Below are 121,896 nucleotides of genomic sequence, written 5' to 3'. Positions count from 1 at the left end.
ATATAAGTAAAACCAAATTAAGAGTCATTCTACAAAGTACCTGACCAGTATTAAGGGCACAAAAAACAGAGGAATTGTCACAGATTGGAGGAGACGAAGGAGACATAACTGTTATATGGAATCCTGGATTAGATCCTGGAACAGAAAAAGGATGTTGGTAGAAAGACTGGTGAGGTCCAAATAGGATCTGTATTGGGGTTTAGTAAGGGTATTGGCAGCAATGCCAACTTCTCCATTTTGATCATTGTACTATAGTTACATAGGATCTCTCCTCTATCTTTGCAACGTCTCTGTAAGTATTAAATTATTTCAAAATAAAAGACTAAAAGGAGACAGAGGGAAAAGACTGAAAATACCAAATGAAGGTAAGGAGATGAAATCAGAAAACTGCCAGTAGGAGTATAAATTCTCACAACCACTTTGAGGAACTGTTTGCTATTCATTAATTAGAGTGAGAACCTACATATCCTATGATTTAGCAGTTACACTCCTACGCATATACCATAAAAATTCGTATATATACGTATCAAAAAACAAGTACAAGAATGTTCATAACGGCATTATTCATAATTGCCAAAGAATGTAAATAATCCAAATGTCCATCAACAGAATGGAAAAAAATAATGTGGTATCTTTGTATATTGGAAATAAAATAGCTACACACAGCAATGTAGTTTTGAGCAAAAGAAATCAAACACAAAAGATTACATGCTGAACCAGATCTTTTCAGTGCCTAAGATTTTTAGTTAGGCATGTTTAAAGCGGCATTGATTTTCCACAGTCATCAGAAATATTATTAATGAATAATATTAGAGTTGTTTTGTCTGACTTCCTAGTGGAATATGGCAGGTACAAGAGGGATCAGTGAGGGAGAGGAGTGAGGCCTATTATAATCATTGGTCAGTCAAGCATATAGCTCAGTAACAATGTTTAACTATTTTTATTAGAAGGGCTTTGAATATAATAAGTAGAATTGGCGTCAATTAAAAAAAAAATGGACATAATACACTACCAAACGTAAAATACATAGCTAGTGGGAAGCAGCCGCATAGCACAGGGAGATCAGCTCAGTGCTTTGTGACCACCTAGAGGGGTGGGATAGGGAGGGTGGGAGGGAGGGAGACGCAAGAGGGAGGAGATATGGGAACATATGTATATGTATAACTGATTCACTTTGTTATAAAGCAGAAACTAACATACCATTGTAAAGCAATTATACTCCAATGAAGATGTAAAAAAAAAAAAAAGATCTTCGTTTAAGACCTTAAAAAAAAAAAGATTACATGCTGTTTGATTCCATTTATACAAAGTTTAAAAACTGGCAAAACTTATCTGTGGGGTTAGAAATTAGAATGATGGCTCCCTTTGGGGAGAAGGGAGAGGTAGTCATTTGTAAGGGTCACAACGGGACCTTTTGGGGTGCTGGTAGTATTCAATTTCTTGCTATTGGTGGTGATTACACAAGTTTTAATCATATTTATTATAACTCATTGAATTTTACCCTTGTGACTTATGCACTTTTCTGTACATATGTCATACTCTAAGAAAAAGTTTGAAAATTAAAAAGTGTATATATATATATATATATATATATTGGCCACGCTGCACAGCTTGCGGGATATCAGTTCCCTGACCAGGGAGTGAACCCGGGCCATGGCAGTGAAAGCCCGGAATCCTAACCACTAGGCCACCAGGGAACTCCCCAAAATAAGTATATTTTAAAAAATCACATAACTGAGATCCATTTTAGGTGCTTTGATTTGTATTGGATCGATGTGCAAGGCTGGAAACAGGAAAGTCATTATGGAGATTGTTGTGTTAGAGCCTTAGAGTACTGTGTGTAGAGATGGATAAGATGAAACATATTAATGAAATACCAAGGAGATAAAGTTGGCAAGACTTAGCATTTGACTGAAGGTAGTTAAAGATTGGAACTTTATGCAATAGGCCAGAAATTATGAAAGTGATATTTTTGAAAACTTAATCTGTGTACCACTCATAGCATATGCTATCATTTTTTTTTTTTTTTGCTATCTTCTATTATAATCAATCTATTTATAGCCAGGTCTTTGCTAGTAAATCACAAGCCTCTTGATGGAAGGGACTGGATTTTATACTTCCTTTTATCTCCAGGGTTTAACTCTCTGCTCCACTACAGTAGGTTTATTATCATTTAAATTATCATAATTAGAAGACCAAAAAACAATATATGATGTGTAACTGGATTGGAATGGACAAGAAAACATCTTAGGAAATACATGAAGGAAATTATATTAAAACATCTATTGTTAATTTTTAAAACTCTTATCAAATCGTATATAGAAGGCTACTTTAGTAACCTAATGAAGAATTATCTATCTCAAAGCAATAGCCAGCCTCATACTCAGTGGTAAAGCATGAAAGACACTCATAGTAAAGAAGGTAGTAAGAGACGGGGACAACTACTGATCATCATGAATATTTATCATTGTTTTGTCAGTGTAATAAAATTTTAAAAGTAGGTATAAATATTAGAAAGGAGACCACAGTGTCATTATTTGTAGGTTGGTATGATCGTCCATCTCTGGAAAACTCAAGAGAATTAAGCAAAAAGATATCAGAATAAAACATTTCTGGACTTCCCTGGTGGTGCAGTGGTTAAGAATCCACCTGCCAATGCAGGGGACATGGGTTCGAGCCCTGGTCCGGGAAGATCCCTCATGCCGCAGAGCAGCTAAGCCCGTGCACCACAACTACTGAGCCTGAGCCCTAGAGCTGGCGAGAGCCACAACTACTGAAGCCTGCGCACCTAGAGCCTGTTCTCTGTGGAGCCCACTCTCCACAACTAGAGAAAGCCCGCGTGCAGCAACAAAGACCCAACACAGCCAAAAATAAATAGATACATTTATTTTTAAAAAAATTTCTGTAGGTTAACCTTCTTTCCTCCTATTTACACTTTAAGTCATTTTTTAAGTCTAGTATCAGTCCCACTTTCTCCATGAAGCCAGTGCCAAGGAAAGAAAGGGGATGGTAGGGGGAACTAAAAAGAACCAACCTCATTAATGTTGCCACCACTGAGTTTATCCACTTACTATCATTGATTTATTCAACAAATATTTATCACATCTTCCTCCCTTCCATTTCCTCCCATGTGAGGTAATCACTGTCAAGAGCTTGATGTTTATACTTCTCCACCTACTATCATCGATTTATTCAACAAATATTTATCACCTCTTCCTCCCTTCCATTTCCTTCCATGTGAGGTAATCACTGTCAAGAGCTTGATGTTTATTCTTCTCCACCTTTCTCTATGCTCATTCAAGCATATTCCCATAGTCAGGTTGTGTGACACAGTTACAATGGCCTGTCAGGGCTGCTAGCTGCATCTATTATCTGTTCTCTCCTTCTTTCATAATAATAGAATTTTTATCTGTGCACATGGCTACCAGTGAAAGACTATATTTGTCAGCCTTCCTTTCAGCTGGATGTGACCATGCAACCAAGTTCTGCCACTGGAATTGAAATATGTGTTAATATGTACAATTTATTAATCTGAACATCTGGTGATGTCTTAAAAGGAAAGAACATGCCTTCCCCTTTACTTTTTCTCTTTCCTAATGACTGGAATGTGAACACAATGGGAAGAGTTGGAGCAGCCATGCTGGACCTTGAGATGGAAGCTTTATGTTGAAAACGACAGAAAAATAAGATCAAAAGAACACAAATCCCCTGGTCCCCAACACCATTGAGACACCTATTTACGTAAACTTTTATATGAGGGAGAAACATTTATCTTGTTTAAACCACTGTATGTGGACTGTTACATGCTAACTGATACAAATAATACAAAATAATACAAATAATATAAATCTTGAATAAGACAAGTTCCTTTTTTTCAATTTAATTTTTATTTTATATTGGAGTATAGTTGATTTACCATGTTGTGTTAGTTTCAGGTGTACACCAAAGTGATTCAGTTATACATATACATATATCCATTTTTTTCAGATTCTTTTCCCATATAAGTTATTACAGAATATTGAGTAGAGTTCACTGTGCTATACAGTAGGTCCTTGCTGATTATCTATTTTGTGTATAGTAGTGTGTATATGTTAATCCCAAACTCCTAATGTATCCCTCCCCCTAACGTTTCCCCTTTGGTAACCATTGTTTGTTTTCGAAGCCTGTGAGGCTGTTTCTGTTTTGTAAATAAATTCATTTGTATCATCTTTTTAGATTCCACATATAAGCAATATCATATGATATTTGTCTTTCTCTGTCTGACTTACTTCACTTAGTATGATAGTCTCTAGGTCCATCCATACTGCTGCAAATGGCACTTTTTCATTGTTTTTTATGGCTGAGAAATATTCCATTGTATAAATGTACCACACCTTCTTTATCCATTCCTCTGTCGATGGACATCTAAGTTGCTTCCATGTCTTGGCTATTGTAAATAGTGCTGCAATGAACACTGGGGTGCATATATCTTTTTGAATTATGGCTTTCTCCAGATATATGCCCAGGAGTGGGATTGCTGGACCATATGGTAGTTCTGTTTTTAGTTTTTTAAGGAACCTCCATACTGTTCTCCATAGTGGCTGTATGTTCCTTTCTTTAAGGAGCTCACAGTCCAGCACGGAAGACAAATCATTATAACAGTATTTGATATGTGCCGTGATAGAGAAGGCACCAGGTACGTGAGGCCATTGAGGGGTAGCAAGCCTAGTCTGTGGAGGACATATGTTTTATGTGGGATCTGAAGGAGGGGTAGAGTGTTATCCATTCACTCCTGCTTGAAAAAACACGTCGTAGGCTTCAGTGACAACACCCTCCTGAGTTTCCTCCTACATCTATGGCTGATCCTTCTTGGTTCCTCTTCCTATGCCAGCTGGTAAATGTTGGCCTTTCTCAGCGTTCTCTCAGTATATTCTGTCTTGTGGTGACCCCTTCATTCCCATGATTGTAAATAGCACCTCAGTGTTGATGACTGCCAAGTCCAGCCCTCTCTTCTGAGTTTTGGACTCATAGACTTAATTGACTACTTCACAGCTCCACCGGCAAGTCTCACAGGCACCTCCAACTTATTATGCCAGAATGTGAACTCTTCCTTTCTCCCCTCCAACCTGCTCCTCCCACGGTCTTCTCCCTCTCACTGAAGTTTGTCACAATCCACCCAGTTGCTCAAGCCAGAAACTTGTGAGTCATTCTTACACTTGCTTTCCCTTGCCTCCCACACACAATACATCACCGAGTGTGCTGATGCACTTCCAAAAACGCTGTCTCAAATCCATCCACTTCTTCTATCCCCACTGCTCACCACTCTAGTCCCAGCCACTGCTAGTCTCTCTCCTCAACACTGGTTACTTTCCAACTGAGCCTCACTTCCACTTCTGCCCTCTCCATACCATTCTCCACACAGCAGCCACAGTGACCTTTTAAAGGCACAGGTCAGATCTCCTAAACATTCTTCAATGGATCTCACTGAATGTAAGTTAAAATTCAAAGTGCTTCACAGGGTACCCAGGCTGCTGCCTGACCTGGCTTTTGCCTATTTCTCCCACCTCATCTCTTGACATTTCCCCTTAGGCCACTACTCACTCTGCTCCAGCCACCAGAGCTTAGCTCTTTGCTGCCTCAAGGCAGCTCCTTCTGTGGGGAAAGGTCTTTCCAGAACTCTTTTCCTGGTCATCTCCTACTTATGCCTCAGGTCCAGTTTACTGTGACTTCCTCAAAGGGGCCTTCCCTGTCTTCCAATGTAAAGTACATTCTTCATTTTTCTCTTGCCTAACACTTTGTCTTCTTTCCTGTGGAAGAGTGCTAGTTGACTCCCGGAATCCATTCTCCCTTTCTTTTGTAGCAATGGAATTTAGCTGGGTCTTTGGCCACTTGGCTAAAGACTACGCTTCCCTCCTTTGCACTCAGATGTGGGCACGGGACTGTTTCAGCCAAGGCGATATGTATGGACACGATGTGTGCAAATGTGAGGGCTTCCATTTAAGGGACAGGGCTTATACTCTCCCTGGCCCATGTGCTGGAAACGGTGAGAACTGAACCAGTCACCCTGGACCAGACATGGAATCCATGTGTTGTGCAGATGGTGAGGTCGCACCATCAGCCTTGGACTGCCTACCTGTGGACTGTTATATGAGAAAAAAAATTCTAATTCTATTTGACTGAAGGTACTTTTGAATCTCTTTGTTACGGTAAAGGGGGCCTTGGTTTTTTGTTTTTTGTTTTGTTTTGGCGGTACCACACAGCTTGCGGGATCTCTAGTTCCCCGACCAGGGTTCCTGGGCCCTGGCAGTGAAAGTGCCAAGTCCTAACCAATGGATCACCAGGGAATTCCTTTGGATGGGTTTTAAGTAGAGAATTAAGGTCTGCTGGTAGCACATCCAGGAGGCACAACACAATGTGAAAGGTGCCCCAGGATGTTGTGCAGCCCTGTGGGACTGCAAAGAAATCACACTGTCAGATGTTCTTAAGGGTTACTTTGGTTGCAATAGGGAAAATTGATTGGATGAGAAAACGCATTGAGGCAGAGAGGCCAGAGAAGTGATTGTCATAAGGCAGAGGAGAGAGAACCTCTTGGATTAGCAGCACAGAATACAGAGAAGAGGTCAAATTCCAGGAATATTGGGAAAGGAGGACTCCGCAGGGCTTGGTGATTACTGGGTGTGGTAGGCAAAATCGTTGCCCTCTAGAGATGTCCATGTCCTAATCCCAGGAACCTGTGACTATATTACCTTACATGGCAAAATGACTTTGCAGATATGATTAAGTTAGGGCTCTTGAGAGGAGGAGATTATCCTGGACCATCAAGGTGAGCCCAGTGTAATCACAAGGGATCTTAGAAGAGGGAGGCAGAAGGGTCAGAGTCAGAAAAGGCAATGTGGTTGCTGAAGCAGAGGTTAGAGTGAGGTACTATGAAGATGGAGAAAGGGGCCATGAGCCAAGCAGCCTCTAGAAGCTGGAAAAGTCCAAAACGTGGATTCTCCTCTAAAGCCTACAGATGGAATGCAGCCCTGCAGACACATTGATTGTAGCCTGGTAAAACTCATTTCGGACTTCCGACTTACAGACACGTAAGATAGTAAATTTGTCATGTTTTAATTCACTACATTTGTGGTAACATTATAGCAGCATAGAAAACTAATAAGCTGGGTGTGGGCGTAAGGGTGGAGGGAGCGGTGAGTATAGGACCTTGTACAACTAGGAGGATGACGTTTGGGAACCCAGAAGTAAAAGCCGGGGTTGGGCGGGGCGGAAGATGGGTGCCTGTGAAACAACCTACTGGAATTAGCCATACAGATCTGGCACTCAGGGGAGAAGCTGTCCCAGAGAGAGGGGTTTGGGGACATCCTCAAATATTCCATGATTAAAGCCAAGGGAGGGGGTAAGAGCAATCACAGAAAAAGGGAAGAAAGCCCTAGAACAAAACCAAAATGGAGTATCCAAAGGGGAGTGGCTTGAGAGGAAGAGCAAAACCCAAGTCTGTGGGTCACAGAAGTCTGAGGAAGGGAGAGTTTCAAGGTGGGGGACACTCAGTAGTGTCTAGTGTTGCTGAGAAAAGTAGATGATACCATTTGCCTAAAATAAAATCCCCAATCTGCCATATGTGAATATACATGTTTGTAAGAGTTTGCATGAGCTAGGAAGAGGGATTGGTTAAGAGCCAGGGCCCTGAAGCTAGACTACCTAGGTTCAAACGCAGATTCTATCACTTACAAGTGGTGTGAGCTTGGTAAATTTACTTCACGTTTATATGCACCAATTTCCTCATTTGTAAAATGGGGTGATAGTACCTACATGTACGTGACTGTTGTGAGGCTTAAATTAATAAATACATAAAAAGGGCTTTGAACAGTACCTGGCACAGGTAAGTCCTGTATAAGTGTTAGCTGTTTGTCCTCATTATTACCTACTGTAATATGTTTTCTTTGTTATTTAAGAATAATCAATTCTGCCAAAGGAAATAAGAGAAACAAACATTATAAGAGAAGAAATGAAATTAAATGAAAGCAAGTAGTTTGTGAGACAAAGTAAGTAGTGCATATATGAGCTGAACATAGAGAGGAAGGGTTGGAAGGTCCAAATAGGCAGCAAATATTCTTGATACAGTAAATATTCAGGAGGCATATTAGCATTCAATATTTAGGCAGGCTTCAAATGACCACCCACTGGTGACAGCTACACAGTCTCCATTTGTTCTCTGCCTGAGAAATGCAGATAAAATCCACAGCTGCTCATCGGGCTAATTGGTGAGCTGGAACTGGCCAGCCATCCTTGCTCCTGTGTCTCTCAACAGAGAAAGTGTGTGCTGGCTCTGGCCCCAGGTACCCTCTGACTGCCAGTATCAACCTCAACTCTGGTCCTTGTAATCACACCATCAGCACCAGAAGGCTGACTCAGGAGAGGGAGGCACAGATTCTACACATGTTTCATAAAATATACCACCTGCTTGTACCCTAGCCTAAGTGTGTTAATCTACTCTATCTCCTGACTTCTTACTCTGCATTTTAAATTGATTCAATTAGCCACGTGATTTCAATACCCTATTTTTGTCTTTGAGCCTTTCTGTACAATGACCTCTGGGATAGCTTGCCTCCTGGTATACTTGGAAGCTAACTTCCCACACCACACCCACTAGTTACCTCACAGCGGGTAGGGAGATGTGGGAGGAGTGGCAGTCACTTTTTCTTCATGCATATTTGCATCTTCTCCTTAGTTATACTGAAAAGGGAAGGGGCTACCAGGAAAAAATAATCCTCCCTAATAAGGCCAATTAAAACAACATTTTCTGCTGTGATGACCCTGGAGGCTACCCTGTCCTATTTGAAACCAGCTTTAACCTCTAGGATGATTTGGCTTCACTTTTCAACATGGAGCCATTTCTGAGCAGCTGTAGGTTAAGAACAAACCCCCCGCCCCCTCCTGCCCTCCTTCTGTATACAGAAGAGAACCTGAATCATATTAGACCTGGAGTCTGTTCACTTTTCTTTTTCCTTCTTTTTCAAAAGGTTGCTTCTTTAATATCTGGACAGATAAGAATGTCTCCAGGCCACACCAGACCAAAATCTGTCAATCTCAGAGTCCAACAACCACTTTAATCTCTTTCATATGAAACTTGAGCACTCACTGCTTTTCATTGGTTTGCTTTTATCAGTATTGCAAGTGGATTTATCATGAGGCTAATGGAGCATAAACTTCAGGGTCCCTTTGTAGGTTCCAGGAGGGGCCACAGTGACTTTGTAATTTTGTTTTATTCTTCCTAAAGAGGGACCTCAAATCCTAAAGCTTCAGGGCCTATAAAATTCTCATCGGTATGATTTCGTGGTTAAGAGCTTCAACGCTGGAGATAAAAGACTTCTCACCCTTTTACTATTTAGTCATTTTAGGTTAGTCACATTAAATTTCAGCCTTGGTTTCCTCAGTTGTAAAATGGGGATAATAGTACTTATACTTTTAGGATTACGGTAAAGCTTAAATAGTACTTAAACAGTGTTTCATGTATGAGAAATGTTCATCCATGCTAGCTGCCATTATTATTGTTGTTATTCCCAGAACAAGATGATAAGCTCCCTGAGGACAGGATCTGGCACCCCAAAGGCCCATCACAGGCACCCAAAAAATACTTGCTGAAGGAATGATACCTTTTACAGCCAACCCCACTCTCCCCACCCTCTCTGCGTGTCTAACCAGAAATACAACTACAATTGCGTAACGGATGCGACACACATGGTTACCTCTTCAGCAAGCTGCCAGATACTCCGTAGCACTTTCTCAGTTTGAAAGCGTGCTTTAGTCTCAGCCCTTCCCCGGTGAGTCCTGAAACCCTGGTTGTTTGCCTCCTGTCTCTTGCCAAGCTCCTCTCTCCCGGGTCAATTGAGGACAGTCGGCCACAGCCACCGCAGGCCGAGAGGCGCTGAGGCAACGCATTAATAGTGTTAGCATTCTGCTTGGCACTGAATAAATGCCCTATAAACGATACCTATTATTGTTGCTGCTACTGTTATTATTATTATTATTATTACAATTCCCAACCAGCCGGCCATCTACTCTCCGCCCCCTCCCCCGGGAGCTAGGCCTGCATCTTTTGCCTGGGGTCGGGGTGGGGGGCTCTTAGCCGGGAGCCGGGGTGCGGGGACCTGGGGATAGACCCTCGCGTCTGCTCTCCCCCTTCGCGGCGCGCCTCCCCGGCAGGGCTGGGGCGGCGGGTCCCCCGGGGCCTCCAGGGCTGGCGGGAGGCCGGGAGGAGCAGCCGCCGACGCATCCGCCGCCGCCGCAGGAGGCGGAGCGCCGCACCTGGCGGCGGGTCCTCGGCGCTCAGCCCTAAAACGGGTCCAGCCGGTAGCGAGCGGCGGAGGCCGGGCCGGAGGAGGAGGAGGAGGAGGAGGAGGAGGAGAGAAGGTCGCGCCGACCGGTGCGCTCGGCTCGCCGCTCCTGGTTCCCCCACCGGCCCGCATCCCTCCGCCGCGCCCCGCCCCGCCCCGCCGCAGCCTCCGAGGAACCAGTGACCCGTCCGAGATGGTGAGCGCCGTCGCGACAGCCGCCGCCCCGGCGCCCGGAGCCGCCGCCCCGTGCCCGGGGGAGATGGCTCCCCGCGCCCCGCGCAGCTGAGCTCCCGCCGCCGCCGCCGCCCGCCGCAGGTGAGTGGGAGCCCGGCGCGCGGGGGAAAGGGGCGCGCTCGGCGGGGCGGCGGGGTAGCCCCACCCTGGGCTCCCCTGCAGGGGCCGGGCTCGGCCGGAGGGCGAGGAGCCCCCTGCGGCGCGCACACCTGCAGTCGCGGAAAGGCTTCCGAGGAGGGGCCCGGCGCCAGGGCTTGGGGGGGGTGTCTCCGCTCCCAGTCCCGCTCGCCCGCTACTGCCTCCCTCCCCTTGGATCCCGAGTCGGTTGTCATCTTTTGGGGCGCTGAGGGTAGCTACAGCCTGCACCCCCGGTGCGCCCGGCGCGGGCAGCACTTCCGCAAACGTAACTGCAGTCGGGAAAACAAAGGCGCTGCCCAAGGAAGCCGTCGCCGGGCGCCGGCAGCAGCCAGGGTGCCGGGTGAGGGCTGCGCCCCAGCGTCCAGGCCCTTGTCGGCCAGGCCGCACTCGCGCCCTTGCCATAACCGTCTTCGGGAGGAAGAGGGAGGCGAGAACACCAGGCAGTCCGAGTGCAGGGACGTAGCCCCTTGGGTGGCAAGAGGAGGAAATTGACAGCGTCCGCTTACCCAGGTGAATAAATACGCAAAAAAATACCTCTTTCCTTGCCTGCTATCATCCTGGGAGAAATTCCCCGCCTCCGTGCTGCTTTACTTCAGCCTGGCCTAACATGTCCCTAGAGCCATTTTGAGATAACAGTCGGGGTTTCTAGTCCTTTTGGGTCCTTTGTGTCCCCTACACGGCTCCCTGTAAATTTAAGTAGGATGGTGAAAAATTCCAAATGCGACTTTCCCCTTCATTTATCCCATCTGCACGTGGACAGGCAGGTGGATTCATTACCCTTAAGGCCAGCACACGGTGCGTTTCGCCTCTCCCACATACATTCGCAACCACAGACATTTCCTTTCATCCGAAACTCTTTAATAATTAAACATTTTACAGAGCTACTGGGACAGATAAAATCTTGCCTATTACTAGTAGAAAAGAACCTTGAAGAGTTGAGGTTTTAATCCCAACTGGTGTCTAAATATTTTTATGCTGTTGGGCATGTCACATCTTCCTGAGCCTCAGTTTTCTCACCTGTAAAAGGAGATGGTTGGATAGTACAGTAGTCAAGCTTCCCCCTAATTGTTCTAGGAGTTTAGGATTTTCTGGAAATCTAACCTCTTCAAAGTAAATGAATGTAAAGGGTGGGTGGATGTACAGTTGACCAACGACATGTGATAAAAGCAGATGTGTTTTTGGTAGGCCTCTGGTGTCTGCAGAGCATCTCTTCCCCAAGACGTGGCCGCTAGTCTGCTAAAGGTGTATGCATCATTGATGGCCTTGTTAAGTAAAAGGAGAGGATAGGAAGTCGCCTCACTGGGAAGTTCGGCTTTTGACACTTTAAGCTGATGGTCATCAGCAGACATATTTTCAGTTATTTTGTGGTAGTCAGATGGCTTGTGTTTACCACAAGTTGTAAGTAAAACTTAAGATTGCTTTTAGAAGGAAGCTGGGACATTGCTGCTGAGCCCAGGGCAAGACACCCTGGGGGAGTAGGAGGAGAAAGGATCATATTTCAATAATGCATTAAAGCTACTAAGCATGTTTACAGTAATTTATTTCTAAGGTACTTTCTGTATCTGTATGAATAAGGTAAATGTAAAAACATGAAGGCAAACCAAACACAAAGATAAACGAAACAGCAGGGTTTGCAGGTATTTGGTGATATGAGGTATTGGATCACCAAGTCTAGCATACATAGTTTCTGGATTATTAACAGTAATAAGGCACTTTTTGAGCACTTAGTATGTTCAAGACACCATCTTAAACATTTAATTTCTATATCTCTGTAAGATAAGTCTTGTCGCATTTTATGCATGATGAAAAGGAAGCTCGAATGGTTAAGGAACTTACACAAACCACATAATCAGTAAGAGGTGGAGTTAGGTTTGACCCCGTGTCTCTGGCTCCAAAGCCCAGGAAATTTCCACACGGTGTCCCTCCCTATTCAGGACCCATTAAGTCTCACCACCTACACAGGTGCCTTCCTTTGCTTCTTGCCTTTGAAAATTAATTTCATTTCAACATACATACATTACATATGTTAACATTTATCTAAGATAATCTATATAGTGCATATATATTTATGCATGTATGTTTACCCATTTGTTCTCACTATTTTTAGATTGAAGGCAAGTGTAAAAATGAATATAACCAGATATATTTAGTATTAGGCTGACAGGTTTTTTGTTTGACTTCTTTTGATATTCAGTAAATCTTGATTTAGCAGTCTCATTGTAGGGAAAGGGAGAAATGCAATAGATGTAAATGTATTTGTTAGCTGCTTTGGCACATTGTCTTGGGAAAAAATCATGATACGGTAAGTGAAAAAAGGAAGAGATTTATATACAAACCATCATACAAGCACACATATACCTTGTTGTCTCCAAACTGTTGACAGTGGCTTCCTGAAGGAAGTGGGTTCAGATGGTAAAGAGAAGAGGGTACTTTTACTTTTTACCTTATAAAGTTATGTTTGGGCTTAAAAAGCTTTTTTTTTTTTTTTTTTGCAACAAGCATTTGTTCTTTTATTATAGAAGCTAAAAAGAGAAACAAAAGGAATAGAATTGATTCACTTAATAAAAATCAAAAATAAGAAAATAATTGAATGTGCCTAAACTCTATAATGTTAGAGAAGTGAAATATGAGACTCAGGAGACCAAAGAGGAAGGTGGTATTCTGGGAATTGCATGTGTAGGAGCAAAGGCTGATGAGTCTTGGATGACTAAGTTTTACCTTTTCTAACAGTATCTATAGGGTGTTCTGTAGCACCCCCAATTTCCCTCCCCAATAAGGATGCTTTGGTGCACATACCCCAAGTTACCTGCTGGATAGGGTGATAAGAATTTCTTCCTGCTCTTGCTAGTGGTGGCTGTCTTTGGAAGCATAATTGTTCTTTATTTAGAAGGTAGGAGTAGGAGAAATAAATTTACCTGCTGTGTCATTTCCTGAAATTACGGCATTCTGGATAACTTCAGGTGTAATTATTTTTAGTAACATAATTTCAGGAGCAGGAAGTTGTCAAGTTAATCAGGTCTGATGCATATATAAACATATATATGTATAGATACATATACATATGCATATATGTACATAATCTTGTCTGATGTGTATATATACATACCGATGTATATATACAAATCCCACAATTCTGTTTTATGTAATACTAATAAAAATCATTGCTTAGAATCCTTAAAAATTAATACATTTCCCTGCTCAGACTTAGAAATCCAGAATCAAATACATTCAGACTTTTCAGAATCAAGAAAACACATTCTTCCTTGTGTTTTGTACCCAAAGGAAAAGTGAATAAGGTTGGTTCATTATAAACGTAATAGGCAATAACGAGAAAAACATAATTGTAAAATTATTTTGCAGAAGAGATATTCTGACAATTTTAGGTGTCATCCAACGTTTCATTTAAGGTTCTAATTATGTTTTGGGCTGAGGGAAATCTCAGTCTTTTGATTTAGGAAAATTTGTTGCTTAGTAGGTTCTCTTTAAACCCAGAAATCAAGTGCAAAATCCTACCCTAGTACAAAGCCAGTTTTGGTAAAACCTTTTCCTCAAAGCAAAATGAATGTGTCATTTCCCAGGGCACAGCATTTTGGATTCCTGGGAAATGCAGACGTGCACATCTGCTGTGAATTCTGTGTGGGGCAAAGAAAACACCCTTAATGTCTCCATCAGGAACATTCCATTTGGATATGATTCCTCCACATTTAATTACCCAACATTAGCTGTCTTTGGCCATTTATTCTACTTTACTGGCATTTTGATGGGTGAGAATGCCTGTGTCAGCCTGATTTGTTGTCCTAAATCCTGAATGACATGTTATCCAGTACTTAGCCCTATTGTTGGGTTTCAGTAACTTTGCTTTGTAGCTGGTTTTCCTTCTCTGTATTTATAAGACACTTATTTACTACTTTAAAAAATGGCATTGTTTAAATTAAGTTACTTGGCTGGGTAGCTTTTGGAAACTATCAGAGCCATTTGCTAAGATATTGATTTATTTGGCGCTGAGCCCAATAGAAAACTAAACCAAACCAAAACAAATAAAAAATGTGGAACACCTAAACTTTGAACCTATATATTAATATGTGTCTGCTATAGCTATTGCAACTCTGGTTGCTAGTTTGTGGCTCTAAATAGCACGCAAACACACACACACACACACACACACACACACACACACACACACACACACACACACACACACACACACACACACACACACACACACACACACACACACACACACACACACACACACACACACACACCCCTACCCCAGCACCGACAAAAAATACCCCAAATGTTGTGTATTAAAAGTAGCTTTCATCTGCTTTTGTCCACTGTAATGTGAATATCGCTGAGCCATAGATGTGCTGATGATTGTGTTGAAGAGATGTTAAGGTTTGGAAATGTGAATGACTGGCCTGTATTACCTTGTGACCTGGTGGTCCTGCTGTATTTAGGAATGGGGGAGAATGGGGCAAAGATGGGAAGAAATCTAGGCTCTTACAAAAACCGTATTCCAGAGATATAAAAGAGGATTGAGTAAAGGATGGCTGAGACATCTTTTTTGACATTTGTTCTGGCCTGTGTTTGAGTACGGGAGACAAATTCAGGGAATGATGTGCAAGTAGAAAACAGGGAAGTCCAGCTTTGAATGACTCTGAGGAAATGTTTTGATGTGAGACCAAGAGTGGAACTTGGGGGAGAGGGAGACGGGACGTTATGAGTTAGCAGTGGCCGAGGGAGCTCTGATGTGGATTTGTTGGGGATAAAAGGGGAACTGGAAAGAGGAACTGGTGATGTCTCAACAAACCTGATTTGTGGGTTAGTTTTGCCCGGTGAAAGTGCGCGAGAAGCCTAGGCTAGTAGTAACTCCCCGCGTGGTTCTGTAGAGAGACCTGGGTGCCCCCCACTCCACTTTCCCCGCGTGGCCACTGTGGGGTGAAGAGCGGAAATGGAGCAGCAGAGTCCAGGACTCCCAGGGGAGCTCTGAGCCCCAGAACAGAGGAGGAGTGAGTCCCTGTGAGCCATGTGGCGAATTCTTCTCTTATAACTGCTCTGGGCTTTTTTAGGCCCAAGGTTAAGTTAGAACACACTTGGCCCAACGTAAATAAGGCCTTTCTCAACAGAGCCAAGCCCCAAAGCCCCACACTGAACACTTAAAGCAGAACCATACAGAGCGACGTGGACACTATCTATGACTTTTAAAGAAGTGCACTGATATGATCCACCATAGCCATGCTTCTGTAGCGATTGTGGGGTGCCTTCTTTCTTCTATTTCAAAATGCTTTCTGTAGAATTGTGTTTAACTAATGAACAGGTGGACGCCACACTCACCTTTATGAGGGAGTTTGAATAAAAGAGTATCAAAGGGGTAAAAATGATACACTTTAAAATTTTATTTCCCATTAATGAGGTTCCCTGTGTTTTGAAGGTGTAATATCTCTAAGAGTATCTCAAAGCTCTTGTAACTGGCCCTTTCGCTTGTTCCTACCAGTAAGCAGGATCAGCACAAGGATAGACGGACTTCAACTGAGCAACTCCAGGTGACCTTTCAGGAACTACTGGGTCAAGGGTGTCCCAGTTATCACTCAGATACCTTGTATTTCAAATAATGCCTTTAAGATATGTATTTTATTTATTTATTTTATTATTTTTTCAAAAACATTTATTTTTTGGCTGCGTTGGGTCTTCGTTGCTGCGCATGGGCTTTCTCTAGTTGCGGCGAGCAGGGCCTACTTTTTTTTTTTTTTTTTTTCTTTTTTTGCTGTACGCGGGCCTCTCACTGTTGTGGCCTCTCCCGTTGCGGAGCACAGGCTCCAGACGCGCAGGCCCAGCGGCCATGGCTCACGGGCCCAGCCGCTCCACGGTATGTGGGATCCTCCCGGACCAGGGCACGAACCCGTGTCCCCTGAATCGGCAGGTGGACTCTCAACCACTGCGCCACCAGGGAAGCCCAGGGCCTACTCTTCATTGTGGTGCGTGGGCTTCTCATTGCAGTGGCTTTTCTTCGTTGTGGCACGTGGGCTCTAGGTGCGCGGGCTCAGTAGTTGTGGCCCACGGGCTTAGTTGCTCCGCAGCATGTGTGATCTTCCCGGACCAGGGCTCGATCCTGTGTTCCCTGCATTGGCAGGCAGATTCTTAACCACTGTGCCACCAAGGAAGTCCCAAATATATATTTTAAAAGTGATATATGCTCATTGGAGAAAAATCCAGTCAAGTCTAAGAAAAAATTAAAGTAACTCCTAATTTTACTTCTGAGAGATAACCCCTAGTAATATTTTGGTATTGTTTTCATATCTTTTTCTAAAGTATATTTTGTATGAAGTACATAGATTTACAAATATAAACTCTTACAATACATACAGGTTTGTGTCTTGCTTTTTTTCACTTAATGCAGTGCACAGATCATGAGCATTTCCCCATATTCCATTAATTCTATTTAAGTTCTGTTAATTAACTTCAGTTTTTCCATCCTGTGGATGTAAGTTTCTGTTTTGCTCTCATGTGGACATACCATAATTTATTTAACTGTTTCTATTACTGGTTGCTCACTTTGTTTCAGTTTTGATCATTATGATAAACATCCATCCGCTTAAACCCTTGCCTTCTAGAAAGACTATACTTCTACTCTCAGTTAATGAGTGACTATTGATCTTCATCTTTACCAGCCTTGAATATTTTCATTTTCAAAAATATTAGTATGGCATGTTTATTGAAGTATCTCGTTTCTTTAATGGGCGAGGTAATACATCTTTTTCTGAAAGAAACTGATAGCACTTGGTACCCCTCAATTTATTAGAGTCCTAACAGCATAAGAAACAAGATAATTTTAGATTACATATGCTGGAATGTGCTTAGGATATAAATGATTATTTTAGACTATAGTGTGCTTAGGGGATATAAAGAAAAGTCATTGACGGTAGCTACATGTCTATAGAAGAATGTATCCTAAACTTTGAGGTCTGTATTTTCATCTAGATTGTAAACTCGTAAAAGCTATGTCTGAGAAAGAAACACCTATACATTTCTGTTTAGAATGCCTTGTCTTATAGATAGACTGTATACTCTTCAAGCCTCTTAAGTTTTTCAGTGTCTAATAGTGCCAGAATAGCCACATAATAATACCAGTCTTTTATTGAATAAGCATTTATCAAGCACCCATTATAAATATAGCATTATTTTACATACATAATACGTGTACTGGTGCTCTAACCCAGTGTTATAGTACCAATACCTGGAGTTGTATTTTTATTTCTCATTATAATTCTTATTTTTCCACAGTCTACTTTTCCTGTGTTCCTAGTATTTTTAGATTTTGGACCCATAGTCCTATACTAGTTGTATTTGCCCAAGTCCTTTTCTGAAAGGAGTTGAAAAAAAAAATTGAATATGTGTCTGTGTGTATAGAAGAAGCATTCACATAACTAGGTTTAAAAATAAACCAAAAAACATTTTAATAGAATTTAAATTTCTTTTTTACTCATATATATTCTGTATAAATTGCTTCTCAAGTATAGCACGCAATAATTTATAGAGGAAAATCTGAAACTTTAAGTAAATAACATAGCTTTCAATATCAATCTTTAAAAAAGTTTGTTTTATACTTCAAAAAGATAAGAAAAGAAAAAGAAAAGCTAAGATTTTTCTGTGTTAGCTTCTTGGCAAAGAAACAAAAATTGTGTTTATAATCATTAAAATAGTAAATAATTTGATAATAGAGACAGTTTTCAAATGACAAGAGTTGACTTGCTGTGGCTTCTGCTTTCACTGTGGCCTGTGCCTGTGCTGACCAGGTTCCAGCCTTCCCTCTTTCTCTCCTCTTCTAACCTGGTACCTGTTCTATTACCTAGAAGGTGTTTGAAGACACCGTTGCAATGCTGGCATAGTTCTCAGGCTCCCACATGAAAATAATTGCACTTGTAGGGTTCCCAATCTAAGAAACTGCATAATGTTGGAAAGCTAATAGGAATTGCATAAACATTTACTAGAGAAATAGATGTATGATGGTAGTATCAATATACATTTGAAAATGAGTGGAACATGTATGTATGACACATTTATTCAGTGCTTTCAAAGACCACTGGCGGTAACTCCACGGCTCCCACAGGCTAGTACTGTTGCCCTGGAGGAAGCCAGTGGCCGGTGAGTCCATGCCCACTTCTGTGGCTCATGGCTGGAGGGGAGTGGGTAGGGAAGCTCTGGGTGGGCTTGTCTTTCGAGACCTGTTGCCGGCATTCCAGATTGAAAAGTAGAAAGAATTTTCCCCAATTTAAAAGTTATGTATGAGCTTTGTAACACTGAGGTTAGCATTCTTGGTTCAGTAATCTGAGTACCACCCCTACTTGTAAGATTATTTCAATGGGGAAATGGTTTCTAAGCTTCAGCAATTGAAGTACAATGAATATTGTACCCGGCTGTTCAGGAGTTTGGTGATTTTAAACAAACAATTTCATTGCCGTGTCTGGCTATTGATTTTGGTTTAGAGAGAGATGACTATGCACTGGTTCTATTTTTACAAAGTTTCTGTGGCCCCCTTAAATCCTTACATGGTTTTCCTTCTTTTTTTTTTTTTTTTTTTTTTTTTTTTTTTGCGGTACGCGGGCCTCTCACTGTTGTGGCCTCTCCCGTTGCGGAGCACAGGCTCCGGACGCGCAGGCTCAGCGGCCAAAGCTCACGGGCCCAGCCGCTCCGCGGCATGTGGGATCCTCCCGGACCAGGGCACGAACCCGTGTCCCCTGCATCGGCAGGCGGACTCTCAACCACTGCGCCACCAGGGAAGCCCTGGTTTTCCTTCTTGACAAATAAGTGCAGAGTGTCAGCAGCAGCATATTCAATTATTCTACTTCCTATTTTCAACACCTATTGGATTTTTTTTTTTAGTTGGATAAACAAGATATAAATATATTAAAAAAAACCTTTTTCTTCCATGCTGTACTATGAACTGTTACTTGTTCCTCACACTGGGCTTGTTTTATTTATTTATTTTTTAACATCTTTATTGGAGTATAATTGCTTTACATTGTTGTGTTACTTTCTGCTTTATAACAAAGTGAATCAGCTATACATATACATATATCCCCTTATCTCCTCCTTCTTGCGTCTCCCTCCCACCCTCCCTATCCCACCCCTCTGCGGCTGCTTCCCACTAGCTATCTATTTGACATTTGGTAGTATTAGGAAGTTTATTTGAGAGGTAGAAGGAAGTGAGGTTCGGGGGCCTGCTTCAAATTTATACTATAAGCTCTTGGCACAATATTTAATCAAAAGCCTAAAACGAATAAATAGAAATCTGCTTCCATGATGGTTGATAAGGTCTAAGGACCTACATTACAAATTTTTTATTGACATTTAAGTGTGTCTTCCACAAAGTGAAAGTGAAAACCCCCTTGGCTTTTATTACTAAAACCACATTTAGGGTTAAAGTCTATGCCACGCCCCTGTGCTCCCACCCCACCCCCCACGAAAATAATTTGTTCTTTTTACCATCTTAGTAGGTGAAGGGAAATATATTAGAGTGGGCTTCGTCTCCTTTCTTTCACATTTATTATGTTACAGATATAATTAAAGTGTTCCTAAGGGGGCTATATTTTTTAAAATTTTAAATATTTATTTACTTGGTGGTGCCAGGTCTTAGTTGCGGCACAGGCACGTGGGATCTAGTTCCCTGACCAGGGATGGAACCCGGGCCCCCTGCATTGGGAGCGCAGAGTCTTAACCACTGGACCACCAGGGAAGTCCCAGGGGGCTATATTTTACTTTTTAATTTTTTTCTTAAAGTTACCATTTATTAAGAGCTTACCATGTACCAGCCCTATTAACCTGTCACACGCATTTTTTTCATCTATTCCTTACAGCAATCCTAAGAGTTTAGTGTGGACGAGATTTACAGATTTATAAATGTAAAACCTAAGAGGTGAAGAGGTTAGAAACCTGGCCAAAGCCATGTGGCTAGTAATTGCTTCAAAACTGACCTTTCAGCCTCTAGTGCTCACTCTCTTAGTTATGACATGACACCCTTTCTAAGCACAATCAATCCTCTTAATCGCCCAGTAAAATAGGCTGGGCTTGTGCCCCTGTTCCCACTTTACAGGTGCGGACACTGACCTGAGTGGTAACATAACTTGCCCAAAGACACCTGATTGTTTTTTTATTTTTATTTTCACACACACACACACACACACACACACTGTATTTTATTTTTACAAGAGATAAATAAACTGACACCAAGCCTTGTAAATGGATGACCACAACAAAAGCAACAATGATTGCGATTACCAAACAGGAAACACACTCACACTGTGTCATAATATTGACATTCAGTCCAGTAATCCTCTGCTGTAGCAGCTCCTTTACTTTGCAGTGAAAATTGATTTGTATATTTTTTGCCTCTGAGTCCTTGTGGGATTTTTTTTATTATTATTCAAACAGAAAGTCACAAAAATTATAATCATCCTCATCAGTTCACTCAGTCCCAGGGGGCTATATTTTAAATGAATAGTTATTTCTTGCCATGGATACTTAATTATCATTCTAGTCCATAATCCAACAATGTGTTCTCTAATAAGCCTGTGCACCCATCCCACCTCCCAGCTAGGCTGTGGTCACGGAAATGGATATGGATGTAAATTCATGAGCCGTGATGGATAAAAGGCTATCTGGGTTCCAGGGTTCAAGGGTGGTGCCAGGGATTACGAGAACACTTGGGACGAATGCTTTTGGAGTGATTGCAAAATAAGGCCCAGCGTTGTAATGAAATATCATACCCTAGAATGAAATCACAGCCACCACAACCACCGAATGTTGCAATGTTGCTTTTGAGTTAGAAAAATGGTTTTTCATACATTATTTAATTTAAGCCCTAGAACCCCTCTGAGAGTTAAGTGACTCTGGTTTGTGTTTTTATTTATTTCTTTTTTCTTTTTTTGGTTTGTGTTTTTAATCTCCATTTTACAATGAGGAAAGGGAGGCTCAAAGTGGCAGTGCTTTGTCAAAGCCAGGAGAGCAACTGAGACTTCTCTCTGCACTTCCTAAAATTAATGTCTGTCACCTTAAGCTTTAGTAAAATCTTATGTGTATTTTGCCATCAGGTATTTGTCAAAAATAGCCAATATTTATTGAGAGCTTACAAGAGTAAAGGGCAGTATGCTAAGTACTGGATTCCTCCCTCAAAGAGTTTATAATCTAGTTGGGCAAACAGGAAATATCTATAAAAAGAGCAATAAAATTACCCTTACATCATGCAACAGCTCAGGTGTGGGAGTAATCTTCAGAAGTAGAGGAAGGAGTTAGGAAAATACTGCAAGTTTATCCTATTTCCAGATGTTATAAAAAATTGCCTTAGATTCAGTTCATAAAGTACTGTCTAAAATGATTCCATCACAGGATATCAGTATTTGCAATTAGTGTTACACTAAAATAGAAGGTCAGATGTTAGGGAATCCTTAGTAGAGGTTGCAGTGGCAGAACCCTGCCAATCTGTTTTCCACACTGAAGCTATAATGATCTTTGTCAAATACAGATGTGGCCCTTCTACTCTCCCGTTCAGTTCTCTTTGGAGGCTCCCCATTATACTCAAAATACATAATACGCACAAGGTCTTACGTATCAGGCACTGTGCTAAGAGCTCAACACACATTATCCTTTTGCATCCTCACGGCTACCCTAACGGAGAAATATTATTATGTTCCTTATTTTGTATATGAGGAAGAGTAAGATTTAGAGAAGTTAAAAGCTTTCCCAAGGCCACAGAACTCGACCGTGGCCGAGCTAGGATCCCAATCTCAGCCAGTCTCTCACTCCCGACTCAGGAACCCCTTGGCATCGTGCAGAAGGCCTTTCTTGATCAGCACCTCCCGTAGTCCTCCTTTGTGGGTTATGCTTACTCATCTGCTAAGGCTCCCCTTAAGGCCCCACCCCAGAGACTCCTGTGTCACCGGTGCTTGCACCTATTTTAACATTTGGCACAGCAGGTTATGGTTGTGGAGAGACCCCTGCCTCTCTCTCTCCACTGGATTTGATAGCAGGGACTGCGTCTTTACACCATTTGAATTATTGATCACCAAGCATGCATCCCATCTAATGGTTGGTGTTAAATTCATGCCTGTGGGATTAAAAAAAAAAAAAGCATGTCTTTATCTTCACTATAAGTCTCTAATGTAGTATTTTGTGTTCTACCCAGTCATCCCTCAGCTTGATACTTGAGGGCATCTGTAATCTATTGCTGTTTGCTAGCCTCGTTTGCCCTTCAGCTCCAGTATTAACCTTGTAAGGATCTCTTGCTGTCTTTCTTTCCCGCATCCTGGAGTAGTTTTTCCATCCTTTGTCTAAGGCAAATCGTACACATCTTTCAAGGTTCAAGTTAAGTCCCTCATTCTCTTTTTTTTGTTTTGTTTTTGTTTTTGCGGTACGCGGGCCTCTCACTGTTGTGGCCTCTCCCGTTGCGGAGCACAGGCTCCAGACGCGCAGGCTCAGCGGCCATGGCTCACGGGCCCAGCCGCTCCACGGCATGAGGGATCTTCCCGGACTGGGGCATGAACCCGTGTGCCCTGCGTCGGCAGGCGGACTCTCAACCACTGCGCCACCAGGGGAGCCCCCCCTCATTCTCTTGACAACTCCCATCTGGAGTTTGGACTCTCTACTCTGAGCTCCAGAAGCACCGCTGTTATCAGTAACATTTTTGGTTAATTATGCAGTGTTCTGTGACTTCTCTTGTATTATTCCTCTGACTTGTCATTTAAATCTTCCTTGTGTTTTGGGCTCACCTTGTCAACTATAAAGTCTTCGAGGCCCAAGACCTCTTTGTCTAGTAGCGGCACAGTGGGTTGACAGGCAGTACCTGCTAAGAGCACAGAGTGTCTGGATTTGAATCCCAGCTCTGCTGCATATTCCCTATGTGACGTTGGGGTAATTACTTACCTTCTTTGTGCCTCAGTTTCCTCATCTGTAAAGTGAGGAAAGTAATCATGTTTACCCCAGAGAACTGTTGTGAGGAATAATGAGTTAGTACATTTTAAGCCCATAGCAAGCGTTGTTTAAGTGTTGAGGTGGTGTAGTTAGTAGTAATAGTGAGAATAATATAGCCCACTGAAAACTCTTATTAAAATACAAAACTGTTGTCCAAGGGGGGCAACCACAGGCTGTGAATTAACCACTGTATGGATCAGTTTGTCACCTAGCAGACAAGTTTTGCTGTGAGCCTGGGAAAGGTCCATCAAGAATGATAAGGAGGGCTTCCCTGGTGGCGCAGTGGTTGGGAGTCCGCCTGCCGATGCGGGGGACACGGGTTCGTGCCCCGGTCCGGGAAGATCCCACATGCCGCGGAGCGGCTGGGCCCGTGAGCCATGGCCGCTGGGCCTGCGCATCCGGAGCCTGTGCTCCGCAATGGGAGAGGCCACAACAGTGAGAGGCCCGCATACCGAAAAAAAAAAAAAGAAAAAAGAAAAAAGTATGACAAGGACAGCAGGTTCTGGGTTCTGGTAAGAGTCTCTCAGTCCAAGTGGAATGCTGTCGCTGGCAGCTGTGGGGAGCCTGTGGGTGTAGCACGGAGTGCCTGCAGGGCTCAAACTGGACTCCGGAGAATCGGGGCTGACAAAACTAGAGCTAGTTTGATTCTTTCACAGTTTGATGTAGCCATAAAGGAGCCACGTCAGAATGCTCCAAAAGGAAGAGGAAGATTCCAAAATAGTCATTCACCTTTGCACACCTTAATGGCCTTGTAGCATGTGTAACTGTTGTAAAACCAACCTGATATTTCTTTTTCATGACATTGGCTAAATGTGTAGCGGATGCTAAAGCAATCCTTATTGAGAAAAGATCTGTTGGAATTGAAATTGAGCGCTGTGCTTCTGAGGAAAGCTCTATTCTGGAAAATGCTGGGGGTTGAACTGAATGTTCACAGTACAGTATGTAAATACCAGGATGCGAAGGCTCATTTAGAGGAGCTTCTGTATGTCTATGTTGGGAATACATCGCAGCAGTGATTAGAGTTCTGCTCTGGGATTCACATTGCTCAGAGGCATAGAGAGTGGTCAGTAAGAGTTGACAGGGTAGAGCTAGTTCTGAGGGTTCAGGAAGTGGAGTTCCCCATTTTGCAGCTTCAGTCCTGGTCTCTGGGCAACATCGTGTTGATAGCTGTGGTGCCAGGAGGAATGTCCCTTCTGTGTAATCCAGGGATTGTTTCCTCTCCATCACTGGCAGTTATGTCACTGATACATTAGAGCACACATTATCATAGCGTTGGCAGATCTGACCTTTGGCAATTATTATTCCAAGTAATATATTCAGGTTTAAGATTTTCTTTCTTCAAAAGTTGAATCCATTTCCATACTCATGTATTTATGGATAACTCAATGTATTTTTGAGCAGCTTTAATTTAAATATTTAATGAAGAAAGCTATCAATTTTAACAAGAATGATTTCATCACCCCTCATCAATAATTCAGAAATACCTGCTATTTTTTTTTAAATTTTTTTTTTTTTTTGCACGGTACGCGGGCCTCTCACTGTTGTGGCCTCTCCCGTTGCGGAGCACAGGTTCCGGACGCGCAGGCCCAGCGGTCATGGCCCACGGGCCCAGCCGCTCCACGGCATGTGGGATCTTCCCGGACCGGGGCACGAACCCGTATCCCCTGCATCGGCAGGGGGACTCTCAACCACTGCGCCACCAGGGAAGCCCTACCTGCTATTTTTTAATGACTCAGTGTAGGTACCAGTAGAATGAATGCCCTTCCAGGTTTTAAAAGGCTGTGTTAGGGCCTCCCTGGTGGCGCAGTGGTTGAGAGTCCGCCTGCCGATGCAGGGGATACGGGTTCGTGCCCCGGTCTGGGAGGATCCCATATGCCGCGGAGCGGCTGGGCCCGTGAGCCATGGCCGCTGAGCCTGTGCGTCCGGAGCCTGTGCTCCGCAACGGGAGAGGCCACAAAAGTGAGAGGCCCGCGTACAGCAAAAAAAAAAAAAATAAATAAAAAAAAAATAAAATAAAAGGCTGTGTTATATATGTTCACAGTAATGATGTTTATTACTATCATTTGAGAGTACCAAGTGAGAAAGCTTTTCTAAAAAACAGACAAAAGCCCTTCTTATCCAAGTAGGATTAACTGCAAACCTGTAATATAGATTTTTCTAGAGCAATTCATAGATTTATTTCTGTTTATAATTTGAAATGTCTTCTCTGTTTTTTAAAGTTTCTTTAAAAAAATCTTTAAGAGGGCTTCCATGGTGGCGCAGTGGTTGAGAGTCCGCCTGCCGATGCAGGGGACACGGGTTCGTGCCCTGGTCCGGGAAGATCCCACATGCCGCGGAGCGTCTGGGCCCGTGAGCCATGGCCGCTGAGCCTGCGCATCTGGAGCCTGTGCTCCGCAACGGGAGAGGCCACAGCAGTGAGCAGCCCACGTAACGCAAAAAAAAAAAAAAAAAAAAAAATCTTTAAGATTCAGAAGTTTAAAACAAAATATTAGCTTAATGGGTTCATGTTGGTGGACTATTAAATAAAAAAAGTCTCCCCTAGATTTGTAAACAGGTTAAGTACTTCATACAGCATGTAAATACTCTAACTTCTCCTTATACTTACTCTATCAATCCTTATGGCAAATTAAATGTAATCTAAGTCATCCAAAGCATGCCCTGCTTTGGGACATATTTTAATTTTATTAAAATGCAGAGGTTTTTGGGGGGTTCATTTGTTTCTTTTTTGTCTCTGATCCTTTGATTACACAGATGACTGTAGTTACACTTTATTTTGTTTCTATGTTCACAATGTGCTTATTTCAGTTCCTTTTTATCAGTATCTAAATATGACCTGAAAATATTGAGTCTAAACACTAATGTCCAGAGGTGAAACTAAAAGTTTTTGTTTGTTTGTATTTTTAGATTTGAAATTCATATAGAAGTTACTGAATGTGACATTCATATAAAAGGTACTGAATGCCATATTACAGGAACATTTTCTTCACTACTTTGCATTTGTTGATATTTTGACAACTACTTAACCTCTGGACTCATGTTAACAAGAGAAACTTTGCGTAACCTCTGATAATTAAAAATCATTTGAATCATTTGGAGAGGAAAGAATGGTTTAGGGGAAGTCACTCATCAAGGTTTAAATCAACCTCCTAATGTAATATATTTTGCAGCTTTGAATCAGCATTTGGAGGTTGATTCAGTTCTTCATCATCACTTGAACAATTTGGGAATTATGCTTTTTAAAGGTAACTTTGTGCCCTTCTCTGACCTACTTGTTATAGAAGCAGCAGTTGATTTATGGAGGATAATTAAATAAAAGCCACCTGACAAGAATTCATGCAGTCAGCATTCCTTCTGTACAATTCTGAAAACTATTTTTAGTCTGATAGGAAGATACTAGCAGCTGCTTTTGATTATCTTGTACCAAGACAAAGCCCATGTGACTGCATATTTCTTTTTTAGCTTTGATTTTTATTTTTGAGGTGAGTTATGCATGTACAAAGCTTTTTTAAAAAAAAATTAGCAAGTTTACAAGACTTGTTTCTTTTTTTTTTATATCAGACTTCTTTGACATCCCTCCTCATTTTCCCTCCCAGAGGCAACTACATTCTCTGTCTTTAAGGTGATTATTTTGATATTCACCAGTGCATTTTGAAATTAAAAGCTTGTATTCTTAATTCATGATTTTTAAATGTAGGCATTATCTGTTGTCTTCCCACTATGGAAGATACAGAGTTACTCCCATGCTGCCCCGGCTCTCTGTGCCCCTTCAGCCTTCTCATTTCCCTATCTTCCCCATATAGTTACGTGGCAATTTTGGTTAGTTCAGTAGCCCTTACTTACATTAGTATGACTATGTGATCGAAGCTGAGACATGTAGTAAACTATGACTATTTTTCTTTTCTTGTGCAACTTTTTGTTTTCTTGTAGTGTTTTGTTTACCTTTCTCTAAACTTACCAGTAATTCATCCCTAAGCTCTTCACCAGTGGTCTAAGTTTCCTCTTAGGACATTCAGATGTATTGGCATTCTGCCGGTGTCACTTTGCTGACAAAGCCTCTCCTGGAGCCTGCACACCTGACCCAGCTGCAGTGGCCGCCTTTTGTGTCATCCTGGGATCTCCAGTCACCAGCATGCCGTATTCCCTTTGCCTCTCTCCTATGTTAGTTCTCTTATTTTCTAAATTCCATGTCTTACTCTCTCTTGTTTTATTCCCTTGTTTTGGCAGTGCACAACCTGAGAAAGGGCATATGAGAGGTACATTTTTTTTGAGAAATTGTATATGTGAAATGTCTTTCTTTTACCTATAAACTTGAATGATAATTGGGTTGAGTACAGCTTCCAGTGTTGCTGTTGAGATATCTGAAGCCATTGTGGTCCCTGATCCTTAGTATGTGACACATTTTATTCTCTGAAAGTTTGTAGGGCTGTCTGTTTGTTCTAATGTTCTCTGAAAGCTTGATGATGTACTTTGGCTTGGATGTATTTTGTCCACTGTGTTAAGTACTCTGTGGTCATTTCAGACAACTCATATATCTTTCAGTTCTGAGAAATTTTCTTGAATCAAAAAGATTCCCATCTCTCAATTTTCTCTATTTTTCTCTTGGAGTTCCTGTTTTTTAGGTACTTGACTTTCTGGGTGATCCTATATTTGTCTTGTCTTTTCTCTCCTAGTTTCATCTCTTTTCTTTTTCGCTTCATATTTTAAGTTCTTTTTTTGTTGTTGAAAAATGATATAATTCACTGACTTTTTATAACGTGAATACTTCCATTTAATAAAGATCCAGATAAAAACAAAAACCCCCAAACCCCCAAATTATCAGGACCCCAGAACTCCTTGCTACTCCCTCACCCAAGGGTAATTACTATCTTGAATTTTTTTAATTAATCTTTTTTATTCTGAGATAATTATAGATTCACATACAGTTGTAAGAAATAATACAGAGATAGCCCATTTATCCAGTACCCACTTTCCCCCAGTGGTAACATCTTGCAAAACTTTAGTATAATAGCACAACTAGGATACTGACATTGATACAGTCAAGATACAGAACATTTTTATCACCACCAGATCCCTCACGTTGCCCTTTTGTAGCCGCCTCCACTTTCCTCCCACCCTCTACTCCCTACTGAACCCTTGACAATCACTTATATGTTCTCCATTTAAATAATTTTGTCAGTCTGAGAATGATATATGAATGGAATCATACAGTGGATAATCTTTTGAGATTGGCTTTTTTCACTCTTTATAATTCTCTGGAGATTCAATCAGGTTATTGTATGTGTCAGTCATTTATTCCTTTTGATTGCTGAACAATTTCCCATGGTACGGAGGTACCAGTTTGTTTAACCATTCATCCATGAAGGACATCTGAGTTACTTGCAATTTTTGGCTATTACAGATAAAGATGCTGTAAACATTTGTGTACAGGTTTTTGTGTGAAAATAAGTTTTCAGTTCTCTGGGATAACTGCCCAGAAGTGCAGTTGCTGGGTCACGTGATAGTCACGTGTTTGGATTTATAAGAAACTGCTGAACTGCTTAGCAGAGTGGCTGTACCATTTTACATCCCCAGAAGCAGTGTATGAGGGATTTAGTTTCTCTTTATCCTTGTCAGAATTCGGTGGTGTTACTATTTTTACTTTAGCTATTCTTATAGGTGTATAGTGATGTATCATGTTTTTAATTTACATTTTCCTAACGGTTAATGACAATGAACATCTTTTCGTGTGTTTATTTGCATCTGTATATCCTGTATATTCTCTTTGGTGAAATGTCTCTTCATGTCTTGTCTGTTTTCTAATTGGATTGTTTGGTATATTTTCTGTTGAGTTTTGAGAATTCTTTACATATTCTAGATACTAGCCCTTTGTTGAATATGTGGCTTGCAAATATTTTCTCCCAGTTATAGCTTGTTTTTTCATTCTTTTAATAGAGCCTTTCACAGAGCAAAAGTTTTAAATTTTGATAAAGTCTAATTGTTCATTTTTTCCTTTTTTGAGTCATGCTTTTGGTGGTAAGTCTAAGAACCGTTTGCCTAGCACTAGAACCTGAAGATTTTCTCCTAGGTTTTTTTTTCCTAAAAGTTTTACAGTTTTACATTTAAATCCATGAATCTGTTTTGAGTGAGTATTCATATAAGGTATGAGACTTAGGTTGACATTCATTTTTTGCCTATTGATGACTAATTGCACCAGCACTATTTGTTGAAAAGTTTTTTATCTTTCTCCCATCGAATTGTTTTTGCATCTTTGTCAAATATCGCTTGGACATATTTGTGTGGATTTATTCCTGGGCTCTCTGTTCTGTTTCATTGATCTATGTGTCTGTTCTTCCACCAGTACCACATAGTGGTGATTAGTATGTGGCTAAGTAATAAATCTTCTTTTTCAAAATTGCTTCAGCTATTCTAGTTCCCTTTCCTTTTCAGATAAATTTTAGAGTAATCTCACCTATATCCACAAAAAAATCTTGTTGGGATTTTGATAGGGACTGTGTTAAAACTGTATATAAATTTGAGGATAATTAAAGTCTTTACTGTGTTGAGTGTTCCACCCCATGAACATGGTATGGTTCTCCATTTATTTAAATTTTTAATTTCTTTTATCAGCATTTTGTAGTTTTCAGCATACAGTCCTGTACATGTTTTGTTAATTTATACTGAAATATTTCTTCTTTCTAGAAGCTTTTGTAGCTTTTTTGGGATTTCCTACATATTCAGTCATGCCAACTGCAAATAGAGACAGTTTCTTCCTTTTTGATCTGTATGTCTTTTGTTTCCTTTTCTTTCCTTATTGCACTGGCTAGAACTTCCAACACAAAGTTGCATAAGAATGATGAGACCAGACAGTCTTCCCTTCTTCCTTATCTTAGAGAAAAAGCATTCAGTCTTTCACCATTAAGTGTAATGTTACCTGTGGGGTTTTTTTGTTTTTTTTTTTGCGGTATGCGGGCCTCTCACTGTTGTGGCCTCTCCCGTTGCGGAGCACAGGCTCCGGACGCGCAGGCTCAGCGGCCATGGCTCACGGGCCCAGCTGCTCCGCGGCATGTGGGATCTTCCCGGACCGGGGCACGAGCCCGTGTCCCCTGCATCGGCAGGCGGACTCTCAACCACTGCGCCACCAGGGAAGCCCACTATCTGCTATTTTTTTCCTGACATTTTCTTAAACTGTAATCTATAAAAGCACATCTGGAAAATGTATGTGATATAAGCAGCACAAGGACTCCTTCCTTACCAGGATATCGTTGGCCTGGCTGTAGTGACCAACGACAGATGCAGACATGCAGTTGGCTCCCTCTGTCTCATCACATTTGCGGTTGTGGTTAAGAGCTTATTTCTGTTTTTCTCCAAAAACTGAACGGTTTTAGCTACCTTTATTTTCTAAGAATTCTGGACTTCATAGTGCAGTGGATTTATTTTAAAAGTAAAACCAAGAAACTATAAATACTATTTACTTTCAATTCCCTCTATGTGGTTTGGACATAATCCCTATCATTTGTACATTTTCCCTAGGAATCAATGAAAAGATTGAGAATGAACGTGAGCTATACACCTGTCATTAGAAGATGTAATTAGTCAGTCAGTGGCCACAAAGCGAGTACTTGATTTTTTGAAAGCTATTTTTCTTTAGCAGTACTGTATGGCTGCAAGTGATAAGTGGTGATGGTTCTCTCTCACAATTACTATTTTTAATTGTAGTTCGAAACTCCTCAGTTTCCGGCAAGATGAAGCTCTATGTCTAAATGTTATCATTTTCATACTAAGCCTTCTTTTAAATTTTACTTTACAGATCAACAACCAAAATTTTGAAGGTCATCAACTTTCTGATGGTGGTGATAAGCCATGGCGACAGATGATAAAGTTGCCATCTTAACCGATGATGAAGAGGAACAGAAGAGAAAGTATGTGCTTGCCGATCCTTTTAATGGTATTTCCAGGGAACCAGAACCACCTTCAAATGAAACACCCTCCCCCTCTGAAACAGCTGCTATTCCTGAGGAGGAAACAGACTGGATAGAGAAACATTGCGTTAAAATAAACAATGATCTTCTAATTTCCAAGGTCTTCTATTTTTTCTTTTACTCTGCATATGGCTCTCTTTACCCCCTTTTGCCTGTGTATTATAAGCAGCTGGGAATGTCACCAAGCCAGAGTGGGCTGCTGGTAGGTATTCGATACTTCATTGAATTCTGCAGTGCCCCCTTTTGGGGTGTAGTTGCAGATCGCTTTAAAAAAGGCAAAATTGTCCTCCTCTTTTCCCTTTTGTGTTGGGTTTTATTCAACTTGGGCATCGGATTTGTCAAACCTGCTACCTTGCGGTGTGTACCAAAGATTCCTCCAACAGCTCATCCCACCAGTTCAGGTCACCTGTTCACTCTCCTGCCAGCGAATTCCTCCATTGTCTCTTCCATTACCACATCACCAGGAATTCGTGAGAAAAGGAACCTGCCTTCTTACAATGGGTCAGAGATGTTAGAAGCAGGGCACAGTGTCACAGAAACTGTCATCTTCTTGACAGCTCCAAACAAGACCAGTGCGCCCACTCTGCAGCCTCAGACTGATGAAATTACTGACCATGTTATGAACTTGACCATGAACCCAAGCACTGCAACCTCTGCTCCCCCAGGAAATGCAACCTGGGAGACAACCGCTTCTGTTGTCACTACCGCCAAATCTTTACCTTCCGACCAAGTCACTCTTGTTTATGATCAACAAGAAGTAGAAGCTATATTCTTGGTGATCTTGGTAGTTGTCATAATAGGAGAATTTTTCAGTGCCTCCTCTGTCACGATTGTGGACACGGTAACACTCCAGTATCTGGGAAAGCACAGAGACCGCTATGGACTGCAACGCATGTGGGGCTCCCTGGGCTGGGGCCTGGCGATGCTGTCCGTGGGCATTGGCATTGACTACACCCACGTGGACGTGCTCATCAATGGGAAGGGGTGTAAGCCCCCTGAATACCGGAACTACCAGATTGTCTTCATCGTCTTTGGGGTTCTCATGACCATGGCCTTGATCGTCGCTACTCAGTTCCGGTTCCGCTACAACCACTTCAAAAACAGTGAAAATAAAGGGAAAGAGGTGGAGATCCCTCCAGTAGAGAGGAACAGCTCCACAGAATCCTCTGAGGAGACACCAACCACCACCAGCCACTCGCAGGCCTTCAACTTCTGGGACTTAATCAGGCTGCTTTGCAGTGTGCAGTATGGCTCCGTGTTGTTCGTGGCTTGGTTTATGGGTTTCGGATACGGCTTCGTGTTCACCTTTCTCTACTGGCATTTGGAGGACCTGAATGGAACGACAACCCTCTTTGGCGTCTGTTCAGTCCTGAGCCATGTGTCTGAGCTGACAGCTTATTTTTTTAGTCACAAGCTTATTGAATTGATTGGCCACATCAGGTAAGAACGTGTGTACTGTTGCTGCCTCTCAGCAATTGAACTTTATCTTTTCATAGTTTATAGCTCCTTTGCGCACATTTAAGGATATTATCATTTGTGTTGGGGGTAGGGTTGGGGTGGGAATGGGGATTTCTGTTTCTCTTTAAAATAGAAACAAAAGGAAGGAAGTGATGAACCTAGTTGGATTATCTCAGATAAACAAAATATGCTGTTTCTGCTCTGTATGCTAAGAGAATCTTACAGTAAATGTTTTCAGGTATAGGAACACCAATTTAGTCAACGGTATTGTTCCATGGACCTTGAAGGGTCCGACCACCTGTCTCGGGCATTTATGAAGAGGGGCTTAAGTGGATAAAGAGGATTATGTTTTTTCAGCTTTCAGTTATTCTCAGCCACTTGCTGACACAGAAAGACCTTGAATATATGGTGTATGAAGATGTCCATTATATTTAGTAAAGCTGTGATGTGACCCACCATCATGCCTTATCCATGATATTATGTGGAAGAGAATCTTACATAATTTTTTCTGATTATTACATAAGTCTCTGTGTTTTTATCTGCCATGAAGACATGGGATATTTAAAAATCTTGCTTCTACCTAAAATTTCCCGTGTAATCCTTTTAAGCAAAAAATCTATAAATGCCCAGTGTTTCTTGTGCAGTGTTTCTCACCATTAATGTTTGTCTGAAGTTGTTTGAACAGTACCTTGCTCTTTATAAGTCTTTCTGCTTTGCTGTTGGCTGTAAAATGTAGAGCCAGGTACACTTAAGCATTCTTACCTCATAGAAAAGTACGGCATGTCTGTCCCTAAAATTTGAAGTTGCCATAACTAAAAGAAAGCAACTGTGTGTGTTTGTGTGTATGTGGTAATCTTTTAATCTGCTGTTTCCATGAGAAATTACAAAGGAGAAATAGATACAAGCTTTGAGAAACATGGATCTTTTTTCCTTTAATTTCCCTTTGACTAACTGAAGAAAGTATTTTCTAATGTGAAGTTTCAACCTAGAATCATTCTTTTCCCCATACAGTTGTGAGTGTTTTTCCTTGTTTGGTTTGGTTTTGCTTTGGGAGGCTGTGTGCTGTTTCTTCTGTTTCTCAAATCTTTGACCCCTTTGTTGTCACAAACAAAGTCAGGCACTGTATGGGCAGTTCCCAGAGACACAGAGTCCCCGAGGCACACTCATTGGGACCAATCAGAAAAGAGCCTTGTAATATTAAGGGCTGGGGATGTCCTTTAACCTTGTCCAGGTCATGTTTACATTCTCTGAGCTGTGTGGATTGACCGTGATGAATCCGACTCACAGTGATGAATTTCTTCAGCTTGGTTGTTGGTATGAGCAGGATCTCACCTCAGCTAATAGTGTGTTTAAAAACCACAGCCATTTATCATGATTTATCATGATTTAATCATTAAATGGTGTTAATTGAATGTTGACTCAGTACAGAGTACGTATATAGGTTTTATTTTCAAAGAAATTGTTAGGTTCTTCTTACATGCTAAGAAAAGTAGTTTCTTTTCTGTCTTTGCTTTTTGTCTGAGGTATATACCTTCGTGATAACATCCTAGTGGGTTTCCTATTAATTTTGGTACCTACATGAACTTGCACTTGTGTTTTCTTTCCTAAGTATTACAAGTTGCTCATTACGTAAAAACCAGTGGCTCACTTAACCTTAATTTTCTAGTTTTACGTACAAAAGCATCTTTTTTTTCCTTCTCTAATGATGTGATGGAAGAAAAAAGCTCTTGTCGCATTGTTGCTCCCGAAAGCCTACTGGGATTCCGTCAGTTTGTGGTCATTTACCTCTTGGGGATTTTTATTCTGTCCATTAAAATGTATTAACTGCGTTTAGAAGATTCTGATAGTTGTAGTGAGATTATGCCCACGTATTCAGGTAGAATGGATATGTTTTTTTTGGTGAGAGTTTTTGGAGCCCAGTTAGTGGTGGTTGAGATTTGGGGGTTTAAAAATGTAGTGATGGAAGTTTGAACTTTTCACTGGAAGAATATTATGCATTAGTTGATGAAGAGAAGTCATCTTTGTACGAATTCAGTCTTTATGTTTTCCTTGTAGGATCATAAGGAGATATCTGTCTGGCCCTTATGTATGCACGCATGTTTTTCAGTATTCTGTGACTGTCTTATGGGAGTTTGTTTCCAGGAGTCAGCACTACCACAAAGATTGTAACTATTCTGATAGAGTCAAAAGTGGATTGTCACAAATTTTTATATAGATTCATAATGAAGACACAATTTTTAAAACAGCATGTCCAATTTTGAACCATTTACTATTATAACATTTTTGCAGTTTGGGCTCAGTTTTTCAGGGAAAAACCTATCAGTCTAAACACATGTGCACACACACACACACACACACACAGAGTAAATGATTTCTGATTTTGACCTTGGGTTTTGTCCTCTTTGGAAAGTGGCTTTCTCAGGCAAATAAGATAATGTTTACTATTTCCACTAAAAAAAGTAAATGTCTTTTGATTTGAAACCTCAAGACTTTGGAATTTACAACAAGCATATTTCTAGGCTAATTTATGTAATGACGATGACTAGATTTCTTTAACTAGAGATATAAATGTATTTTTAGGCTATATTCACCTTGCTGAATGTTTCAGCAGCCATGAGTAGGGTTGTGATCAAAATACTTTGCAATTAATCATTTGTAAATTTGTAAATCATTACTATTCAATATTAGGCCATCACCTATGTTATGTGATTCAAATTTATTTACATTTTAAGGGACACACAAAAATCTACTCAAGCAACTCTGACTGCCCTGAAATTCTTAAAGTCAGTTTTGTCGTGCAAATGCTATCTGGAAGGGGTAATATATTAACCATTATTAGCCATTAATTACTACTTAATAGTAGCTAAGTATCCAAATGAGCTAGCCAGTCAGGGAAAGAAGGAAGTGCATGATGCAATTAGCAAGTGGAGGAACATACAGACTTTCCTGGTGGGCACTGCAGGAAGACCCAGAGCAGATAGCAAGACACTGGCTACCAGCTGAGAACACTTGGGAGGTGGTACATGTTAACATTTTGTCATTGGAGGAATAGCAATCAGCATTATAAGAGGGAGGAAACTGCAGCTAGGGTGATCAGGGAAGCTGAATTTGAGCCAGCCAGTGAAGGATTTAGGATCGTGTTTATTATTATTTTTTTTTGCGGTACGTGGGCCTCTCACTGTTGTGGCCTCTCCCGTTGCGGAGCACAGGCTCCAGACGCGCAGGCTCAGCAGCCATGGCTCACGGGCCCAGCCGCTCCGCGGCATGTGGGATCTTCCTGGACTGGGGCACGAACCCGCGTCCCCTGCATTGGCAGGCGGACTCCCAACCACTGCGCCACCAGGGAAGCCGCGTGTTTATGTTTTTTTTGCTTCCTGTCCTCTTCCTTGTTTCTACCTACCTCTTTGTGCCATATTTGTTGATCCTGAATCCCCCAGCTCTCAGGTACTCTCCTTACCTTGAATGGCATGGTGCAGATTTCCACAGGCTGCTTTTTCTAGGACCCGGTCTGCTGGGTTCACCTCCTGCAGTGGTACTCAACCATTAGACTTACTGGGAGAGCTTTTAAAGCTCCTAATGCTCATCCTGCACTTAGACCAATTACATCAGACTCTCTCGGGGTGTTCCCAGTCATTCCAGCCAAAGCTGGTAACCACCAGACTGGTGAGAGGCCCAGGTGGAGGATGAGAGGGAGGGAGGGAGGGAAGAAACCCTAGCTCTCTGTAGGGTTTTGTGTGAGCTTTGGAGATTGTGCCCTCTAATCCTTTCATGTGGTTCTTGCCCTGGCCTTGGGTGGTTTCTTCACAGGCAGGTGTTGATCAGTACTCAGCCGGAGACTTCAGGGGAACTGCGAGGAATCAGTACTGCAGGGGAACCCTCTGCAGCCCTCTCTTGATGTAGTTCCCTCCACTATGGTACTCAGCCCTGCTCCCAGACTCTCAGCCCTGCCTCCTCAACTCAGGAGTCCTCTGTACCCTGTCAGACAGCATCTCTGATAGCTGCTGCATCTCACCTATGGCTCTGCCTGCTGTGGGGGACCTTGAGCTCTGGTAACATGGCCCTCGCCCTTCATCCTTCGGACCTGGACCCTCTGGGGGCTGTCTGTGGCTTTCTCACCGTACTCTGGCTTCTGGGCTCTTCCACCACCTATCTAACCAAGCCCCCGAATTAAGATTGGTGCCTGTTTCCCTGATTATATCCTAACTTATACACAATCCTTAACTGCTTAGAACTTCTGATGACAATCGCCGCAGTGAAGGAATAGAATGGAAATAGAATAACTCAATTCTTGATTTAAAAAAAAACAAGATGGTGGACCTTAAACAACTTTTTTCCCTTCTCATGTCCTAATGGAGTGTTACTTCTTATTTAAAAATTGACTTTCACCACAATAGAAAAAAATGTTAAGGCTTATTTCTCATAGTAAATTTGAACTCATAGTAAATTTGAAATTATAATTTACACATAATCTAAAGGAGTATTACTCTGTGTTGTTTAAAAATCAAAACCCTGAATATTTGTTAAGTTTAGTTGAACAAACAGTTTATTTAGGCCTGGGGAGCCCCAGATTAATAGGATGCAAGGATGAGCACTAAAAGGATGGGAGTTGGAAAAGACAGGGAGATTGAAGGCCAGATGAGTGCTGGGATTAGGAAAAGGAGCTTTATTCTGGGTGCAGTAGGGAATTATAGCAAGGTTCAGAGCAGGGGAGGGCCACAGATTTTCATTTATTTGCAATGCAGTGGGTAACTTTGAAGCAGGGAGCCCACTGAGAAGGTTCTCAAAATAGTCCAAGTGAGAGGTGTTACAGTCCTGGTATGCAGCAGTAGCAACAGAAATTGAGGGAGGTAAAATCAGCGGAATGGTTTGATGTGGGAAGTGATGTAGAGACTCCCATGTTTCAGCTTGGGTACAGTGGTTCCACTAAATCCCGTAGGAAATTCAAGAAGGAGATGCACATTTGGGGAGAGGGTGGTAAGGCAATTAGAATCCAGTGTTGGGTGTGTTTAGCTTAAAATTGGAACATCTAGACGGGAATGTCTAGATGACAGTTGACTATTATAAAACTTAAAGCTCAACAAAGAAGTTAGGATTGGGGATACAGATTTGGGACAGTTAAAACCAGAAATATGGATAAGATCAACAAGGAAATCTTGTGGTGAAAGAAGAGACGTGGGCTAAGGAAAATCAATTATGATTGTCTCCAAGATTTTATTCTGAGTTTCTCATCTTATTGAAATGTTAGCTTATGTTTTATTGCTTAAGGTAAGTATCCTAATGCTTATGAGGAATTGTGTTGTATGATACTTGCTGTACCTGTTTCCACATCTTGCTTCAGGAGCAAATGCCTTTCTGAGCACCCCTCCAATGCCATTACCTGATCCAGGCGCCCTCTAGGAGTGTTTTATAAATGGACCTGAGACATAAGCAAGGGAGAGGGAAAAGTAAAGGGATAAGGAATATAAGGAACAGAGATCGAAAGTAAGAAAATAGCGAGAGGAATAGCTGCTGTCTCCAGGGGAAGGTTTCTTCCTGTCCTTATTCATGAAAGGCAATGTTACATAGTGGTTACAAGCATGGGCTGGGAGTCACGTTGCCTGGTTCAGAGCTTGGCTCTGCCGCTTGGAACCATGTGGTTTTGGACAAGTTATATTACTTTTTGTATCTCTGTTTTGTTACCTGTAAATAGGAATATCATTAGTACTAACCTCTTTTTTTTTTTTTTATGAAGACTAAATGAGTTAAAAACACAGCAATTGCTTAGAACAGTGACTTGCATATATTCAGAGTTCAGTGGATTTTTTTATTATTACTTTGCCGATCTTCTGATACATTATGTTGCTTATAAGTACAAGACCCATTGGATCTGATAAAAATACAGTGACTTAGTATATTATCGGTTGTGTACAGATCATTAAGGCTGCAAAGTTGTTTGTGGGTTTCAAAATAAGTAATTCCTCCTCAAAAACATTTTGGTCAAATTGAGATCTTCTCCCAGCAATTTATGATGACTGTAGATTGTTTATATTCTCTGTGCTATTTTTTAGGGCTTGGTGACTAACTCCGTAATAGCTGGCATACAGAATGATTGTAATTGTAGCCATTATTATTTATATGTGGGTAGGTTTCTATTTTTTCTACTCCTTTCCCACTTTACCTTCAAAGATGTTGGTATTCATTTTTATAGGAAAAGTCTTTTAGAGCTATTTCAAGTATAGATTCTCATTATTAATCTGTAAGAGGTAGAGTCTCAAAAGTAGAAGAATTTATGATCAAGAGCCGAAAGGGCATAATTTGGTTTTTATAGCCCCCTGAAAAGAACATCTTTGCTAAGAAATATATTACTAAATTATATCATAGCTACCAGGCTGACTTGTTAATAACAGCGTTACTGATAATTGAGCTATTCATAGTTCAGAATAAAAGGCCATTGTTGCAAGGTAGTGTAAGTGAATCCAGGGCTTTTAGCTATTGGTGTCATATTTGGTTTTTTTCTCTTCCACCTTTGGTGGCTGCATTGAATGAGATACTCACTGAGTTAAAGAGAGCAGGACTAACTCCGAATGAGCCATAGCTGTTGTGGTTGCAGGTGGCCTCCCTCACCATCTCACGGGGCAAGGCGGGTAGTCCTTGAAGTGTGCACCAAACAAGAGTCAAGACAGCTCCTACAAATTTTCATGACCTAGATAACCACTGCGGAGACAAATTCAGTAGTCCATGGTAATGTGCAAGTTAGACATTTCCTATGGCTTGAAAATTGCATATTAAGATATATATCTGGCTATGGGCTTCCTTTGTGGCGCAGTGGTTGAGAGTCCACCTGCCGATGCAGGGGACACGGGTTCATGCCCCGGTCCGGGAAGATCCCACATGCCGTGGAGCGGCTGGGCCCGTGAGCCATGTCCGCTGAGCCTGCGCATCCGGAGCCTGTGCTCCGCAACGGGAGAGGCCACAACAGTGAGAGGCCTGCGTACCGCAAAAAAAAAAAAAAAAAGATATATACCTGCCTAGAGAAACCTTTATACACACACAGAAAGAGATGTACAAGGATGCTTACTTGCTTACTGCAGCTTTCTAACAGTGAGAAAGAGGATTAGTCTAAATATCCATCTGTTGGGGAGTGGATACATTCAATATGGTATAGTCATAAGATGGAATATTATGGAGAAGTTAAAAGGAATGGAGTAGATCAATATGTCAACATGGAAAGCTCTCAAAAATATGTTGAATGGGAAAAAAAACAAGTTTCAGAATGATACACAGTTTGGTACACTTATGCAGATTTTAACAATCCATTTCAAAAGTTATACATATTTTTATGGATATACCTAATTGTATAGAAAAACATTTACATTTATAGAAGGAAAATGCTTTCTGAATTCATATTAGCCTTAGCTTTCTGGACAGGACATAAAAAGAAGGGACTGGGATGGGGAACAAAGAGGACAAGGAAGGCCCCCACTTTATCTGTAACATTTTGTTTCTTTAAGGAAATATAGCAAAATATTCATAATTTCCATTCTTGGTGCTACATATATGTATTCCCTACCTTTTTTGGTATTTTATATTGGAAAATAGCTTGAAGCTTAGGTCTCCTTACAGTGGATCAATATAATTATCCTCCCATAAAAAGACCAACTGTGTGTGTGTGTGTGTGTATGTAGCTGTATATGTTTTAAAGAGACATACTGTATCCATATATATCAGGTAAACATTGAGATTTTGTGCCACTAATATGTATAGTGCCCATATATTTTTCCCTAAGTAGCATAAATTTAAGTGATTAAAAGCCTACTTTACATAATTATCATGGCCTCAGGTCTTATTTCTTTCTCTTTAAAATGAAATCAGGTGCAAATTTATACTATCTCATTAGGAATTAGTGTCAAAATGTATCCAACAACCCTGATTTGGGTCATAATCATAATATTGATACTTCTTTATATATAAAAAGAAATAGGGGTACCAAAAAGCCAAGTGATATCCCAAAGATCATGAAGTTTACTGCTGACAGTGAGTCCAGGTATGAGAGTTCGCACCAGCTGTTTAATTATCTCGAGTCATACAGTGTCAATTTACTGGCTTTTTTGTACAAGTCAAAAACCTAAGCAATCTGGCTAACTATATTTCTACTTATCCTTGGAATATTTGGTAGACTGTAATTATATAATTTCATTAGGATGCTTTGAAGAGTAGATAAGAAAAGAAGTATTCTTAGAGCTTACTTCATAGCATACCCCTCCAAAGCCTTTCCAACTGGAAGGAAGCATACCACCCCATTCTTATTTCTCAAGTATTAATCATCTTTTCTCTGCCTTTTCTCTGCTGACAACAACATCTTTGAATAGTAATCTGTAGGCTGACAAACAGTAACTTGTTAACTTTTTCTTTCCTTTAAAAAGATAACATGTAGATGGAAGCTCAGACATTTTTGGAAAGTATCAACGTTAGGTTACGTTTGTCTGGGGACTGGATCTTTGGACCATGGTACTGTGTGTTGTGGACTGCTGAGTGCAGTGAGGACTCCTCAGCGATGGAGGGTTGTCATGGTCCTGGGTGACAACTGTGGATGTTGGCCAAGCATTTCACTCCTTTTAGGAGAATGAACAAGAGCAGGAAGCAAATTGGTCCAGTTTTGACTCCAGTCATCTTCCCAAGCCCTGGTAGGAGTGTTGGGTAGTCCAGTAGCTCTCCTGTTTCCTTATATTCTTCTTTTTGCCAGTTCACCTGTAAAGAGTGCACACGTGTTTGTGTGTGCATGTCTGTGTGTGTATGTGTGCATTTGACCTAGGTTCAAATCCCACACTTACTGTATGTCTGACCTTGGGTAAGTCAGCAGTTTAGCTTTGTTAAGCCTCAGATTCCTCATTTGTAAAGTGGTGGTAATAATTGTATCTAACTTCATAGCATTGTTAAGATGAATGAGGTAATGCATAGCACATAGTAAGTGCTCAACTATAAACCATAGGTAGTGTTATAAATATTCTTGTTATTATTAATTCATTCCTTCAGCAAGTACTTATTAAGCACACACTAGGCAACAGACACTTTTCTAGGCCCTGGGGATATATGGAGTGTGTGATAAGATAGACAAAGGCTGGTCCTCTTGGAACTAACCTATTGGGGTAGACAGTAAACAGTAAACAGATTATTTCATTGCTGATAATGATGAGTGATCCCTGGCAAAATTAATGCAGGATGAGGGTCCCCAGAGCAACTGAGGAGATGCAGCTGTTTCGGCTTGAGTCAGCTGGGCGGTGGCTTTCTCCAGGAAGAGACACCTGAGCAGATTGACATTTGAATAGAAGCCACCCAGTGAAGATGAGGAAGCCACAGGTGTGAATGGCCTGAGGAGAGAGTGAAGAATAATAGAAGTCAGCGAGGTGGGCAGGGCTTGGGCGAGGCCTCCAGGTCACACTGAGAGAGAGAATGTTTTTCTAAGAGAAGTGGGCAGCCATTGGTGACTGTGAGCAAGAGGTGACATGAACAGATTTCTACTCTGATATTTCTTTAAAACACTTACATGGGTGGAGCATTTATTATTGTTTATCCTGCCCTACTTTAGAAAAGTCCCATTTTACTTCATCCTCTGAGTTTCAGAGAAATTATGAGTTGTTCTATGAGTCATAAGCTGGTGACTCATGCACGACCTTTGTTCATTTAGTGCTTTCAATCCCAGATGAAGGTTTTTTTTTTTTAGCAACTTCAAAATTTCAGAATAGCCATAGACTCTAGAGGATAAATAAAAAATAAAAAATTTAAATAAAAAACCCTCCAACCTTAACAAAAAATATAATTACAGTATATTGATAATATATATTATTATTAATAAAAATAATAATAGTTATTACACTGCCGTTTCAGCACTTATACGTACAAGTGCTTACCAAGGCACAGTGCTAAACGCTTCATCTTCAAGCCCTCATTTCATCCTTGTAACAGCCTTGTGAGTTAGGCATTGCTGTGTCTGTTTTAGAGAGGGGAAGTTCAGAATGGTAGAATAGGTTTTCCACGGTGACACAGCTAGTAAATAGCAGAGGTAGGATTCAAACCAAGCCACTCAGACTCCAAAGCCTATAATCTCAGCTACCTTATAGACTCATAGGCACATAGACTTAGGTTGGCCAGTATTTTGTCCCTTTATGCAACCCAGTCTCACCTCTTCATCTTACTCTTTTCTGCTCTGAGTGATCAGTGCCTGGTACAACTTTTTCATTTGTCACAAACACCCTCCTGGTAAGATCTCCATTCCTCTAAAATGCCCCATTCTCTCAAATTATCCCTTTTACCCCCAGTGAAACTCTCATTCCTCCAGATTAGCCACCCTCAAGCAGTGTTAGGAAGAGAGTAATGTGATTAAACCAACTCACACCGAATCTAAGTGGCAAAAACTGTTTTTTAATGATGACTAGGTATCATATAGAAAGAGTTACTTCACAATTAAGTATTGTGTTCAATTCAATATTTCTTTAAAGAAGCCTTTATTAAATGACCAGGTTCTGTTCCAGGGATACAGTGTTGAACGAGACAGACAAGGTCCCTCTTTCATGGAGTTCGCTTTCTGGTAGGGGGCGGATGACCATAAAACAAAAAGAAAATGCTGGGTGCTACAGAAGTGTTAACTTAGGCACCTAAGACGTTGGGAGTTGGAATAGAGTAAAGCAAATAAAATGGAGAGTTCTTTTGGGCAGGACCTGGTGTAGGTGGAATGAGAAAGAGTTATCTTATGAACTGGACATCAGATGGGTGGTGGTGCCACTCACCAAGCAAGGGAACCCAGGGAAGGGCTATCAGTCCTGGAGTATGGGACTTGCGGAAATCCTATGAGATGATGCCCATTGGGAAGTTGCATGTATAAGTCTAGATCTTGGGAGAGAAGATGAGGCTAGAGACATCTGTGCAAACCATTGGCCTGTGGGTAGAACAGCTAGCTCCCTCCCAGGGACATGAGGCTTCTGTAATCCTCTTCCTCCTGTACTCCTCTCCCTTCCCTTCCCTTCGGCTAGTAAATCGACTTTGGGAAATCGTCTACCTCAAGCAAGAAACATGTTGCTGTCAGTGTGACTTCTGGAAGCAGTGCCCTAGAACAGGACTGTCGGGAAGCAACAAGTTCAGTGCTTCTAAGATGGGGATGAGAATTATATTCTAAAGTCAGAACATGAAGTCTTGATGGCTGTGTCTTTAATGTTCTCTTGATGTTATTCACTCATAACTCAAGACCTTCATCCTTCAGTGAGCCTCCATTCACCCTTAGAACTGTGGCCCCTGCATTTCTGTGGGCCTGGAGAACCCCAGTACCAGAGGGAATATGATGCCCAAAATAGCCTAATGGCTTAGGTGTGATTTTCTGTGCCTAGTGCTTATCTGTTAAGTACAGTGTAAACTGAGAAAGAAATCAAGCCAAGACTATAACAGCAAAGAAATCATTGTTATTGTATTTAACACAAATGCCCGAGTGTAGGATTGTTTTTATTGCCTTACCTCAGGAATGCTACTAACAGGTGGAATATACTTTATTCCAAAGAGAAGATTCTTGTGTCTTTAATAGGGAACAATTTTATGCTCAGTTTCCTAATTAGGCTAAATCAGAAAATCATTGTTTCCATTTCCAATTTCTAGATCACCAATAAAAATAAATGGAAATAATATTATTGTAGGCTTTACAATTTATACAGTTTTCATAAATATTTTTATTGTTACAACCACCTTGCAAAACTGTTAAGTTTTCTTATATTCATTTTACAGTGGTTTGATGAGAGCCGGATATCCTCCATTGGTGGAAACACCATGTTGACTTCCAGGGGGCCTGGGGTGGAGCCCCTGAGAACCTGCAGTCAGGGTTCATGGAGCCCCAGGGTCTGTTCCTAATTGAGTTAGAGAGTGTGGGTATTAGGGTAGAGAACTGTGTTGCTTTGGACTGAATTGTGTCCCCCCAAATTCATATGTTGAAGCCCCGACCCCCAATGTAATGGTATTTGGAGTTGGGACCTTTGGGAGATAATTAAGGTTAGATGAGGCCATGAGCATGGGGTCCTCATGATGGGATTAGTGCCCTTATAAGAAATCACACTGGAGAGCTGGCTCTAGCTCTTTCTCTGAGCCATGTGAGGACAGAGTGAGAAGGTAGCCATCTGCAAGCTAGGAAAAGGGTCCTCACCAGAAACGGACAGTGCTGGCACCCTGGTCTCAGACTTCCAGCCCCCAGAACTGTGAGAAAATAAATTTCTGTTGTTTAAGCCACCCAGAGCAGGCTGTGGCAGCCTGAGACTTAAGACACGTGCCTAAACAGATAGAGCGAGAAGAGCCTGAGGAGGGTATAGATGGCTGGGATTCCCAAAGATCCTAAGAGTCAGAGGACACTAGAGTAGGAGGGACCTGTGGCCCAACATGGGGATGACAGTTAGAGTGGGTCTGGCAGTGGCAAACTTATTCTTCTGCTTGTATACACATTCCTGGTAGCAGGTATACTGGTTGGTTGGTCAGAGCTACCATGAAAGCCTAGGAAGGAACAGATTGGCTATGATTTGCCTAAGGTCCACCCTTCTGAGTGAGGGAGTAGGGACTCAGCCCAGGGTCTCTGGCTTATAATTCCCATGCTCTTTTCAGTTTATCAAGAGCAATGTTGGTATTCATCAAAGTTGATGAAGACCAGTATCATTACTATTTCATTACTCAATCAAGTTACTATTAATTATTATTACTCTTTCATTACTATTAAGTGATTACTAATAATTGAGTTATTCTTAGTTCTGTTAATGAGATTTTGTTAGAAACCTAACAATTTGTTTCAAGTACAGAGAGAATATTACAGCAAATCTCTATGAAACAAGATGTTTAAGGTAGGGTGGCCATTAATATTTTTGTGTGTGAAAAAGAGCACCTTTTAAATTTCCCTGAGTTCCTGTCAAAGTCTCAAAGTCTTACACTCATGATGGAGGGGCTCTGCTGACCAAGGAAAGGGCCTGAGATTTGACAGCAGAAGACCTAGAGTTGAGTCTTGGTTCTGCAATTTATTTAGACCTTGCAACTTGGTTATTAACCTTTCAGGGCCTTGATTTCTTCAGCCGTAAAATAGAATGAACGATAACTCTTGCCTTTCCTATTTCAGAAGATTATTGGCAGGAATAAATGAGATACTAAGTGGGGAAAATGCGAAAGAATTGGAGAATATTACAAAAATGTTAGTATGGGGGGATGGGCATGGGGAGGGGCCTGCAGCAAACAGAAGTCTCAAGACCACTGATGTTGATGCTTTTTCTTCCCGAATGTCACAAAAAGAGGGGACAGACGTAGCTTGAACAAAATCTACTATTCAGTTAAGTTCCCTGTTTTAAAAAAGAAGAGCACAAAATCCCTAGTCACAAAAATTTATTAGTTGACAAGTTTGGGGCAGGAGTTTATTGTAATTGTATTTGCATTATTTTTTCCATACTTGAAAGATCCAGAAGTTAATTGTCACTTCCGGGAAGATGTTTAGCATTATGACTTGGGATCACATTGAATTAAGTCTGGAAGTGAAAGTTCAAGAAAGGGAAGGAGGTGGCCCCAAACCCAGTGATGCTGGAGCAGTTGAGACTCCTTCCAGTGGGTTCTATGGAGCCACCTCAGGGGTCGAGGAATGGAGAAGATCGGGGCGCCGTTCAGCGCCCGTGGTGGGTGAGCCCATCTCAGAGACTTCCCAGGCTCATCTAGAGACCTGCAGGCGTGGTGAGCAGAGCCTGTGCCTGTGGTCGGATCTACCCAAGATGCAGCCTCCTGAACAGCCCCTGTCTTTGTTCTCCTCTCACAGTCCTGCTCTCTGTGTGGGGTCGGGGATGAGGGTGGGGCTGTGCCCCGCGTAGTTTCTGCTCCTTACGCAACCCAAACCCTACAGTCGACTTCTGATTATTTGATTTCAAAGTTGGCTTGCTCGAGGCAGCCCTTGTCCAGCCCACAGGCGGAGGCAGAAATCCTGGCTCATCCTGTGTCCTGCCTCAGCGTTGATACCTGAGGCCTCTGGGGCTACATCCGTAGAAATGGTCTTTTGGTCCATTTCATCTCAGAACACAAAATTTTGCTGGGTAAGTTCTTCTTTTGTGATCCAGGATATTGGGCAGCCGTTGAGTGGCATTTGTTTTTCTACTTTTCTCTTACCTCATTCCTACTAATCATTCATCAAAGTTTAAAATATTAACCATCTTCTAAAGTCAACTCAAACATACACCCAACTTTCTTAATCCAAGTGCACAGCTGCTACCAGAAGCATAACTAGGCCAACACAACCAGTCCCTGTCTCCACTGGTCCAATCCAGAGGCGTTTCTTCAAGTCCGTGTCTAGGTTTGACTTCACGCAGGGGCCTTGGTGTAGGAACACAGGACGTTGTTATTACCTGCCGAAAGAGCCCTAGGGCAAGGGGGCAGGGACCTTGACCTTCCACTGGCCCACTAACGGTGGCCCCATTCTACCTCTCTGGACGTCGATTTCCTTGTCTCTCTAAAATAAGAGGATTGGACTTGATGTTGTGTCTTTGTTTAGTTCTACCTCTAATGATCTAAGTTTTTACTTTGCTTGGTTTCAGTATGTGAAAAACCACACATCAGATCTCACCCCTCCCTGCCCACCCTGCCAAGGACTCAGGCTTTGAATGGTTTTTGCTGATAAGTCAGAAATGTACACGCAGCCATTCATGCCAGCTCATCCAGGCCATGCCATGACAACAGACTGTCTAGCCAGTGATTGGGGATGTGGTTTATGATAGCAGTCTGTTGGGATCTGTGTGTAGAGAATTTTGTTTCTCCAACGCCAGCTGACTTGAATGGAAGTTAGAATCCTAAACCTTAGACATTTCTCCATGTGCCGGCTCAGACAGAATTTGTAAAAGGCTTGGCTGCCCTTGGTGAAATATGTGCATTGTATTTAATGGTAGTTTACACATTTGCAAGATGTTTGCAGTTTTTCTTGACGTGCTTATTTGATCTTTTCAAAACCCCTGTAGTGTAGCCCGGGCAGTTAGGACCATTCCTGAGAAAAGTCCACTTCCAGGATGCCTGTGCCCTGGATTCCACCACTTCAGCCCAGGTGCAGCGTACGTCCCACTGTGCTGCCCCTTGTGAAAACACATTTATTAGCACTGTTTGTCAAAGCCTTTCATTTTACACCAGCCTCTGGAAAAGTAAATAGCAATCCCCTAGATAACGTAAATGAATAAATATAGTCAGATTGGGTTGTACAAAATGCTAACAATCCTCTGCTAAGGCTGCAGACTAACTCTGACTTCAGAGGCCAGAGAAGCAGCCACTGGTGTCACAGGCTCTACTTCTGGTCCACAGAGTTCACGGCTCTTGAGTAAAACAACAACAACAAAAAAAAACTGGCACTCTTTACTAAATTTTGTTTCATGTTGGAGTTGTAAGTAGCCTTGGAGGTCATTTTTGTGAGCTGAATTGTGTTCCCTGAAGATGCGTATATGTTAAAGTCCTATTCCCCAGTACCTCAGAATGTGACCGCATTGGAGATAGGGTCTTTAAAGAGAGAAATTAAAATGAGGCTGTTAGGGTAGATCCCAATCCAATATGACTGATGTCCTTATGAGAAGAAGAGATTGGGACGCAGACACATGCAGAGGGAAGACCATGTGAGGACTCAGGGAGAAGTTAGCCACCTACAAGCCAAAGAGAGAGGCCTCAGAAGAAACTAATCCTGCCAACACCTTGATCTCAGACGTAGAGCCTCCAGAATGATAAGAAAATAAATTCTAAAGGGAGGGGTTATGGAAACATATGTATATGTATAACTGATTAAATTTGTTATTAAAAAAAAAAAAAAAAAAAAAAAAAAAAAAAGAAAATAAATTCTGTTGTTTAAGCCACCCCGTCTGTGGTATTTGTTACAGTAGCCCTAGCAAAATAATACAGCCAGGTAGGCCTAGCTTCATCCCAGTTTGGTTCATTTCCCCCTAATCCTTGGCAGATTGTTACTAAGCCTTTGTTTGGCCCCTTCTAGTGATACGGAACTTGCTATCTCACAAGGTAGCTAAGATCTTTTGTCACATAGGACTCTTTCACTTGAGGTGGCAGAAAACCTTACCCAAAGTGGCTTAAGCAAAACAAGGGGTGTATTGTCTAACTTAAAAGTCTAGCAGATGGCCTTAGGTGTGGCTTTAATCAGGTCCCAAATGACGTGATCAGAGCCTGGTCTCTCCATCTACTAGCTCCGCCTCCTGTTGAGCAGGCTTCATTTCTAGGCTTACACCGGAGGTCCCAGGCAGGTCCTCGTCTTCCCAGGATCCAGTCCACTTGAAAAGAGAGAATGCCGCATTCCCTTAGTTTCTGCTTAGCAGCTAAAACAACAATATTGTACTGACTGCTCTCAGGTATGGGCTAACACAGCCCACACCCTGTTCAGCAGTAAAGCCCTTCACATATTTGAATGTCCCTCCTGCCGCTTTGCTTCTCCAACTCCCTCAGGGATTTTCCCCAGAACATCTTATCCCAGACTCTCCCCTTTTTAATCTTCCCCCTCATTCAGACTTCTTTCTTTTTCTTTTTTTTTTTGTCAGCGATCTCCTAATTGTACCCATTTCCTGCTGTGGTCTGGCCAAAGTCAAGAACAGTAGGATTATTATGTCCTTTTGGTTTGGTCATGATATTCCTTCAGCCTGAATTTTGATGAACTTGTTTAGTTCCCTCAAATTTAGCTTAGGGTCAACTAAAACTCTTGAGGCCTTTTTCAAATTAATTGCTATGACAAATGTCAATGATTCTTGTTTGGAAATTATAGAATTTGTATTTTATGTATACCTCAGGCCATCCCATGGAAAATTTTTAAAGAAAATCTTGGTGTATGTGGGTGTGTGCTGTATATGTATGTGTGTTTGGTCATTTGACTTTTACCCTAATGGAAGGTATAACAACAAAACAGCATATTGTATCTTTTAAGTGGTTGGGTTCCATTGATAAAGGTTCTACTTTGTTTTAAGCATCCTTATTTTTCTACCTAGAGATATACACAAGCTAAGAAAAAGTGGGCAGATAAACTAAAAAAGCAATGCAAAGATGTAAATATGGCCAGGAACCAGCACGTGACCCGGCTGATGGTTCCTAGTATTATACTCTTAGCTTAGCTTATCTGTCATTTGAAGAGGAAAGATTCAAAGGCAGCAAAATAAAGAATGACTTAAGACCAGCAGAGACTGAGACTTGACTTTTATCTTCTCTTTTTCTAGCAGAAAAAAATAGAAGGAAGTATTAGTAGCTGCAGAAAACATACATAGCTAGATGAATGTTCTTTTTCCCCTGTTTACTCTTCTGATACACAGTGTGGTTCTTATTCTCTGTTCTACAAAGATGGGTCAGTGGTCAGCTACATACACCTGTTTGGCGATAAAAGCTTGGTGGCTTCCAGGGTCTCTATTGGTGATCCCTTTGGCTATGCTGTGGTTGGTATGGCAGTGCCACTGACTCTTTGAGCTTTGTGGCTTACATGCTAACTCTTATTCTGGTGAGATAGGCTTGTGGGTACCCGAGATCCTTGTTATCTGCTTGTGCACATGTGTTGAGGATCCATTGCATGGTGCTTCAGGATGCCCTGCAAAAGCAAACTATAGTCAGCTATTCATTGAACTATTCCTTGTCCACATAAATGACTGAATATTTATCTTCGAGCATAGCCTGTTAACATTAATCAAAAATATTGCCAAATGTGGACATCCACTTTTTTAATCATTCTATTTCTAGGCCTCTTATAAGTCAATTCATTCTTTCACATACCCATCACTTATTCCTATACCATGATCAAGTATCTTATTATACATATATATATAATTACAAGTATGCATATATAATTACCAATATAATAGGTGCCTACATACACATATAATTACAAGTATAGTATATGCATAGTTTACATTTATATCGTGTTCACTACCATATGCCTGGCACTTAACACAGAGTATGTTCATTCAATAAATATTTGTTGTGTGATGTTCTGTTTAAAGTATTTATATTTTCCCTCTAGTCCATGAGTATTTATTGAGTGCCTGCTATGTGTCAAGCACACGAGATAAATCTGAGCCAACATGATATGAAATAGACATCACTCTGCATGGAGCATACAGTCAAGTGGTCCATGTCCAGTTACAACGGAGCTAAGGGTTATGAGGAGAGGCACGTGATGCTGTGATCTTGTGTAAGGAGCTGAGTGAGATCTGAAGGACGAGTAGGAATCAGGTCACAGGTAGGGATGGGTGGGGACGGTGGCCCAGTGGGTCCACTGGGAATTCACGTGGCTAGAGGACAGAAGCGAGGTGGCGCGCTGTGCCAGGTAATCTACCAAAAAAGGTGTTTTATAAGAGAATCTTTTTTTTGGTTGTTCTTAGCGGTTTTGATTCAAAGGTTCCCATTGTATTACATATAATACTTTCTGATGATCCAAGTGGCTCTTGAACCAAATGAATACTTTTCTTAAGTTTATCTCTATAGACTGCCAATTTCCTTTGTCCAGAAAGAACACAATCATGGCAATGCTGAATAGTTCATGTGCCTTTCTTAACTATTTGTATGAAACTTTGACTTACACCCAATCTCATAACAGATTCAAAAGATAGAAATAATATTGAATATTAATTAAGCTAGAATGTTGTATTATTTTTGAACCAAAGTAGAAACCCAGATAATGATCCCTTCAGGTTGGAAAACCATGGGTCAAGCATCATACATCATTTACTGTGCCTATTTATAGCCACATGAAGCACAGTGACTAATCTCTATTCTTTGAGAAAGTAGATATACACATGGGAAGAAATTCAAGAGTTCTAAAAGATACTCAGTAAAGTCTCTCTCCCACCTTTGGGACAGTCCCCCAGCTCCAGCCCCCACCCAGAGCCCATCAGTGATATGAGGTTCTAGTGTCTTCTTCCAGAGATAGTCTCTTCACATGTAAGTGCACACATGTGTATGTAACTCTCCTTCCCTGACGTGAGCATTACAGTGCTGTACTTACTGTTCTGCAGTGACTTTAGCTCGCTTTAGGTGACGGTATCAAATCGTTAGTGGTTGGTGGATTAATGATAAGATGTAACGTATTCACAGCTTCAACATTTTGAAACACAAAAATATAAAAACATTTGCTAATCTTTGGTTGTAGGGCCAGACCTTTTCTTTGAAAGTGATTCTGTTATTGGGGTTATGATTTCCATCAGTTTTGGTTTCTTTTGTGTGGAACACAGACATAAAGATACTTTAAAAACAATTTGGGTGCAGAATTCTATTAGTTTTTTTATTATTTTAACCTAAGTTTTTAATGGCTGCCTTCCCATGCCTAATTTGATAGTTTTTTTCCCCATCTTTTAAATGTTTATTTTTACATGATTTTCAAAAAGTACATAACTCACTATGCAAACTCAAAATCTATAGAAATACCTCCTTAGACAATGAATGGTCTATAATCACAAATCTCCAAGGTAACCATTGATCATGGTTTGGTGTCTGTCTCCTTCTAGATTTTGTTTAGGTACTAATATAACTTGAATATGGAGACACACACACACAGAGGACATTTTATGATACAGTGACCAGGAGGCCTTTGTTTTAAGGGACTTTATCTAGTGCTTCCCCATAGGAGGTGTTCAGAAATGTGTGAGAGGGCATTTTAGTTTTTTCAGAGACTGTCACTTAGCGCCCAAGGGCCAGGATCCTAAACATCCCCCGGTGAATGGGTGGGTCCCATATGATAAAGAATGATAGCATCCAAAATGATAGTGGCCCCTCGAGAAACGCTGTTTTCATGAGACTAGTGCTTCTTTTTGTCCTCATGTTTTATCCATTTACATAAGATTATATTACATTACTTTACTATAATTCACTGAGCGCTTGGGCAAGGCAGGCTCCTTTTGAGTACAAGAAGAAAAAGACACAGTCCCTGCCTCCCAGGAACTCACGGTCTTCTGTGTATAGCACTTGTAGATTGTGACAAGTACTCTAATGGAAACAAAGAGTATAACAGAGGAAGAGTTATACCTGGGGACATTTGAGATGGTGAGATAGGATCAGTTATACCTGGGGACATTTGAGATGGCTTCTTAGAAGAGATGAGCACTTTCAAGGGTAGGACTCACAATCGGAGATACTAGTGCCCAAAGTCATGTCTTGGAAGAAGGAACAGGTGTGTCATCAGCTCTGCCACTGCTAGGTAAGCACCGGGCATGAGGTGTGACAGCTCCTGCCACATGTTGCCCAGGTCATTGACTCTTGGCCACATCTTGTCTGGTTGCTTTTGCTACCACTGTGGCGTGAGAAGTGTCCCGTGGTGGTAGCTCGGGCCCTCTGCTTAGGGTGGGAATTCCAAGGAATGCCAGCTAGGATCCGCTCAAGCCAGCCAGCCCTGGGTATGGGACACAGGGTAGAGAGGACAAGAAAGGGGAGGCAGGACAAGAGATTCCAGACAGTGACAGTAAAACCCTATTCTGCTACATAGAGGCAGAGAAATCCTGGGAGGACACCCACAGTGACATTACATCATGCAGGTTGGTTGGGAGGAGGGGGATGAATATGAAAAAACAGTAATTTTTGAGACTAAAATTTAACTCTTCAAGGCTTAAACCTTCTATTTTAGTTATCTTCTAAAGAGTTTGGATTTACATTTTCCTACCTTTTAAAGCTGACAATCGGGAACATCATCTTACTATAAGGTTGTCAGTGTTAGGTGATTATGCTGGAAGTAAGCTTCATTCTTGGGGAGGAGGGCACTGCTTACAGTGAATGCTTGCATTAAGCACCAGAATCCTGACCTTAATTAGCAGCTGATGTCTGTCTGCTCTAGAAAGACATCTGTAGCAATATCTGAAAGAACTTTTTTTTTTTTTTTACTGACAAGTTCATATAAACCATAAAAGGATGACCTGGGAATGATGGGACCCAGCCTAAGGGTGAGTCCATATACTGTTTACCATACAGAAAACCTAAGCTGATTCATCCATGAGGCAAAGAGTAGACTGTGCTCCAAGTACCTAGTACTAATGACCACTTCTTCCCCATTAGGACCTGGTGTTCCTAATGAAACTCTAGCTAGATGACATTGTCCTCTAGCTGAGGACATTGTCCCAATGGCCTGTAACCTGTCAAAATATTACTTTCTGAATCCTGGTTCGTTGCTCGTCTGTCTGCATCTCCACCCAGCCCTGGAGCAACACTTCTGTGCGTTGGAACACGGTGTCTTTGTGCGAGGGCTTGTACCACAGGCTGAGCGCATGTTCAGACTCCATCTGCAAATGCTCCCTGTCTGGTTGATAAGAACCATCCTTATCCAGGGCATTTTGTTTTCATCCAGTGTTTTTTCTTTTTTGAGGAACTTTTCTGTTTCTCCATTAGAGGCTTTGCAACATGCTTGCTGCCAATTACTCATTGGGCTGAGAATGGGATCTCTTTGCGTGGTGTTGCCCTTTCATCTCATACATCTGAGAGCATTGTAGGATAATCCTACTTAAATCTTTCTCTGCTGCTCATAACCTGTATTGTCTCTGGAACAGAGATTAATTTCCAGATTGGATCTGGGCTGGAAAAGTTCACTCATCTCTTCATAAGTCCTTAGACTTTGATCCTTCTTATATCGTTCAAATACCCTCTCTGCCTGCAAATGCTTGAGATTTTATGGTTAACCTTTCTATTCCCTCTGCCTGTGATGCTCATCCCTCCTCCTTTGTCCGTTTGCTTCTAACCCAAGTGTCCTGGGACCCCCAGGGGTAGCTAAGAACCTCTCCTTTGTGCAGCCGTAGCACTTCGTGCAGACCTCTTAGGGTATTGTATTTAACTTATTTGCTTCTGTGCCTGTCTCCCCACTAGACTAAGTTCCTTGCAGGCAAGGAGGATTTCTCTTCATTTTTATTCCCTTTCATCCAGCACAGTGTATGTTACATAGTGGTATCTCAGTTAATGTTTATTGAGCAAAATTCATGTTCTTTGTAATTTAGAAATGTTCTCAGGGGTTATTCAGCCATGTTATAGATGGTTTAAATTAGAAAAGTAGGGCATCATAATTAATTCACACTCTGTTAGGAATTGCAGGATGACTCACAATTAATTGCTTCTGTATCTTGAATACTGTCTTTCTGAAAAACAAAACAAAACAAAACAAGTACCAGTTTCATTATAAGATAATCACCAATCAACTTATCCTGTCAACACTGTGGGTTGTGGTTTTGTAAGAAATTAGAAACTCATAAGTACTTTTCTCCTACCATTATATTTTGCTCAAATAAAGAATCAAGGAGTTTGACCAGTGATTTCGGTTTTCCATGGTGTAGTGTTTTCTGCTGAATCATCTGCTCTTTACCAGTTGTGTTCTTTATAGATCAGTTATCTATAACACCTGCTCTAAAATTGTCTTTATTTCTTGTCTACTTTTATACTTACTGACTTCTTGTTGTGAAATAGGAAAGCAATGATGTTGTTTCTGAGCTATTTCACTGTAGGTGTTCAATGGGTCTCTGTATTGAACATTTTTTGAGAGGCATTTTTCAGACTATTTTTCTGTATTTCCAGACCTCTTAATGCTCAGGCAAACTCTAGGACTCCAAACATATGCTCTATATTCAGCATAAAGAATTTGTCCAGAAGATGATCTAGTAAAACATATTATAAATTCCTTTTTATTAGCAAATCCTTAATTTCATGAGTGTGCATGTATTCATTTCCTAGGGCTACCATAACAAAGCACCACAGATTGGCTTTAAAAAACAGAAATTTTATTTCCTTACAGTTCTGGAAGCTAAAAGTCCAAGGTCAAGGTGTTGGCAGGATGTATGTCTTCTGAGGACTTCTCTCCTTGGCTTGTCTTCCAGTGTCTTCACCTGGTCTTCCCTCTGTGTCTGTCGCTGTCCTAATCTCTTCTCACCAGGACCCTAGTCATGTTGGATTAGGGCCCACCCATATTACATCATTTCACCTTCATCACCTCTTTAAAGGCCCTATCGCCATATCTAGCCACACTCTGAGATACTGGGGGTTAGGACTTAGACCTTCAACATATGAATTTTGGAGGGGACACAGTTCAGCCCATAACAGTGAATACTACGGCAGTTTAAATATCCCATTCAGACATTAAAGAGATTCTCAGGTTGCTGCAATACTTTTCAGTGATTATTCAATAAATATGTTGTCTACTTCTTTCCCTTTTCATAGATCAAAATGCTGCCTTCCTTTCTGCTCATCACTTTACACTTGCCGATTTTTTTAAGCCACCGGCTTTGCCAGAATGGTTGGTGAGGGAGGAATGCTAGTGTCCTCTCTTTTGGAATTTTGGGATAAAAGTTTTATCAGAAAAAAGAAGGATACTTGGACACTTTTCTTTAAAATAATAATAAGAATAGTAATAATAATACCTTTCATTGAGTGCTTATTATGGGCAACTCACTGTGTTGTAATTATTACAAGCCTGCTGAGTTGATGTTGTTGTCTGCTTGATATATGAGGAAATTGAGGTTCTAAGAGATGAAGTAATTTGCGCTGGATACTTCTGATTTTGTGTTTTCACCTTTACGGCCCCTGTTTGGTCCCAAAGAACTATCAGTTGTGAGATTAGAAACATGGAAAAGAACTGAAAGGTATGTCAAGCTCGGAGTCACTGGGCTGGTTGGTGGCAATCCGAGACCTAAGGGTCCGAGAAATTACAGACTCCAGAGGCTGAATTCCACGTGGGTAGAGAGAGGTTTGAAGGCATAGCGCAGCCTACCTCTTATGGGTTACTTAGGGCCAGGCCCTGTGGACTGTGGCATGGATAGAATAGCGGTTGTCATGGTAACCCTGATTCAGAAGTGGGCTCAAAAGAAAGGTATCAGATAGGCAATATGAACACAAGGAAGATGTAGTACCACATCTTTTTATGGTGGGATTATGGGCAAGAATTACCTGGAGCTGCTTAGAATGAGCTAGATCAGTTGTTCTCCACCTTTGGCTCAGTATGTGAATAACCTGGGGAGCTTTCAAAAGCACAGAGCCTGAGTTCCAATCCTAAAGACCCTTAACTGAGGGTGCCATGGGCCTCGACACTGTAGTTTTTAACAGTTGCCCGAGTAAATCTGATGTACAGGCAGAGTTAATAAGAACTAATGAGCTGGGTCAGAGGTTGGCAAGCTATGGCCAGGGGCCAAATCCGGCCTGCTGCCTGTTTTGTAGGACCCAGGAACTAAGAAAGGTTTCTATACTTTCAAGTGGTTGAAAAAAAAATCACAAGAATACTATTTTGTGATACATGAAAATTACATGAAATTTAAATTTCAGTGTTCATAATTCGAATTTTATTGGGGCAGCCATCCATGCTTATTCATTTACATGTCGTCTGTGGTTGCTTTCATGCCACAGCAGCAGAGTTGAGAATTTGCAAAAGACCTACAAGACCTATTTACTATATGGCCCTTTATAGAAAATGTTTGCTGACCATGAGTTAGGCTAAGTTGATGTTATCAGCAGGGCTGCTTTAGAACCTGGAAGGAAACATATTTGTGTAAATTGTGTGTTTGTATAGTGTATTTTGCATTTTAATCTCCTGTGGGCTTTTCCTTGCTGTTTCCTAGCATTGGGACCCTGGCTGATGGATTTATAGCAAGTTTGTTCAGCAAACTTTTTATCAAAGAGTTTTGAAACATACTTTTTTCTTCAAAACATATACGTAAAAAGCATAAAGTCCAAAGAATATGACAACCCAGACCTTTTCCTTATTGAAGAGCTCCTAAATCCATTCTAATATCCATTTCCTATCCCATCCCCACTCCCTCAACCCTTTTGTTGTCTTTGCCCATATTTCTTTCTGCTCCATATTTGCAGTTAATACCAGCTGGATGCCCGAGAGCATTTCGTTTCCTTGATCCGGTGTTGGAAAAAGAGGACACTGTTTATAAGAATGATTTTAATATATAAATACAGTTGAGTAAGATTAGGAAAATACCACTGATTGTCAAATTGGTTTATTTCTTTTACCTTCTAGTTTTCATCCACTTGGATTTAGAACACAAGGAAAGCATTAAGGTTGGGAAAATTAACAGAAAATGGAAAACAACCAAGAAAAAGAAATCCCCTGGGTTGTGTTTTTGTAAAGAGAAGTAGCCACCGTTTGCTTCCAAAACAGCCTGTCTAGTTCAGAATGAGAGAGATGGTAACCTTATGCTTGCATTCACCATTTTAGGCCTTTATTTTGTTTTTACTCATAATTTTGGTGGTGGTGATTGTGAGAGTGAAAGCTAGAGGCTGAGATATATTTATCAATTTTGTAAGCATGTGATATCATGGATTTTTTAAAAAATAATGAACTTGTATCAATTGAACTGATACAAAAAAGTGTTTGATTTCCAAATAGTTATTATTCATCATTGGATGACAGTTTTCAATGACCTTGAGTCTCTTTGTGAAACTGCTTGGTGTCTTGGGTATTGCAAGCGGGACCACATATTCACATGTTCTCATTTTTAGCCTGTCCTTCACCCATCATAGTGAAGTGGCTACAATCCCAGGCATATTTACCCTACAGCCACCTGGAAGGAAGCCAGCAATGTCATTAGAGATGGCAGTATGCCCAGACTATCTTAAAAAAGCATCATCTCTGCTACTAATTAAGTTTCAGGAAGGGTGATGTTTGCTTTTATATTAACAAGCATTTTGAAAAGGCTGAGAGCAGATATGTTAGAAGCAGTTTTCTTATTCCTAAGAGTTTATGGTTAAATTTAATTGTCCTTTAGCTTCCCCACTTCTGAGTTTGGAACACTGTCTGCTGGATGATGGATGTTTTGGGCAGGGGAAAAACTAGGTGCTATTTGCATGTTTTGTATCTCTACCAGAACCTCAACTTATTTTCCTTTGCTTTTTTTAGGGTTCTGTACATTGGCCTGGCCTGCAATACGGCTCGCTATATTTATATTTCCTACCTGGAAAATGCCTGGACTGTTCTCCCCATGGAAGTTCTTCAAGGCAAGTTAACAGTTGGAATTAGAATTATTTTTCTACCTGAGTTATGCCTACATGAAAGTTCAGTGGCCCTCAGCATCTGACTCTACGAAGGAAGGGTAGAGGCACTGTTTTATATGAGTTTGAAGTGGTTGTGAAGGAACAGGTTACGTCAGGGGGCTGGTTCCTCAGTTCCTCTGAGTGTTCTGTGTTTGTTGAGCCAAACAGAGCTGGATTATTTCCCACACCCTTGTGTTGAAACAAAGAAAGAGGAACTCTGCAATAAACTCTCATGTACAGTTGTTAGGTGTACACATCCAAAGGTGGTTTTAAATATAAAAGGATTTATATTTTAAAGATTTTGGTATTTTTGTAGGTTAACTATACTTACTGCAAAAAAAAAAAAGGTTGTCATAATTATTATATTTCTTCAGTTACTTTGATCACCTCTAGTGATTTGTAACTCAAGCTTTATATATTGATTTCTATTCATTAGCTCATATAATCCAGACTGTATCCTGAGAAGTTCTATTAGCAGCTTGGCTAAACCATTTTGTGATTGGCATTATGATTAAAATAAAGGTTCAGGATAACATCATTGGAGTTGAGGTCTTCCGGGGCTGCCCAGGCTCCTAAATCATTAATTGTACCAAACAGTCTATGACTATATACAATTTTATTAGCTTTATAGATTGCCATTGTCATTTTCCCTAACCCTGAGGATGCAAATGCTGTATAATCAACATAATTCTTTATCATAATATCTAAGATGAAAGACTCAAAATTACATATCTAAACAAAATGTATAAAATGCAAAAGCTCATTCACCAAATCCCATCGTGGCAATGAAAAAATAAAAACCTATCCTAATTGAAAGGAGACATAATTTATAGTCACATTAAAATTATAAAATTCAAATATGTACACACTTTAAAGGTGCTTTTCTCAGGTCTGATGCAGTGGTATAAATGATGAAAAGAGATTTTGTTTATAAATATATAGAAAATGGAAATTTGGTCTTATAGTAAGAAATTATTGTTTGTAATAATTAGAACTCTTGAATAGTCTTCTTGAGGTGTGGCATATATCTCAGTATTGTGTCATGTAAGAAAAACAAAGCACAGAATATGAACTGCAGGAAAGAAATGTGCAACAACAAGGTATAAGCAACACAGCCTTAGGGGTTCCCACCTCTAATTCTGACTCTATTCTGTGAGGCAGGGTGCTCGCCTGACTTAACTGCTTTATTTATTGGTATGACACCACGTGCAGACTCTTACTTAAAAAACACAACAAAAAACAAAAAAGCTGGTATACCTGTTATAATAATACATGAATAATACATGCATATACCTTTTTCTCTCCTTTTAATTTAATATGAATTAGATAAAAAAGGATGATTTGCATTAGTGACTTAAGAAAATAGAGCAGGGACTTCCCTGGTGGTCCAGTGGCTAAGACTGCGCTTCCCAGTGCAAGGGGCCTGGGTTCGATCCCCGGTCAGGGAACTGGATCCCACATGCCGCAACTGAAGATCCTGTGTGCCGCAACTAAGACCTAGTGCAGCCAAATAAATAAATAAATAAATATATATATATATATATATATATATATATAAAAGAAAAGAGAGCAAAAGAGAGAAGCTTTTTAAAAACAGTGGTTAAAGAAGACATTTATAACAAGAGAAGAATTTTATAAAAGGGAAAAAACAAATGCTGTTGTGAATCCAAAATGTCTTTTTTCCTGTTAATTTATTAAAGATATGTTAAATAGCCACCAAGAGTCACGCAGCATGCTGAGGGCTGGGAATATAATTAAAAAACAATATATTAACTTAGGCCTCAAGGTCTCACTGTCTGTTCTGGAAGCCAGATGTATAAATACATAATTGCTACCCAGTGTGTTAGATGGAATCAGAAAAATGTGCCAGGTAACAGAGAAGGAGCTCCATGGAGGGAATGATTAGCTTTGTGAAGCAGAGAGTGGGAGGATGATATTATTAAAAGATTCCCCAAGGAAATCACAGATAAGCTGGATTTTGAAGGGTGACCAGGACCCCACCCGGTGGCCTAAAGAGAAGCAGACATTTTGGCACAGAGAAGAGCCACGTGCCAAAGCACAGCCGTGGAGAGCGGAATGGCATCTCAGGAAACCTGAGTGGGAGGCTTTGGCTAGGGCTCGATGGGTTTGTCGTCCTAAGCTCCTGACCCAGGACATATTTTTATAATACATATTTATGTGCACCTTAGGGCAGTTATCCCTGCTTCCTGGGGCAGGCTACAGTTTATACCTCTGTGTTTCATTTTCTTTCCCCCGTGCCAGCAGAAACCTAGTTACTGATCTGAAGCAAGTAAAAAGGGGGAATCTGTAAATACGGGGAGTCTCCGCATCTAACACAGGGCCCTGCGACCAGTTCCACGGAGCTGTTTGCGTCTAAAACTGGAGGAGACGGTTTCGTTCCCTGGCAGAAGTGAGTGCCGAGTGTTTTGGCTGTACAACAAAAAATCCCTTGCCTTTGTTTGACCATGCCCACCCTACGGAAACCAGTGGATTATCTAGGTGGAATAAATCCTGTTTCACAGGAACACTGACTGAACAGGTTTGTTTTTCCAGTCTGAATTCTTCCAAATCTACAAGGCTCATCCAAATGACTTAAGTCCCTGTGCTTAAGGCAGCTCTACTTAGGATGCAGTAAAACAAGAAATGATGACAAAACACGGAATGATTTAAGTACAGGACAAGCCCACTGTCATGATAGATGCCCCTTAATCCCTTGACTGGAACTGCTACCTGACGATTTCCAAAGACCCAGCCTTAGGAGGTGGCGGGGGCGGGGGGGGAAGCAGGACATTGGCTGTCATCACTGATGGTCGTGACACTGAACAGTCAGCACTTCCACTCTTTGATTCCGGCCCCAGCGCCACACAGAGGGTCTTCTTAAAAATAGAGGTGAGGTCTAGCTCTTCAACCTTTCACCCGGGGCCTCATCCCCAAAACACCATGAGAACTAGTACCACCTAGTGGAGCAACGGAAGGGGAGGAGATAAGGGATGTGCTTTATTCCATCTCTGGCTACTCACCTCTTCCTCTTCGGGGTTACCTGTAGCTGATGGAGTTAGATTCCTTGTTCTCCTTCATTCCCTGAAGCTCTTGATCATCATCTCAGCGTGTGTCTCCTCAGGCTATGTTGGTAATAATTAGCTGATGGGATGGGGATAAAGCAAATCTCCTCCTCTCTAGACCCCTAGGAAGGAGGCTATGTGGGTATCTATTCTGGGGTCAAGGTAAGGCTGTTGGGGATTATGAGGATGTTTCTTTCCTATGATCTTTCTCACGTCTAGTAGCCAGTGTCTCTCGCAGCCTTTTAGCCGTTCACTTGTCTTTTGCAGCAAACGTGTTATTCAGTAGGCAATGGGTGCCACCATGTAAAGAAGCAGAAGGTGTATTTCCTACTCATAAGGAGCCTGTAGTTTATTTTAAAAAGAGACACAGTGGGTCTAAGTGCCTAAAAGCATTGCTGGGTGCAGTGGAGGGATTAGGATGGTTTATATTTATTGATAAGATCTCATTTTAAGAACCCACATGTTTTTCTCCTTTACTTCTGTACGAGAAGCATTTAAACATATTCTTGATTGTGATCCGGAGTACACACTTCTGATAAAAATCAAAGTCAAATTTGTTATGCTCATTTTTATGCCGGTGTTTGTTGTGAATCCTTGCAAGACTTTGAGATGAATGTGATTCAAATTATTTTTGCTATTAAAATGTATTTAAGGAGAGTAAGGCCAGACCAGGGCTGCTGTAACTAAAGAGGTCCTTTTGTGATACTCAAATTAATGGCTCAAGCACTGAAGGGTGAAAATGAGGTCTGTGTTGCGTCCTTCTCTGCAGATTGCTTGATCAGTAGGATCCGGGTTAAGATTATGATGAAAGATAGTTTTGTTTTGTTTTTTTGCGGTACACGGGCCTCTCACTGTTGCGGCCTCTCCCGTTGCGGAGCACAGGCTCCGGACGCGCAGGCTCAGCGGCCATGGCTCACGGGCCCAGCCACTCCACGGCATGCGGGACCCCCCCGGACTGGGGCACGAACCGTGTCCCCTACATCGGCAGGCGGACTCTCAACCACTGCACCACCAGGGAAGCCCCCAAAAGATAGTTTTTTAATGTCACCAGTAGGAAGGCTTGAACTGACATTTATGAAGCTTTACTCTCTTATTTAGTATGCCTACTCAGCCGAGTGAGAATCATGTTTTCCTTCCTCTCATGTTCTGGAAGAACATGGAGAAATTATGACAGCATTACAATGAAGCCCTTATCTGACAGTGGAAATTCTAGCCGTGATTCCAGGCCATTATCATCCATATTGGAAATTTTCTGTCTGACTTAACCCTTAAAACACAAGTAGCTTGTCACATGAATATATAAGATATACAAAATGCTCTAAGTTTAGTATTTCAGTGAATAAATTGGCATACGGATGTCATTGATGTTACTGCTAAAGTTAATTTTTAATCAGAATAGTCATAAATTGTAATAGAGCAGTTTCATTCTTTATCATTCCCATGCTTTACAGTTACTAAAAGTTCTTATACAATCTCTTAAAAATAGACATTATTTTGTCCCTTCAGAATTCATTTTAAATATCTTCTGCTGCAAGAATCCTTTTCTGGCAAACTGCATCTGACACTTAGCTCTTCCTTTTCTGAATTGGTCTCAGAGTTATGGACTGTATTACACAGTTTAGCACTTAATTGTTACCCAATTATTTTATTTAACAAATACTAGTTTTACTTTCTGACTTAGTTTTAACCCTTAAGTGCAAAGACCACACCTTACAGTTTTTGAATTCTCCAAAGAAGCATGCACACAGGAAGATATACTGTAAATGCTTGTTGTTTGACTTCACAGTCCCCTGCAAAATGTACTATAGTTGATATTTTCTAATTATTAAAGCTTTTGAATAATAGAGGAAGTTCTATCTCAGAAGCTTATAAATATGTGAAGGAAAGCTGAAAACTAAATTTAAAAGTTAAATCTTTAATATGTTAGCTTTTTCCTTAGGATACCATCCTGCCATCCATTGCACATTTGTAAAAACAGCAGTGTGTTTTAATCATTTACTTAACTTATGTCCCCACCTCATTCTACAAATTATTTGAGACAGCTTACCAAAATATGCAGTAAGCTGGAAACCATAAAGTGCTCAGGCTTGAATTAGACTATCTTGTATTCCAGCTCCCCTACCTATAAGCTCTGTGTCCTTTAGGCAAGCTGCTTAATCACTTTAAGCCTCTGAGACTTTTGTGCTACGGAATAGGCTAATATGAGTATTAAATAAACTATTCTATGCAAAGTATATAGCATATTACCTGGCACATAGTTAGCCTTCAATAAATGTTAAATAACATGCAATAAAAGTAAAATAAAAAGTTATAATAAAAATCAGGACCAGGGGAAATGTAACTTAGAAGATTCTACCCTAAGAGGTTACATTGCAATTATGCATGAAAGCCTGGCCATAAATGACTAGTCAGTGTACAGTGTTTTGAAAGTTATCTTTGGGGAAGTGAAATTTTTACTGGCTTTGCTGTAAAAGCAGTTCTCATGTGTGGCTTGCTATGAGGAGACATTGGGCATATAGTATATAGTGTTGTTAAGTCTTGACCTTAAACACAGGCAGTTTGGGGTGGCAGTCTCCTAAGACCTGTTTTAAGGTATGCCAAGGGTATAACGCCAGCATGTAAAATTCACGAAGGCCCCCAAAACATTGTTGTATCGGTTATAGACATTTTTTTCTTAAAGCAACTTACATGTCTTTCTTTTTTTACCTTGCAAAGTGAAGCTTATAGAAACTTCATTTCTTCTTTCCATTTTTACTCATACGTGGGAGTTGGAAGTTTTCTCCATTGTTACCCAGGGTACCTGTTATCCACAAGTGCTTTCTGCCCCATATCCCAGCCCGCAGGCCACTGCCTGCTCAGTTTCATTTCAGCTCTCTTTTGCTCAGCGGCTGTTACGTGTCAAGCCCTGTGCCAGGTCCCGGTATATTTGTTCTCCTCAAGGAGCTCAGTCTGCTCCTCCTTCAGGTAAATCCTGCCCCCTTCCACCCACCAGACTATAAGCTCAGTGGTGGTTAAACATGTGTTCTGTATATTGTCACAGTCTCAGTGCAGAGCAAGGGCTCCGGCACGTGGTCTGGGTGCTCAGTGAGGACTGTTGAGTGAATGAATGCAGGAGATTCTTTGCAGTGCTGCACATGGGCGGGCATGGAAGTGCTGATTGTTGCGTGTCATATATAAAGTCTCTTTCATGCGACACAAGAAGGTTTATGAAGCTTCTGCCAGGTCCCCTGCTCTTTGTGGGGTCCTCTACTCTTTTTGGAAGGTCCACCGCTGTTGGTGGCCCTGACTTTGGCAGAGATACCGGCGTGTTGTTCACCTGCTATTTCCTTTTCTTCATGGACACACACTGGACTCCACTTCCTAGCCTTCCTTGCAGTTAGGTATGAGCATATGACTGATTCTGCCCAGTGGAATGTAAGCAGGAATGACGTGTCACTTCTAAACCCAGCCCATAAACTTTTCCATGTGCCATCCTCTCCTCCGTCCTCTGCTGGATATCGGTGCCCAGGGTAACCATGTGAGGAAGAAGACAGAGTCCCTGCAGCCTGGGTCCCTGAATGACTATGTGAAGCAGAGCTGCTACTCTTCCTGTCCCTTGACCATTGGACTTTATATGGGCAAGAAAAGAAAACATCTCATGGGTGAAACCACTAAGATTCTGAGGTTTCTCTCTTACAGCAGGAGCATTACCTTAACCAATACTGACTCCTTTTATTGCCTGCCCAGTGGAGGGTTTGTTTTTGCTTTGGTTTGGTTTTTGTTTTCTTGTGTTGTTTTTTGAAGAGTAGTCTCTTACTGGTTTTTACCAGGTTGATCTTTCAGAAACTTTTTTTAATCTCAGCATTTGAGAGGTACACTGAGCTAATTGAAATGTATGCTTTGGTCAATGGAAAAGGTTTGTCACAACTGATTTAGTGTGCCACTGCTAAAGGGATATGTATGTTTCGTTCAGTAAGCACAAGTCAGCGGCAGAGCAAGAAAAATAAAACAAAACAAGACTAGTTCCCGGATACCGCATCAGTTCTCACCCCTCCCAGACATTATGATGTGATTTCCCCAAGCCAAGCAGCACTGTACAAAAAGCAGCTGTCTTCTTGGGAAGAAAGGATATTTTCTTGTTCATATCAATACATGCCATGTATTGCAATAGAGCATTCTTGTGGGCCAAGACTGAACAATCTTGAAATTCATGTTGCAGGATCAGGTATGGAGGTTCCTTAAAAAACTAACAATAGAACTACCATATGACCCAGCAATCCCAATACTAGGCATATACCCTGAGAAAACCATAATTCAAAAAGAGACATGTACCACAATGTTCACTGCAGCTCTATTCACAATAGCCCGGAGATGGAAACAACCTAAGTGTCCATCATCGGATGAATGGATAAAGAAGATGTGGCACATATATACAATGGAATATTACTCAGCCATAAAAAGAAACGAAACTGAGCTATTTGTAATGAGGTGGATAGACCTAGAGTCTGTCATACAGAGTGAAGTAAGTCAGAAAGAGAAAGACAAATACCATATGCTAACATATATATGGAATTTAAGGGAAAAAAATGTCATGAAGAACCTAGGGGTAAAACAGGAATAAAGACACAGACCTACTTGAGAATGGACTTGAGGATATGGGGAGGGGGAAGGGTAAGCTGTGACAAAGCGAGAGAGAGGCATGGATATATATACACTACCAAACGTAAGGTAGATAGCTAGTGGGAAGCAGCCGCATAGCACAGGGAGATCAGCTTGGTGCTTTGTGACCACCTAGAGGGGTGGGATAGGGAGGGTGGGAGGGAGGGAGATGCAAGAGGGAAGGGATGTGGGAACAGATGTATATGTATGACTGATTCACTTTGTTATAAAGCAGAAACTAATAAAAATAAATAAATAAATAAAAGAATATTGAATATTATAAGGTAAAGAGTTACTTGGGGCATATAAAAAACTTGATATTATGTGTGATGTGAACTCTTTTAGGATGGAGGGGAAGAAGGTAGTAAGAATGTACATTTAAAAAAAATTGATAGATTATTGGGCATGTTTGATATTATCAAGAAAACCTCTCAAATTAGATGATTACATTTATTATAGAATACTTTTAACAGTGGTTATGAGGATGTATAGTATAGTACTTAAGCACTGAAGTTCCGAGCTTAGACACCCTGGGTTCAAATCCTGTTCCACTACCCTATTGTCTGTGTCACTTTGAACAAGGCACTTTTAATCTCTCTGTACCTTTTTGGAAAATGAAGAAAAAAATGGTACATATTACTAGGAAGAATAAAGGAGATAATCTTTGTAAAATACGTAGCACAGCTCCTGGTAGAGTAAGCTGCTATAATAACGTTATTAATGAGAGAAATTAAATGTTAATCATAATTATTTCTAATGGTTCTAGGTTACTCAAATGTAGTGTATTCACAGACAGTTAAGGTCTTGGCAGTAAGTGGTGTGAAAATATCTCTGAGTTTCTGTTAGCCTGGAAGGTAATCCCGAGGGACTCCAGTAAAGGTAAGAAAGGACTGAGAAGCTCAGTTTCCATGACCTACGTGGTCTTCCAGCGTTATTTGTTGTCAGTTAACATATGGTGTTGAATTGCCACTCAAAATTATCAGTAGTTTTGTAACAAGTAGCCAAGGAAGAGTTAATAACATATTGCAAGGAGAGTCAAATCATGTGCCTTTGTTACAAGTGTCAGTCACGGGGGTAACATCCTTTTATTCTTACTGTTTGATCCACCAACTTAGTTACCTCATACTAAAAGGTTTAAAAAGGTATAGCTCTAGGGCTTCCCTGGTGGTGCAGTGGTTGAGAGTTCGCCTGCCGATGCAGGGGACATGGGTTCGTGCCCCAGGAAAATCCCACATGCCGCGGAGCAGCTGGGCTCCTGAGCCATGGCCGCTGAGCCTGCGTGTCCGGAGCCTGTGCGCCTCAACGGGAGAGGCCACAACAGTGAGAGGCCCGCGTACCGCAAAAAAAAATTAAAAAAAGGTATAGCTCTAGGGTAAACACATTTCCCAGTGACACAATACATTTGCTTATTTATTTCATCATGTAGAGAATAATCACCTACTCCTTTTTCACGGTTCTCTAATAAAAGGGAAAGAAGTAGAAACATTTTCTTTTTTCTGCTTATGATATCTTTTACCCTCTAAATTTTAAAGGAAAGTTGTTTAATACCTAAAATACAATTTTACAAATACGGAAAATGGTGGAATTTTTTTTTTTTAGATTTCTAGATTGCTTTATTATAGAGGACCAGAACACAAGTGTAGTAAAAATATTGGCAAGAGCTTCAGATTATTAACATGATTACTAGGTTGCATTTTCAAGTTTAAGAACAAGAAGCAAAACTCCACAATTGTCATTTGTATACAAGGTATTGTTATCAACCCAATCCCCTCTTGTGGATTTACATTTGCTAATTCTTTTCTAGGAAGTAATATGGATTCTTCTATTTACATGATATTTTGAAATAAAGGTTTCAGAGAAACCAATTTTAATTCTACATCTACCTTGGAAAATGTTGGAACATACAAGCCAAATGGCTTTCGTTCGTCTGCTTTTAGTACCAGAGAAAAAATTTTTTACTGAATGCTTTACTATTTTTCCCTTCAGTTAATGCCCTGAGTTGCTTTAAAGAATGTTGTTTCCAATGATCTAATCAGTCCCCAAAAAGCAACGAGGAAACTCTGGAATTCTAACTACAGAGAATCTTTTATAACTGCCACTTAATACCAGCCAACAAATTTTAACAATAGTTTAAAAGTATCCTAATTTAAGTCATCCTGCTGGAAAATGCTTTAATTATTTTAGAAGACTCAAAGGTTTAGAAAACCCTTAGAATTAAAAAAAAAAAAAAAGAAACCCTATTATTGGAAGATTTTGTGTGTGTCCAAGCCTTCACATTTAAGAGAATAACTGCTAGAATTATATTTGATCTAGAATTATAGCAAAAATATATTTGTTACTGTTTTGGTCACATAAATACATAGACCCATCTTTGTCTACTTGTAAATCCTGTAATTCATTGGTCAAACATACACATAACAATAGACTTGGCATCACCATTAAAGTTAATTGACAACCATTTGATGTGGTTTCACGTCTTTGATGATTCATCTTTAAGAAATAATTTCCAAAATCTATGCTGGATGTTACTATTGAATCTAATTAATGTTGAATAAATTTCATTTTATTTCTCATAATATTTTTGAGTTTTTTCCTTAGTGTTAATGAAAAACTATGCATATCTGAAAAGAAATGGAGTTAGCATCTTTAATAATCTATTCTCTAAAATATATAATATTTTAATTGTGTACTACTGTGTCAGCATTTACAGTTAAGACTCTATCCAGGCATTATTCAATTCTGAGAAGGCTGGCATTATCTAAGGTACTGCAATTGTTTTGTCAGATAAAGTAAATACTTCATTGGAATTCTGTGGAAATTAAGTGTGCATACTGCCTCTTCCATCTTTCTAGTTAAAAAACAGCCTACTTGAAATTATTACTGAAACATATAAGAAAAATTATTTTGATATTTCTCAGTTTACTATAGGGCATATAATCTAATATACCCAGTGAAAATAGTGTTTATTCTATTATGGATCTACTTAAGTAAAATCATCCTGGTAATTTGATTATATGTCTGACATTGTGAATTTTACCTTGTTAGGTGCTGGATAGTTTTGTATTCCTACAAATATTCTTGAGCTTTGTTCTGGGACACACCTAGATTACTTGGAACTAGTGTGATCCTTTTGAGTCTTACTTTTAATTAACATTACTTAGATGGTACCAGAGCAGTGTTTAAACTAGGGCTAACTTTCATAATACTAACACAAGACCCTTTTGAGTACTGTACCAATCCCAGGAATCACGAGTTTTTCCAGTTTGGCTGGTGGAAACAGGTATTATTCCCAGCCCTGGATGGGTTCTGAGGAATGCTTTCTGTAATGCTTTTGGGCGGTTCTTTCCCTGGCTTTGGGTAGTTTCTATACACGCTCTTGCTCATCAGTACTCTGCTGAATATTGGGGGAAACCATCTGCACATCTCTGGAGTTTCTGTGAAACTCTCTCCTCTCTGGTACTCTGACCTGGAGCTCCAGCTGCCTTGGTCTCCCCAGACTGTCAGCTGCATCTCTTCAACTCACTGGTTCCCCCTCTGTGCCCTGCAGCTTTCAAACTCTGACCAGGCAGTAAGCTGGAGCTCCTCATTGTTTCCCATATCTCTGAGATCACTGTCCTTGTTGGTGATGTCCAGTGTCTTGGGAACTATTGTTTCATATATTTTGTCCAGTTGTTTGTTGTTTCAAGAAGGAAGTAAATCCAGTCCCTGTTATTCCATTTGGGCCAGAAGCAGACTAATGTCAGATTAAATCTTAAATGAATATTAATCTTTCAGTTTAATTTTCCAAAACATAGGTTAAGAGTTTCTGATATTATCTCCAAATGAGATTATTTTTCAGGAAGCAAGTCCAAGACTTAATCTAGGCAGAACCAGATGATCTCTTAATCCTTTCCAGCTATCTATAAAACCTGTTGTGACAATATCTTCCTATTACATTTATTTTCCTTATTAGTTTTTTGGCTGCATTGGGTCTGAGTTGTGGCATACGGGATCTTTGTTGAGGCATGTGGGATCTTTTTCGTTATGGCATGCAGTCTCCTCGGGTTTCTCTCTAGTTGTGGCATGCAGGTTTTCTCTCTCTAGTTGTGGCACGCGGGCTCCAGGGCATGTGGGCTCTGCAGTTTGTGGCACGTGGGCTCTCTCATTGGGGTGTGCGAGTTCAATAGTTGTGGCGCATGGGCTCAGTTGCCCCGCAGCATGTGGGATCTTCGTTCCCCAACCAGGGATCGAACCCACGTCCCCTGCATTGGAAGGTGGATTCTTTACCACTGGACCACCAAGGAAGTCCCTCTTCCTATTAAAGCAGTGCTCTAGTAAAGATTTAAATTCATACAATGCACAGTTGCTGTACATTAAAATAATGATCAAATTTTCTTTCACCTGTTATCTTTACCCTCCCCTCCCTGCCAACAAATGGTGAAGATGTAATGAAACTGGTAATGAGGCATTGTAAATAGTCTGTACCCCCTTGGAAAATAAATTGGAGCTGTATATTAAAAGGCAAAAAAAAAATTATATTCTTTGAATCATTAACCCCACTTGTAGAATTATAGCCAATGTAAATAAGATATGTAAAAAGCTGTATCTCCAGGGCTTCCCTGGTGGTGCAGTGGTTAAGAGTCCGCCTGCCGATGCAGGTGACACGGGTTCCTGCCCCGGTCCGGGAGGATCCCGCATGCCGCGGAGCGGCTGGGCCCGTGAGCCATGGCCGCTGAGCCTGCGTGTCCGGAGCCTGTGCTCCGCAACGGGAGAGGCCACAACAGTGAGAGGCCCGCGTACCGCAAAAAAAAAAAAAAAAAAAAAAAAAGCTGTATCTAATTATAATGGAAAAAATTGGAAATAATCTTTTAAAAGTGAAGTACAGTTGATTTACAATATTGTGTTAGTTTCAGATTACAGCAAAGTGATTCAGTTATATTTTTTTCAGATTATATTTCATTATAAGTTGTTATAAGATACTGAATATAATTTCCTATGCTATAAGTAAATCCTTGTTGCTTATCTACTTATGTATAGTAGTTAGTATCTGTTAATCCCATACTCCTAATTTGTCACCCCTCCTGCCCTCCCTCTCGCTTTTGGTAACCATGTTTGTTTTCCATGTAGTCTGTTTCTGGTTTGTATATAGATTCATTTGTATTATTTTTTAGATTCCACATATAAGTGACACTGTATAGTATTTGTCTTTGTCTGATTTACTTCACTAAGTATAATATTTCTAGGTCCATACATGTTGCTGCAAATGGTAATATTTCATTCTTTTTTATGGCTGAGTAGTATTCCACTGTGTGTGTGTGTGTGTGTGTGTGTGTGTGTGTATATATACATATATATATATACCACATCTTCTTAAGCCAATCATCTGTTGATGGGCACTTGGGTTGCTTTCGTGTCTTGGCTATTGTAAATAGTGCTGCTATGAACATTGGGGTGCACGTACCTTTTCAAATTAGAATTTTTTCCGGATATATACCCAGGAGTGAGATTGGTACCTCTATTTTTAGCTTTTAAAGGAAACGCCATACTGTTCTCCATAGTGGCTGCATCAATTTACATTCCCACCAACAGTGTAGGAGGGTTCCCTCTACTCCACACCCTCTCCAGACTTTTTCACGATGGCCATTCTGACCCATGTGAGGTGATACTTCATTGTGGTTTTGATTTGCATTTCTCTGATAATTAGCAGTGATGAGCATCTTTTCATGTGCATGTTGGCCATCTGTATGTCTTCTCTGGAGAAATTTCTATTTAGGTCTTCTGCCCGTATTTTGATTGGCTTGTTTTTATGATATTGAGTTGTATGAGCTGTTTATATATTTTGGATATTAACTCCTTGTTGGCTGCCTCATTTACAAATATTTTCTCCCATTTCTTAGATTGTCTTATCATTTTGTTGATGGTTTCCTTTGCTGTGCAAAACCTTTTAAGTTTGATCAAGTCCCATTTGCTTATTTTTGCTTTTTCTTTTGCCTTGGGAGACTGATCTAAGAAAATATTGCTATGATTTATGTCTGAGAATGTTTTGCCTATATTCTCTTATAGGAACTTTATGGTATCATGTCTTACATTTAGGTCTTTAAACCATTTTGAGTTTATTTTTTGTATATGACATGAGGGAGTGTTCTAGTTTCACTGATTTACACGTAGCTGTCCAGCTTTCCCAACACCACTTGTTGAAGAGACTGTCTTCTCTCCATTGTATATTCTTGCCTCCTTTGTTGTAGATTGATTGACTGTACATGCATGGGTTTATTTCTGGGGTCTATTCTGTTCCGTTGATCTATATAACTGTTCTTAATGTCAAAATAGGTACCCAGTAAGAGGTCAATATCCAAAATATATAAGGAACTCTGACAACTCAACAGCAAAAAAACCCAAACAACCCAATTTGAAAATGGACAAAAGACTTTCTCTAAAGAAGATTTACAAATGGCCAAAAAACACATAAAAAGATGATCAATATCACTAGCCATTAGGGAATGCAAATCAAAAGCACAATGAGATACCACTTCATACCCATTAGGATTGCTATTATAAAAAAACACAAAATAACATCTGGTGAGATGTGGAAAAATTGGAACTCTTGTGCATTTCTAGTAGTAATGTAAAATGGTGCAGCTACTGTGGAAAAGTCCCTCAAAGTATTAAATATATTATTACCATATGACCTAGTAATTCCACTTTTAGGTATATACCCAAAAGAACTGACAGCGGGGACTCAGATACTTGCACATTAGTGTTCACAGCAGCAGCATTCACAATAGCCAAAAGGTGGAAACCGCCCAAATGTCCGTTAACAGATGAATGGATAAACAAAGTTACAAGGCTACATATCCTTTAGCCTTAAAAAGGAAATTCTGGCACGTGCTACAACATGGATGAACTCTGAAGACATTGTGCTAAGTGAAATAAGCCAGACACCAAAGGACAAATACTGGATGATTCCACTTATATGAGGTACCCAGAGCAGTCATATTCATAGAGACAGAAGGTAAATGGTGTTTCTCAGGGCCTGGAGATAGTATTGTTTAATGGGTGCTGAATTCCAGTTTGGGATGATAAAAAAATTCTGGAGACGGATGGTAGTGATGGTTGCACAACACTGTGAATGTACTTAAAGCCACTGAACCATACACTTAAAAATGTTTAAACGATAAGTTTTGTTATGTATATTTTACCACAAAATCTTTATTAGGTATGTATATGTGTGTGTGTGTGTGTGTGTGTGTGTGTGTGTATATATATATATATATATATATATATATATATATATATATAGTTAAGTCAATAACTCATGTTCCGTAAGAGTAATGTAAGCAGTGCTGATCCGTCGCCCTGCCCACTTCTCCTCCTCTCCAGGGGTGACACACGCGGCCATCTGGGCAGCCTGCATTTCTTATCTCAGCGCTGCGGTTCCCCCAGAGCTGAGGACGTCTGCTCAGGGCATCCTGCAGGGCCTTCATCTGGGTCTGGGGAGAGGTTGTGGAGCCATGATCGGAGGCGTGTTAGTCAATTATTTTGGTAAGAATGGTTTTCTCTTTTTCCCTTTCTTCATGAAAACTTACAAATTTTTTTAGCAGCCCCTCAATAAACACTCAAATTATTACTGACGATTGCCAGAAGCTAAACTCCATTGTTCATATATTCTCTTTCTAGCTTTCATGGTAGTCAGAATTGAAGAGCAGCATGCTTCAGTAGTTAAGATGATTAGAGCCAGCTTGTAACCATGCACTCTTCTCTGACAGCTTAATGCGATGCTACTCAGATACCTCAAAGGAGCCAAACAAATGAATAATCACATGTGCTTTGGGTTTGAAGTAAAGTACCCTAAACCTGCTGAGAATAATGCCAGAGGAAAGAGAGTTCAGCATTGTTATTCCATCAGGAGATTTTGAACCAAAAAAATCTAACTATATGCTGGCTTTGGTAATGTCGCTGCATCTGTGGTAACAGTCTGTCTGCCCTGTCAGATCTCCCTTATTGGAAATCCAAGGGCGGGGCTGCTCTAGGAATCGTGATTATTCAGGTCCCTAGAAGGTGGGCTCAGAGATGTCTGAACTTATAGCACTGCCTGAGCTCGGCTGTTCTAATTACAGATCAATAAGGTGGTTTAATAGGTAGTTAGGTAAATGGTCTTTATGAAGAGAGCACCGCTGAATTTTAAAAAGGCACTCGGAGACAGTCCTCTATTTTATAAATGCAGTTTTAAAATTTGATCAATGACAGATATCCAGCACCAGCACTTGGATCTCTTGACACCTGCCCAGACCTGTGCTTTTCCTACTATATGAAGCTAATGGCCATTTGCCATTCTTTGCTCTGCTGCCTTTGCCCTGAACGTTAGAACATTGACAGTTTTGGATGAGGGCTACCTGTCTTTCCGGGAATTACCCTACAGAGTGCTGTTTGTTTCCACAGGGGCTGCTGCAACCTTCCGAGGAATTGGCATGGCCTGCCTGGTGATCCTCCTGCTCTTTGCCCTGATCCAGTGGCTGGCAGTGCCAGATGAGCAAGAAGGTAAGCATGTTCATTGTTCCTTAACGGTTCTAAAGGTTGAAGCCATGGGGAATTCTGCACGTACCCCTCAGAAACCCAGAGGTGGAATCAGAGTGTACCACAGACCTGCATGGCTAGATTTTCTCAGGGGTGTATCAGTGAACTCGTGCACCATTGCTGGAGAGAAGCCACTTGCTATGTTGAAAAGAATACTGGTTGTTTTAGGCAGCTTGCTTTTGTTTTGTTTTATGGTACAAGGTACTGGGGAAAGTATTGGTTTTAAATTTCTCTGGTATTCTAAAGAGATTTAAAATTTAAATCAAATATATATAGGATTATACAGTAATTTTACTATTAGGGGTAGGAAGTGGTATTAATCTCTGTGCTTTTACCTTCATTTGATAAAAATGTCTAAACCTTAAATTTGAAGTTCTCCCTTAATTAGGCATGGCCTTCTTAAAAGTATTATACAGAAGGAACGTTATATCCAATATAATGTGTTGATGAGAACAAGCTTTCAACTTTTGGGGGGAATCAACTTTTTTTTTTCAATGAAGAAGGCCAGCCATTAAAACAAATACTCTTGGGTGGGAGGGAGATGCAAAAGGGAGGGGATATGGGAACATATGTATATATATAACTGATTAAATTTGTTATAAAGCAGAAAAAAAAAATTCTTTCTCAGCTCTTGGGTCCTGGAACAGGGCTCATCTTCTATGGTGTCCTGTCCTTTGAGGAGCATTTGCCTCAAGTACCCGAAGTGCTTGTTAAGAGAAAAACTAACTTGTTACAGAAACCGCAGAGACAGATTTTAATTCCAACAAGTTACTCAGAAAGAAAGACCAGTACTGACTTTTTTATTCTTGTTCTTTTATAATCCTAACTAGATCGTATCTCTTATGCAGCTTAGTCCATGCCTTCAGTAAAAGGCCAATAAAGGCAGCTACTGTGTGATTTTTCCTATTTTGATGTTTATCTTTAAAATCTCAATCCCGTAAATGGGCCTAAGGCAACATTCACTATAATCTATACCCCACAGATGTTATATACGTTAACTGAACCAATACATTTCATAAATAAATATGTTAATGTCTATTAAGCCCTGTAAGGAGACCCTGGAAGGTAAACATCACATTCATTTGCTCAGTACTTGCGCCAAGTAGAGAAGCCGCCCTTGGTACACGGCAACTTATCAACATTCCCAAGCATACTAGAACGGGCTTATGGAGGTTGTCCATTTCTTCAGTTTTTATTATTTATTTATACATACATACATACATCTGTTTAAATATGTAAAAACTCTGAAAAAATGATTTAAACATGGCTTTCTCTCCAGACAAGACAATGCTGGCAGAAAGGATTCCTGTTCCTTCTAGTCCTGTTCCCATAGCAACCATCGACTTGGTCCAGCAACAGACAGAAGATGTTCTGCCACGCGTTGAGCCCAGACTTCCACCCAAGAAAACCAAGCACCAGGAAGAACAGGAGGATGTGAACAAGCCAGCCTGGGGTGTCAGTTCCTCTCCCTGGGTGACCTTTGTTTACGCACTCTACCAAATTAAAGAGATGATGCAGCTGACAAGAGACAACCGTGCTTCTGAGATACAGCCTTTACAGGTAAAAAGTTCCTCTGCTGCCTTGCCTTAAGCAGGCTCAGTTGTTTCAGCTATTCAGTTAGTCATTCAAGAAGATTTATGGGAGGTGTGGTGGGGGACACGGACATGCAGACAAATAACTTTAGTGCTTTGTGACAAGTATATTATAGAGGTGTATACAAGGTTCCATAGAGGGAAAATTCTATCTTATGCGGTTCCGGAAGGCCTCACAGAGAAGACAGTACCTCTTGAAAGAAAGAAAATGAATCCATTCTGATTTTATATATTTCTTCGAAATGTCTGTTTTGGTGGACATTAGTTACAGTATGGATATATGGTTCTTGCCTTGGTGAATTATATATTAATCTGTAATTTAAAAATTCTAATGGGGACATTCTATATAATAGGACCTCAATAAATATCTGATCAGTTAAGTAATACTCTGAGCCACTAAATGGGTCTGACAAGATACCTAACGCAGTGGAAATGTGGTTTTGCTAGCGGGCTCACCTGAAAGATAAAAAGTGTGGTTTTTCTCATCCCTAGAGGTGTGGTCTCTCCTGAGTAGCATCGAATCGCATGGATAAAAACACTGTAGGTAATTGTAACTGAAGCTATATAATACTTTTGGAAAATGTTTAAGCGTGACTTCTATGAACAGTTTGGCCAAAGTAATGAGGCTACTTCCCTGTGTTTTTATTAATCACTCCCTTTCACTTGATGAATCATGTCAGCTCCATATCTAGAGTAGCTTCAGAGGACCCAGGAGGAAAAAAAATAAAGGGGAAAGACTTCAAGAGTAGTTTGAGTAATTTCCTTAATTTGAACTACTGTAATTAAATTTATCACAATTTTGTAAACTGACGTAATATTTCTCTAATTTAAACCAAATCTGATTCTTCGCTGATAACCATAATGCATTCTAGTCCATGTATGATCCTATTGGCTTATCAAGATAATAAACTCACACAAATCCTCTGCTCACAAGTCAAGGAAGATATCAGGGTAGGAGGAGCATATAAAGGATGTGAAGCAAGGAGGTGATGCAGGAGGAAAGATGAGTTCTGCCTGAATGGCAGTGTTTTCATTACTTTGGATACTCACCCTTGTTTTCACAGAAGCCTATTAGGCTTAAGTATCATTAACATTTTTTCTGATATATTAAGATTAATAAAAACTGGCTGGTATGGCTTAGCTACTCTTATGAAGAAGTCATTATGCTATTATTTTTTCTTTTACAGTTTAGAATTAATTATAGAAATAGAACTTTTTTTTTTCTTTTTTGGTGCTCAGCTCTTTGAAGTGATGGGTACTAATTTAGAGGAAAATCCATTAAAAAAGAAATGTTTCCTGATTTTTAGAAATCAACTTTTAGTGTGTACTTTAAAATCCCAACTATACATCAGGACTCAATTTCAGGACCTTCTTTTCCTGGCCCTGTCTCCGAGGCTGAGGATGCCTTCCTCACTTCCTGTTGGACAAGGTGCCTTCCAGCCTTGAATTCTCTGGTCTTAGCAAGTGGACTGAGTTCCCGTTCTGTGCCGCTTGCCCAGTGACTTGCCACAGTGGCTGGTGGGGGCCCAGTAAATATGTGCTGATGTAAATTGTTCTCCTAGGAGTAACAGGCATGTTGGTAGTAACGTTCCTTTATCCACAAGATACGTCTGCTTATAGTGTCTGTGTTTTTCATGCGGCTTGGACAGTTGCACGTAGGAAAGGAGATGAAAGGTAAGACATTCTATCCTTATTCCTGTTACTTGTTTCCTGAAGTGGTTACTTCAGGATGATCTCCCCATGTTTCGTATATCTTACTTGAAAGCATATAAAAAGTTTGCTAGCATTGACCATGGGGCACCTCCTATTTTTTCCTTCCAGGGGACCAGTGAGGATCGGGAAACTTCTCCGACTGGTGGAGCCCGGCCTGGACCATGTGAGGCTCCCTCTGACCCATTGAGAAGCCAGCCGTCCCCTCAAGCAGCAGCATCTCAGACGCAGAGCAGCCCCACTCACCCCAGTGTAGACCCACGCAGGGAGGAGACTGAGGACCAGGAGGCTCAGCCTGCCTCTGGGGGACACTGAGGGGTCCTGCTCATCTCACACCCTGCATGGAACTGGGCTCCTCTGCCAGCACAGAGGGGGCACCTTGAGGAGCACAGCACCACATACGCTGCTGAACACCTGAACTCATCAACGCAGAAATACACACACACACTCACACATATAGAAGCTACAGTACATATTGGCAGAAATAGGTCAACTTCCGTAGTCCCACTGGCGTCACAGAAGGCAAAGGGATTTCAGTGAGGACTTTCAGTTCTTGGATTGGTAGGTTAAGGACTACAGGACTTCTCTGCCAGGGCAGCAAGAGTCGAAACCAGCAGTTACACTAAATGAGTGGAGGGAAAGAAAGTGTTTCAAGGTGAATGCTGATATAATTTCCCTCTTCTGATTATTTATCCTAATTATTTGGTTCTTAATGCAAACTGGGAAGAAACAGAATACATCTATAATTTTGTTTCTCTTAAAGAGAACAATTTAAAAAAATTTAAGAGATATTTAAAAAGTAACCAGATAAAAGTTAGTGGCATCTATGCTTTTGTTTAAAAAAAAAAAAGGAAAAAGTTTCATCAGAAACTTGGCATATCTCTAGCAAATATATTTTTATATGGGTATGGTGTATAATGAAAATAGTCAGTTCCTTGAGTGGCAAAAGCTGTTACTGACTACTGCAAGCTAGGCCGAGCTTTAAAATGCCTTTTGTTTTAAATGGGCTTTAAGACCAGAGGAGGGAATATTTATTTGAAATAAACCAACCAACTTAGTATCCTGTGGCTTGATAGACAAGGGTTTACTAAATATATTGATACTGTAAATAGCCTCTATCACTATTTACAACTTTATAGTGATTTGGGCTCTAATTAGCTGATGGACTAAAACAAACACACAAAATCACTGAATTCCTAAGGGTTTCTTTAATTAAGAAGTACTACTTACAAATAACAGTATAAGATTTAAGTGCCTGGGGAAGGGATACAATTTTAAAAATTACATACTGGTTCAGCTTTTTTGTTTTGTTTTTGGTGAGGGGAAAAGGTGGTGAATAGGAAACCAGGAATGGAAAAGACAGAAATAAGAAGTAAGTACACTTTCCAATGACTAAAGAAACAGATCTCAGTATATTCTTTCCCATGGAGACATAGTCAGACACTGGACAGTTCAGATACGGGCTTGCTACTGTAAATATTACAGCTACAGTCGACAATGGCCGGGTGACTCATGCATAAAGCTTGCTGCTAAAAATGAAAGCTGAGGTTATAGGAAGCCTTGGGGGAGGGCTGTGGACAAGGGAACATTGCTTTAGCTGAAGGAAGGTCAATTATATAGTGTGTACAATACTGTGGATGAGTACAGGAGAGAGGAAAGAAAAGAACAGAGTTAAAAAATGAGCAACTCACCTTACTCTCTGACTCTGATTAGGCAGGACCAATTATAAAGTGAGGGCTTCTCCACGATACAATACTTCTGCCCACCACTGCATCTAGAAGAAGAGAGTCTACACTGGGATATCTAGCTTCACCACAGAACACAGCTTAAAAACAAAATAACGGGAAGAAGTAGAATTAAGCAAATAGTTATTTTTGCACTTGAACTGAAATGTACTGTACTGTAAATTATCATGACTCATTTTAAGTGACCTTTAAAAATCAGATGTATTTATTATGCTTATGTAATTATAGAAGTAAAGAAATGGGTGACGGGCTGAACCTCACCTACGAATGTACAGTATGTGGATTTGTGAAACTGACTGTAAGAAGTCAAAAAACTTCTACTGTGTCTTGTGTTTACAGTTCTGATTTATTCCCCTGAAAAGCCTGCTGTTTTGGAAATGCACAGTTGACATGTTGAAATAAAAATAAATACCATTTTTAAGTATTTCTTAAATGATAAAGATGTGACCAAACAAATAAAAGTCCTTCACTCTGTAATGAATGAGATCAAACTCTGCAGGCCTTTGTTATGAGACATTTACTGTGAGAGGTGATTAAACAGTGCAGTAATTTCCAGCCTTTTAGAGCAGACACTTCATGGGTTTGTGGACTTTGTGACTTCCTCCTGTCCTCAAAGTGCCATTTAAAAAAAAAATTAAAGTGAATGAAAATTAAATTTTGATTTGAGAATTTTCTAATCCCTTTTGAGATCCCCTGGAAATACCCAGGGAGGTCACAAAGCCCAGGTTGGTAATCACGACCTTAATGACTTGTTTCATATGCTTTTCCCCATAATTGTAGAAAAAGTGAATTACGCAAAGCGCTGAGCTCATGTGGATCCAAAGAGGTTACTAATTATTAAGCTATTACTCAAGGCCTTAAGTAGAATAATAGATGACAATAACACATATACCTCCACCAGCCAATAAACCTCATGAAAAGCCTAAGGAATTCATAGGAAGAATATCGCTGCCTTACTGGCTTATTAATCTTGTCACGGGCCACACGAAGCAGACAGTTGGCTAAGTGCTCCCCTCTGATTTGCCGTTCCTCCAAGACTGCTGGGCGTGGAGGCTACTGATGGTGCTGAGACCAATATTTAAGTGGTATTCCTTGCAGCCAATCTGGAGATAAGCAATGATTCCAGCAAACGGAGCCACACCCACTGTTACTGGGTGCTTGGTGTGTGCTGATGACATTATCGTTTTGTCCTAACAAGAAGGCACTGTAATACATATCACTATCCCCTCTTTAAATAGGATTTTGGAGCTGAACTCGGCTTACATTATGGGAACAAGGTCACAGTGCCAGGCTTCAAACTCAGACCCGCCTGATGCCCAAGTGCAGGTCCACCCAGGACCTTCTCCAACCCCAGGAGGCGGGGAGGCCACCCTCTGCTCCTGTTGCGGTAGAACAAGCCTGAAAGCAGCCCCGGCCATTCTGAACCCTTACCTTGTGTGCCTGATACTCACCCTGTGGGTCTGCAGTTCCATTTAGGATCGCTAGCTATTCCCAGATACACAGAAATCCAGCGCCTTCAAACTCCTGCTGCTCTGTCAGTCATAAGTGCCATTCTGGAGATAACTCGGAAGGTCTGGCAACCCTGCAGAGAAAACTTGGAGGCTGCAGGGACTCTGCAGACCAGTGCCACGGGAGCTGGGAAGGGCCGGCAGACACACCCACCGCTCAGTATCCTGAGGCAACAGCTTCGTAGAGCAGCACTGTCAGGTGTGGTAGCCATTAGCCACAGGTGGCTATTAAGTGCTTACAGTGTGGCTAGTGCATCTGAGGAATTAGATTTCTCATATTATTTATTTTTTTAACTAATTAATTAATTTTTGGCTGCGTTGGGTCTTCGTTGCTGTGCGCCGGCTTTCTCTAGTTGTGAGTGGGGACTACTTTTCGTTGCGGTGCGCAGGCTTCTTGTTGCGGTGGCTTCTCTTGTTGCAGAGCATGGGCTTTAGGCACGCGGGCTCAGTAGTTGTGGCTTGTGGGCTCAGTAGTTGTGGCTCGTGGGCTCAGTAGTTGGGGTTCGTGGGCTCTAGAGCACAGGCTCAGTAGTTCTGTTGCACGGGCTTAGTTGCTCTGCAGCACGGGCTTAGTTGCTCTGCAGCATGTGGGATCTTCCCAGACAAGGGCTCGAACCCGTGTCCCCTGCATTGGCAGGTGGATTCTTAACCACTGCACCAACAGGGAAGTCTCTCATGTTATTTAAATTTAAACAGCCATCTGTGGCTCATGGCTACCATACTAGACAGTGCAGGAACAGAGGAAGAAATTACCTTTGGGAGATCTCTGGGTCTTAGTTTTCTCATCTTCATTGTGAAAGGCTGGACCCTAAAATTAACGTTATTCTGTGAAGATGAGGGCATGCTGTGACAGAGCTGACTGTAGGGAAATAAAAGATGATTTTCCCTTCAGAAATTTTTCTCTCCTTGGGTGCAGTGGGACAAGACAAAGCGACTTCTGAAGCCCCAAACCACTCCTGTGTCATTTCAGCAAAGCTCTAAGAATTCCTGGCTCAAAAATTCCAAACCATCAGGCAGATGGGAGAGAGGTCAGTGCCTGGATGGGAACAGAATAAAGGAGTGAGAGAAAGGGGGAGTGGGTTCTCAAATCACGAAGTAATTTACCTTATGAGAGGACAAACTGTGGTTTAAGATAAGAGAGTAACTGGAAACTTGGTGATGTCCAGAACGGGGAAGAAATGAGACAGTCCAGGTGGGCACCTCACACTCAACTCCCATCTGCTTCAGGCGGCTAATACAGGACGACTTGCCCCACTGTGGCTCCAGGGAGGTCCCGGTTTTTAGATGGCAACCCAAGGACCTTACAGTGCTGGGATGAGGACTGCCGGCTCTGGAGCCCCATTGTCTGGATTGGAGTCTTAGTTCTGCCAGTGAGAACTCACATTAAGTAACCGCTCTGGGTCTCACAGCCCTCCTCTGTAAAATTAAGATGATTACAGTATCTGCCTTACAGGTTCTTTTGATGGTTAAATGACATACCCAACACACAGTAAACACTCCATAAATGTTGCCATTATTTTTGTGTGACAAATAGCCCATGGCAAGGGGAGTGCTGTCTTGTTTCCCCATCCAGGCCCTAGCTCTTAGTACTTTGTCAACATTAATCTATAACCATATTGCATGCTCCCAAACTACAGTGCTATGTTAAACGTTTACCTATACCTAATAAGCTGTCTAGTAAGACATTCAGTTCCAACATGCATTGTAAACATTAAGTGGTTGGAGATATGAATTAGTTAAGGGACAAAATTAATCAAAACATAAGTTGAAGAGAATGGGAAAAAATGACAAGTAATGTTATATGGCAACAAATTGGACAACCCAGAAGAAATGGACAAATTTCTAGAAATATTCAGCCTGCCAAGACTGAGTCAAGAAGAAACAAACAATTTGAACAGACCAATCACTAGAAGTGAAATAGAATCTGTAATGATAAAAACTCCCTGCAGTGGGCTTCCCTGGTGGCGCAGTGGTTGAGAATCTGCCTGCTAATGCAGGGGACATGGGTTCAAGCTCTGGTGTGGGAGGATCCCACATGCCGCAGAGCGGCTGGGCCCGTGAGCCATGGCCGCTGAGCCTGCGCGTCTGGAGCCTGTGCTCTGCAACAAGAGAGGCTGCGATAGTGAGAGGCCTGCACACCGCGATGAAGAGTGGCCCCCCACTTGCCACAACTAGAGAAAGCCCTCACACAGAAACAAAGACCCAACACAGCAAAAATAAATAAATTAATTAATGTCAGATGCAGGCTTGTGACATCCTCTGTCACATAGGGGAGGACGTAAGTCAGGCACCAGCAGATAAGCAAAGCTTTAAAACAAACACACAAACAAAAAAACGTCCCTGCAAAAGTCCAGGACCAGACGGCTTCACTGGGGAATTCTACCAAGCATATAAAGAACTTTTATACCTATCCTTCTCAAACTATTCCAAAAAATTGAAGAGAAAGGAACACTCTCAAACTCATTCTACAAGGCCACCATTACCCTGACACCAAAACCAGACAAAGACACTACAAAAAAAAAGAAAATCAGAAGCCAATATCTTTGATGAATACAGATGCAAAAATCCTCAGCAGAATATTAGCAAACTTCAGTGGAACAGGATAGAAAGCCCAGAGATAAACCCACGCACATATGGTCACCTTATCTTTGATAAAGGAGGAAAGAATATACAGTGAAGAAAAGACAGCCTCTTCAATAAGTGGTGCTGGGAAAACTGGACAGCTACATGTAAAAGAATGAAATTAGAACACTCCCTAACACCATACACAAAAATAAGCTCAAAATGGATTAAAGACCTAAGTGTAAGAGCAGACACTATCAAACTCTTAGAGGAAAACATAGGCAGAACACTCCATGACATAAATCACAGCAAGATCCTTTTAGACCCACCTCCTAGAGAAATGGAAATAAAAACAAAAATAAACAAATGGGACCTAATGAAACTTCAAAGCTTTTGCACAGCGAAGGAAACCATAAATAAGACGAAAAGACAACCCTCAGAATGGGAGAAAATATTTGCAAACGAAGCAACTGACAAAGGATTAATCACCAAAATTTACAAGCAGCTCATGCAGCTCAATATCAAAAAAACAAACATCCCAATCCAAAACTGCACAGAAGACCTAAATAGTCATTTCTCCAAAGAAGATACACAGATTGCCAACAAACACATGAAAGAATGCTCAACATCATTAATCATTAGAGAAATGCAACTCAAAACTACAATGAGGTATCATCTCACACTGGTCAGAATGGCCATCATCAAAAAATCTAGAAACAATAAATGCTGGAGAGGGTGTGGAGAAAAGGAGCCCTCTTGCACTGTTGGTGGGAATGTAAATTGATACAGCCACTATGAAGAACAGTATGGAGGTTCCTTAAAAAACTAAAAATAGAACTATCATATGACCCAGCAATCCCACTACTGGGCATATACCCTGAGAAAACCATAATTCAAAAAGAGTCATGTACCAAAATGTTCATTTCAGCACTATTTACAATAGCCAGGACATGGAAGCAACCTAAGTGTCCATCAACAGATGAATTGATAAAGAAGATGTGGCACATATATACAGTGGAATATTGCTCAGCCATAAAAAGGAACGAAACTGAGTTATTTGTAGTGAGGTGGATGGACCTAGAGACTGTCATACAGAGTGAAGTAAGTCAGAAAGAGAAAGACAAATACCGTATGCTAACACATATATATGGAATCTAAAAAAAAAAGAAAAAAAATTGGTCATGAAGAACCTAGGGGCAAGACAGGAATAAAGATGCAGACCTACTAGAGAATGAACTTGAGGATGGGGGAGGGGGAAGGGTAAGCTGGGACAAAGTGAGAGAGTGGCATGGACATATATACACTACCAAACATAAAATAGATAGCTAGTGGGAAGCAGCCGCATAGCACAGGGAGATCAGTTCAGTGCCTTGTGACCACGTAGAGGGGTGGGATAGGGAGGGTGGGAGGGAGGGAGATGCAAGAGGGAAGAGATATGGAGAAATATGTATATGTATAACTGATTCACTTTGTTATAAAGCAGAAACTAACACATCATTGTAAAGCAATTATACTCCAGTAAAGATGTTAAAAAAAAAAAAGATTAGCAAGCTGAATCCAACAGTGCATTAAAAGGATCATACAGCATGATCAAGTTGAATTTATTCCTGGGTCACAAGGATGGTTCAACACACACAAATCAATCAACGTGATACACCACATTAACAAAAGGAAAGACAAAAACCACATGATCATCTCAATACATGCACAAAAAGCATTTGACAAAATTCAACATCCATTCATGATAAAACTCTCATCAGAACAACAAAATGGACACAACAGCAAGAACAAGCAGACACACCAATGTTCCATGCAAATCAAGGAATTACTGAATCTCACGGGGAGAAGGGAGAAAGAACTAAATGGTAGATTTTCACACTCAGGATTCAGTAAAGGATCTTCTGTTTGCTGAGGGGAAAAAAACCCCCAAAACCCCAAAACTCTCATCAAAGTGGATAGAGAAGGGAACATATCTCAACATAATAAAGGCCATTTACTACAAACCCACAGCCAACACAATACCCAATGGTGAAAAGCTGAAAGCTTCCTACTAAATTCAGGAACAAGACAAGGATGTCTACTCTAATAGTATTGGAAGTCCCAGACACAGCAATCAGACAAGAAAAATAAAAGGTATCCAAAGTAGAAGAGAAGAGGTGAAACTGTAATATTTGCCCATGACATGATATTCTATACAGGGAACCCTAGAGTCTCCACCCCGAAACTATTAAAACTAATAAATGAATTCAGCAAGGTTGCAGGATACAAGATTAATATACACAAAATGCAAAATATTTCTATACACTAATAATGAAATATCATATAAAGAAAATGAGAGAACAATCCCATTTAAAATCACATCAAAAAGAATAAAATATCTAGGAATAAACTTAACCAAGGAGGTGAAAGACCTATATGCTGAAAACTATAAAATATTGATGAAGGAAAATGAAGATTCAAAGAAATGGAAAGATATCCCATGCTTTTAGATTGGAAGAATCATTATTATTAAAATGGCCATACTACCCAAAGCAAACTACCAACTTAATGCAATCCCTATCAAAACAACAGGACATTTTCCACAGCACTAGAACAAATAATCCAAAAATTTATATGGAACCACAAAAGACCCCAAGTTGCCAAAGCAATCCTGAGAACAAAGAACAATGCTGGAGGTGTAACCCTCCCAGACTTCAGACTATACTACAAAGCTACAGTAATCAAAACAGCATGGTATTGGCACAAAAACAAACACGTAGATCAACAGAACAAAGAACCCAGAAATAAATCCACACACCTATGGTCAATTAATCTGTGACAAAGGAGGCAAGAATATACAGTGGAGGGCCTCCCTGGTGGCGCAGTGGTTGAGAGTCTGCCTGCCGATGCAGGGGATACGGGTTCGTGCCCCGGTCTGGGAGGATCCCATATGCCGCGGAGCGGCTGGGCCCGTGAGCCATGGCCGCTGAGCCTGTGCGTCCGGAGCCTGTGCTCCGCAACGGGAGAGGCCACAACAGTGAGAGGCCCGCAAAATTAAAAAAAAAAAAAAAAAAAAAGAATATACAGTGGAAAAAAGACAGTCTCTCCAACAAATAGTGCTGGGAAAGCTGGACAGCCACATGTAAAACAATGAGATTAGAACACTGCCTCACACCATATACAAAAATAAACTCAAAATGGTTAAAAGACTTAAATGTAAGACATGAAACCATAAAACTCCTAGAAAAGAACACAGGTGAAACACTCTTTGTCATAAATCATAGTAATATTTTCTTGGATCAGTCTCCCAAGGCAAAAAATAAATAAAAGCAAAAGTAAACTAACAGGACCTGATCAAACTTCAAAGTTTTTGCACATCAAAGAAACCATCAACAAAATGAAAAGACAACCTATGGGGGAAAAAAAATGGAATGGGAGAAAATATTTGCAAATGATGCGACCAACAAGGGGTTAATATCCAAAATATACAGAAAACAGCTGGCTCCCGGGTCAGATAAAAATGCCTGTCTCACTGTGGGGGATCTTCAAAATTCCATGTCTATTATGTTATCTATGCATAGTATCCTTCTTTCAGTCGGACAAAAGAAAAAGGTGATTTAAATATTGTACTTCTCTAACTCTGGGGAATAATCACATACAGAATAATATAAGATCCTTTTTATTTTCTTGACATCATTCTGGAGGTCTTAATTCTTCCACATGTTTCGATGTCAGCTATTCCAAACCTCTTAATATCTAAAATCTCATAAATTTCTAGATTTAAAAAGTCATAAATTCAAGTACTGTCCTAAATGTCAGATGGACACTCCCCTGTAATTCAGCTCTAAGTATTATTGGCAAACTATACAACTAATTGACAAAGCACTTTTTTGTGATATGTAAAATGAGTTTTAAAACCTTTAAAAAATAGAGACTTCCCTGGTGGTCCACTGGTTAAGAATCTGCCTTCCAACGCAGGGGACGTGGGTTCGATCCCTGGTCGCGGAACTAAGATCCCACATGATGCAGGGCAACTAAGCCTGTGTGCCACAACTACTGAGCATGTGCGCCACAACTAGAAAGAAGCCGGCGCGCTGCAATGAAAGATCCCGCGTGCCACAAGTAAGACCCGACGTGGCTAAAAATAATAAATATTTTTCGAAAACCTTTAAAAAATAACATTGAATATGACTGTTTAAGCATGGCAACCTACACTACATCTCACTCATATGTTTTGGGGTCAAACAGTCCAACTTGCTAACAACAGTGAGCTTCTGTGAGGCACCTCGTGGGCGCACTAACACAACAAAGGTTCTGTTGTGCTCCACAGCTGCACACCTAGGGTGGCATGAGGCACAGAACCAACTGTCAACAACCTGTGAAGGGTATAACCATTTTACTGAATAGTCATTTAAATTGTTTAAAGGCCTTTAAATAAATGAAGAAAAAGAGGAGAGAGGGAGTGGGGTGGTTGGGAGAGAGAGACAGACGGATAGACAGGGGAAGGGAAGAAGGGAAGGAGAGAAAAAAGATCTCTTAGAGGAGCCGTCATACATACTGCTTGGTGGGGACTAGACCTATGATCAGCACTATAACAAAGCCCAATTCAAATAAACGCAACAGAAATACACCCAATATATCGCAAGCAATGCTTTTAATTATTTAGCTTCTCACAGTACTCACATAACAGAAACTGACAAATCCATGGTTTCCTCTAAAAGTAAAAATGAAAAACAATATCCCCAAAGCCTCTTGTTGCTCTTTTTCTCTTCCTTTAGCTATTTTTATTGCAATAAAAATGCAAATAAAAATAGCTACACCTAGCTTGTTGGCCCACCAGGAGCTGCTTTCTTCTACTGTCGGCACCTGTTCACCCTGGCGCAGGTGAGGCCCAGTGGCTGTCTTGGCTGGGATGTCCCCTGGGAACTCCAGCAGACTGCACACGTTATGCACACACACATTATGTAGTACACACACCGCCTCTTGGTGAGCACAACCACAAACACATCTGATACGTTTATAATATAGCACCAATAAATAGAATTACAAAAGAATAAAAATCAGATTAAACTAACAAAAACGCTATTACAACTGTTTACACTTATAAAAGTCATCATCTTCATAAATCTGAATGGAAGATACTTTGATTTTTTATATCAAAGTCTATGTGAAAGCACAGATTAAATTTAGTGTATTTCACAAAAATAGCAAAGCTCCTGATATTAAAAGGTGTCTGGCAAAAATAGAGACCCGTAAAACACTGATACACTGCTTCAAAGAGGAAATATCATTTGGAAATCAATCTAAAGAATTCCAAACAGGCAGCCACACTCTTATTCAACAAGTTAGAAAAACGCTATACTAAATTTGGTTCCGGAAAGCAGTGCCCAAATGATCTGTGTGTCCCTCCTCCATAACCCTTCTAGAAAAAGGAGATTCCTCATTCTTTATGCTGCTACTCTTTATGGCCCCACCACAGCAAAAGGGCCTGAGTTTGATTCTTAAAGAGAAGAAAGCAACATCTTAACCCTTGGATTGTTTTGCCATGTTCAGATCTTTTCCCAGACCTATGTTTTGGCCTCTTTTCCTCAGGGTCAAAGCTCATGGTTAGTCCCTCATTTCACTCTGGAGTCTAAAACCATGAAGCACAAGAAGAAAAATGATTTGTTCTCTATAAGAAAGATCACAAATCTGTTTTGTAGGAAATTGTTATAAACACATATAACTAAACAATTTTTTAAAATAGGCCAGTCGAGGGGCTTCCCTGGTGGTGCAGTGGTTAAGAATCCGCCTGCCAATGTAGGGGACACGAGTTCGAGCCCTGATCCGGGAAGATCCCACATGCCACAAAGCAACTAAGCCCGTGTGCCACAACTACTGAGCCTGTGCTCTACAGCCCGCGAGCCACAACTACTGAGCCCGTGTGCCACAACTACTGAAGCCCACGAGCCTGTGCTCTGCAACAAGAGAAGCCACTGGAATGAGAAGCCCGTGCACTGCAACGAAGAGTAGCCCCCGCTCGCCGCAACTGGAGAAAGCCCGCGTGTAGCAATGAAAGACCCAATGCAGCCAAAAAAAAAAACCAAAAAACACCAGAATTGTTGTAGAAATTCAGGTGTGAACACTACTGAGACCTGAATTTAGGGAGTAAAAAAAAAATAAAATAAAATAGCCCAGTCGACTTGAGGTTAAATGCCTTCAATTTCAACATACAAAAAAATGTAAAAAGTAATTCTAATCTTTATATATGTCTATAAAAGTCTTATCAAAACTTTAAAATACAGCCATAGGAAATGTTTCTCTTTATCACAGTTATCAGTTAGTTGGCTATTATTAAAAAATAAAAAATAAGTCATGAATATTGTGAGACCCAAGGCTGTGGAGAGATGGTCCCTTATACCAATACTGTGAGACCCAAGGCTGTGGCGAGATGGTGCCTCATTTCTAAAGGTCTCTTCTTCTACCTGAGTCATTGTAAACAGTAGGGCTGGAGTTCTAGTCCCAGGGCTGCCTCTAAAAATCCCTGTGGTCTTGGACAAGTTATTTAACCTTCCGAAACCTCCATTCCTCCACCATCAGCATTTTCCAAACGTGTTCCAAGAAATATTAATCTCATGAAAAAGGGTTCTGTTGTCAAATTAAGTTGGAGAATGTTGCACACAATTCCTCCTCTTTAGGAGGTTCACAGTGTGCATTAGCATTATTAAAGGCTCTGAGAAGTCCTGCAGTACGTTTGTTTAATCATGCATCCATCTTAGTTGACCTCAGGACTCCTTTACCTACTAACACTTATTAGCATCCTGTGGACTACACTTTGGAAGATACTGGTCCATGGTATCTCAGGTCTCTTCCAGCACTTACACTGATAACACGCAGGAAGAGCAATGCAGAGTCTTTTGACACAGGTTCTGGGGATTAAGAGAGGATTTAATGCCCTGCAGTTGACAAGGCACCTATTCAAATTCACTGGCCCCTTGAAGATCAACATGATCCCTTTGTTCCTAATGAAAGTCTTCATTTAAGGACAGTGGTAATGACTGTCACAGAACCTTGGTGGCCACCTACAGTGTACAATACACAGAACTGTCCAGGAAGGACCAGTTACCTTCAATACAGTTTAGTTTTCCTTTCCAGTGGGACTTGATTTTTCTCCATAGTGAATGCTTTTGCCACTGTTCCCCAGTACAGTTCTGCCCACCTTTAATAGGATCCCTGCCTTTCCCCACTTCCTTGTCCAGAATGAAGTCAGTGTGCAGGCAGACTGTCAGGAGTCCTCAGGTTAAACAGCTGCTCTTCCAAGAAGGCACCCGCAAGGCCATATTGTTCTTCATGCAGCCTGATTTCTTCAGGCGACAAGTGGCTTCCTCCAAGAACAAAGTCTGCAAACCTAGTAAGTATTTGTTTTAAATAAAGTTAATGTTATCACAGACAGGTTTATTTGGAAGATAGCATGTTCCCTGGCTACTTATCCCCTTTAATTAAATTTGACTTTGCATCAATAGAGGATGGCATTTGCACAGTGGGTGTAAAAACAGGAATGGCTTATGGGATCCTTCTCTAGACGTTCAGGGAAAGGATCGAGAAGTAGGCAGACTTAGGAGCACTGAATGCTGCCAAATATACCCACTCCTGCTTCCTAATTCCTTCTTTCTCTCTTTCTTATTAAACGTATTATTTATTCATTATTTTAGTGTCAAGACTTTCCCCCTTCAGTCTTTAATTTGAGGGCACTGTCGTTTGGGTAAAGCTAGGAAGAAGGGAAAGCAGTAGGGAAAAGATGCTGGGGCAGAGATGTCTTTCTTGGTGATCTTTACAAATGACTTTTCGTCCCCGTAGGAAGAGAAGCAGGTGACACATCCCATTCCGTCTCCCTTCTCCTGTGAGTTATCTTTATGGCCTTCCCTATGAAACACAGCTGATCAACATTTATTCTGACACTGGCAGTTCCACGGGGCAAGGCAGAGCACGGAAGCAAAAGCGACTCTGACAGCTTCCGTGTCATTTGCTCTCCAGGGAAGTTGACTGTTTCTAGCCTCAAGTATCTGATCCAAACCATCATGTTATTTTCACGGTAACTCCAACCCAGGCTGTGTTGCGGACAGTGGAGCGGGGCTTACATTTTAGGCGCCCGGAGCCTGGAGACGGCCAGCCAGGACGGGAAGCCGGGGCTGCGGCAGGCCTGGCGCAGGTCCTCCAGGGCGCGGGTCGTCGCAGCATCGGCTTGTTCCCTGTACTCGTCTTCAGTAAGGAACTTAACCACCGGCTTTTCTGATGTAAACCATTTCTTCATTCTCCTAAAACAGGCAGCATGTGATTGCTAGATTCCTGGCCATATTTGGTTGCTCAATTCAAGCCTTAAGATTTATAAAAATACATTTCTTCGACAGTAATGGTAATCATTCTTAACTTCCTCTATATCATACTATATTATTGTTATCATGACGGAGGTTTACAGAACGTGTAGTTTGGGCCTATCAGTACATTTCCCCTCTTCCTGGACCATCTGAAATAATGAAAAAATGTCCTAAAAACATCTGAAAAAAACATCTGAAAAAACGTCCTATGGCGTTTGAGGATCAATTTCTGATAGAGATGTTGATTGCATTTTTCTTCCTCAGTGATTTCAAATCAGACAATTAAAAGTCTGGCTTCTTTAGGCTTGCCCTGCTGATTTTCTTAGCAGCAGGCCTCTGAGATGTCCTTTTATGGAGACCTAGCAGAATCACTTGCCACTTAGTCTGAACAGAGAGGCCAGGAAGATTTGTGGAATATCGCCTCCACCTAGTGGTGGGGATTCTGACTAACCTTAGAGGAAGTAAACACTGTACCAGGGTCGTGTATACACAGTCATTTATAATAATTCTTCCTCTGCTACATGCTGAAGGGCTCATGATTGGAATTTTTTTCCAACCAAAAAAGTCCTAAAGGGAAGAATCTCATAAAAATGGTAATGATGGAAAGGTTTTAACATATATGTTATACTTACCAATGAGTTAAAAAAAAATGTTTTTAGGTGGTTTAAAATTTAATTTAACCAGAGATTCCCAAATATAAATGAGCATCAGAATCACCAGGAGGTGTTTGAAACATACATTTTCTTGAGGTTTGGGACCTGAAAAATCTTTAAACTTTTATTGATTGTCTGGTGGTTGATGAGCTGAATTAGGGAAGCACTGGCATGATTTCCTTCTCCTTTTTTGAATACCTAGACTGTCTCCCTAGAGGAAAACTCCTGGGCTCTGAGGAGAAGCCTGGGACACAGTCCTGACTTTGAGGTTTACCCACCGTGTGAACCGGGGCAATTCCTTCACAGTTCTGAGCCTCACTTTGCTCACATGGAAAAAAATGAAAGCAACAGGGCCTCCCTGGTGGCGCAGTGGTTGAGAGTCCGCCTGCCGATGCAGGGGATACGGGTTCGTGCCCCGGTCTGGGAGGATCCCATATGCCGCGGAGCGGCTGGGCCCGTGAGCCATGGCCGCTGGGCCTGCGCATCCGGAGCCTGTGCTCCGCAACGGGAGAGGCCACAACAGTGAGAGGCCCGCATACCGAAAAAAAAAAAGAAAAAAAAAAAAAAAAAATGAAAGCAACAAGGAGGTCACTGTACAGATGAAATACATTATTTTGTGTCAAGTGCTTAGCACAGTGAGTGGTCTATAATAAGCATTCAACAAAGATAATCAAAAGAACAGCTACCATATATTATTAAAATATATTCAAACAGCTCTTTGCAAACTAGAAAGTACTATACAAATCAAAGTAATTCCTTGGTTTATTATTTAACCTATAAGTTCCTGTTTTATCCCCTAATGTTTCACATAATTACTCACTAGCAAGATGAAAAGTTGAGGAAGTTACAATACATTTTGATCATTACATTTGTGTTAACAGAACGTACAGCAAATGCATTAAAGGATCACCGTGCAGGTGACAGAACACACTTTGCTCTTGGCAGGGCAGTGGATGTTTAAAGGGAAAGTGGAAGGAATTCTCTCTTGGGCTCCTCGGGCCACAAGCCTGGCAAAGGACCAGAGGTCTGAAGGATGTGTAGTGGCCACTGTCCTCCTGGCAGAGGGACCTCTGAGACCCCCAGTCACTGTCTACCTCTGAGACAGGGCAGGGGGAAGCAGTCAGCATCAGTCCCCCGACCCTGCTGCCTTTCAGTCTCCCCAGCACCCTCTGCAGAGGGGCCCTGCCCTGTCACTGGTGCATTTTAACCCTGTGACGTCACCACACATGCAGTCATCAGATCCAGAAACTACCAGTTACCACAGAGTCTCCTTCCTCACAGCCAAGTTTACCTTGTAAATATTTATTAACTCCCTCTTCCTGCCTTGATCTCACTGCCCTACTCCAGGCCCTCATCACCTCTTGCATGGATTGCTGTGATGTCTGACCACTGGTCTCCTGCCCCGGAACCTCCCCTTAACCTCCACCGTCTGTGCCAGAAGACAGATGGGCCCCTCCTACTGCCCGAGGCATGTTCATGGGCTCTGCTTTGATTTTTGCTTGTTGAACGTATTTTTATTTTCAGATTAGTTGCCAACATTTAAACATTGTCAGAATTTACATTCTAATCCACATTCCCAGGTTTTCTAGAAAACCAGAAGAGCTGGCAAGGCAAGGCCCATACTCCCACATGGCAACAGTCAGCTCAGGCTGAATGGCAACTGACCCCCTTTCAAGGAGGCAATGTTGTAGAATTTCACACAGTCCTCACCACGGCCTTCCCTCTGCTCGGACTCATTCCTTCAGTACCTTCTGGGCCCCAGGCATTTGATTTCTAACCCTGTCAGGCAGTAGTCAGAGAGCACTGACGAAGATGCGTAACGGTCAGCTGCCTCCACTGCGTTACAGGATCAGATCAGATTCTCCAGCAGGGCCTGTGATGCCTCCATGACCTGGCCGACACCCACCTCGCTCGCTGGCCGTGATGGTACCAAACTGGGCTGTCTCCCCGTCAGGAAGGCCCTTCCTACATTTATTCATCTGGCTGTTTTGATTCATTAAAATTCAGCCCAGTGACCTCCTCCAGGAACTTTCCTGAACTTTTTTTTTTTTTTTTTTTTTTTCTTTTTGCGGTATGCGGGCCTCTCACTGTTGTGGCCTCTCCCGCCGCGGAGCACAGGCTCCGGACGCGCAGGCCCAGCGGCCATGGCTCACGGGCCCAGCCGCTCCGCGGCATATGGGATCCTCCCAGACCGGGGCACGAACCCGTATCCCCTGCATCGGCAGGCGGACTCTCAACCACTGCGCCACCAGGGAGGCCCTTTCCTGAACTTTTTCTACACACCACAGTTCCTGTGCAGGCCTACTTTAACACTTCAGAGCTATAGAAACATATGCCTACGTGTCAACAAGTGCACCTCAAGGGTAGGGACCATCTCCTTCACCTGTGCACCTGACACAAAAACAGGTGCTCAGACTCCATGACTGAGGACATCATAAAGCCGTGACAACAGAAGTTGTCTCATCTTTCTTTCTGTATTTTCCAAAGGCTTAAGCCTTGTCTTAAAACCTAAGAAAAAAAGAAAGTCCAGGGCTTCCCTGGTGGCGCAGTGGTTGAGTCTGCCTGCCGATGCAGGGGACACGGGTTCGTGCCCCGGTCCGGGAAGATCCCACATGCCGCGGAGCGGCTAGGCCCGTGAGCCATGGCCACTGAGCCTGCGCGTCCGGAGCCTGTGCTCCGAAATGGGAGAGGCCACAACAGTGAGAGGCCCACGTATCGCAAAAAAAAAAAAAAGAAAGTCCGAATTATATAAATCATAACTTTCAATCATTTGTGATTCATTTCTGTTCCCTAACTCTTATCTCATATGCACAATTACCTCTAAAGCAGTCCTGGGCCCTAAAAAAGGAAACGTAGAATGAAAGTAGAAATTATAGGCGACCCCGAGCCCAAGTAATCTTGCCACTGATTTTAGTGAATTCTGGGTGAGCTGTCATTACCTAGTAATTGGTGGTGCAGCTCTGAAAGATGAGCGACGACTAGCAATGGGGATGGGATCAGATGCTTATTACATTCTCTAACTGTCCCCCTCTCAGAGGGAAATACCCAGATGAAGTGGAGTTAATTGTGAGATTAACTATGATGTGTCCAAAAAATTCCCCCCCAAAATAAATAAAACCAGAGCTCAAAATGTCAAATTTATGATGGGGAAAAAAAAAAAAAGATACGCACCACCTCACATAAGCGAGCGCTCTCAATGGGTAGCGCAGCATCCTGGATGACAGGATGAGAAGCATCACCGCATAGGCGAACTGAGGAATGGCCACGCCAGCGTAGACCAGGAGCAGGGAAAGGAGCTGCAGCGTCCACGCCAAGAGGGTCACGCTCCTGTCCTCCACGAGGGGCCCGTGCTTGTAACAGACAGTAAAGCTGAGACACCCAACTATCAAGACGTAGCCTGTAAAAGCAGAAGAATGTAAAACAATACAACACTGAACTGAAAAGTTATGGGAAAAAAACCGGCAGAGCCATCCATGGCTTAGAGCTAAGAACATATCCAAAAACCTTCATTTTTGTTTTCTTTTTCCAATGAAGTTGAAAAATGCATTTAGGGCTAGTTATTCCTTCCATGTGAGATATTAGGCTGACTTTTGTAATAATTAAGGATGTATAATAATAAATTATTATAATATTAATATGTAACTATCCCTATTTTCTGGTCCAGAGTCCTAGAGGGCAAAAGTTATCACAGTTGCTTTGGTCAGGAATAAGCCTCAGTGTAGGTCACAGTCTGCTACAAAAGCTATTCCTTATTTTTATTTTCTAGTCACTAAATGAAAATATAATTTTACAGTGCAGGGATCGGGCTGTCACCCTCGTAATCCAGTGCTCAGTTTCTGTATTACCAAAAGAGGGACAGTGAGATATTCTGTGGTGTCTCCTGTTGTGATCCAATGTCACGTGCACATTGCCTCTTACGTATTTCGCCAAGTGTTTCATTTGTATGTAAGCAAGCCTCAAGATCTAATTTCCACCTTATAAAAAATACAGGGGAGAGAGAAACAAATTAAATTATACTACAAAGGAATAATCAGAGAAATCCAGAAAGTGGGACATTCTATAGGACAACTTGGTCTCTTCAGCATATCATTGTGATGGAAAAAAAAAAAAAAAAAAACCCAAACCTGTTATGGATTAAAGGAGACTTATAGGACACAACAGATGCAAAATGTGATTCTGGACTATATCCTACCTTATACAAAACAAGCATCAAGGATGTTTAGGAAATTTGAACATGGCCTGGATAATAGATGATTTTATGTAACTATTCATTTTTTTAGATTTAATAGTTATTTAACTATAGAGGAAAATGCTCTTGCCTTATAGAGATGCTTAGTGAAGTATTTAAGGAAACACACCGTAATAGCAATAATTAACTTTGAAAATACTTTAGCGTAAAAAGAAAAATGGGCTAAAAACATAAAACCTTCAAGTGAAACAAAGAATTGATTGCTTTTGTTCTGGGTGGGTGGACTTACGGGAGAAATTTGGCACTAAGAGTTTAGGAGAAAAGTGATTCTCCCATTTCTCTATAATTTCCCAAATAAAACACTTTAAAAAGTTGGGTTTTTCTCTTTTGTTTTTTAAAATAACATCAAACAAGAACAAGTGTCTCTGTTTCTGAAAAGTCAAGTTTTCATTAGTCATTTATATTTAGGATTTCCCACCTTTCATACTGAATAAATTAAGAAAAAGAAATAAAGAGCCACATTTTAGAGAAGTGTTTTCATTACAATTTAGATGTGGTTAGAGCTTAACCACAACTCAAAAGCACGTGCAGTCAAAAAGGGCAAATGCTTTTTTGCTCTTTTGATCATTAGTATAGAAAACTAAGAAGGATGTCATACAGAAAAGTCTAAAATGAGAACTAGTGAACTGAAATCACCAAGCATGGGAATAAAATAAAATATTATTTTTAACAGTTCTTCTCCTTAGTTCAAAATGAAAATTTGGATGCTGGAGAGAAACGTATGTCAAAAGAAGGCCCCTGGCTGTACTTCTCAGCTTTACCAATAATAGACCATATTATTTAAAGCTTTACCTACCTAATATATATATTCTGTTTTCACACCACAGCCACTTCAGCTCTTCTGTCAGTTGCCACACGACATAAACTGAAGCAAACCAACAACCAACCATTAGAGCCCAAAAGGTGCTATACTGTGTGTGGAAGAAAATAAATGACACAGTTTTTGGTTCATTCACTCTCATAAAAATAGAAATAAACAAATAAACCCTTTGTATTCAAAACTTCTATATCAAACTGCACTGAAGTCAACTCAAGATACTCTTCTTGTGTCTTGTTAAAGGTCTGATCCACGCACCAGCAGCTTCGATGTCACCTGGGAGCTTGCCGGGATGCAGACTCTCAGGCCCGCTGAGACTCCTGAATCAGTCTGCATTTCAACAGGATCCCCGGGTGACTTGCATGTACATTACAGTTGGAGAAGCACTGTTCTAAAGAATAAATTTATCTCAAAATAATGCTGGTGTTGCAAGCTTTCATCAGAGTAACTACAACATGAGCATCATGAACTAATATATATGTATCCTCAACTAAATGTGGGGCATTCTTTTATTGAAGGTGTTTTGGGGGAACTAATAATGATGCAGAAATCCCCAGATGTAGCAATGCTGTTATTCAAGGCCCCAATGGTTCACCATCATGACATTCCTCAGCTGAGCCAAGAGAAATCTGCACTCAGCATAGAATAAGCCCCCATCACTCATAAGAAAAACGTATTATCTAGAAAATAAAAGGGTCTCAAAAAAAGTATCGCCAAAACTTAATACTTAAGCCTACACATAGTAATAAATAAAAACAGAATCTCTCGGAAAAGATACAATTTAATCCAGTTTATACAATGTAGAAATACGGTTTGAATTAGGAACTTTCATAATAAACATGAATTAATTTTAATCAATTTTTCATGTTTATGAGATCGTGATTTCCATTTTTTTATTCATTTGTACATGGTATACCTACCTTAGGAATGAACTTTTTCACCAGCAACAGGACAAAGACTAATGTCATTAGAATACCTAGCATAGTCCCTGAAGAGTAAAAGAAAACAGGGCTCCTGTCAAGACAAGCAGATAAAAGCCATTTAAATGCCAAGTCGCTCTTTCAGTATTAGAAACATGTTTAACTTGACAGTAGTCATCAAGATTATTAAGAAGGAAAACTCAGATGGCAGCTTTAATTACATCCTATACTCTTAAAAAATGAAATCTCTACTTGAAATTTATGGTAAATAGCTTGCCACTAACTCGAAACAGAATGTCTGAGTTATCTTCTATGTTTAGAATCTGGTCCAATAATAATTATTGGAGCACCTATCACATAGCAGGCACTTGTCTGAGAGCTTAACATGCTCTCACAACAGTCCTCTGAAACAGCTATCCATGTCTAAATTTTACATGGGAGGACACTAGGCGCCAAGAAATTAAAGGCTTTCCCAAGTCAGTACCTGCCAGTTGGAGGATTCAGGCCTGCAGCCCAGATCCTCTGAGTCCAAGCTTTACTCTTCAGGCTATGTAAGCAACATCCAATTTATTAAGACCATGGAGGACATGAAACACACTCTCTTAAGCCATAAGGAAAAACTTGAAAATAAATAATGCCCAGAATAGCAAGTTAAGAAGTAAAATATTATTGGAAAGAAATTCCTTTTTCATGAGAAAAGTTATAAGAAAAAAAGTATCAGGATAATATGTTAAATTCAACCTTCTGTATCAGAGCCACAAGTCTAGAAGGTGGTGCAAATGTAAGAGAGAGGAAGGCACCCAGCATCAGAAAACCTGAGTATAAATTTCAGCCCTGGCAAGACTACTCATGTAATGACGGATGTTGGTTTTCTCATTTATAAATTGAGAACAATAATCCAGAGCTCACATAGCTGTTAAGAGAATCAAATCAATTAAAATAATGTATAGGGGCTTCCCTGGTGGTACAGTGGTTAAGAATCCGCCTGCCAATGCAGGGCACACGGGTTCGAGCCCTGGTCTGGGAAGATCCCACATGCCACGGAGCAACTAAGCCCGTGCACCACAACTACTGAGCCTGCGCTCTAGAGCCCGTGAGCCATAACTACCGAAGCCCGTGTGTCTCAACTACTGAAGTCTGCACGCCTGGAGCCTGTGCTCCACAACAAGAGAAGCCACCGCAATAAGAAGCCCACGCACCGCAACGAAGAGTAGCCCCCCTCACTCCAACTAGAGAAGGCCCGCGCACAGCAACAAAAGACCCAACACAGCCAAAAAATAATTAATTAAAATAAAATAAATCTATTAAAAAATGTATATTGATACGTAATACAAAGTAATGCATGTGAAAGTACTCTGTAACCAGTACATATCATACTATACAAACAAATGTTACTGGTTTTAAAACCTTTCAAACACTGTCTTCAGACCAATTGTTTGCAAAATCTAAAGCAAGACCTACAAACTAGTGTGGAAATATTCAGCACAGGGTCAAAAATGTCCTACTCTTTTTGATTTACAAATTTAAGAAAGTAAAAATGAATACTTACTGACTCAAGGTCTTTGCATAAAAGAAGAGGAAAATGCCCGCCACAAACACAAGGAAGAGTTTGAAATCCACAACTGGAGCAAAAAAGACACAGACACACAAACAAACAAAGATTCTGTGTCAATGTAGTGTTAGTGAAAAAAAGTCAATTTACTGAAATGTCACTCCAGAAAAACTGATTCCAGAAATCACGTATAATAAAAATAGACTTACTGTTTCGATTCACGCTTACTGTATAGATAAATATCTTCCTGGCAGGCTTCACAGAGAAGCACACAGTCTCCCCATATGGATTGATGGTTATGGTTATATCATTAGACTCTTTTGGTGTCCAAAATTTATGAATCACACATTTGATAATAGATAGAATGGTTTCTGGATACTGGCAATTATATCTTTCTGTGATATATACAATACTGAGCAGGCCTGAACTTGTAATTTTCACCTACAAAACAAGAACAAACAAATTCACAAACACAGAAGTTAAAACTTCTTATAAGCTTCTTAAAATCATGAGAAAAGGAGTAAAGAGAGCCCAAGACTGGTGGAGTAAAGAACACTCAGGTACTTGGCAACATTCTGATCCCAGGGACAGATCCAGAGGTCTGTGTTTAGTCAACACACACTGGGGCACAGACACTTTTTTTTTTTTTTTTGCGTTACGCGGGCCTCTCACCGCTGTGGCCTCTCCCGTTGCGGAGCACAGGCTCCGGACACGCTGGCTCTGCGGCCATGGCTCACGGGCCCAGCCGCTCCGCGGCATGTGGGATCTTTCCGGACCGGGGCACGAACCCGCGTCCCCTGCATCGGCAGGCGGACTCTCAACCACTGCGCCACCAGGGAAGCCCACAGACACTTTTTAAAGTGGATGTTTCTTCCCCTAAGTTGTGGATGATGGAATTCCCTCTTCCAGCAGGTTACTGTGGCCAAGGGACATGTGAAAATGGATGAGACAGAAAATAATAGGTAGCAAACTATTTGGTTATAAACCTAATGAGAATAGGGTTTATATATCTACCACTTCTACTGTGATTGAGGAAAAAGCATTTCTATCTTACAGATCAGCTGAGCGTACGTGATTCAGGCTTCTCTCACCATGCCCGCTGAAGAAGGATCAGAACCCAACCCCAGGTCCTACTCAAGTCTCACAGCAAAGAACCAACTACAATACTAAGCAGATGAGGACAGCCCAGGGATCGTTAAAGGACTACTCTGCTGCTGCCTCTGTCCCTCTCTATTTCTCTTCTTTGTCCAAGGATACGGCAAGCCTGAGAAGGGGAAAGAGAGCACCAGCTCTGAATCCCAGGCCTCAGGTGAAATCGCCCAGTACCTGTCCACCTGCGCCCCGATTCTCTTGGATTTTAGCTCCTGGCTCTCTGCTGCTTTCTCTCCAATACTACTTCCTGTCATGTCTCCGGGATTAAATATACACAAGATACACATAGAACTCCTTCCAATACCCTGTCCTCTTGGCTCCTTGAACTCCTCCCTTCTTATGCTCCACTCACCTCAGCTAATCATGCCTGCGGCCACACCCTGATCTTGTCAGTCCCAAACTGCAGCCCTCAATACAGGCTGCATGAAATGCACCCCATTAGCTGACCACCACCTCCTATCTTTCCAGCGTGCCCCCCGAACACCCCGACCCCAGCAAGCACTGACCCCAGCAGGGAGCAAGCACCTTTCCTCTGCTGCTCACCCCTGACGTCCTCAGCCCCTTCTTTTCCAGCGAAGTTCCATGATCCATCATTAGAAAGCATTCCCTTATAGGTACCCTTAACTTGTTTGTACCCCTCGCGCTTTGTCCCTCCACCTATTCCACGCGTGCATCTGCACCACCGATCACGCTGGGGAAACTCGCGGAGCTTTCACTTCAAACCCCTGACTGTGAACCTGAGGTAGGACTGGAAGGCTGCCGGCAATCATACCACACACTCCTATCCAGTGGCTCTTCCACTCTCTTCAACGATGACCTCACGGCTTCTCCTTCCTCAATACCCCAGTGACTCCTCCCTGCCTCACTTCTGGCTGGTGATCCTTCCTACTTCACTGAGAACGGAAAAAATCGGAAGAGAACCAGGAGGGCTCTTATCCCCATATCCCCCCACCTGTCAGCATCTGCAGGCACATGCTCTGCTTCTGGCCTGTGCATTTCCGGAGGAAATTTCTGCCATAGAGGAGGTTTACATGCTCCATTCTAAAGGCAAGCCCCCAACCTGTGCACTGGATCCCATCCACCTTTGCTACTCAGGGACATCCCACCGGTACTTCTTCCCGCTCTACTAGACCCTTCCTATCAGCTTACAAACATGCTGGCATTTTTCCCACTTAAAGAAAAACACAAAAAACTCTTTTATTGACTCCATTTTCCCCTTCAGCTATCACCCCCTTTCCTCATTTCCCACTGCAATAAAATTCTTTTTAAAAGTTGCCAATACCTGCAGCCTCCGGTGCCTCTCCCCCATTTCTCTCTTTAGCCACTTCAGTCAGGCTTTCATTTCCAACAGGCTGCCCCTGACGAGGTCATCAGTGGCCTCCACGTTGCTGAACCAAATGGTCAACTCATTCCCAGTCATTCTATCTGATCCATCAACAGAGTCTGGGGCTGCTGACCACTCCCTCCTCCCTGTCGCACTTCCTGGGGCTCCCTGGGCACCTCCTTCACTTGTTGCCCTTTCTCTCTCTCCTCTGCTGGCCCCTTCCCCCTCCCAGACCTCTTAATATCTGACTGACCCAGGCTCAGTCGCTGGTCCTCTCCTCTTCTCCGTCTAAACTCACTCCTTAGTCCCATGGCTTTAAGCATCATCTATAAATATGCATCACCACTTACTTTTGTAAAAAGAAACACAGGAAAGATATACCAGAAACTAACAAGATTACCTACATGGGTTGGGTGGGAAGGGATGAGGGGGAGTGACACTTCTCTGAGGACACCTTTGTGTAGTTTTGACTTTTGAGCCATATTAATATTGTACATACTAAAAAATAATGATAATAAAATCAACCAGGATGAGGAAAAACTCTGAAATGGAAACAAATAAAAACAAGTGTATTTCAAATGAATAATATAACCATGTTGAAGGGGGATGGGTAGGAATGAATTAACCCAAGTAACTTGAGCACAGTATTTAGACTGTGACCCCTCAAACTAAAGATAAAATGCACTGTAAACAAGTACTGAGCTCTTGTTACTAGGTTTTTCACAACAGTATGGCTTAGCAACTCTGAAATTACTCTAGGATTAGGCAAATAAATCAATATATTGATGAGAATGGGAACCAGGTTTCTCACAATCAGAGAAGAGAGTTATAGATATGGAAAGGAGAAACACTAGAGTGAACCCAGTGGTGTTGGAGAGACCAGAATTCATGGTTTTTGAAGACAGATAGACAGGAAGAAAGAAGAAAGAAAGGAAGGAAGAAACAGCCATGTGTATAGGAGTATGGGTGTGTATATACACATATGATCATGATATCCGGTAGTAATGAACACACCTGACACTGAATGCTCCTTGGAAAAATGTATGACTCCAGAGCTGCGTCTAAGAAATTACAGGATAAGCTTGGGAACATCTTGTTTGCCAGAAGGTAAAGAAGTGCTGAAATAATGACAGGCACAAGTTAAAGAACATAAGAGCTAGTTCGAAGGGGCTCCTACTGGCCAAATCTAGGACAGTTTGAACAACAAAACAAATAATAAAAGTAAGGAATTGTAGTCCAGCAAATGAATTGGCGATCCATGAAACAATATGGATATAAATAAATTGGGGAGGTAAAACTCTTCCTTACAGAAGAATGCCAATGAATGTAGAAGGAATAATGGAATTAGAAAATCACCATTTGATAAACATCGTGATGATAACTGATTCTGGCAAGCATCATCAACAGATAATAAAACCAGGGGGTAAAAGTTTGATGAGGAATAAAACATACACATAGTCTCAAATTATCCCCTCAAAATAATCATTCATTACAGAGGTGAAAATAGTTACTTTACAGTGGTGAAACTATAAACTGACAGATAACACCTTAACCAAGTGAGCAAAGTGGTGTATATTCTCAGTAACAGTACAAAGCAACATCCAGTGCCTCCTGATACGATGATGTCCTAGCTCTTACCTCAGATACCCTGCTGGGTAACTCACATCACTGAGATCTTACTCATGTGTCACCTTTTCAATGAGAATGACCCTGACCACTCCTTTTAACACTGCAACTTGCCTCCACCCGCCTCATTCCACTTATCTTACTCTACATTTTCTTTTTTTTATAACACTTACTAGTTTTATAATTTTCTTCTCTTTTACATTTATGGCTAACCCCACCCTACCCCCTACCCCCATTCCCAAGAGTGTAAACATCACAGGAGCGGGGATCTATTTTGTTCACTGACGGATCCTAAGAGCCTAGAAGAACTCCTGGCACTTAGTAGGTGCTTAATAAATATTCATTAAATGCTGAAGGAAGGAAAGTGCTAGGCTATTAAGAGTAACTACTGGAAAAAAAAAAAAAAAAAAGAGTAACTACTGGGCTTCCCTGGTGGCGCAGTGGTTGAGAGTCCGCCTGCCGATGCAGGGGACATGGGTTTGTGCCCTGGTCTGGGAGGATCCCATGTGCCGCGGGGTGGCTGGGCCCGTGAGCCATGGCCGCTGGGCCTGCACGTCCGGAGCCTGTGCTCCACAATGGGAGAGGCCACAGCGGTGAGAGGTCCGCGTACCGCAAAAAAAAAAAAAAAAAAAAAAAAAAAGAGTAACTACTATCTTGACCACACCTGGGATCAGACGTAACTTCAGAATTTCTATAGAGAAGGGTCTGAGATAGCAATTATTTTGGAAAGTAGGTGAGAGGGTATTGTCTTGAGCCATGTCCGAACAGCAAGCACACTGCACTCAGACAGTATATCCACTTGGAGTGGCTGGAGAGGGGCTGATGAAGAGTATGGAGGTTAACGTCCCCTCCCATAGCCCCCCCCAACCTGAACTACTGTGTGTAATCCCCCAGGCAGCTTTCATACTGATACACAGCTCTGTGTCATACAAAAGCTACTTCTACTCTTGAAACAGTACGTTTTAACTCCCTGTTCCTAAGACATAATTTGAAAGTAGGCTCTTACCTGCACAGTTGACCATATATACTTCCATTTCACTTGGGATTTTTGATTGTAGCAGTAACAGTCTGACTGAGATGTTTTAATTAAATCCATTTCCTTCAAAGCTTTACACCTTGGAACTGGGAAACAGAAAAAAGAATATATTTCCTAAATACGTAATTGTCCAGAATCTTATCTTCTTTCTTTTTTATTCACAGGGTTGATGACGGCTGTTTTTGTAGTCTATGGCCAGTAAATTCTTCTACGTGGTAATTATAGTCCTCAGTCTTTCCAATCTAGCAGGAGGCAGACAAAAAGATTACAGTCCAGTACCAATACCCTTATGACAGATGGAGGGACTGTAAAAGCACGGAGAATAGGCACTTTTTCAATCTTGAAGTCGAGGGCAAGGACTGAGGGAGGCTTCCCAAAAAGGAGGAAGCGTGAGTGGAGCACTGAAGCACAGTCAGAGGCAACGAGACAGAAGTCAGGGGGTGGGGGGACAAACGTGTACAGAACCACGGAGATGAGGGAAGGCATGGAAGGGCTTTGGCCATTCACGGGGATGGAGTGTAGGGAATACACAGGACATTTCAACACCTCCAGCTAGAGAGCTAGGTGGTTTCTGTTACACTGAGGAGTGTGGCCTTCCCGCAGAAAGCAGAGCATTGAAGGATTTTAGGTAAGTGTCCGAGTCTCGGCAAGACACTGTGGACATTCCAAAGGGTTTAACTGAGAAGAGTTCAGTGAAGATGTAGGCAGGGTTAAGGCATTAACAACAAGGAACCGTGAAGTTCCCAGGCACCAGCAAGGGCAGAGAGCCTTCCACATCCCTAGGCCTGAAATGGCAAAGTACTGGAGCCAAGAGGACAGCAGTCTAAGGGAATGCAAGCCCTGCCAGAGCTTTAGGGGGGGCTCTCTCCTGCCCTCTCGTCAGTGCCTCTCATCTGCCAAACCCAATCGGAAGCCAGAGGGCAAAGAAGCCCACAGAGGCCAGCTGCCAGGACCTGAGCAGGGGAGAGCACGGCACAGAATGGATCTGTGGGGACAGAGGACACAGTCGGGTCTTAGAAAGAGCGTTCTGTAGGCCACGCAAAACGTTAGAGGGGGAGAAGACGGAAAGCAGAAGAACTGTGGAGGCTCCCGAAGCAGTCTAAGCAAGAAACAAACTAAGTAGGCAGGAGAAAGCACAGATGTAAGAGCACCTGGGAAGTGGAATCAACAGACTCAGAGATTCAGAAATGACCTGATGGTTCTGGTGAGTGGGATAAGGAATACTAGAGAAGAAGCAAGAAAAGGGGAAGAGTTCAATTTTAGAAGGACTGAGTCTTGGTTGGTGGGGCTAGGTGAAGATGGATAGGTCTGGAGCACAGGAGAAGTCTGGCTGGAGACAGATGTAGTGCATACATATGTGTGTGTGTTCTGTGTAATACACAAAAAATATTTTATATCTAGTATGTAATATATAATACAATATAACACAGTGTAACAGAGAGAGAGAAGACAGGTGCTGCATTACAGATGGTAAATGTAGTAAATGCCACAAGAAAATTATTAAGTAATGGGGTTCATTTTTTTCTGAGGCTGCTGCTATATTTGAATTTAAAATGAAGTGAGATGAAAGTCACAGATGCTTCTGGACCCAGGATAGGGTATCACCACTACGTCTGTCAAATATGAAACAGCAACAGGGAATGTTTACGCACACATCGAGAAACGGGCCTTATGCCCCAACCCTCACTCCTCTAAGGAGAGTGTGACCACCTGTTTCTCCAGAAAAACCTGAAATGAAGCTAGAACAACCTGCTACACCAAAACTGGGGAAGGATCGGGTAATCAGTAATAACAAGTCGACAATTACATCCATTTAGGGATGAACACTAAGTAAGTCCAGATAGGTCCTGGTCCTGCCTAGAAACACCTTAGCATTAAGCTGGAGAAAAGTGAAGAAACAGATACTGTGAATGCCTATCACCTCTGAAAATACAACTGCATAAAAGTCAAGGTTCTCAGGTGGCTGCACAAAGCAGGGAAGTTACACGAGGATCCAGTACCCTCCGCTGTGATGCTGTGAAACCATTTAATCTTTACTCTTAACATTGTGATGCATATGTTTTTAAATATACCAAGAAATTTGCAGAGTTTGAGAGTCTGAGATGCAAATATAAGAATCCAGGTTAAGAGGCAGATCTCAAAAAGGCACGAGAAGGAAGCTCTAGAGGCTCTCTTTTAAATACAGGATACAAAAATTAAAAATGCATTCTTTCATGGTCTGTTTATACACGAGGGCAAAAAGGAGAATGCAGAATGGTGTTAACAACACACACAGCAACAGATGCTGAGGAGCCTTCTTGGGTGTATCTGAGACACAAACGACTCCTGGCCACGGGCTGCACAGGGGACAGGGCCCTCCCGGGACCCCAGGGGGCTGCAGCTGGCCGTATGAAAGACGCGTGTCCAAGGAGGCAGTGCGGACCCTGGAAGAGCCTGAGCGACTGCGATGATGACACACCATGCGCGTTAAAAGCCCTCAGCTAGTGACCACAGGGGCGGCTCCGGACTCGCCTGCTGGTATCCCATGTTCTGCCTTCCGCGCCCCCCTGTGGGCTCTCTAGGCAGGAACAGGGTGAAATCAGGCAGCTGGAGTTGAGAACCTTATGCTGGGAGTCCCCAGTGGAAGAGGGGATTCCTACCTATCGTCGGGAAGGGAGCACACTCTGGGGCTGGGGTCAGGTGAAGAGCGTGAGGTCTATGGTCTGCAGACCCCGGCGGCCCAGACCATCATGACAACGTTAACTGCAGCCCGTTCTTCCTTCAGGGTTACTCCTAACGCCATACGCATGCTCACTAGGGGCTTTTCTTGGGGTCTTTCCAGGGTCCCTCCGTGCATCCCTTCTCCTAGAGAGCATTCCACCACTTCAAGGGCTGAGTCAATTCCCCTAAGTACACGAACTACCCTCTTGTTAGTGGTCTGAGGAAAAACCCTTTGGAGCCTGAGCTTTGCAAACAAACGGTGCCTTCCAGTGAGGTGTTTTTTTTTTTTCATTTTGGTCCTAAGACTGTCTGCTAAATCATCTGATATCTGTAACTCTTCAGATAAGAGCAAGATGACGCAATTCGGGTAGAGTGCAATAGCTTGAATTCAGGAGTAAATGCTTCTGTGCTGTGCAGGCCGCAGTCTTCTTGCACTTGGGTTACTATAAGAGACTTCTAGCTGGTGTGCTTCCAGAATCGCCCCTACAATGCTCCCCTACAACCTATTCTCTAATCAGTACAGGGACCTTTTAGAAACATCAACCAGAGCACAGCATTTACCTGCTCAAAACCCTCCAATGACTTCTCATCACACCCGTAAGAAAACCCACCCTCCTCTCCTAGGACCTGGGCACCTCTGACCTTTCCTCCTGCTTAGCCTCTCCGGCCACACCAAGCGTCCCTGCCTCAACCTGTCCTACATGCTGTTTCCTCCACCTGCAACCGGCTTTCTCCAGATCTCGGCAGAGCTTGCTCCTTCAGATAGATAACGTATGTATTTGCTCAAAATTCACCTTCTCAGGAAGGCCTTCTCTGACCCCACTGTCTAAAATGGCACACTCCTACCCCTTTCACCCACTTTCTTCTTACTCTGCTTTATTCTCTTCATATTATATATGTATTTTTTAGTTTATATTCTCTTGCCATGAAGTTAGGGACATGGCATGTTCATTATTGTACCCGTAGCATTTAAATATTTGTCTTTCATGTGTGTGTTGTAATTCGAGGGGACTGGTAGGTTATTTGGGCATGCAGAGCCGACCCAGTGAAAGCTGGCCGATCTTTATAAGAGGCTGGCCAGTGCCAGCACCGTAAAAGGGGGTGCACTCTGCTCTTCCCCTTGAAGCAACCTAATGCTGGACACCTGTCCAGCCTGTGCCATTGCCATCCCACCCAGAGAACCTGCAGGCTACACCTCCGCCTTACCCTACCCCATCATCAATGTACCCTTAACTAGAGGGTGGAGAGCTGTAACCCTTAATATCCCTTGGGCTGAGAACCCTCTTCTTTCTCCTCACCAGGTAGAAAAGGGCAGAGGGAAGCAAGAGGTGGCGATCAGCGTGTTTTTGTTGTACTCTACATGGTACATCAGTGTACTCTGTGTAAACACCTCCCAGTTAGAAGAAAAGAACTTGCTCTGATTTCACCCTGGTCTTCAACCAGATTAAGGAAAGTACAGATAGGGGTACGTTGCCCTGATTCTTGATACTTATAGAAACACTACTAAAAGCATGTTGCAAACGGCATCTCCCCTGGAATTCTCCAGAGCGGCCTCTGGCTTTTGAGGTGAAACTGATGTTGAATTCACACAATACATGAGACATTATAGACAAGGTGTCAGCATTTCATGGTGCCCTCTGGCTGCCCTCATTGTTATCACCTGTCTCCTGAGGTGAATGCATCTCAATCCACCCACACAAGAATTCCTAATTATCTAAGGAACTAGAAACTCACAGCCACAAGAAACCACAACCCTAGCTCCAAGTGAGTTCATGTGAATCTTGTGAATCTTAAGCCATGGGCAGCTAGCATAAGACAGTGACTTGGACAATCAAGATTCTTACCACAGCTGGCCTACTGCCTTCCTAGAGGGAACCAGATCTTTTAATCATAGATTGTTTATAAACGTTGTCTTTCCTAGGCCCCTCCTCCCTTCAGTAATTTTCTAGAGACATTTCATTATTCAGTTTCTACTTCCTCTATCTCTGCCTGCGGGTAGGAAACAGAAATTATAGCCAGCTTGACTGCCTGGCTGAACTCTACCACCTGTTCCAGCCCTGACACAGAGGGCTGTGAAGCTGCTGGCAGGTCTGCAGGCGTCATTTATTCATGCAGTCTCAGTCTTTGCCGGTTCATTCAGCTAGGATTGGAACCTCCTGGTGTCAGATCTGGGCAAATCCAAATAAATCACAATATCAACAACATCCCCTCACAAGGCAATCCAGAAAACAAAAGGGAATTTCTAGGGATTCATAAAAATGTAATAATAATCATTCATTTGGTCAGACGAGAACAACCTTTGCCTAGGGAGAGCCACTGCTTCCCCCTGGAGCTGAAGTATGGCTCCTCCCCAGAGGGTGCTCCCATAACCTAGGTATTCACTTCCTCAAGCCTGATTCAGGTCAGGAGAGGGGTCTGCAAGGGTGGGCTATCCCAGCTCTACCTCGTTTCCCAAATACTTAGGAGTATAAGCAGGACCAACCCCGAATGCCACGCTTATTATGGCTACCCCAGCAAGGCCACGGACCGAGCACGGCCCTCCTTAACTACCTGCAGTCCTCGGCAGGCTCTCTTGAACCTTTCAATAAGCCTGACTCCTGGAGAACAGTGTATTTCTGGACAGTTGTGCCCAAACTGCTGTGACAAAGTGCAATTCTTTACATTACCAAAGGATGTGAGTTAGGGTTACCTTTACCAGTGAAATCCCTTAGTTCATTTAAAATACCATTCAATTTGAAAATATTCAATTAATCTAATGTTAGGACTACATATCGTATATAAAAAAAGAGACAACTGCACATCACTTGCTTTAACTGATAAATTAAATTTAAAATTACTCCTTTGTACTACTTTTGTCATTTATGTTTTCCTAAATGTATAAAGATATAATTAAGTTAAAGAGTTTAGTCATAAACTAAATTACCTTTTATTTTAAGGTAAAAATATTTAGTCAAAACTTCAGAAAAGGGCAGGCAGTACTTAAACCTACTTATAGAATATGCTAAAAATAAAAAGCACATACACTCTTCTAATCTAGCAGATCTTAAACAATCTCCAACATAAGAATATTTCAGCAATGTTCCTTCTGAAAATTTAACCTTACAGGGCCCTTATGGGAAAAAATATCTTCAGATGAAATTATAACTGAATAATAAAATCACTTATTAGACAGCCGCTTTCTCTATCTGGCCTATGTAACTGCTTTTCTTTGGGGATAAGGAAAGGGAGGGAGAATAGTTAAAACAAAAAGCAACAAACCTTAACTCCTGAGAGTTCAAAGGGAGGAAGGATTTTTCTTGGTATTATTTTGTAAATTCAAATTCAAAGTAATTAGCATGTAGTACCAAAGTTACAAAGGAACTTCTCTATTAACCCCAGCTGTTGTTCTTCTAACCTGGCTTGAATATGAATTTGATTTTCATTTCTCCAAGAATGTGCATAGAGAATGAAACTGCAACTACCACACGCTAATGCACATTCAGGCCTGATTTTAACTTCAAGTATTGATTTTCTTCTCCACAGATGAATTTGAAAGCTGTGGTTTCAAATGGCCTACAGCTATGGTTCATTCCTGAGATGAAGTTCACGCCCAGAATAAAGAAAAAAGAATGAAAAGCACTGAGGACAGTCTCAGAGACCTCTGGGACAACATTAAATGCACCAACATTCGAATTATAGGGGTCCCAGAAGAAGAAGAGAAAAAGAAAGGGACTGAGAAAATATTTGAAGAGATTATAGTTGAAAACTTCTCTAATATGGGAAAGGAAATAGTTAATCAAGTCCAGGAAGCACGCAGAGTCCCATATAGGATAAATCCAAGGAGAAACACGCCAAGGCACATATTAATCAAACTGTCAAAAATTAAATACAAAGAAAACATATTAAAAGCAGCAAGGGAAAAACAACAAATAACACACAAGGGAATCCCCATAAGGTTAACAGCTGATCTTTCAGCAGAAACTCTGCAAGCCAGAAGGGAGTGGCAGGACATATTTAAAGTGATGAAGAAGAACCTACAACCAAGATTACTCTACCCAGCAAGGATCTCATTCAGATTTCATGGAGAAATTAAAACCTTTACAGACAAACAAAAGCTGAGAGAGTTCAGCACAACAAAACCAACTTTACAACAAATGCTAAAGGAACTTCTCTAGGCAAGAAACACAAGAGAAGGAAAACACCTACAACAACAAACCCAAAACAATTAAGAAAATGGGAATAGGAACATACATATTGATAATTACCTTAAATGTAAATGCTCCCACCAAAAGACACAGACTGGCTGAATGGATACAAAAACAAGACCCATACAGATGCTGTCTACAGGAGACCCACTTCAAACCTAGGGACACATACAGACTGAAAGTGAGGGGATGGAAAAAGATATTCCATGCAAATGGAAACCAAAAGAAAGCTGGAGTAACAATTCTCATATCAGACAAAATAGACTTTAAAATAAAGACTACTAGAAGAGACAAAGAAGGACACTACATAATGATCAAGGGATCGATCCAAGAAGAAGATATAACAATTGTAAATATTTATGCACCCAACATAGGAGCACCTCAATACATAAGGCAAATACTAACAGACATAAAAGGGGAAATCAACAGTAACACACTCATAGTAGGGGATTTCAATACCCCACTTTCACCAATGGACAGATCATCCAGAATGAAAATAAATAAGGAGACACAAGCTTTAAATGATACATTAAACAAGATGGACTTAATTGATATTTATAGGACATGCCATCCAAAAACAACAGAATACACATTTTTCTCAAGTGCTCATGGAACATTCTCCAGGATAGATCATATCTTGGGTCACAAATCAAGCCTCGGTAAATTTAAGAAAATTGAAATTGTATCAAGTATCTTTTCCGACCACAATGCCATGAGACTAGATATCAATTATAGGAAAAGATCTGTAAAAAATACAAACACATGGAGGCTAAACAATACACTACTTAATAACGAAATGATCACTGAAGAAATCAAAGAGGAAATCAAAAAATACCTAGAAACAAATGACAATGGAGACACAACGACCCAAAACCTATGGGATTCAGCAAAAGCAGTTCTAAGAGGGAAGTTTATAGCAATACAATCCTACCTTAAGAAACAGGAAACATCTCGAATAAACAACCTAACCTTGCACCTAAAGCAATTAGAGAAAGAACAAAAAACCCCCAACGTTAGAAGAAGGAAAGAAATCATAAAGATCAGATCAGAAATAAATGAAAAAGAAATGAAGGAAACGATAGCAAAGATCAATAAAACTAAAAGCTGGTTCTTTGAGAAGATAAACAAAATTGATAAACCATTGGCCAGACTCATCAAGAAAAAAAGGGAGAAGACTCAAATCAATAGAATTAGAAATGAAAAAGGAGAAGTAACAACTGACACTGCAGAAATACAAAAGATCATGAGACATTACTACAAGCAACTCTATGCCAATAAAATGGACAACCTGGAAGAAATGGACAAATTCTTAGAAATGCACAACCTGCCAAGACTGAATCAGGAAGAAATAGAAAAGATGAACAGACCAATCACAAGCACTGAAATTGAAACTGTGATAAAAAATCTTCCAACAAACAAAAGCCCAGGACCAGATGGCTTCACAGGCAAATTCTATCAAACATATAGAGAAGAGCTAACACCTATCCTTCTCAAAATCTTCCAAAATATAGCAGAGGGAGGAACACTCCCAAACTCATTCTACGAGGCCACCATCACCCTGATACCAAAACCAGACAAGGATGTCACAAAGAAAGAAAACTACAGGCCAATATCACTGATGAACATAGATGCAAAAATCCTCAACAAAATACTAGCACACAGAATCCAACAGCACATTAAAAGGATCATACACCATGATCAAGTGGGGTTTATTCCAGGAATGCAAGGATTCTTCAATACATGCAAATCAATCAACGTGATACACCATATTAACAAATTGAAGGAGAAAAACCATATGATCATCTCAATATATGCAGAGAAAGCTTTCGACAAAATTCAACACCCATTTAGGATAAAAACCCTGCAGAAAGTAGGCATAGAGGGAACTTTCCTCAACATAATAAAGGCCATATATGACAAACCCACAGCCAACATCGTCCTCAATGGTGAAAAACTGAAAGCATTTCCACTAAGATCAGGAACAAGACAAGGTTGCCCACTCTCACCACTCTTATTCAACATAGTTTTGGAAGTTTTAGCCACAGCAATCAGAGAAGAAAAGGAAATAAAAGGACTCCAAATCGGAAAAGAAGAAGTAACACTGTCACTGTGTGCAGATGACATGATACTATACATAGAGAATCCTAAAGATGCTACCAGAAAACTACTAGAGCTAATCAATGAATTTGGTAAAGTAGCAGGATACAAAATTAATGCACAGAAATTTCTGGCACTCCTATACACTAATAATGAAAAATCTGAAAGTGAAATTAAGAAAACACTCCCATTTACCATTGCAACAAAAAGAATAAAATATCCAGGAATAAACCTACCTAAGGAGACAAAAGACCTGTATGCAGAAAATTATAAGACACTGATGAAAGAAATTAAAGATGATACACATAGATGGAGAGATATACCATGTTCTTGGATTGGGAGAATCAACACTGTGAAAATGACTCTACTACCCAAAGCAATCTACAGATTCAATGCAATCCCTATCAAACTACCACAGGCATTTTTCACAGAACTAGAACAAAAAATTTCACAATTTGTATGGAAACACAAAAGACCCCGAATAGCTAAAGCAATCTTGAGAACGAAAAACGGAGCTGGAGGAATCAGGCTCCCTGACTTCAGACTATACTACAAAGCTACATTAATCAAGACAGTATGGTACTGGCACAAAAACAGAAAGATAGATCAATGGAACAGGATAGAAAGCCCAGAGATAAACCCATGCACATATGGTCACCTTATCTTTGATAAAGGAGGCAGGAATGTACAGTGGAGAAAGGACAACCTCTTCAATAAGTGGTGCTGGGAAAACTGGACAGGTACATGTAAAAGAACACTCCCTAACACCATACACAAAAATAAGCTCAAAATGGATTAAAGACCTAAATGTAAGGCCAGAAACTATCAAACTCTTAGAGGAAAACATAGGCAGAACACTCTATGACATAAATCACAGCAAGATCCTTTTTGACCCACCTCCTAGAGAAATGGAAATAAAAACAAAAATAAACAAATGGGACCTAATGAAACTTCAAAGCTTTTGCACAGCAAAGGAAACCATAAACGAGACCAAAAGACAACCCTCAGTATGGGAGAAAATGTTTGCAAATGAAGCAACTGACAAAGGATTAATCACCAAAATTTACAAGCAGCTCATGCAGCTCAATATCAAAAAAACAAACAACCCAATCCAAAAATGGGCAGAAGACCTAAATAGACATTTCTCCAAAGAAGATATACAGATTGCCAACAAACACATGAAAGAATGATCAACATCATTAATCATTAGAGAAGTGCAAATCAAAACTACAATGAGGTATCATCTCACACCGGTCAGAATGGCCATCATCAAAAAATCTAGAAACAATAAATGCTGGATAGGGTGTGGAGAAAAGGGAACACTCTTGCACTGCTGGTGGGAATGTGAATTGGTACAGCCACTATGGAGGACAGTAGGGAGGTTCCTTAAAAAACTACAAATAGAACTACCATATGACCCAGCAATCCCACTACTGGGCATATGCCCTGAGAAAACCATAATTCAAAAAGAGTCATGTACCAAAATGTTCATAGCAGCCCTATTTACAATAGCCCGGAGATGGAAACAACCTAAGTGTCCATCATCGGATGAATGGGTAAAGAAGATGTGGCACATATATACAATGGAATATTACACAGCCGTAAAAAGAAACGAAATTGAGCTATTTGTAATGAGATGGATGGACCTAGAGTCTGTCATACAGAGTGAAGTAAGTCAGAAAGAGAAAGACAAATACCGTATGCTAACACATATATATGGAATCTAAGAAAAAAAAATGTCATGAAGAACCTAGGGATAAGACGGGAATAAAGACACAGACCTACTAGAGAATGGACTTGAGGATATGGGAAGGGGGAAGGGTAAGCTGTGACAAAGTGAGAGAGAGGCATGGACATATATACACTACCAAACGTAAGGTAGGTAGATAGTGGGAAGCAGCCGCATAGCACAGGGAGATCAGCTCGGTGCTTTGTGACCACATGGAGGGGTGGGATAGGGAGGGTGGGAGGGAGGGCGATGCAAGAGGGAAGAGAGATGGGAACATATGTATATGTATAACTGATTCACTTTGTTATAAAGCAGAAACTAACACACCATTGTAAAGCAATTATACTCCAATAAAGATGTAAAAAAAAAAAGTCTCAGGTGTGAAGCCCATCTGGAAGCACAAGTGTTGCTATAAGGCAACAGAAGTTGCCATTTCTCTTAGCTGTGGCCTAGAATTTTATCAACTCAGTGGGCATCCTGCATGTCTCAGGCAGAGCAGAAGCATTTATGTATGATTTGATTAACAAAATAAAAAGTTGACATTGTTAACACTAAATCTGGTAACATAAAAACCTGAAAAACAGTGGGTTCATTGAGGCAAATAAAAGGTAAGGAAATTATTGGAGAACATTCAGTAATAGAACATCTTCATCTTTACTGATGAGAAAACTATGGCCTATAAAGATTACGTGCCTGGACCAACGTAATTCTGCAAGTGGGTGGCTGAATGTAATGACCGAACTAGAGAAATCAAGGTTCTGGATGCTGGTCCAAGGCTACTTACTTATTTTCTGGCTGCTGCCATGCTCAGAAACCCTCATTCTTAGACAGATCTGTGATTTTCCCCTCCTACTACCAAGCCTTTGTTTCCTCTTCTGTAAAATGGGTGTATAAATGGTGCCTACCCCATACGGCTACTATGAGTATTAAATAAGATAATGCAGTTAAAGCACTTTTAACACTGCCTAGCACATAGTAAATGCTCAACAAATGCCCATTCAATGAAAACTGGTATAGAAGAGTCCCCCAGGGCGTACCTCACTGCAAGATACCGAGGAGTTGGTAGCTCCAGCTCAATCTGATAACTGCCTTTATCCTTAGACAAACAATCCTGATTTTATTGGAGGGGAGCAGCTATGCCCAGCTAAAAGCCCACACTTGGTTGCCTCCCTTGCAACCAAAGGGGGGCAATAAGATGAAGAGAAGTTAGTGGACAGTGATTCCAGGAAATCTTTTAAAAATAGTGAAAACAGTGAAAAAGAAACGTTAAGCTCATAGCAAATTAGTAGCAGTTGTGGAGTTAGAACTCTTGCCTTGCCCCACTCCAGACAGCCCATAACAACACTATGAACAGCTACCATATCTTGTTTCCTTTGTACCAGGGACACGTTAAACATCACAGTAATCTTGTGAAATATTATCCATGTTTTACATGTGACCAGTAGTAGCACGACTCACTCAAGGTCACAGAGCTAGTTAGGGCAGGGGAATTTCAGTCCAATTCTAAAGCCAAAGCTTTTACCTTCTCTAGTCTTGAGTCCAAAGTTTTAGCTAGATAAATAATATTTTCACCCTAAGTTGATGTATACAAATGCCCTGTGTTGAAAGTCGGGAGACTAGGATCATCTGTACAATGACTATCTGTGTGTCCTTGGACTAATCAAAACTTCTCTGGGCTTCGGTTGCTTCTGTAAAACGAGGGAACTGGGCCAGAATGAACTCTGCAGTTGCTTCTAATCCTAAAATTATAGTGTCCAAGTGCCAGCAGAGACCAGGGAAGCCCAAGCAGGCGGTAAGGGAGGCCGCGCCCGCGGAGGGAGCCTTAAGCCGGGCAGGGAAACAGCTCCCCGCGCCCCGCCGCCCGGGGAAGGAAGAGCTTGGTTCATCACCGGGGAGCCGGGCGAGACGGGGAGAGGGGGCGAGGAGCGGGGGGGTAGGGAGCGGGGGAGCCGAGGAGCGTGCGCGCGCCCGCCGCCCGTGCCCGCGGTTACCTGACAACGCCGCCTCGTTCTCCTCGCCGCGCACCGCGCCCGCCGGCAGCACGGCCAGCGGCGGCAGCCAGAGGAGCAGCCAGCACGTCCCCGGGGGCGGCCGCATCCCGCCAGGCGGTTAGCTCCGCGCGGCCCAGCGGCGGGACTAGCCCCGGGGAGCCCGCTCAGCCGAGAGTAGCGGAAATGGCGCAGGGCCCAGGAGGAGACCCAGGGGCCGGTGCGGCCTGCGCGCGGGAACCCGGAGGTCCCGCCCCCGGGGGAGGAAGAATCAGGCCGCCGCCGCCGCCCCGCTCGCGCCCTGTCCCGCCCCTCCCGCCTCCGGGGCCCTCCGGGCTCCGCCCCGTCTCACCCTGGAGGGTGTGGGGAGGAGGAGACCTTACGTCTGAGAATTGTGCCTAAAACTAACCTGACCCGTGACTGGGGGGCTTTAGGGCTCAGTTGTCAGAGCTTCTGAGCGTCATACCCCAGGAAGGCGAAGGCCCTTCAGCAACCCTCTTATTTAGAAATAAAAATCAGTTTATTTTTCCTTTTTGTTTGTAACAATAACAGATTGGCAATTTGGTTGCTTAAATAGCATTGACTTTTCACATTTCAGTATAAAGAGCATGTAAAACGTTCCCTCACCAATATATCCCTTAAAATTAACGTGTGTGTGTGTGTTTAAAAAGATGTAGAGAACAGGCTGGTGGTTGCCAGGGTGGGGGGAGGTGGGGTAACTGGGTGAAGGTGGTCAAAAGGTGCAAACTTCTGCTAGTTATACGATAAGTAAGTTCTGGGGATGTAATGGTGACTAAAGTTAACAACACTGTAACGAATATTTGAAAATTGCTAAGAGTTGATCTTAAAAGTTCCCGTCATTAAAAAAAAATGTGTAACTGTGAGGAAACGGATGTTAAATAAATTATATGTGCAATATATATCAAATCATTGTGTTGTACCCCTAAAACAAATACAGTGTTATATGTCAATCATATCTCAATAAACCTGGAAAAATATCTTGAGTGGTTTTAATATCGATAATGAGTATAGAGCTTGTAGTCTTAAACACTATTATACTGTACTTTTTTTTTTTTAAGGCCCAGACCCTCCTCAGGCCTTGGAAACCCATTAATGTGATTCAATATTTCCTACTAAACACTCGGTAGAACAAAAGTTCATTTCCTCTTTTCTAATTTTGGACTTCTGCTAAGGTACTTCAGAGAAGCCAGTTGTAACAGAAATCAACCTCTAAAAATAGCTTAGCCTCATTTTCCCCAAAGGTCTGAGTAGAACTCACTAGACTTTCCCTGGCTTCAAAGTTAGGTTTAACCAACTGCCTTCAAACCCGTGGTGCCATGTGCACACCCATATATGGCTTTTCGAAAGTTCAGAAATCTCCTTGTAAAGGACTCCTGGGGAGGATGATTTTTACAGATAAACTGTTATTACTTGAACTCCTACCTTGTCTGACCCTGCAGACTATCTCCAGAGAAATAGCAGAGACCCTGACCCCACTTGCCTCTTGCCCAACATTTTTTTTCCCTAACCATATTCATTTTGATTTAGTTTAATTTTGAATGGCACTACAAAACGTGGCTAAAAGAAACAAGTAGGGCTTCCCTGGTGGTGCAGTGGTTGAGAGTCCGCCTGCCGATGCTGGAGACACAGGTTCGTGCCCCGGTCTGGGAAGATCCCACATGCCGCGGAGCGGCTGGGCCCGTGAGCCATGGCCGCTGAGCCTGCACGTCCGGAGCCTGTGCTCCGCAACGGGAGAGGCCACAACAGTGAGAGGCCCGCGTACCGCAAAAAAAAAAAAAAAAAAGAAACAAGTATATTCTTTTTCTTTTTTTTAACAGGTATATTCTTGAACGACAAGTGTGTTTTCCTACAGCTGTATCAGGTAGAGGAATACAAGGACAGGAAGTAGTGTATTAATATTTAAAGTGCTATTCATGTAGCATACCCTTAATAAATATCTTTAGCTTCTTAGTAAAGAAGCTAACTCAAAACACCACATTCCTCTTTATAGGCTAGCAATAAATTTTTTTCCAGAGATAACAGACTCTTAGGAGGTGAGAATTTTGTCATTGGGGGACCATGATGAAATCCGACCTAACCTCCCCAAACCTCTCTCTCATGTGAAAACCTCTCATATGAAAATAGATAAGCTTTGTGGTGACAATGCAATAAGAAGGGAAAAAAGACACCAAAGCACTGTGGAGAAAGAAATACAAGAAGACAGAATGAGGAGAGTGGTCAGATTTAGGAAGGCTCATAGGTCCTTTGACACATCATGGAACACTGCTTCCTTCTCATGAGGAGCAGATGGGATTAATCTGTGATTAGTGCAGTCTATTGTTCTTAAATTACACCAGCATTTGTGTGCCTCTTTCTAGGAGATGAACTATACTGATTAAACAAACGAAACCAAAACCGAATCCCATATAAACAGGACACCTGCAGAATCTTCTGTTCAAAGCCTCCTGGGATTATTATGCAGGTTTACTTTCTATCTTTCTGTTAGAAAATAGAGAATATGTTTGCCCATCAGTGGGTCAGTGAGGTGAGAAAGTTGTAGTTGGGGGAGGGGGTCACATAAAATTTGCCCAGGTGATGTAAGACGATTAATTGTAACTGGATTTTAACACCAGCCCATACATTTCTACACCAAAAGAGATGCTTGAAAAAGGACAAAATTCATTGTCTCTTTGAAGAAGTTGCCCAATTGTATTGCCTAAAGATTTCAGCTATGGATTTTTTTTTTAATAACAACATTGGCAATACTTTGAGTATTGTCACTGATGCTTTTGCTTGGAAAACAATTTTTTAAATTTGTTTATTTATTTATTTTTGGCTGCATTGGGTCTCCGTTGCTGTGCGCAGGCTTTCTCTAGCTGCGGCAAGTGGGTGCTGCTCTTCGTTGTGGTGCGCGGGCTTCTCATTGCTGTGGCTTCTCTTGTTGCAGAGCACGGGCTCTAGGTGCACGGGCTTCAATAGTTGTGGCACGCGGACTCAGCATTTGTGGCTCGCAGGCTCTAGAGCGTAGGCTTAGTAGTTGTGGCGCACGGGCTTCGTTGCTCCATGGCATGTGGGATCCTCCCAGTCCAGGGATCGAACCCGTGCCCCCTGCACTGGCAGGCGGATTCTTA

The 121,896-nt window shown here is 41.4% G+C and overlaps 2 protein-coding genes across 2 annotated transcripts; one reads left to right on the top strand and one right to left on the bottom strand.

Annotated features, from left to right (window-relative positions):
• The first annotated feature begins 10,343 nt into the window (after positions 1 to 10,343).
• Positions 10,344 to 81,865, top strand: MFSD6 (major facilitator superfamily domain containing 6). Its single transcript, XM_082631123.1, has 7 exons — positions 10,344 to 10,628; positions 31,438 to 33,049; positions 58,902 to 58,999; positions 74,095 to 74,256; positions 75,154 to 75,252; positions 76,568 to 76,848; positions 78,702 to 81,865. Exons 2-7 carry the CDS (start codon positions 31,491 to 31,493, stop codon positions 78,903 to 78,905), a joined length of 2,403 nt encoding a protein of 800 aa, XP_082487249.1. The 5' UTR covers positions 10,344 to 10,628; positions 31,438 to 31,490; the 3' UTR covers positions 78,906 to 81,865.
• A 5,411-nt stretch (positions 81,866 to 87,276) lies between these two features.
• On the bottom strand, positions 87,277 to 119,011 carry NEMP2 (nuclear envelope integral membrane protein 2). Its single transcript, XM_082631122.1, has 9 exons — positions 118,769 to 119,011; positions 106,038 to 106,153; positions 101,139 to 101,370; positions 100,927 to 100,999; positions 99,378 to 99,471; positions 98,437 to 98,551; positions 96,563 to 96,788; positions 92,502 to 92,678; positions 87,277 to 91,771 (listed from the first exon to the last, which is right to left on the bottom strand). Exons 1-9 carry the CDS (start codon positions 118,872 to 118,874, stop codon positions 91,630 to 91,632), a joined length of 1,281 nt encoding a protein of 426 aa, XP_082487248.1. The 5' UTR covers positions 118,875 to 119,011; the 3' UTR covers positions 87,277 to 91,629.
• Positions 119,012 to 121,896: the final 2,885 nt, after the last annotated feature.

The sequence above is a fragment of the Mesoplodon mirus genome (assembly GCF_964341445.2).
Source record: "Mesoplodon mirus genome assembly, chromosome: 8".
Lineage (NCBI taxonomy): Eukaryota > Metazoa > Chordata > Mammalia > Artiodactyla > Ziphiidae > Mesoplodon > Mesoplodon mirus.
Note: the sequence above shows the minus strand (reverse complement) of the source record. Positions and strands in the feature narration are given on the sequence as shown.

Coding starts and splice junctions, on each gene's coding strand:
- MFSD6 (XM_082631123.1), top strand. CDS start 31,491: ATGGCGACAGATGATAAAGTTGCCATCTTAACCGATGATGAAGAGGAA. Junction 74,257..75,153: donor CGTGTTAGTCAATTATTTTG/GTAAGAATGGTT, acceptor TTGTTTCCACAG/GGGCTGCTGCAACCTTCCGA. Junction 75,253..76,567: donor AGTGCCAGATGAGCAAGAAG/GTAAGCATGTTC, acceptor CTTTCTCTCCAG/ACAAGACAATGCTGGCAGAA.
- NEMP2 (XM_082631122.1), bottom strand. CDS start 118,874: ATGCGGCCGCCCCCGGGGACGTGCTGGCTGCTCCTCTGGCTGCCGCCG. Junction 106,154..118,768: donor GAACGAGGCGGCGTTGTCAG/GTAACCGCGGGC, acceptor TCTGTTTCCCAG/TTCCAAGGTGTAAAGCTTTG. Junction 91,772..92,501: donor AGGCTCCGGGCGCCTAAAAT/GTAAGCCCCGCT, acceptor AATACTTACTAG/GTTTGCAGACTTTGTTCTTG.